The sequence below is a fragment of the Pinus tabuliformis genome, chromosome X, assembly GCF_031772625.1.
Source record: "Pinus tabuliformis cultivar Carrire ecotype Pingquan chromosome X, CPIR1, whole genome shotgun sequence".
NCBI lineage: Eukaryota > Viridiplantae > Streptophyta > Pinopsida > Pinales > Pinaceae > Pinus > Pinus tabuliformis.
In genome coordinates this window covers 909,941,884-910,086,062 of record NC_142308.1, presented here as the reverse complement: position 1 = coordinate 910,086,062, position 144,179 = coordinate 909,941,884, and the positions used below count along the sequence as shown (strand labels likewise).

At 37.6% G+C, this 144,179-nt stretch overlaps 1 pseudogene; it reads right to left on the bottom strand.

Moving 5' to 3' along the window:
- Positions 1 to 24,259: 24,259 nt before the first annotated feature.
- On the bottom strand, positions 24,260 to 26,032 carry LOC149142640 (uncharacterized; annotated as a pseudogene).
- Positions 26,033 to 144,179: the final 118,147 nt, after the last annotated feature.

The window sequence follows — 144,179 nt, the reverse complement described above, 5'->3', positions numbered from 1 at the left end:
AGGAATTATATGTTGAATTATACTTTTATCATACTCTTTTAAATCTGTACAGTCCCAAGCGAATACATCAGAAAATGAAGACAATAAACTAATGTATTTAGCTTTTACCTGAGGAGGTAATGCCTTTGACAACTTCACGATAATTCTCTATTGTTCCAATATTTACATCTTCAACACCCTTCTTAGTCGGCACTAAGCTTGCCTTTCGGGCTACATCATCTTGATCAAATAATTCCTCTAAAGGTATAAGGCCTTTAGGAATGACATTATCTTTCAATTGTAATACTTCCATCTGATTTAGCTCTATTTCTGGTTCACCATCATCTTGCTCACCATCTATAGATGGGTCTTTATACTTTCCTTCATTCTGCAGAAAATCATCAATCCCTTTGTCATCATGAAACACCTGCCAATATCACAGATTAGCAGGGATAGCTGGGCGATGCTTCACATGAATTTCAAACTTATTGTTTGAATTCATTGGGATCTTTAAATAACTTGCAGCTGTAGCAAGAGAATCCGCAATGACATTTTGTGTATGAGGGACAAATTTCAAGGTATAATATGGAAACAACCTCAAAATATCTAAAAAAACTTTACGATAAGCCCTCATTCGCATATGTTTGGCTTGGTATTCACCCTTGACTTGTTTGATTACTAATTCTGAGTCACCATAAACTGAAATTCTCCTTGCATTCAACTTCTTGAGTATCTTCAACCCTGCAATTAGTGCCTCATACTCGGCTTCATTGTTAGAACAATCGAAAGCCAATTTATATGAACAAATTCTTACATTACTTGGGACTTTATTTGGTAGGAAAATAGGGATGCATATCCAAATCCCAATTCTTGCACCATCCTTACCTACTACTCCATCGAAATCCATACTCAATAAACTGGCTTCTTCCTCCAAGTGCTGGAATTCGGTTTGCTCTTCTACCTTGGGTTGTTGTCCATCAATTTTCAACTATTGGCGGAATGTAGGTTGCTCAGTGGTACTTGCAAAGTTTTGTCTCTCTTGATCAAGTACCGCCCTAAAATTTTCTGTTATCTCTGGAACATCTTCCACTTCAACTAGCTGGCTATTTACATCAGTAAAACCACTATCTGAATAAATAACAAAAGATTCTAATTCTTTATGTATAGAGCTAATTGGATGATTCGAAGTTTTCTCCTTGCTTGTGATCATATACTTCATCTTTTTCTCTCTATATAATTTTCTCAACTGATCAAACACGGGAATAGTGGCATAGGAGAAATCTAATTGCAATGTCCCTTTTAGTTTTGCTCCCCACAACCTAGATAAAAGCATGCCAAATCTACGGGGAATTTCGGCCACAACTACATCCATGAGAACATTCTTTGCTAGAATCTGATCTAAATTCACAACCAAATCCTTGATAAGACCAATACTTCTAACCCTACAGGAATCAAAAGAATAAACATCATGATATTTACTAGTGATGTCGAGACCCAATTTTTCCATAATTTCCTTTGGCATCAAATTGTGCGATGCTCCTGAATCAGACATGGCGTTGTGCAAGACATACTAATGCAATCTAAGGCTTATGTAAAATAGGGCTACTTCACTATCCTCAGATTGGCCTTCTAATGAAGGACCAAAAATAAGCTTCGTTTGGTCATCTTCCATATTAACCATATCAGACAGGGGACCTACATTCGAAATATTTGATACTTGACTCTTATAACTGCTATTCTTCATTAATTTTGTCATAGGTATTGACACTTTTAACTTAGCAACCTCATTCTCTAAGCTAAAGGCTGTAATTTTATTTACCTCTTTAACCAGAGAATCCTTCTTTTTAGACTTTTCCTTTGCTGTACTTGGCTAATTTGTCTTCTCATTTGAAGATTGTACTTTGTTGGAAGTAGGATCTGCTGGCTCCTTTCCCTTTTTCTGAACATTTGAAGAATCATTCTTAGGCTGTGCTGCTTCCTTTCGCTTTTGGACCGGATTGATTGGTACATCCCTGCTCCTAAGTGAATACATATATCCCCTCTGATATTCATTTGATTCTTCTTCTAGGACTATTTCATTGACTAGTGTAAAATCTTCATCTTTCTATATATCTCGGCTCTCTGAATATTCCTCATCCTCTGTGATATAGATAAGAAAACCATCTACTGTAAAAAGGTGATTTTCCTATCCTGTTGGATCTTCATCATCCTTTGACTCTAGGTCGTACACATAACTCTGATGTAGACATGTTTTGAATTGCTGCTGTGCTGATTGATCTTGTACGCTTCGCTCCCACCGTTTGATCTTGAACCGTGGTTGTTACTGACCATGAAAATTTGGATTTCTGATTGGTGTCTTGGGATTATATGCAATTATCAATCTATCGAACATTTTCTCAATTTTACGAAGCAAATGATCAGCTTTTACATCTAAGGAAGAAGCCTCTTCCTTTAAGGTCACTTTTTTCTTAGTCTTCATCCTAGATCTCTTAGCTAGCAGATTTGCCTCCACACTCACTACATTTTTTTGCATATCCTCCAATATAGTAGGGTCTCATTCTCTCAATTGGTATGCCATGTCGGGATCAAAACCATCAGGGAATTTTTTCAAATCCAGCCCCATCGGTGGCTTGATATCAACTAGAATAGCATTATAGACAGTATTGAATCTCACACAGTAATCCTAAACACTTTCACTAGCATTCCTCTTTATATTTTCATACTCAGAAAGAATTTGGAGCGGATTTTTCTTTACCTCCCAACGATCTAGAAATTGTCTATGAAGAACCGACAATGTATTGATAGTCCCTATGGAATAGTGCTCTAAACTACTTTCGAACATCGCCTCCAAAACTTTGCACAAATAATCACATGGTCACATTCTCTTCATCTATCTCATGAATATCAATGAAGTCGTTCATCCTGTCAACATGCTGTTGCGCTGTGATACCTTGAGTAGCATCAAATAATGGTATCTTACTTTGGTAATCAGTAGGCATAGCATCGAAGTTTTGTGGCAAAACGAGAGGTGCATACCTGGCAACCATTACTCGAGGTGGATTGGAAACTGGCCTTGGGGAAATGGGAGGATTTATAACAACAAGGACAGTCGATGTGATGGGTGTTTGAGGGCTTGAAGGAAGAGTAGAGGTGATAGATATTTGATCAAATATGCTCGGTTGAATGGGAAAAGTGGGGATAAACTAAGGTTGAGAATGAACTTCAGAACTAGATAAGACAGCAGATGAACCAAGAGTAGCAAATGTTGATTCTAGGAGCTCAGGGATATTGGTAGCCACAATAGATGATTGAAGAGAATTCAAAATATAATCATCAATTGATCTATTCGCTCTTTTAGTTTCAAGGTCTTCAACAAATTGCAGATTTAAAATGGTATCACCAATCGCACTTTCAAATTTGGTTTCAAACAAAGATAAATCAAAGTGTTCATCAAAACGAAGATCTTCAAGATATTGAAATTCAACTGGGCATGAATGAGATCTGAAAACCGGTCTAGGACTCAATGAAATTTCCTACTTGAGTATTCTTGGAATGAGATTAGGATTTTCAAACACGGGAGGAGGATCAGGATCAAGATTGTCCCTGGTGTATCTTCTTGAAGCCAATATGTTTGATCTTTCCCCAAAATTCAAATGGACATTACAGTTTTTTTCAGCCTAATGAATTCTAAACCTATCATCCAAAAGTCTGGAATTTGTTCTTTTAAAGTAACGGGGTAATATATTTCAACTCTTCCCCAATATGGTTCCCACTATGTTAGTGCCTAAATCTACCTCAGGTTGAAGAAAGGCAGCTCTAGGGTACCATCAAACCATGCTTAATGTGGTAGCTAGCCCTACCAGGTCGGGAGAGGGCTCTCTCCTTATTAATCTCAATTACAATATGGCAACTAGGGCTTGAGATGACAAAAATTAATGTTGATTTTAGGCTAGGTATAGTAGATCAGAGGATTTTGTTTGATTTTATATTTTGGTTGTTGGATCAATTGGACAAGGCAGATTGGGTCTGGGAAATCAACTCACGGATACATTCATGTCTTGTGGGGTAAGGTAGACAAGGGTTTATGTACTAGCAATGGATTTGAGATGGTAGAGAAGACAACTGGGGAGTTGAGGAGGGCATAAGAAACTATGAATCCTCTTCAAACAGTGAAAACATTGAAAACCAAATGCATTCCCAAGACAAAACACTGTAAATTAGTGTATTTTATCTATTCACCTTGAATCATTTAGTCTAGAAGAGAGAGAAAGAGATGTTGATACATATAAAAAATAAGAAAAACCTCATTACAAAGAAGAAACAATAAATAAATTCATTGTCACAAGAATCCCACAAAAATAGCTGTGAAACCTTGTTTTATTCCTTGCGAAACTACTGATACAAATGTTCAGTGAGTCCAACACTTCTGCCAAAGTCCAACCTTTACAAATGACTAAGAAATTACATAATATAGGCAAGGAAACCACTCATGCTAGCTATCAGGGTCGAATCCATGAGAAAAGGGGTGGTTTCAACCATATCTAAACTAAGAACAGGAATATAGGCAGTGGAACAACTTGCCTCTAAAACTTAGGAAACCAATTCATTACAGTTCAAAACCACTTGGAACTTGATGTATCTACCCTATGAGGTGATTTTCATCAATAATTACATTAAATACATTATTTACCATGCATACATTTACTAAGAAAAGAAGAAAAGTCAACCACTGAAGAAACTGTGCGAAATTCTGAGTTTTAGGTAAAATTGGCAAACATTTGCCTGATGCGCAGTGCCCCAAGCCTGATGCACAGTGATGCATCATGACTGCTTTTGCAGGCCTTACACTTCACCAAATCAAGCCCAAGATATCTTGTTGGAAAGCTCTACCTACCCAATTTCTAGAACACTTTAAATTTTCTGATTTAGAGTTGATTTTCCCCTTCAAAAATCATTTCTCCCAAGACTGCTTCTTGTGGGTCCAAAACGTGGTAGAGAGGGCATTTTTTAGGTGTTTTCTTCCCTTTAAGGGACCCAAATCTTCTCCAAAATTGATTAAACTTTCTAGGTTTGATTGCTTTTCATGATGAATCGATGGACTACAAGACATTTGGAAAAAGAGTGAGCCAATTCAATGCGCAGAGCCAATGGCATTGCGCATCAGCTGAAATTTCCTGTGTTTCTATTTACAAAATTCCAAAATGGAAAAAAGTTCACAAAATTTGATCAAATTTGGCAAGAGGCAACCTCATTAAGTGCTTTGCGAAGCTAATGAAGCTTTAGCCAAAATTTTGAGTTTATCATGTTCTTTCTTGGCCCTCAAGGCTCTCCTTAACTTAGGTTTTAGCCTCTTTACCCTTGTTTTGAAAATCTTGTTCTCGGTTAGGTAGTGATAGGCCATATGGCGCAACATTTTCTCCTCTTTGTTGGCTTTCTCAAGCATCTTATCAAGGTGAATGTTCACCCTCTCCAACCATGATTCTTTGTCATCCTCAATTTCTTGCTTAAGGGATGTCATCATGATCTTTCTCTTCTTTGCCTCTTGCCTATTTTTCCTAATCATCTGTAACTCCATAATATTCTACTTGTTTGTCAGTTGTGTGTTTTTCTAATCATGAAAGTTGATGATCCATTTGTCCCTCTTAAAATTAAGTGATAATACCTGTATCTCAGCCTCCTTCTCTTTGATAATCATGTCCTTGAGTCTTGAGCTTTTTGAGCCCAAATCAGTGACATCCTCCTCAATCAAAACAAAATCCCTATCTTGCCCTTCAGGAGGGCTCTTCTCATGCATCATTTTCTTTCCTTTATCTCTTCTCTTTGACTGCTGGCCAACCTATATAGTCGGAGAAGAACACAAAGCCCCTCTCACCCCTGGTGAAGATAGCATTTTCCTGTGGTCTGGTGAAGAAAATGAGACCCCTTCCACCCCTTGTGGAGATAGTATTCGCTTGGTAGCTATAAATAGCGTTCTATTTCCTCTTTCATTGGTGACAAACACAAGAATAGGAACGTCCTCTGTTTTATTTTTAGGCTCCTTTTGTTGCCCAGAATGTTCACCTTCCTCTTGAGGATCTGAAAATATTTGAGGCCCCTTGAAGCACTCATGGGCAATGAAAGCTTCCCATGGCACTCCCAACTAAGTGAGCTAATGCAAAACAACAATTTTGATGATAGAAAAATGTTAAATGCTATTGAGCTGCTGCGGATATGGTTTTCCTTTTGCAATCACTATCATCCTCTCTATGTTTTTTCATATGAGATAAGGGATGCTCATCATTTTGACCCTAGTGAAATCCATGAGCAATCTGATGTGGTAGGCATAAAAGTCTGGAGAACCTACCCTCACATGTAAAGTATTTGATGCTAAGTTTAATGAGTGGAACATACCGATCCTCCAATAATTAAAAGGAAACAACCTGCTGAGTTTACCATGATACTTGGCCTTGATATAAGGCTCATAACATTGCTTACTAATATCTTTTCTTTTGTTCCACTTTTCCCCTACATCTGGAATTCTTGTGGCTTCTGCAATGATAGTTGGTGAAAGAGTGAAGTTGACCCCAGCAAGATGTACCATATTATTATCCATGTTTATCACAAACTACCATGCTAACTCATGGTGATATTTGACCCTCTCAACCATTTCACAAAACTCAAAACAACACTAATATCTGAAACATTTGGTGGCTAGTGGACAAGTAAGGAGTTCACTCACGCTGATAGGTTCCTTCCTAATGATTTTTCCAGCTTTGTGTTGCTTCCTGGGCTACACATTTCTTTCCCTTGAGCTATCACTAAGTGTGTCTTCTTCAAAATCTTATTCACTGCTTCTTTCCATGCTTGTCTTTATGATATAATGTAATGACGATATGGTGAACAATGATAATGGGCGGGGACAAAGAAAATGAGTATGAAGAGATTTTATAAATGGAACAATAGTAATGAAGTGGAGTAGGGGAATGAAGGGAAATATTTGGGAAACTAGGGTTTTGAGTTATGAGGGACTTAGGGTTTAATAAAGAGGATTAGTTTTTTAGGGGAATAGAGAAACACAAAATAGAATCAATGGGTAGTTTTAGTGCAATGAAGTTGGGAAAAGGGACAAAGGATGTTGGTTTTCTAATGAGGTGAAAATTTTGCAATGAGGAGAAAAATGTATGGAGGCAAGATATGTTGGCATTATGGCTAAAGTGTTGTCCTTGATGGCAACCCGTTCAGGTGATAGATCACAGTACTTCAAGTCAACAGCAGAGATTGATGATCAGCTATCAAATATTCAACAAAATAAGGGGTACGCAGGTACACCTTACATAAGGTGTGTACACGCAGGTCAGAGTTACATAAAGTGCGTACATACCCGCAGGTCAGCCGTTCAGGAGGTGCGTACCCCGAGTGCACACTTTTCAAGGCAAAGAAATTCACATGTGGGGTTTTCTTATGTTTTACTCTTGGTATTTAGCCGACGGTATTGGGTTATTATGGTGTCGGCTCGTGGTATTGATCCATGTTTTAAGGAAGAGTTTTCCTATATAAAGCAAAGGAGATCATTTGGCTTGTGCATGTCTTTGGTTGAATATCTTATGAGGGCTAGATCTGGTCTAGATCTAAAGAAGTCGAATCTACTGATGGACCGAGATCTCTTCGGCACATGTTCAGATCTGTAGATCTGACTGTCTGGGTTATTTCTGAAGTCTTGAAATCATCTATGCCCGAATGTACGCAGGTACAGTGAGAGAAAAGTGCGTACATACGCAAGAACGAAGCGTTTCAGGTGCGTCGGTACGCAGGCACAGAAGGGTTTCAGGTGCGCCGGTACGCAGGCACAGAAGGGTTGTAGGTGCGAGGTACGCAAGCACAGAAGGGTTTTAGGTGCGCCGGTACGCTGGCACAGAAGGGTTGCAGGTGCGCCGGTACGCAGGCACAGAAGGGCTGCAGGTGCGGACGTCCGCAGGCAGTTAAATGGACTCAGAGCGAGGTACGCAGGCTAGCAGTTGAGCAGAGTGCGTACATAAGCAAGCCAATAGTTGAGCAGGGTGCGTACTGTAAGCAGGCAAGCAGTTGAGTAGGGTGAGTACTATAAGCAGGCCAGCAGTTGAGCAAGGTGCTTACGTAAGAAAGCGAGCAGTTGAGCAGGGTGCTTACTTCTCTTAAAATCTTTGTTTATCATTATTGTGCTCTGGGTTTGGTCCTATTATTGTTGATCTGGTTACTACAGTTGATTGGGTGATTCTCTTATACTTGATGATCATTTGATGCTTATGGATCCAGTTTGAAAATTTATGAAAAGTGGTCCTTGTAAGAAGTAGGGGGTTGTAGCTCCCTTCCAGGAGAGAGTGGAAAACGAGAGAGAGAGTTGTAGCTCTCTGCAGGTTGCAGCCTGCGTACTGGTAAAGGACTGCACCAGTACAAAACCATTGTAAAAGGAGTTTCTAATTTGAAAGAAGATAGAGACATATTGCAACAGGTGGTTTTCACCCACATTGGGTTTCCACCTTACATCTTGTGTTCTTTGTTGTGACTATCTGTTTTCTTTGTTCATGATCATTATTTTATGGTACTGACATGCAAAACTAATTCAAATAACAAATAAAGAAGATTTATTAAAAGAATTAGATAATACTGATTCACCCCCCCTCTCAGTATTATTTCCAACAAGCTAGGGTTTTGATTTTAGGAAGAAAATCTCATGAACGAAACATGAAAAAGACTTATTTCAGCCCAAGATAGATGAACGCTTACTTGTAGGAGGTGAATACACTATTTGGGAGAATTTGAGATGAATTTGAGTGATTTTAGAACGTCCCTAGCCAATGCGCAGTGCACTGGGCCCAATGCATAGCGCCTGCCTGATGTGCAACACCTGTGTAATTTTACACAGACAAAAGTTGTCTGATGCGCATCACCGGTCTGATGCAGAACACTGGTCTGATGCAAAACACCGACCCTTTGATGCACATCGCCAGGTAATTTTGCTGCAAAATCCAAGTTTTCTTTCTCTTTTGTCCAATCTTCCTTCAAAATGCGATTTTGGCTCTCCACTTGACTTTTTGCACAATGGAATGAATTGCTAGCATGAATTTTCTTTATATATGATACACTTTAACTTTTTTTCATTGCAACCCACTTTTCTAAAGTCTTAGTCACTTTTTCACAAACTCTGTTTTTTAGTTTGAAGTTTGACTCTTTTTCTTGGCACTTTGATGGACTGATGTCTTGATGCTTTTGTTTTTGCAGTGACAGGAGTTGGCAAGGTAACCAGAAATAGCTGCTGAGCTTATTACATATAGAAACAACTAAATTACATGAAATTTTTACAAAAATGGAAAACTTTATTTTCACCTCAAAACAGAGTTTTGAGGTGAAAAAGATTGATTGATCACATCAGAAGTAAATTTATGATTTTATGAACCCTTTTATCCTCCTCATGTGCCTGTTGACCTTTTTATTCAATTTTGGATGACCATGATGACGTACCCTAAAACCTAGTGAAGCTAAAACCTAAAAATAAATGAAATGAACTAAAATGACTATAAATGACTGAAAAGAGGTTTGAATAAGCCAGCAGGTATAGGACATGAGGGAAACTGAAATGGAACCACTACCATGAGTTGATCCATTACCTAATGGAATGCAGCTGATCGAATGAGACACCTAATATGCATGCAAGAGAGCAACTTGATCACCGATGGAAGTGTGAAGACACTCACACTAACACCACCCATCTCTAGCTAGTGAACAAGAAAGGGATAATCCTTGCAGATCATAAAAAGTTTCAATCAATCACTAGCTCACAAAGAGTGAACACATCATAAGCAAGATTGAAACTGGTCGAGGTGAATAACAGTATCTTCTTAACCACTAGAGATAGACCCAAATCACAGGATGACTTGATTATTATACAAGAAAACAATCATAATACCTATATAAGTTATTTAGAGTGAAAATCTCCAACCAATAAACCTCAATCCTAAAGGAGAATGGCATTATCTATTTCAAACAAAAAAATGATCCTTGCAGAGAGAGGGAAATCACCACAGAATATGATAGTGATTCAAAAATGAATAGTTGACAACAATAGGCTCAGTATATTAGTTGTGAATGTTCCATGTTAAAATCAAGTGAGAAATTATTGATTATATGATTAACTTATTAGAATTACGAGGATGTTGGGTAAGATCTACACAAAAAAATAGCTTTAGACATCAAACTTGCCAAAAAAGTCACAGAATAGTAATTACATGGATTTGGAAGAAAGGATTAATAGGTGGAAACTCTATGCGTGCTTGGGGCCTCGAACCAAATATCAATTTGATCTAGATGAAATCACTATGAGTAGAAAATCACAATGTCATCGCTATTGTATTTGAATAAGATATGAAAAATCTATATTTTATTAGTGCATTCTTTAAATTAGAACTCAATTTAGAAAGCAAATTAGATATAAACCTGATTCAGCTGAGAGATCTCATGAATTGATAAAGTGATACAATTGAAGGACCGCAAAAATTGTAATCAGTTGATAAGATGATATGAAGTTTAAACCTAAGAATTACAAAGACTTTGTAGCTAATTTTTGAATTATGGGTGTCCAACCATTTACCTAAACTTACGAAATATGAAATCACGATTCTAACTTCACAAAATACATAAAGGTATTTCTCCTCGACATGTTCATTGAATAAATAATTATTGATCTCAAAAGTAGACCTAGCAAAGTAGTGGAGTAGCAATGACTATAGATGATATGGTATGGAAATCCTTACTTGTGCTCTACAATGGACTAGCCATTAATAACAAAATAGAGAACATAATTTTTCAAATAGAGAACAAATGATTGGAATCTTTTGAGTTTAATAGAGGAATTCAAGGATCTCATTTGTCCTTCATGAAAGAAGTACAAAGACATCAGGAGGAATCTAAACACTGATGGAGATAGAATGTTTAATCAATCGTTAAAAATTAAAATAGACATAGTGCTATCTAAGGTTAGTGTTGTTACTTTTTAGGATGGGGTTAAGGCTCTGAAATGAGCTAATGGAATTGCCAAAATTAATAATTATTCAAAGAGACTATAAGAAAATACATCTTAAAGGATTATTAATGTGTTTGTCATTTTGTGGAGATGTGACGAAAGATTGGAAAAATAGAACAATCTTATTTGGAAAACATCCTCATGTGGTGTTCAACCCTTGAATAGAAAATATAGTATCGAAAATTTAATGCCTTTCAATTACCTACAACCTAGGATATGAAATTGGTATGCATATGCATACAATGAAATTCAGTTCAGAACTCAGTTCGATAGCAGATTCAAAAGGTTGAATTATAGGAAGTAGTTTAGTTCATGACCACACATTGCCATCATCTGATCTTGAACAACGAGGATGAATATAGAAATGGACTCATGACCACTTTACACAAAGCACATATTTAAAATAACCTTTAACCAGAAATTTTTCATTTTGCATAGGCGCTATACTTAACTATTTATTTTGTTAGAGATGAATATCAATTGAATTCTATGAGGAGCGATTGGTAATCAATGAAAATTTAAAATAGTATATAATTGATTGATTGATTTTACACAACATTCGTTCTGAAAATTCTGTGGTGGTTGAAGTCACTGAATTTTCAGTAAAATTCATAGATGTTTGGCAGTACCTTAAATTCAGGCAACTCCATACTATTTCTTAACTTAAGAACAGATATATTCCAATTCTGTTTCATGTTCAATTTTGTCAGCAAATATGTAATGATGGGTAGGACTAAAAATAACTAGAATATACATTGTTTTTGCTTTATTTTTTGAAGAAATATATCATCTGCTAAAAACATTTGCAAGATTTTACCATGTGCAGTGAAAAATAACCTTAATTTTTAGCACTGGTTGCAGCTTGATATGTGCTTGAAGAAATCTAGCTCCAAATAATCGAATTTACGCCGCTAAAATAAGCGGTTAATCTATTTTTTATTGTATTTAAAGATTTATCTTTTCAGAATTTCTCTAAGGAGAATGTCTTTCAAGGATAACTAAATCATTTACTCTTTGAATGAGGTTCTAAGGCATTAGGAGATGTTTTTTAAGAAAGTTCTTAACGAATTATTTGGCCCCATTTAGAATATTTTTTTCTTAAATCATTATAGTCTTAGTTATTTTATTTTAATGTCTCAAAAATTAGCCAACGAGGAAGGAAAAATAAAATTTCAAGCAATAAAGAAAACCATTTATTTTTGGTTGGCAGCAAAAGGGTCGAGAAGGCTACGATTGGAAACCAAACGTCATGGCGTTCTTCAAGGCATTGAAGTGGAAGTAAATTTCTTGATCACTCGTCAACTTTTTGTTGATGATATTCAAATATTCTTCAATGGCTCGAGAAAATCTTTTGAATCTATCAAGGACGCCCTAGCTCTCATTCAGAAAGCAATTGGAATGAATATCAATGTTCAAAAGTCCACTCTTTCATATGTTGGCTTATCCGAGGGATATGTGAGAAAAGCACATATTTTCCTTCCTTTTGATGTAAAACCAATTTGAGATAGCCTCAAATACTTTGGATTCCATTTGAAAGCCAATTCATATAAAAAAATTGACTGGAGGTAGCTATTGGAAAAAGTATTGGCATGGCACAGGTTTGGAGCTATGGCACAGGTGTTGTCCTTGATGGCAACTCTCTTTGGTAACAGATCTCAATTCAGGCTTTTAGAATGAAGGAAAAGACATATACGCAGGTTCATCTAGATGAAGACACATATACACGCGGGTTAGATGCTACAAAGGTGCGTATGCATATACATGCACTTTCACGCAAGGAAAAGCGCGTATATGTTGGAGAACTTACCTTTGGTCCATGGTAGTTAGTCCTTGATATTTGAACCTATGGTTTTGGACCATGGTATCTCGTCGGAATTGTTGATCCCAAGTTTTGGGTCCATGGTGTTGTGTTATTACGGTTTTGGACTATGGTATTGTGAAAGGCCTAAGACTATAAAAGAGCAAGGAGATCATTTGGAAAAGCATCATCTGAATTAATTGAATATCTAATAAGTACTAGACCTGAAATATTGGTGATTGGCGTTATGGTGCACATCCGGATCTGAATGAAAGAGGAACCTTAGGCAAGAGAAGGATAAGTTCTATTGATGGGTTTTCGACCGTGCTATTGTGAAAGGCCTAAGACTATAAAAGAGTAAGGAGATCATTTGGAAAAGCATCATCTGAATTAATTGAATACCTAATAAGTACTAGATCCGAAATATTGGTGATTGGGGATATGGTGCAGATCTGGATCTGAATGAAGGAGGAACCTTAGCGCAAAGAGAAGGATAAATTCTATTGATGGGTCATAATCTTAAGGCTTGAATGATAGTATCTTTGTATGATTTTGATCTGTTATATGTGGCGTAGGATTGATCTATAAATCTGATAATCTAGGTTAATTACTGCCTGAATATTTGAAAGAGTAGATTATCCTTTATAGATCTGTACGCAAGTTCAGTGAAGCGAAGGCACATATACACGCTGGTTAAGTGAATACAAACAACGTATACGCAGGTTGGTCCACACTCAGAAGCGTATGCATGCATGTTTTAGGTTATTTAAGTAGATTATATCTTTTGAGCTGTGATCTAGCTCCTTGTGTTTATTGTTGCAGTGGTATGGGTTCAGAATTTGGTGTGTTATTACTGTTTCTGTGTTTTTGTACAACTGTCAAAGAAGTATCTACTTGATTTAGTTCCAATTGGTGAAAAGGAGATTGTTTTATGCATAAATTCTTGATGATTGATTGATGCTCATGGATCCAGTCTGAAAATTTATGAAACGTGGTCCCTGGAAGAAAGAGAAGGTTGTAGCCTTCTGTAGGCCAGCACCTACGTACTAGTATCTTGGCTAGTGCAAGATCTAAGGGGGTTGTATCTCCCTTCCAGGAGAAGTTGGAGAATGAGAGAGGGTTGTAGCTCTCTGCAGGTTGCAGGCTGCGTATTGTTAAAGGATTGCACCAGTACATTGTAAAAAGAAGTTTCTAATTAAAAGAAGATAGAGACGAATTGCAGTAGGTGGTTTTCACCCACATTGGGTTTCCACCTTATATCTTGTGTTCTTGTGTGTGATTGTCTTCTGCTTTGTTTTACTGTTTCTTTTTACTGGTTATTTAATTCTGATACACAGATTAACAATCAACATCTGAAAGATAAAGTAAATTATAAGTTTGCATTATATACGTGGGTTTCCTTCTACATAGTTGCGTATATACATTGATTTAATTAACTGAAGTAGCGTATATTATCTGGATTTGAAAAAGGGAATATTTGACTTGATAATACTGATTCACCCCCCCTCTCAGTATTATTTCCAACAATTGGAATCAGAGAATGTCCTTTTGAAGAAGCTTGATTGCTTGAAGGAAGATCCATCATCATGAGCAAGTATGAGAGAGAAGCATCAATCAGGCCACCAATTTTTGATGGGACCAACTTCATCTATTGGATGGTAAGAGTCATAGCCTATCTGCAATCACTTGGTACAGAAGTCTAGGATATCATAGATACAGGGTACACTTTTCCATCAGCAACTCCTACAGATTCGGCTGAGAAGAAGAAATATGAAACAAATGCAAACGTTGTCAATACTCTATTAGGATGTCTATCTCAATCAGAATTCGTGAAGGTCATGCAATATAAATTTGCAAAAGAAATATGGGACAAGATTTTTCTAAGCTATGGAGGAGATGAACAGGTAAAACGAGCAAAACTTCAAACCCTCAGAATTCAATATGAAAATCTCAGAATGCACAATGATGAAAGTGTGGCTAACTATTTCCTTCATGTAGATGAGATTGCTAATTGTATGAAAAATTTGGGTGAAGAAATAAAAGAGGCTGTTGTGGTTGAAAAGATTCTAAGATCTTTGTCCCCTAGGTTTGAATCTAAAGTTTCTGCAATAGAATAAAAATAGAATCTACGAAACCTTACCATGTCACAACTCCATGAAATTTTGACTGCTTATGAAATGAGGAAAGGAGGACCATCAGATAGGAGAGAAGTTGCCTTCAAGGCTTTAGGCAAAGGAGATTACTATGATTTAGGACACGTCTCAGAAGAAGAAGAAGAATTAAATTTTGTCAAAAACCTTCAATGAGGTGCTAGACGATTCCGAGGTAAGTTACGTTTCAAATTTTTTGCTTCTTGAAGAGTCTGTCACTATGCTGCCAAATGTCCTCATAAGGATAAGATTGACAAGGGGAGGGAACATATTAGATGGAACAAGAAATGGAATGCAAATAAGAAAATCTATTACACTCATGAAGATAGTGATGGACTTTCAAATAATGACGAAGATGAATGAGGTAACAATTATAAACTTTTAATGGCTTTTGAAGATGATGATTACATGGATGCTATAGATGAAGAAGGTATTTATGAAGAGATTTCTAAACTCGAAATTTGTTTAGAAGAGAAAAATGTGATTAGTGATTCTCTGCAATGTCAACTGGTTGAAACAGAAAAACATCATGAAAAATTGGAATGTGAAATTGTGGGACTTAGAAAAGAGATTGAGAAAATTAAAGCTCTTAATCTTAGATTTGTTAAAGGATCTGAAACTCTAGATGAGATTATCAATGTGCAGCGTTCCCCACTAATCAAGACAGGTCTGGGATATAATGAAGAAGCATCTCAAGTACAGAAACCATCCACCTCAAAAAGTTATCTTGATGCAGCAAGGAGGAATGAGCGAAAGCCCAATGGAGATCACCAGGTAAAATAGGGATGATTTACATCAAGAATAAACAAAGACTACCAGGTAAATCGGGGGCAATCCACCTTAAGGATGAACAAAAGCTACAACCAGCCACAGGTAAAATCTTCTCAATTTGCCTCAAGAATTGATGACAATAGAAACTACAATCATTTGGCTGGTAGATTTGATAATCGCATGAGTTTCTTCAATGGCCAACGTTTCTCTTGCCATAACTTTGGCCACAAAGCACCTTAATGTGTTGCCTGTAAAACAATCATGACTAGAGAAGCTCAAAAACAAAGAAGTATGACTGGAATCACGAAAAGGACCTATAACAACTTTTCCGCCCTTGAAAATGAAATTGAATGTTCTATTTGTAATAACTTTGGTCATGAAGATTCTGAATGCAGGAGCAGGTTTCGGAGGACAACTCAGAAGGAACAAATCTCAAGTGCCAGAACATGGAGAATGAAGGAACCGCAACAAGAAAGATGTGGGATAGATTTATATGCAAAACGACAGGAAAATCAATGGTACATCAACAGTGGATGTTCGAAGCATATGACAGGTGATAAAGAAAAGCTTCAATCATATAGTGCTTTAGAAAAAGGAAAGAAAGTTTCTTTTGGAAATGATACCCCTGCAGTCATAAAAGGAAAAGGCACTGTTCAGTTCAAAGAAAAAGTCAAAGCTGGAAATGTTTTGTATGTTGATGGCTTGAGACATAATCTACTGAGTGTTAGTCAGATGTGCGATCAAGGAACTGAGGTAATATTTCGATCAAATGGATGTAGATTTCGTGATCTTGATACAGGAAAAACAGTGATCAAAGGCATAAGAACTCCAAATAATTTATACATATTTGAAGAAGGACAACAACAATGCTATTTGAGCAAGAATGATGAACACTAGTTATGGCACCGGAGGTTGGGGCATCTAAGGTTTTCACATATAAGGAAAGCATGCAAATACCAGGCAGTTCGTGGTCATCCAAACATCAGAGTTCTAGACAATACAATATGCAAATCATGTCAGTTTGGTAAGCAAACCAGAACTAACTTCCCTGAGAACGAAGGATCAGCTTGTAGGCCTCTTGAACTAGTCCATACAGATGTATGTGGTCCATCTAGGAAAAGGTCACCTCGAGGAGAAGAATACTTTATATTATTCATTGACGACTTCTGTAGGATGGTTTGGATAGGACTTATGAAGCACAAAGATGAAGCCTTCGAAAAATTCAAATCTCTCAAAGCCTTGGTTGAAAACGAATCAGATCACAAAATTAAGTGCCTCAGGTCTAATAGAGGTGGGGAGTTTACCTCAAATGAATTTTTCGATTTTTGTGAAGAACATGGAATAAGAAGGGAATTCTCTATAGCTAGGACTCCTAAGAAAAATGGAGTAGTGGAAAGGATGAACATAAGGGTTCAAAAAATGGCTCGTGTTACGCCTGATGAGTCTGGAACTCCTGCAACCTTTTGGGGTGATGCTACATTTGCTGCGGCTGTTATTCTCAACAAAACAAATGTCCGGGTGAATAGCACTCAAACTCCTCATGAGCTCTTGTATGGTGAGACTCCTTTGGTAAAACATTTCAAAATTTTTGGAAGCAAATGTTATATTAAGAATAATGATGAAAATCTTGGCAAATTTGAACCTAGAGTAGATGAAGGCATTCTACTTGGTTATTCTCCCAACAATAAAGCATATAAGTGTTACAATAAAAGACTTAGAAGAATTGTTGACAGCATTGATGTAGTGGTTGATGAAGAAGGAAACATTCCTAGGCAAGTAAATTATGAAAATATCGAAGAGGATGAAGACCATCCTTCAAATCAGAGTGATGATGAAGAAGAACCTCAAGAGACACTAGAGGAACAGATAAGGGTAGAAGAAAAGACTCCATCCACGTATGTTAAGAAGAATCATCCAAAATCTCAAATTTTGGGGCAGAAAGAGGCATGTATACAAAAAAGAAGAACAATTCCAGAAGCCTCAAGCTATTTGGCATTTCTCTCCTCCACTGAACCACAAAATGTAAAAGAGGCATGCAAAGATGAATGTTGGGTCAAGGCAATGGATCAAGAACTTGAGCAGATCGAAAAGAATAACACTTGGGAGTTGGTTCCTATACCAAAAGATAAGAATGTCAGAGGGACAAAATCGATCTTTAAAAACAAGTTGAATGAAAATAGGGAAGTGATTAGAAACAAGGCCAGACTTGTTTGTAAAGGGTATGCTCAACAAGAAGGAATAGACTTTGAAGAAACTTTTGCTCCCGTTGCTAGACTTGAGGGCATCTGAATGTTCCTTGCTCTCTCAAGCTTTCAGAAGTTCAAAGTATTTCAAATGGACATGAAATCGGCCTTTCTGAATGGAGACTTAGAAGAAGAAGTGTACATTGAGCAACCAGATGGTTTCATTCTTGGGAATGATCCAAATCTTGTATGCAAACTAAAAAAGGCTCTCTATGGTCTTAAACAGGCTCCAAGGGCTTGGTACTACCATTTGGACAAATATCTTCATCAACATGGTTTTTCAAAAGGATCAGCAGATAGCAATCTTTATATAAAAATTTAAAATAACAAATTGCTAATACTTGTTGTGTATGTAGATGATATTATCTTTGGCAGCAATGAAGAAGCTATGAGTCAAAGCTTTGCCTTGGTGATACATAAAGAATTCGAAATGTCCTTGCTTCGAGAACTGACATATTTTCTTGGATTGCAAATCCAACAAAATGAAGGCAGTATCTTTTTGTCTCAAACCAAGTATCTCAAGCAGATCATGAAGAAATATGGCATGGAAGATGCAAAATTAGTATGTACCCCTATGGTTACAAGATGCAGCCTCAGTGCAAATGATGAATCAGCAGCAGTGCATCAACCAACCTATAGATCCATGATTGGAAGTCTTCTTTATTTGACAGGAACTCAACCAGACATCATACATGCAATGGGAATAGTTGGAAGATTTCAGGCAAATCCTAAGGAAACCCATCTTCAGGTAGTGAAGAGAATTTTCAAGTATCTTCAAGGAACTCAAAACTATGGCTTATGGTATCCTAGAGATACAGATCTCACTCTTCATGCTTATACAGATGCAGATTGGGCAAGAAGCATGGATGAAAGAAAGAGTACAAGTGGTGGTGCATTATTTATGGGTTCCAGATTAGTATCTTGGTTCAGCAAGAAACAGAGTTCGATTGCTTTATCTACCACTGAAGCGGAATATGTGGCTGCTGCATCTTGCTGCACTCAACTCCTTTGGATGATGCAAACCTTGCAGGATTTTCAGATCACTTGTACACCACCTATCTCCATCTTATGTGATAATACAAGTGAAATTAGCATTTTAAAGAACCCAGTCATGCATTAAAAGACCAAGCATATACCGATCAAGTATCACTTTCTCCGGGAACAAGTGTTGCAACAAAAGGTCAAATTGGAGTATGTTCCTTCTAAGGAACAAGTTGTTGATATTCTCACCAAACCACTACCCAGGGAAAATTTTGAATACCTCAGACAGAAGTTGGGAGTAGTTGATGCATCATCTTGCTGTTAAAACCTGTCTGTTTCAGAGAAAAATGGGTGTATGCAAGTTTCCTGAGGAGGATTCGCGTACATACGCCGGTTTGTGTAGAGACAATTGCATATATGGAGGTTTGATGGATACCATTAGGGACAGGCTGTAGTTGAAGATATTCTGACATGGGTCTGGCAGAGACCATCCGACACAGGTTCAGGGGGAGCAGATAAACTTCTAATGGTGCATTTATGACATTATCTTAGAAGCTTTTGATTCTAAGTTGTTGGTTTCAGGTGGAACAGAGGCAGAGGGAGAACAGAAGGAAATCTTCGTTGCTGATCTGAATGATGATTAACAAATGCTGCTGATATCAGTTATTGGTGACCTTCATAAGTCTTGCTCTAGTTATTTCATCTCTATGTCATGTATCTCTTTTAAGGTGTCAAGGTCATGTGACGGCCTATTTTGGTTTCCCCACTATGCCTAGGATGAAGATGTAACGTACTTGGTTGTCATATGTAAATTTCTAATGTATCCCCACTTGGTTCGGTGGATGATCCTCACTTAATTGGATGATGGATGTATGTTTTGAGTCTTTTGGTGATAGGAAGGTCTTTTATGATGTATATGTCATGGTTCTTCTTCAAGAACATCTTTTTGCAGATCTTGCCTATAGTCAGGGGGAGCATGGTTAGCACAGCAGGGCAGAGATTTTAACATATACTCAGGGGGAGCACAACCCTTTGCCCTTGATGACAAAGGGGGAGAATGACTTTGAGGATATTGGGGTTGCCATCAATTCTAAAGGGGGAGATTGTTGGCATTATGGCACAAGTTTGGACCTATGGCATAGGTGTTGTCCTTGACGGAAACTCTCTTTGGTAACAGATCTCAGTTCAGGCTTTCAGAATGAAGGAAAAGACATATACGCAGGTTCATCTAGACGAAGATGCGTATACACACGGGTTAGATGTTACATAGGCGTGTATGCGTACACACACACTTTCACGCAAGGAAAAGCACGTATATGTTGGAGAACTTACCTTTGGTCCATGGTAGTAAGTCCTTGATATTTGAACCTATGGTTTTAGACCATGGTATCTTGTTAGAAGTATTGATCCCAAGTTTTGGGTCCATGATATTGTGTTATTATGGTTTTGGACCGTGGTTTTGTGAAAGGCCTAAGACTATAAAAGAGGAAGGAGATCATTTGGCAAAGCATCATATGAATTAATTGAATATCTAATAAGTACTAGATCTGAAATATTGGTGATTGGGGTTATGGTGCAGATCTGGATCTGAATGAAGGAGGAACCTTAGCGCAAAGAGAAGCATAAGTTATATTGATGGGTTTTGGACCGTGGTATTGTGAAGGGCCTAAGACTATAAAAGAGGAAGGAGATCATTTGGCAAAGCATCATCTGAATTAATTGAATACCTAATAAGTACTAGATCTGAAATATTGGTGATTGAGGTTATGGTGCAGATCTGGATCTGAATGAACGAGGAACCTTAGCGCAAAGAGAAGGATAAGTTCTATTGATGGGTCATAATCTTAAGGCTTGAATGATAGTATCTTTGTATGATTTTGATCTGTTATATGTGGCGCAGGCTTGATCTATAAATCTAATAATCTGGGTTAATTACTGTTTGAATATTTGAAATATTAAATTATCCTTTATGGATCTGTACACAGGTTCAGTGAAGTGAAGCCGCGTATACATGCTGGTTCAATGAATACAAACAACGTATACACAGGTTGGTCCACACTCAGAAGCGTATGTACGTATGTTTCAGGTTATTGAAGTAGGATATCTTTTGAGTTGTGATCTAGCTCCTTCTGTTTATTGTTGTAGTAGTCTGGGTTCAGAATTTGGTGTGTTATTACTGTTACTGTGTTTTTGGGTACAAGTGTCAGAGAAGTATCTACTTCATTCAGTTCTAATTGGTGAAAAGGAGATTGTTTGATGCATAAATTCTTGATGATTGATTGATGTTCAAGGATCCAGTCTGAAAATTTATGAAACGTGGTCCCTGGAAGAAAGAGAAGGTTGTAGCCTTATGTAGGTCGGCACCTACGTACTAGTATCTTGGCTACTTCAAGAGCTAAGGGGGTTGTAGCTCCCTTCCAAGAGAAACTGGAGAACGAGAGAGGGTTGTAGCTCTCTGCAGGTTGTAGCTTGTGTACTGGTAAAGGACTGCACCAGTACATTGTATAAAGAAGTTTCTAATTAAAAGAAGATAGAGACGAATTGCAGCAGGTGGTTTTCCCCCACATTGGGTTTCCACCTTATATCTTGTGTTCTTGTGTGTGATTGTCTTCTACTATGTTTTGTTGTTTCCGGTTACTGGTCATTTAATTTCGATACACAGATTAACAATCAACATCTGAAGGATAAAGTAAATTATAATTTTTCATTGTATACGCGGGTTTCCTTCTACATAGTTATGTATATATGCGGATTTAATTAACTGAAGTATCGTACATTATCTGGATTTGAAAAAGGGAATATTTGACTTGATAATACTGATTCAACCACCCTATCAGTATTATTTCCAACAAAAAGTTGAGAAGAGGCTTAAACATTGGAGCTTCAAATGGCTCTCGAGAGCTCGAAGGTTGGTCCTGATCAAATCAGTCCTTGAGGCCATTCTTATTTATTGTATAGCTCTCACATCGGTTCCCAAATGTATATTATAATATTATCATCCATAAGGAAGCTCTGCGATCATTTTTTGTGGACTGGGTCAAATATGAAGTTGTTTTCCCCTAGGTAGCATGACATAAGATTGCTTTGCCCAAATCATGGGGTGTAGGGCCTTAAACATCTTTTTGTCTTTTCAAAAATCCTTTCGTGAAAACTAAGTTGGAGACTTCTCTCTAGAGAGAGCCTGTGAACATCGGTAGTTTTCAGGAAATACATTTCCCCCACTCTCTTGATGAATGGATTAGAAAACTGAATAAAATGGTGTCAAACTCTTCAATTATATGGAAATTTGTTATAACTTAATTTAATACTATTGGAGGTGGCCTCACTTGGATGGTGGGAAATGGGTAGAATGTTAGAAACAATTTGGAACCATGGGTTGGTTGCCAAGCTAATTTTATACTTCCTTTGGATGTTGTGGCTCTCTCGAATGAGCACGACATAGTTTTCCTCAATGAGGTTGTGGACAAGGGTTGGACTACTTTCTAGTCGCAAGGTTGGGATAATGTGGCTCATTTGGGCCTTTAAGGAGAGCACACTAATATGTGTCCGGATTATATTATCTCTCTCAGACAGTTGAATGTCAGAAAAAGACATAGTGTGGACTCTCTATGTTAGGTTCACTCTCCTTCTGAGGTATATACCCAAAATTAGGATATAGTCACCATATAGCATAAGTTAAGACCATTTCTATGGTATTTATTAGAAAACAAAGTCACAACTTGGAACAACTTAAAAATATATATATAAATAAGGTTCCAATTGGTGTATTTTATGTAAAAATGCTTAAGAGTCTATCTCACACTTGTTTCTTTTTTTTCCTTTCTCACTGCATATTTGAGTTAAATCTAGGCATATATTGAATTGCAACTTGTAGTGGAGAGGAAACAATAGCTTGATTGACGCTTCAAAGTCGCGGAGGGATTCGTCAAACAACCAGACACTCAGAAACATCCCTCCCCTCATTTTTTGCTAGGTCTAGCTTGCAAGGAACAAAGCCACTTTTATGGACACCTCATCTGCACCCAATCTTATTGAGCTGAAGTGGGGGAAATTTATGCTCTCCTTCCATCAAAAGACTTTATTCATGTGCCTCGTAATATCATTGAAGAAGAGATCAACCAACATATTCCTTGGTCTTATTTTGACTATTCTTCAATTTGAGGACAGTAGTTGTGGTGGTGGCCTCGTTCTCTTCATAAATGAACAGAATTTCATGAAGACAAAAATTGGTCTACGCAAAGGATCTAACAATTTTTCTAAACTTCTATCATTAAAGATTCTATTGTGCTAGGCTCTAGAATATAATTGTTGTTCTCTTCCACTCTTCGGGGATTATTTAAATGTTATTAATTGGTTTAATGAAGTTCAAATATGTCACAACCACACACCTTCCATTCTAGAAGAATCTCTTCATATTAAACAAGATTTTAATAATATATCCTACTATCATATCTGCCGGGAAAAGAACCATGAAGGAAATTTTCTATCCAAGGAAGGTGCTAGAAATGCTATGAGCGATTGGCAGGTCACGAAACATAGGAATGGGACAGTCCAAATTTTCCAGTGCCACTCTTTTATAGATATGTCATGCTCTGTGTTTCTCCTCTGTATCAAACTACAAATTATATTTCTCTACCCTTTTCTAATATTTTGTAAGATATTTGAGTTGTTGATGTAAATATTTTGGCTACAAAGTTCAGTTGTTGATTTTCATTTTCTGCTAGATAAGACTTATTATGAAATATCAGTATATGTCAGTTCTTCTCCCACATTGTTTGTACAGAACAATTTTGACGTTTGATCTCAGGGTGGTTTTTACCATTGAAAAATTATTTGGAGGTTGTAATACTCATGGCTTTGGCCATTGACAAATGACTTTTTTGCAATGCACATAGTGCATGTATTGTAACTTTTTGTTGCAATTTTTTCTTCAGAAAAAAAATTAAAAAGATTGTTCTCCTTAATCTGCAGTTTAGGCACCATAAATCTTAATACAACTATTCTAATAAATTCATCTATATAACCTTTGCATCCACATAAATGAGGGTAACGACTCTTTTTCCATCCACATAAATGAGGGTAACGACTCTTTTGTTAAGTCAATCATGGCATTACAAGAATTTCAAGCCCTATCATTAATGAATTTCAAACCCCAGCAATAACGAATTTAAAGACTTGAAAGCCTTTCCATTACACCCGCTAATTTCTCATAAAGGCCAGAACTATTACACTAAACATAAAACAATATAAACAGTATACATGTTCTACTAAACTAGCAATGGATCTAAAATGTCTTAATTCACTATTCAGAACCCCGAATAACATAAATATGATGGAATTTTCCTGCGAACGAATAAGTGATCGCCAAAGAAGAAACCCTGGCCACCGCAAAAGAGACCTTGATGCTCCTCGCTCTGTGTTTTTCCAGGGCCATGTTCAGCAAAATTATCTCCTGATTCAGTTTCTGGAGAATCCACAGTATGAACATTTTTATTCCAACGTTTCAAATCCCAACTGGGATCCATCATCAGGGCTTATGAATGATGATAAAAGAAGAGCTGCTAGGAAGGAAATAAATAATAGAGAGGAAAATGAATCTTAGAATAAGTAGAAGTCGGCTGAAAATTAATTATTAATTAATTTATTTATTAATTAATAATTTATTTAATAATTATATTTATTTTATTTTATTTTAATCTTAGAGATTTATATTAATTTTTATTTACAGGTGAGAAAATAAATAATTCAAATTCAAATTCTAAGGGAAGAACTAATAATACTTTTAATAAATGCTAAATTTTTATTTATTTAATTTATTTAATTTAATTATTAATTAATAATTCATTTAATTATTAATTAATAATTCATTTAATTATTTTATTTATTTTATTTTATTTTAATCTTAGATATTTATATTAATTTTTATTTACAGGTGAGTTAATAAATAATTTAAATTCAAATTCTAAGGGTAGAACTAATAATAATTTTTTAATATATGCTAAAAAAAAAAATATTATTAGTTCTACCCTTAGAATTTGAATTTGAATTATTTATTAACTCACCTGTAAATAAAAATTAATATAAATCTCTAAGACTAAAATAAAATAAAATAAATAAAATAATTGAATGAATTAATAATTAATAATTAAATCAAAATTAAATTAAATAAATTAAATAAATAAAAATTTAGCATTTATTAAAAGTATTATTAGTTCTTCCCTTTGAATTTGAATTTGAATTATTTATTTTCTCACCTGTAAATAAAAATTAATATAAATCTCTAAGATTAAAATAAAATAAAGTAAATAAAATTATTAAATAATTTTTATTTTTTTTTCTAAGTTAAGACTAACCTAAGCGCCCACGGGGGATTTGAACCAGTGACCTATCGCAAGGAGTGCCTTAACAAAGCACCCATTCACCGTCAATCCAAAGCCCCGTGGGCTATAAATTATTAATTAATAAATAAATTAATTAATAATTAACTTTCAGCCGACTTCTACTTATTCTAAGATTCATTTTCCTCTCTATTATTTATTTCCTTCCTAGCGGCTATTCTTTTATCATCATTCATAAGCCCTGATGATCGATCCCAGTTTGGATTTGAAACGTTGGAATAAAATTGTTCATACTGTGGATTCTCTGGAAACTGAATCAAAAGATACAAACCACAGATCCCTTAAATCCAAAATTATCTCCACCTCACCAAGCAAGAGCATAAACCCCGACGAGAGCCCTTTGATAATATATTGCCCTTTCACTCTACCAAATAGGAAGACAACTGATTTTATGTTCATGTGATAGGAGCTTGCATGCTCCCAATTCCCCGTGGCTTGACGATGACATCATAGATGAAGTTGAAGACAACCTAGAGAGAGGTGGCTGAAATGAGGGAGAAGACACTCATCATTGAGGGCAACAAAAAGGAGGGCACTTTCACGTGCATGTGGGGTACTCTGAGAGCACTTTAACAAAGCTTCAATATGAGAAGCAAGGGATCCATTGAAGACGACGATGATAAGTCTCTTCTTGATGAAGTCGAGCTATGTTGATGAACAAGAACCTCTCTTGACATTTTTCTAGTGAGGAAATTTTGATGAGAGATGAAATTAATGACTGAATTGAGGATGAAGATTTAAGCTTTTGTCTGTGGAAATTAACTTTTCCCTCTGTCACTTGGGTTTTTCGTGTGACCCTAAGGTATTAGTTACCCAACCTTTACTTACCTCGAAACGATGTTGCACGAATAATGATTCTGCTACTATAACACACAAACAAAATTTATCACTCCAATAATGTAAAACTGAATTAAATTTTGATTAAAATTTATCAAGAAAAATGCATTTCAATGCATTTCAATAGTTTTTTATCGTACTTATAATGAGAAATATGTATTTCAATTCATTTCAATAGCTTTCTATCCGACTTAAATAAATGGTTTAAAATAATAGTCTGACATAAGTATTATCCCATACAAATTGAAAAGGTGCATCCTTGTCGAAGTATGAGATATTTTTTATTTACTTCAAATTTTTATTGGAACTTTGATCATACTATGATTTCTACTAGAATTTTGGAGAAATCAATTGCTACTATGACTTTAACCTAATTTAAATCAATATCATTTTATTTTTACTAAAATTTTCTAGAAACCTATTATTGACCATTGTTCATTTCAAATAAATGTTAATGTGTACCTAAACTAGCATCTAAGGGTTTAGCTTCCATAGTGGTGCTTCAAGCTTATATACATGTTAGCTAACCCTAATAATATAATTTTGGAACAAGTTTATAAATTGATTCAATTGGTCTCATTTTTATGTTAATAATTCAATCACCTAAATATTGGTGGTGAGATTGAAAATGGGGTTGTTCCTTAATGTTCATGAAACATGAGCCTGATATGTATTTCATGTGGCTTTATTTTAACCTTAGCCTTGATCGTTATTTGAAAAAACTATTTTGCCAAAACAAAAACCTAGGTCTCCTTGTGGTGAACCCTATGAAAATCGATGGTAAGGCCATGGAGAGTATTTTTTTGCATAATCACTAATGATGGGGGGGATAATTCTAAATAGAATATTAATATACTTGAGAGTTTAGAACTCATGGTACTCCCATTGTAGATGAATTAAAACCATAAAACATGTGTTCTAGTTTTGTCCCTCGGCCAAATCTACATGGGCCTTGGCAAAGTCTTTCGGTTGCTAGTGACCCTTGCTAATATTAGATGGAATCCAATATTGTTAGGAAAGCATCTTCCTGAGGACACAGAGTTTCATTCTTCTTGGATTGTTGTTCATGTTGAAGTGTTTTTCTTTTTCGAAATAAATGCAATGAAATCTTATTTTATGGCAAAGAGCATTCATAAACTTTCTCGTTGTATGATAGCACACTAATTTGTATGAAACTATGCTTGAAGATTATAATGCAAGTGCAAAGGATTTAGGTAAAAGGGGTGTCTTTTTAGAAACGACTAGAATTATAGGGTGTTGCCCCTTTCAACATGAGTAAGGAGCACCTTGGCCCTTTCGCCACCTAGTCAAACTATTCTTAATGTGGTGATAATAGGTCGTGTCACATGGTTAGTGGACATAATTTTTAAAGGAAGAGACACAAAAATAGCCTCCTTCATTAGTGAATAACAACAAATTCTCGAGTATTGTGTCAAGCATTTTTTTCAGCATTAAATACTCCTAAGACATGATCCTTTGGTTACTATTGGAGTCTAATCGAAGGGGTAAGGCACAAAATTGAGTTTTCATGTTATCGTAAGACATGCATCCAATAATTAGGTTCCAGGGTGTGCCAATGCGTGCTAGGAAGTGTTAGGGAGTGTGAGGGAAACAAAAGGGAGAACTAGGTCAAATTAATGCATGGAAATGAATGAATAACAATTTGTGACAAGAAGTGTCACTGAGTTCGAGGTATTCTAAGGAGGGAGTGGCAATGTGTTAGCACTCGAATTTGCCTCAGGCTGAGGAAGGCAAAACTCAAGGCAACATCAAACCACGCTCAGCCTCGTAGCTAGCCCTATGAGGACAGGAGAGGGCTCTCTCCGGTAAATCTCAGCAAAAGCTAATCAAAGAGGCTCGAGATGACTGAATTTATGACTAATTTTAGGCTATGTATGAAGCACAAGGACTATGGAATTGATTTTTTGAAGTTTTGTTGAATTCAAGGGAAAGGCAATTTTTGGTGCGGGGATGAGGCACAGCTTTTGCAGAGGTCTACTTGGGGAAAGATAGGCGATTGTTTTGATGCCTTTAGAGTGATTGAATGAATAGATCTGACAGGTGAGGAGGTAAGGAGAGCAAGGAAGTCTCAAGGATTCTCCTTAAACTGAAGAAAACATGGAAAATTAAATAAATTTAAAGGCAGAGCATAGCAAAATTATGGATTCTACCTTAACACTTCATTTGTTTAATTGCAGAAGATTAAATAAAGAAAGTGGTACACATACACAACTTACAAGTACTGAGAGAAACACACCATCAACACATATGGCCACATGAATCCCAAATAGTGCTGCAAAACCCTGGTCTATCCTTTGCCAAAAATGCAGATAAAATATGTACAACAGTGTATCAAGTTATTCCCAAGAGTCCAACCCCGAAAATGACTAAGAAAATACATAATATAGGCAAGCTAACACATTCCCTTGCCTCTAAGGGTCGAGCTCATCATCCTAGGAGCTGTTTTAACCAATTCTGAACAAAGCACTATAATCTAGGCAGTCAAAACAACTTGCCTCTATAAGCTAGGAAACTAATCCATTCATTAAATGTTTGCTATTTTATGAATGAATCATCTAGAATAGGTAAATAAGTGTCAAGTCAAAATAAAGTTACATTAATTACATCAAGGAGGGTGAAAAATCCCATCACAAGTCAAAACTGGTCAAACTGGCTTCGTTTCCTGAGCTGAAGATGAAAATTGTGCCAAAAAAATCTTGATGCGTAGCGCGCCTGAGCCCTATGCATAGCGTGCCTTTCCACATGCTTTTGGGGCACTTCCTAGTATCCAAATTGAACTTAGGTTGGCTTGTTAGAAAGCCCTAGAAGTCTACCTTCCAACCCAAGTGGAATTTTCAAATTTGATGTCCATTTGCCCCTCCAAAAGTACATTCTCCCAAGACTGCTACGAGTGTGTCCAAAAAGGGGCAGTGAGGTCATTTTTTGCATGTTTTTTGACATTTTAGGGACCCAAACCTTGATGAAATGACTTGGCAGTCACTGAGCAGGTGTATTTCATCATGAAAAATCCAAAAATGCAAACCTTTCGGGATTTGGACCTCCAAATTTTAAGGGTAGCGCACGGCGCGCTACGCGTTGAGCCCAAAAACCTGTTTTTTACACAAAAATTTCAAAATTGACAAAATTTTCTCCAAATTTCTTGAAATTTGGGCTGGGAGTCCCCAATCAAGTACCATGATCATCCCTTTTTCGACGTTTTAGTGTCCTTTTGGTGCATGCAGTTTCAATTGTAAAGTCATTGTTTATCCGCCTTCATGGTGTTTCAAAGTCTATTTGACTTTCAATGAGATGAAGAATGAGAGTTTGGCGCAATTTCCAAATATGTGACATGTGTGTCCAAGTATCATAGGAAAGCCACAATGAGAATAGTTTTTTCAAATGAGTTTGCATGAAAAAACAGTTATTGCTTTCATTATGAAGGAATTTGACAAGTGTGTAGAAAAGAGGTGGAAATGACAATGGCCATAACACTGACACCAGGGATGTAATGGAAAAAAGAGAGTGTGAGGCTAAGGTTAATAATGAGCACGGACACCACTGAAAATAGATGACATAGGCATATATTAACCCACACAGTCCCTAATATTTGTTTCAAACCCTAAGAAGTGAATTTGGAAATAAACATAGGGTTTTACATTTCACACTTGTTTCTCCACTTCAAAACACCATAATCATGTCTAAAATTCACTGAGAAAACATAAAGAACCTACTTGCAAGTAGTTGGAGGCAATTTGGCATGAATCTGGATGAAGGACCAAAAAATTTTACCCAATGCATAGTGCACACCTGAGTGCGTAGCGCCTGTGTATTTTTACACTGGCGAGTGAGGCCCAGTGCATAGCGCCCATCTCAGTGCGTAGCACCTTTTTCAGAAGGCTTTTAAAGGCCTTCCCGGTGTCCACATTGGGCACAGGATAGCTTGTTGGAAAGGGATTTGAGTCTAAATGCCAACTCAAGTGGAATTGTTCAATTTGGAGTTCATTTTCCTTGTCAAAAATAAAATCTCCCAACACTGGTCAAAATGTGCCAAATGAGGCTGCCTCAAGGCAGAGTGCTGTTGCAGTCAACTTGTGAATGCCTTTCTCAACTCCAAATTGAGCTCAGGATAGCTCATTGGAAAGATCGTTGTGGGTAGTTATTATTTGACTCATAAAGTAATTCATTTGACCAACCAAGCGAGGAGAAAACTTGATTTTCCCAAGGTCACTTCAGAGGTGCATCAATTCTCCAGAGGCGATTGTATTTTTGACATTTCTCTAAAACCCTGACACCTATGTAAAAAGTGAATGAGGTTTTTCTTCCTTGGCATGTGGCAGATAAAAACCAGTCACATTGTTTCCAAATTCATATTTCCTTACTCAAAAACATCATTTGAGTGAAACCTATCCCGATGTGTGGAACAAGAGATTTTGTCGAAATGAAGCGAAAGGAAGGGGATAAGGGGCTTCTAAATTCTTGGGGAAATTTCTGGAAGTAGGGAGAGATGTTAGGAAGCAGGGGAAAGTGGAATCTCAGAGATCGAGTGAGGGGAAGGGGTCCAAAAGGGCAAAACACAGGCCCAACCTAGAAAATTGCTAGGTTGTGGCAAGAAACTAGGGTTTGTGCAAAAATGAGGAATTTGGGGGATCTCAGTGATGGGAAGTGTTTGATAAGGTACATGAAAGATAGGGAAAGGTGTATGAACATCTGGATACAAGTTTTTCTAATGATTTGACCATCCAAGAGAAATTAGCTTTCAAAACCCTAGGAGAGGGAAATGACCTTGCCTAGGTGCAACTGAAGCATGAACAAGGTGTAAAATGAATCATTAGACACTAACATGATAATGAAAACCCTATGAATTATGATAGACTCAGCAAAATGATGACATGGACCGACATTTGAACAACTTTAGAAGGAGTGAAAGCAAACCCTAGACCTAATGCCTAGTGACCAAATTTTGCTTGAAAACTCTTTGAAATGACAAAATTTGACCTGGATACTCTGAGACCACTTTGTAAGAGCATATTTGATCATTGGAGGAAGGCTACAAAAGCTGACACTAACATTGGCTCCAATGGGGATGGTAGCTCCTTGGAGGTGCCAAGAACGGTAGATCTTTGGGAGAGCGACCAGTGCCTTATCCATTGGTCAATGGAGTAAAAAACTCAAACTAAAATGCATGACTGAAAATTGATGACTCGGATGACACAAATTGACTCTCACTCAACTAAAAACTAACTCAATACTTAAACACAACCGAAAAACTGGAAATGATGCTCAAAGTGGAGCTTATTCATCAAAACCTACTCTAACAGTTTCATTCATCACCTGATCAAGTGAAATGAAACAACCAATTCAACCAAGTAAGTATTCCATCTGCTGTTTGAATTTTCCAGAAGTGCTCACTTATGAACAACAAGAGAGAACTACTGAAAGGAAACTCCCATGATAACTTAGAAACAGATCCATTGAATGATATGAATTCTCTATCCGCCTCTAAAAACATTACATAAGGATCTTGAAATTCAAGCACACTGGAACTTAGCTCATCTAATGGATTACTTCTCGTTTCCTCATAACATGAATGCAAACTTTGATCTGAGGCTTGCGACGAGACCTCTGCTGAAAATGGGAAAGAAAGCGGCTGCCGGATCAAACTCATATCAGCACATGTTTCAAGCTCACATGTAGTCAATGGAGAAAGACTTTTACTGCAAACCTCATCCAAAACATTAGCTATTGGATCATGAAAAGCTTGAAAAGGCTCTGTAATGTATCCATTGAAAATGTATGACATCCTTCTAGCTGTTCATCTTTTGCTTGAGAGATTTTACGAAGATTCTGCCTTATAAACTGAAATGCTTCGAAACAAAAGGGTATAGAATCTTCCTGCATCATCAAATCATGTATTTCATCTTCCACAGCTTCATCTGTAATCTGTCCTTCAATTTCATTTGGTGGCTACAAATCTGATGCTACAGGCTGCTCAAGAATTTTGTTATCTGTCTCATCCTCAACATTAACACTGAGAGATTGTTGATTTGTTATAGGCTATTCATTTGAAGATTTACTATGCAATCTACACTTCAAAAGCTGAAGTGATTCAAAACAGAATGGTACGGAGTCACCTTGAATCACTAAATCATGTGTGTCCCCTTCCAAGTCTTCAACTGCAACTTGACAATCAATGGCTTTCGGGGGTTGCAAATCTGAATATGAGAAGTCTTGAACAAAATTTTCATTGCTCTCAAGATGGTCCAAATCAAAACTTGTTGACAACTGATTTCTAATTGTATGGAAGTTGTCTCTGATGAACTGACATGAATCAAAGCAAAAAGGAAAAGATCCTTCACTTACTTCAAAATTTGTTGCACTTTCCTCGTCAATGTCATAGATGATATGCATCATTTGATCATTGTACTCGAGCTGCTGTAAGTGAACCTCTTCCTCCCACAAACTAGCTGTTGATTCGTCTGCAATATTAGCTTCTGTTTGGAGAACATAATCATCATCATACTGATCAAACTGAGGCAAATCATCAGTATAAAAGACATCATCAAACATACATGTCATATCAACAGATCTCTCTTCTCCAAGGTGATATACAAAATAATCATTATCAGATCTATGACAACTAGGATAAGAAACAAAATGTTTTGGATCAGCGACTTGTTCTTCTTCAATCAGCGAGCCATGAGCTTGAACATCATAATCATTCCTTGGGGTGATCCTATCCATCATCTTTTCCACTGCACTTACCAAAATGTCAAGCTTTACCTCTAGAGATGTCGATTTTTCCGGATCTATGTTTTTCATCTCTTCTTCCTTCATCCTTGCCCTTCGGATCAATAGATGAGCCTCTACATTTACTGCATTGTTTTGCATCTCATGAAGCGTTGCAATATTCCTTTCTCTCAGCTAAAACTCCATCTCCGGATCAAAGGCACCCGGATAGTGCAAGAGAGCGGATCTAAGAGTAGGCCTTATATCATTTGGGATCGAATAATAAACTTGGTTAAATCTAGGAGAAAATTGTTGTACTGTCTCACCTGGTAGTCTTTTCCGCTGGTTGTACTCTTATACAATCAAGAAAAGGTTATGCCCGATCATCCACCTGTCGAGAAAAACTTTGACGAACTGCCGGAAATCTGAGATGCTCGTATCAGGCAGGGCTTTGAACCAACTCTTCACTTTAGCTTGCAAAGAAAGAGAAAAAAGCCTAATACTGACATCTTCTTCATCAACTTCCAAAACATCAAGAAAGGACTCAAAATTCTGCACATGTTGCTCACCGTTGACATTCTTACTTTCACCAGCAAACCTCGGCAAGTATAGATCATAGTTTTTTGGGAAAGCATGGAGAACAGAAGGTAAAACAAGAGGTTTATACCAATATGGAATTTTACTAGGTGTAGGGATATGTACAGCAAGTATAGAATCAGTCTTGATCTCTTGAGGTTCATCAATTTGAAGATGGTCATCAAAAAATTTGGAAAAATGATCCTGATCAAGCTCAAAGGCATGCAAATCTTTGGTATTCACAATCTTCAAAGGGAAAGAATAAACTACAGGCCGAGGATCTCTTCTCAAATACAATATTCTTTGCAAAGCCTTCTTGACATTCTTGGGAAAAGAGAAGAAATAATTTATGACAAAGAACAAAATGTCTTGGATGAAATTCAAACTTGAATACCTAATCTGTCCATGTTGTCCTTTCATGTTTTTGCTGGTCAGGTTCATCCTCCAGTGGAGTCTTTGGATCTGATCTCGAAACTGATTTAGAGTCGCCAGGTGAATGATTTCAGCCTTGCCAGTGTCTGATCGTTGTCCACCACCAACCATCAGATCTGAACTTGATACATGTACTGGGGTAATTAACAAGTTAAATGTCATGTTTACAAGCTAGATCGGAGATTGACTGAAGCAGCGTTTATCTACTTTCGCTAATGCAAAGAAAAAGCGTTTCGAAGGCTACCTGGCATAACTTCAGGCTCCGTCTGTAGCTTATAAAACAAATGACATAAACAAGCAAACCATCTTCTTCCCCAGTATGGTCGCCACTATGTTAGCGCTCGAATTTGCCTCAGGCTGAGGAAGGCAAAACTCAAGGCAACATCAAACCACGCTCAGCCTCGTAGCTAGCCCTACGAGGACAGGAGAGGGATCTCTCCGGTCAATATCAGCAAAAGGTAATCAAAGAGGCATGAGATGAATGAATTGATGACTAATTTTAGGCTAGGTATGAAGCACAAGGACTATGGAATTGATTTTTTGAAGTTTTGTTGAATTCAAGGGAAAGGCAATTTTGGGTGCGAGGATGAGGCACAACTTTTACAGAGGTCTACTTGGGGCAAGATAGGCGATTGTTTTGATGCATTTAGAGTGATTGAATGAATAGATCTAACAGGTGAGGAGCTAAGGAGAGAAAGGAAGTCTCAAGGATTCTCCTTAAACTGGAGAAAACATGGAAAATTAAACAAATTTAAAGGCAGAGCATAGCAAAATTATGGATTCTACCTTAACACTTCATTTGTTTAATTGCAGAAAATTAAATAAGGAAAGTGGTACAAATACACAACTTACAAGTACTGAGAGAAACACACCATCAACACATATGGCCACATGAATCCCAAATAGTGTTGCAAAACCCTGGTCTATCCTTTGCCAAAAATGCAGATAAAATATGTACAATAGTGTATCAAGCTATTCCCAAGAGTCCAACCCTGAAAATGACTAATAAAATACATAATATAGGTAACCTAACACATTCCCTTGCCTCTAGGGGTCGAGCTCATCATCCTAGGAGCTGTTTTAACCAATTCTAAACAAAGCACTATAATCTAGGCAGTCAAAACAACTTTCCTCTATAAGCTAGGAAACCAATTCATTCATTAAATGTTTGTTTCTTTATGAATGAATCATCTAGAATAGGTAAATAAGTGTCAAGTCAACATAAATTTACATTAATTACATCAAGGAGGGTGAAAAATCCCATCACAAGTCAAAACTGGTCAAAATGGCTTCGTTTCCTGAGCTGAAGATGAAAATTGTGCCAAAAAAAATCCTGATGCATAGCGCGCCTGAGCCCTATGCGTAGCGCGCCTTTCCCCCTACCTTTGGGGCACTTCTCGGCATCCAAATTAAGCTCAGGTTTACTTGTTGGAAATCCCTGGATGTCTAATTTCCAACCCAAGTGGAATTTTCCAATGTGATGTCCATTTGCCCCTCCAAACGTGCATTCTCCCAAGGCTGCTACCTGTGTGTCCAAAAAGGGGCAGTGAGGTCATTTTTTGCATGTTTTTTGACCTTTTGGGGACCCAAACCTTGATGAAATGCCTTGGTAGTGGCTGAGCAGGTGTATTTCATCATGAAAAATCCAAAAATGCAAACCTCTCGTGATTTGGACCTCCCAATTTTAAGGATAGCACGCAGCGCGCTACGCGTTGAGCCCAAAAACCTGTTTTTTACACAAAAATTTCAAAATTGACAAAATTTTCTCCAAGTTTCTTGAAATTTGGGCTGGGAGTCCCCAATCAAGTACCATGCTCAGCCAAAGAGGCTTCAGCCAAGATTTGGAGTTGATCGTCCCTTTTTCGACGTTTTAGTGTCCTTTTGATGCATGCAGTTTCAGTTGTAAAGTCACTGTCTATCCGCCTTCATGGTGTTTCAAAGTCTGTTTGGCTTTCAATGAGATGAAGAATGAGAGTTTGGCGCAATTTCTAAATATGTCACATGTGTATCCAAGTATCATAGGAAAGCCACAATTATAATAGTTTTGTCAAATGAGTTTTAATGAAAAAATAGTCATTGCTTTGATTATGAAGCAATTTGACAAGTGTGTAGAAAAGAGGTGGAAATGACAATGGCCATAACACTAACAGCAGGGATGTAATGGAAAAAAGAAAGTGTGAGGATAAGGTTAAAAATGGGCATGGAAACCACTGAAAATAGATGACATAGGCATATATTAACCCACAAAGTCCCTAATATTTGTTTCAAACCCTAAGAAGTGAATTTGGAAATAAACATAGGGTTTTACATTTCACACTTGTTTCTCCACTTCAAAACACCATAATCATGTCTAAAATTCACTGAGAAAACATAAACAACCTACTTGCAAGTAGTTGGAGGCAATTTGGCATGAATCTGGATGAAGGAGGAAAAAATTTTACCCAATGCGTAGGGCACACCTGAGTGCGTAGCGCCTGTGTATTTTTACACTGGCGAGTGAGGCCCAGTGCGTAGCGCCCATCTCAGTGCATAGTGCCTTTTGAAGAAGGCGTTTGGAGGCCTTCCCGGTGTCCAAATTGGGCACAGGATAGATCGTGGGAAAGGGCTTTGAGTCTAGTTTCCAACCCAAGTGCAGTTTTTCACTTTGGAGTTCATTTTCCTTATAAAAAATTAAATCTACCAAGACTAGTCAAAATGTGCCAAATGAGGCTGCCTCAAGGCAGAGTGCTGTTGCAGTCAACTTTTGAATGCCTTTCTCAACTCCAAATTGACATCATGATAGCTCATTCGAAAGATATTTGTGTTTAGTTATCACTTGACTCATTAGGAAATTAATTTGACCAACAAATCTAGGAGAAAATTTGATTTTCCCAAGGTCACTTCAGAGGTGCATCAATTCTCCCGAGGCGATTGTATTTTTGACATTTCCCTAAAACCATGACACCTGTGTAAACAGTGAAGGAGATTTTTCATCCTTGGCATCTTGTGGACAAAAACCTCTCTCAGTTTTTCCACATTCATCTTTCCTTGCTCAGAAACATCATTTGAGTGAAACCTATCCCGATGTGTGGAAATAGAGATTTTGTCGAAATGAACCGAAATGAAGGGGATAAGGGGATTCTAAATTCTTGGGGAAATTTTTGGAAGTAGGGAGGGACGTTAGGAAGTAGTTGAAAGTGGAATCTCAGAGATCAAGTGAGCGTAAGGGGTCCAAAAGGGCAAAACACAGGCCCAACCTAGAAAATTGCCAGGTTGCGGCAGGAAACTAGGGTTTGTGCAAAAATGAGGAATTTGGGGGATCTCAGTGATGGGAAGTGTTTGATAAGATACATGAAAGATAGGGGAAGGTGTATGAACATCTGGATACAAGTTTTGCTAATGATTTGACCATCCAAGAGAAATTAGCTTTCAAAACCCTAGGAGAGGGAAATGACCTTGCCTAGGCGTAACTGAAGCATGAACAAGGTGTAAAATGACTCATTAGACACTGAAATGATAATGAAAACCCTATGAATGATGATAGAATCAGCAGAATGATGACATGGACCGACATTTGGACAACTTTAGAAGGAGTGAAAGCAAACCCTAGACCTAATGCCTAGTGACCAAATTTTGCTTGAAAACTCTTTGAAATGACAAAATTTGACCCAGACACTCTGAGACCACTTTGTAAGAGCATATTTGATCACTATAGGAAGGCTACAAAGGCTTACACTAACATAATTTGTGGTAGGTAGTGATAAGGCTTGCTAGAGGCCAGGTCAACATGGAAAGATGTGAGAAATGCCAAGGTGTACGAAATCATGCTAGGGAGTGTTTGGGAGTGCCAGGCAAACACGAGCGATCACTAGTTTCAAATGCATGGAAATGAATGAATAAGAGTGTGTAATAGGGAGTGTCATCGAGTTCAAGGTGTGTTAATGAGGGAGTGACAAGGAATTATAGTGTCAGGGCAGCATGCCAATATGTGCCAAGTGCTAGGGTGTGTCAATGTGTGCCAAGGAGTGTCATGGAAACACAAGGGAGAAGTAGTTCAAAATGAATGGAAATTAATGAAAAAGAGTGTGTGATACTCAGTGTCAGCGAGTTTTAGGTGTTCTAAGGAGGGAGTGAAAAGGTTATGTGCTAGGCAGTGCTAAGGAATGCTAGAGTTTGAGGGAATGACAACGAGTGGTAGTGTGTGCTAGGGAGTGCCAAATAATGCCAAGGAATGCAGGGGATTCTAACATGTGCCACATAGTAGCAAGACATTCTAAGATGTGTCAGGGGATATGGCATGTCAAGATGTAAACTTTGTTTCATAGTTGTTTTATTGCCACGGTTGGATGTGAGCCTTTTCTTGGTAACTTGTTAAGTGGGATGAGTTGATATTGAACATGAGTAGCCTAAGATGAGTTACATGTAGTTCTCACATGAAACAAGGCATGTGTTGAATTTCCATGACAAATGATAATTTGGGTTTTTTCTTATAATCTTTGATGCAAACACGATCAAGTGCCACAACACATCTACTTTAATGCACAATGAAATATACACACATCAGGGAATCAACTAATGCACATGATAATTTTTAGCTTTTCCAAACCCTTCTTCATTATATTACAAACTATAATAGAACAGGCTAGAGCTCCCATATGAGGGATCATGACTGTTTACAATCACAATGATACAAGGAATACAACTAGAGATTGGTGTTAGTCCTTTGACAACCAGTCTATCCTGAACAGGACAACACTTGATCTAGTTGCTAATGGTGGCAAGATCTAGGTGGATATTGCTGGTCACCTCACTATTACATCTAGATCTCCAGTCAATTTCACTAGTTTCATTGTTTCTTGTAGCATTTACTATTTTTGGCAGTTTTTTGGGTCCTGAACTTCCTGAGCAATTTTTACCCCCTAAACAGATTTTTTTTGAGGTCTAAAACAAGCTCGTCTTCATAGGATGTAAATCCTTTAGCACTCAGAGAGATATTTCTAATGAGGTATCGTACACACCAAGCATAGATAATATGACCAAATTATGACCCTGGGAAGTTGCCTACCTAGCTAACCCAACGAGACGCACAAACTCTTCGTGTTTCATCTCCTGAGGTTAGGGCTTTGGTTGTTTATAGATTTCTCTTATTGTTTAATAATAAAATGTCCCTTGAGCCGCATTGTAACAGAGTCCAGAGGCATGTATCCACTAGGTCTCTTCTCATATCTAAGATACCATCACCCGAGCTATTTTATTTCTATTCTATTTGTAAGCATATTTCAATTCTTTGAAATTAATGAAGTGAAGCTTCATTTTTGCTGCATATTTCTGTTTGTGTTTTTATTTGTATCTTTTCGCATTCCTGCATAAGTCCAAATTAATGGTATTAGAGAAGTTTTCTCTTTCTCTATTTTTTCTTTTTGCATGTCCCTAACGAGGTCAGGGTATAAGTAGTTAGGGCTCAAGTTTCTTGAACCTTTGCAATACCAACCTCACAAACTACGATGAGCTCCCATGGAAGAAGAAACGGAAGATGGGTGAGCAAGAGATCCTTTCAAAATATTGTTGTAGGACACCCTCGAGCGGCATAGGAATGTGATGTTATATGAGAAGTGAACAATTTCATAGGTAAAGCTAATATTTGGCTATTGTTCGTATGTTGGCTATAGTTTATATGTTGGATATACAAACAATAGCCAAACAATAACTTGACCTCTAGAATTGTTCATTATGCCTTGTATCTTTTACATGGAAAATGAAATAAATATTCTCTATGCCAATATAAGATGTAGGAAGAAAAAATCTTAATGAAGCATGTAAACAAACCTTCTTATAGAATTATCTACAATAGGCATGCTTCACATTTTGGATAATCTCTCAATAACTATTATCTTATGTTCTCTTATAGCTGATTATAAACCAGTACAATGGGTTAACTTTATGTATCCTAAGGCAACCAGTGTTTCCTATTTATCATAATTTGAATCGTGAGATTCATCCTACAACTATATAACATAAATTATATCCAAAATAGAAATCAAGAAAATGCTATATTGAAGCAATAGCTATATTGTAGTTGTATGTTACAACCCACACTAAGGTAAATAAAAGAAAATTAATTGTGGATCCATAAGTTCCTAATATGGTGTTTAAAATAATTAATGAAAGCTTTGATAATGGAAAAGAGACTGTATTAGTCTTATAAGGCACCCCACACATCGATCATTGACCTCCAAGTCATTCAATTACGATTGAATATTGTTAGTATGATGACAAGGAAAGCTACAAGGAATCATTCCCTTGCTTTTGAGTAAATGATTTTTTAGAATGGTAATAAAATTACAGATTTGGAAAGACGTTTTTTAGTTGCTTCAACAACCTCTATTTTAGCCTAAAGGCTTGTCACAAATTAACTCATACTTGGGTTGTGGCTAGTCTGGAAAATACTGCAATCCTATTCACTGAGGACATGTTGGTATGGTGCTACCATGCTACTACCTTTTACATACCAACTACAAAAGAAATATGCCTAGAACATGTGATGAATGGTCAATATTTTGAGGTACTGACTCCTATGTCCTAACCGAGCATGTTTCTTCTTTTTGAAGCTTAAGGATCTAGGAGTAAATAGTCCCATTGATGTCAAGTTATAAAGAAATGATCCAAGTTCATTGACAAGAAAATTCATGCATATTCATGGGAGATGGTAACAACCACCAATTTTCCACTTTAAAGGATCCTTATTTATGTTTCATATCACTATAGCAGTGACAAGGACATTGCCTTGTTTGCAACAAGATGAATTGCTCACTGATGATACATTGACAAATATTTTTTACCTCAGAGATGTCCTCTTGCAAGCATTGCATGTTATAGAAATAGTCTTCTAGCAGGAAAGGATCACAAGGATCTTTGATGAGAAGGTTCTTCAATATATGCAAGAATCTTGGAAAGAGTTTATTCCACTAGAAGTTTTTGGATGCAGTCTGGCATATTGTGGAAGCGAGCATCAAAGAAGTTTACTAATTTAGTTTTGCCATGAAGGCATAATTGAAGTATTTTATCATCTTGAGAAAGGAGCCTCATCATAAACATTTTCTTCAAAGAAAGAGGTAGTTCATGAAAGAAGTTGACTAGATGAAAAAATTAAGGAAAGAGATATGCACATATTTAGGTAAGTGCTCTTCTTTAGAAAGTAGAATTCATGTATTCATAGATATGGTAGGAAGAGTTAGAAGGAGAAATATATTTGAAATCATGTGCATGCCATGTCTTGGTTAAATACAAAATGAAAGAAGGACTCTTCCATATGGGTAATCAATGTATAGAAGCATGATGGTTGTACATAAAACCTGTTGATATTAATGAACATCCAATATGGTCTCTGGTAGGGTCCTACGTTCTATAGTAATCAGGATTTGTTAATCTTTCAAGTCAATCAACCTCAAAAGCCAAATTTTGGTCTATACTAGAAAAATTTTCCAAGTTATAAAGAAAAGAGTATGAGTCATTGTGTAGGTGTCATTTCTACTCCAACTCCAAAACTGAAGATATCATTTCATCATATTAGGTCATCTCCATATTTCACGAGTATTTTGATTAATCATGGTCAATCAAACCCTATACATCATACTTTCACATTCTTTCCTCAAAGATTGAATCAAAATTCTGATACTAGGGTTTTTGTTGCGCTTTCCCTTTTCCATGGTTCATAGCTTCATTCAAGAGTCAAAGGTATTCATTTATGATTATACCTACTTCATCATCCTTCACTGACCATTCTCCATTATTCCCATCATCAAAATTCTTTCATTTCATTATTTTACCAAAAATCTTAAAAATCTACTACGCTTTTACCCTAAGTTTTTGTTTTGACCTTCCCCCCCCCCCCTTCTTCTTGCTATTTTTGAGAAATTCCACTTCTAATATTTTTCTAACATCCATACCTATTCCCCATAATCTTCCCATAATTTTTCCTACCTCCCTTCCCTCTCATTCCTTTCCACTAAGTTGCTGCTCTTTTGCATTGAACTTTTACCTAGTCACCATGTTCTCGTCATATCTCATAAGCCTCACACCCGTTTGCCATGAAATTGTTACAGGAGATGAATGTTGATGAAATGAAAACACCCACTCAATTTTAGCTAAAAATGATGCACAATTTTCTATAAATGAGCCATCATCATCTACAACCATTTTTGGCTTTTCTAGATATTGGTGACTCTAATTGGGCTGAAATATGTTTTGGAGGTTACTTATGATGATGTTAACATTTTTTAAACATTTACGCCCGTTTGGATTTACCGTTTTGGGATATGCCCAAAATACAATTGCTACAGGAGAGTTGCTATGCTTTTGACTCTGTTTTTATCATTATTTTCAAAATATATTTATGAGCAAATGGAGATGAATTTTGGAAACCAAAAGGACGTTTTTGTTGGCCATGGAACTAGTCACAGTAACCTCCTTCAATTTTTTCATAGGTGTTATTGTTAAAGAGATGTAAGTTTGTATTCCTTGCTTCTCTTTTCCTTGACTTCTAGATAGTTAGTTTTGGAATCAAGTTTGAAGAGCCCAAAATGATGTTTTTTCATGGTTTAAGGGATCCAAGATGTAGTGGACATCTCCAAGTTTCTTCACAAGTCTTCAGAAAGACTCAAAACCTCATTCAAGTCATCAAAATTCCAAGTCAACTATTTGTTGTGCTTCTGTGAGGATTTGTTGCATTTGTGTGTGACCAACTACAAGATTGCATTCTCAACAAATAGGAACGTAGTTTTGAAAATAGTAGGAGGTTTTTGATAATAACATACCCAAAAAGAATCCTCTCTCATTTTTTACACATAAGTTATTGTCTTGGAGTTACAGGTGGCACATTGAGACCCATTTTTCACAATTTCTCTAGGCGAGAATTTCTCACAAGGTTCTAGAACTTTTTGAAATTAGACTTGTGGACTTCCAACTTGGCATGGTTGACCTAAAATATATTTGGATAATGAATTTTGAATATTTTTCTATCATATTCCATTATTAGCTCTTTATTTATCACGTTTTTAGTTAGTCAAAAACCAAACTATAGATAATAAGACATGCGCAAATTTTGTAAATATTTTAACCACGCATGCTAGGGAGTGTGAGGGCTAAGTGTGAGGGAAACACAAGGGAGAAATCATTTAAAATTCAGGGAAATGAATTATCAATGAGTTCCAGGTGGGCAAAGAAGGGAGCAAAAAGGTATACTAGCCATTTCCAACGCATCACAAGGGAGAACTAGGTCAAAATGCTTGGAAATGAACAAATGAGAGTGTAGTGTGCCAAGGAGTGTGAGCGAATTCTAGGTGCCCCAAGGACGAAGTGTGTTAGGATAAGTTCAGAATAGGACTTGTAGGAGGCAAGCATATGGTTGCAATAAGGTGTGTATAAATTAGTTTCAGACAAAAGGATAATTTGGGTTGGACACAACATTATTTTTTCAATGACTTCGTTGGGTTCCTAAGCTGCAAAAAAACTAAGGCTATTTATGAGGGCATGATAGCTAGCGAGCGCCAAGGTGTTATAGGGAATTCCAGGAACTACTAACACATGATAGATAGTTCCAAGGAATTTTAGGCATTGCAAGACATGCCAAGTGCTAAGGCATGCCAATAAGTTCCAGGCGCCATGGTATGGCACCAACACATGCTAGGGAGTGTTAGGGCCAAGTTCCAAGGAAACAGAAGGGAGTAGTAGTTTATAATGCATGGAAATGAATGAATAAGAGTGTGACAAAGAGTTTTAGTGAGTGATTACGAGGTGTGCTAAGTGTCAGGTAGTCCTAGGGAGTGCCAAAGCATTCCAAGAAATGGAGGGGATGCTAACATGTGCTACATAGTGCAAAGGGATGATTAGGCATGCTAGATGTTATGGCATGTCAAGATGTAAAATTTGTTGCTTAGTTGTTTAATTTTATGACCACAGTTGGATGCGAGCCCTGTCTTCATAACTTGTTAAGTTGGGTAAGTTCAAATTATACGTGATTAGCCTAAGATGAGTTATAGGATGTTCTTATGTGAACAAGGTATAGTCCAGTTGTAGTAATTGTAACTTGGTCAAGCTATTGTTATAGTTAATTTGTTGTTATAGTTGACGTAGCATTTTTTAGGTTCCCATGTTGCAAAAAATGTAAGGGTAGTTTTGAGGGCATGATAGCTAAGGAGTTTCAAGGCATTCTAAGGAATGAAAAGGTGTGCTAACACATGGTAGATAGTTTTGTGGTCTAATGGTTTGATTTAATTTTATGGTGTTATTTTTATTGTTAGCTTTGCATAGAACTATTTTTTCTAGTTCGGAACATTACAGTCAATGAGTTCCAGGTGTGCTAAGCAGGGAGTGACAAGGTATGCTATGCATTGCTTCCAAGGCATGGTATAGTTCTTGGGAAGGATACCAATATGTGCCAAGTGCAAAGGTGTGCCAATGCGTGCTAAGGAATGTTAGGGAGTGCTAGAGAAAAATAAGGGAGAATTATGCATGGAAATGAATGAATAAGAGTGTGCGACAAGGAGTGTCAGTGAGATCCAAGTGTGCTAAGGAGAGAGTCACATGGTATGCTAAGTTGCGCTAAGTCATGCTAGATAGCTAAGGAAACATGCAACCAAGATGTACAAAGTGCCAAGGTGTGTCAACGTGTGCTAAGACATGTTAGGGAGTGCCAGGGAGACACAAGGGAGCACTAGGTCAAATTAATCCATGAAAATGAACAAATAAGAGTTTGTGACAGGAAGTTTCAGTGAGATACATGTGTGATGAGGGAGTAACAAGCTATGGTAGGTAGTGCTAAGGTATGCTAGAGGCCAGGGAAACATGCCAAGATGTGCCAGGTGCTAGGGTGTGCCAATGCATGCTAGGGAGTGTTATGGAGTGCGAAGGAAACAAAAGGTATAACTAGTTTACAATACATGGAAATGAATGAATAAGAGTGTGTGACAGGGAGTGTTACTGAGTTTTAGGTGTGGTAAGGAGGGATCAACAAGATATGTTAGGTAGTGCCAAGGAATGATAGAGTGCGAAGGAAACATACCAAGGTCTCCCATGTGCCAGGGTCTATCAATGTTTGTCAGCAAATGTTAGGGAGTGCCACAAAAACAGAAGGGAGAACTATTTCAAATTGCATGGAAAGGAAGATATAAGAGTGTGTGATATCGATTGTCAACAAGTTCCAAGCGTTCTAAGGGGGGAGTGAGAAGGTTATATGATAGGCAGTGCCAAGGCATGCTAGAGTGCTAGAGCATGTCAGAGAGTCGTAGGGTGTGCTAGAGAATGCAAAGCATGCCAACAAATGTAGGGGATGCTAAAACACACCACATAGGTCTAAGTGATTGTTAGACGTGCCATGTGTTATCACATGTCAAGATGCAAACTGTGTTTCCTAGTTGTTTTATGGCCATGGTTGGACGTGAGCCTTGAATTGGGAACTTATTAAGTGGGATGAGTCAATATTGGAGATGAGTAGCCTAATATGTTTTATAGGTACTTCTTAGGTGAACCAGGCATAGTCTAGTTGTAGTAACTATAACTTGGTTAAGTTGTTGTAGTCAGGGCAGGACTTGGTTGGGTAACAGCCAAGTCTAAAAAACGTAAGGGTAGTTGTGATGGCATGAGAGCTAAGGAGTTCCAGGGCATGTCAAGGAATGAAAAGGTGTGTTAAGACATGGCAGACAATGTCAATGGATGTTGAGGAGTGTTAGGGAGGGTCAAGGGAACACAAGGGAGAAGTAGGTCAAAATGTTTGGAAATGAACAAATAAGAGTGTGTGCCAAGGAGTGTCAGTGAATTCTAGGTGTCACAAGGATGAAGTGTTTTAGGAGAAGTTCAGAATAGGACTTTCGGGAGGCAAGCCTATGGTTGTAATAAGACATGGACAAAGCAATTTCAGAGAAAGGGAGACTTTGGGTTGGGCATAATATTGTTTTGGTAATGAATTGGTTGGGTTCCCAAGTCACAAAAAAAGTAAGGTTATCACTGAGGGTGTTAGTGTCAGTCACTTCAGTCTATCACCAATGATCAAATATTCTCTTACAAGGTTTTGTTACAGTGTCAAGTGAAATTTTGGTCATTTCAGTGAGCCTTCAAATAAAAATTTGGTCACTAGCCAGTGTGTCTAGGGTTATTTCCACTCTCTCAAGAATTTCATATGCCGGTCACTTTCATCACTCAGTTGAGTCTACCATCATGAAAAAATTATTAATATCACTTCAATCACATCATCATGGTCTCCTTCAAATTAGTGTCACCATTAGGTCATTAGGGCTAAGGTCACAAAATTAGTCATTCCATGTATAACTCCAGCAAATGAGGAGTAGAAAGAGGTAAATTTGTTCAATAACACTAGATTTCAAATGTAATTTATGTTTTTAGATGTAATGATGTTCCTAAGATTCTAAAGTTACAAGAAGAGGTCCAAAGGCTACCAAACTAAAAAAGAAAGTGAGTTGGTGAGGTGGGCCATCCTACCTCATTAATCACTTAGACACTAAAAGAAAATTATAAAAGCACATGGAGGAGCCTATTTACACTCACTTGCACTTATGTACAATCCTAGAATTGAGCTCCTCCCTCTCCTTTGCAAAAAAATGTGATTCCATTTCCATCACTAGCAAAAATTGACTCTCATTGGACTCAGAGAGCATTCATTGCGCACCTAGACAACACATTGCACAAAGGAAGCCTTTGCTATGCACGAGGCGTTGTTGTCCAAAACTATTGTTTGACCACAAAAATTCATTTTTGAATGCTCATATTTAGTGATTTGATCCTCCAAGCTCTATAACAAGTAATTTTAATCATTTTCGTGCCCTCCTTTTCCTCGTATGTCAAGAAAATTATGAAATACTTATTCTTCTAGGGCTTACATTATTTTCATTGTTTTGATGCTCAAATGATGAGTTTCTGCCATAAAACCTATATTCCTTTTCCCTAAACCTTTTTTTGCAGCTAATATTCCATTTCCATCCATGCCAAAGACTTCTCTCCTTATTTTCTATCATTTTCCTCTAAACCCTAATCTACCCTATCTCTTTCTAAGATAGGCTTGTGTTTTTGCCTTTTCCACCCCCTCCCCTCAGTCATTTCCAAAAATTCCTTTTTCCCCTACTCAATGACACCATCCCCTACCTTCCTAAATTTCTTTACAAATTTAGGCAATCCTAAGTTCATTATACCACCTCATTCCCTCACAACAAGAAATTTCATTGTTTTTTCTTACCTTTCACCTAAGGTTTGAAATATGGAGCCTCACTCATCACCATCACAGGATAGGAAGTACAAAAATGGGGGAAATATACTGAGGTTTGAGCCCTCTAATTGCAATGAAATCACCTCCTCCCCATTTTTCATGAAATGCTCTGAAGATGTAAATTGTTTAGGGTTCTTTCAAAGAGTGCAGGAAGTAGGTTACCATGAGCATCCCACAAATATATTTTCCCTAACCTTGAAGGAAGACAAGCTTACCATTGTAGGGACAGATTTCATGTTTTCAGAGGATGAAATCTCTCAAGCTACAGGAATACCAAACCATGGTGAAAACTATTTCAAAGGCATGAACCTAGACCTAGAATGGTACAAACCCTACTCGAAATCACAATACAAAGGATCTCACTCAGATGTTTTCCCATTAAGATACTTGCTGGAGAGATATGCACCATTGATGATGGTTTTCATGAAGTTATTCACATGTGAGGGAAGATTTTCTAGGTTATATCAGTACCACATAAGCCTGCTCATGCACTTGACAATTGCCAAGTCCCTAAATTAGTCTAGCTACTTGTCTAGTAGCCTAACCAAAATGTATGAAAGGATGAAATTGAAAGGAAAAGTGCATTATCCAAACCTATTTCACCATAACCTGATAAAGGTTATAATACTCCATCCATTGAAAAAGAAGAACTTGACATGGGACACCTTCATTGAGGTAGCCTTGAAAATACATATAACCACTTCACCAAGTCGACACCAAACCATGTCAGTACAACCCATGGAGGTGGGCTCATCAAGAAAACATGATGAGGTTTCCAAGGCACCTAGGCCTGAGGTGACCAATTCATATCAGAAAGGTAGAAGCCTTTTTTTTCTACTCAAATTGAGGAAGGGGCCAATCCTACTACATTAGCATAACAAGGATCACCATCACATCATGAGGTTGCTTTGCATGATGAGGAGACCATTGAGCATGACTTTGACCTAGTTGAATTGGAGGCACATGATGAGCATCAAACCCTAGAACAAGTCATCAAAGAGAAGTTTTCTCAGATCATGGAGCTCAAGGACAATTTTGAAAGGTCCAAATTCATCATTTCATTCCTTGAGCAAGAAAATAGTCAACTTAAGGGAAAATAGCTAGTCATGGATAAAGAGCAATTCAAAGCCAAGAAATAAGAGATGAAAGGAAAGGCAGTGGTGGACCATGAGGACATTGAACAACATGAAGGACATGTGGCAAGGAAGAGACCAAGCACAATGGGTTTTAGGAAGGAATTTCATAGGGAAAGAGAACAAAAGCCTCCAATGGAAGAATTGACCTTTGGAGAGAGGATTTTCATCGGAAGAAATGAGAGCAGGGAGTTTTCACTTGAAAAAGTTAATTTCCACCTTGTGAAGCTCCTTGAGAAGGCTAACGCGGATAAAAAGTTTCAAAATAAAATGGACATCTATTATTATAGAAGGAATCAGGTTGTCGAGGTCAAAATCAACCAGTTGAAGGAAAAACTCAAGGAAACCCTAATCAACCAATAGGAGAAGGGTAAGTTAGATTTTCTTGCTGAAGCATCCATGATTGCATAAAATACCTCATCAAAAATATCTAGAAAAAATTTGGGAGGATTTGGAGAAAATTTAGTGTTTTGGTGCAAAATGGTGTAAACTTCCATTTTTTTGGCAATTTTCTCTCTAGGAGCACAGAGAGCTCAAGCTACGCTTATTCCTAAGTGCTCCAAATGATGGAAACTAAAGTTTTTTGGAAATATTATGACCCCATCTCAAAATGAATATTCCCACTTTCTTAGTTTGGGGCTAATTTTTTTAGAAATTTTCAAAAAAGAGGCCAAAAATCACGTTTCTACCCCTCTTTTTCCATTTCGTTACGCACCTGGAGACAGCCTGGGAGAATGGCCATATCTTAGCCAAAAATGGGTCATTTTAAGTGAAAAAATACTCTAAAGACATATAAAATCTCCCATACTTTCATATATATATTTTGACTTCATATAGAAACTAAAAAATGGCCTCCAACAGCTCGCTCCACACTTGGAAATTTCTGAGATTTTTTTAAAATTTTCACTATGTAACTTTTTGTAAATCCTAGTTTGACTTTGCTAAAAGAAAAAAGGGTGAAGTCGATGAATGTGAGGGGTAAAAATAAATATAAATAAATTTTTTTTTTTTTCTTTTTAAGTTTTTTTGATGTAAATTTGACCTCATTTATGAGAGAGGTTGGAATCAAAGTTAATTGTTGAAGTTGTTTTTAACTTCCCTAGACATTAGTGTTTGGTTAGAACACCTCATGGAATAGTTCCTAGAGTCATGGATTCAACCCCTGAGAGTGGGGAGATGTTGTTTTTTTCTTTATGTATCAATTTCTCAGTGATAGAACAGGTTGGATTTCAGAGGAGAGAACTATTGTAGCTTGTACATGGAGATTTTCTGGAAATCAAAAGAAATAGTTTGCAACTATTATCTAGGAATTCATGTGAAATAATTTTGTGATGTTATTTTTTCTGTATTATAGCTTGATATAAAAGTTATTCATCTTCTCTTTCCATTCATTAGTTCTTCAATGGTTTTCCTTACAGTTTATAAACAAAATTCGTTGCATAAATCTTTGTTTTGGTGGAAAAATCATTATGTGTTATTTTCTTTCTTGCTTAATGAATTTATGTTTCATGTTCATTAATACCTGTTGCTTCTTCAAAACACTACACTACGCTGACAAACCCTAAGATCCGTAACAAAAGTAATGCTACCTTGCTCATTTATATTTTTGCTTCTATAACCCTTTGATCCTCTGACCTAGCTACCTCGTTTTTCTCCCTTATCCAGCAACAAAACCCTAAATTTTCCAAAACCCACCTGAGCCTAGAGATCTGGCCTAAAATCCTTTACATTCTAGTCATCTCTTCGCTATGATTTCATAGAGAGAGCCCTCTCTAGTTGGTAGGGCTATCTACGAAACTAAAATCTTGGCAGGTGGTTACCTCCATCGATCTCCTGGTCAACCTTGGATATTGTGGAGGATAACAGAGGGCATGACAAGTAGGGAGTGCCAAGGTGTTCTAATGAATGTAAGGTTCCCAAGTCATGGAAAAAGGTATTTCTAGTTGTTATTTCATGACTGCCAAGGTGTGTTATCGAATGTTAGGGCATGCTAACATGTTCCAGATATTATGAAGACATGTCAAACAAGCTAAGATGAGCCAAGTGCTAAGGCATACCAAGATGTACAGGGGTGTGACAATGCATGTGAAGGACTATCAAGGCAAAAAAAGGGAGGAAAAAGTTAAACTACAAATAAATGGGCACATAATAGGGTTAATAAGTCATCAACTTACCTTTTCCATGAGGGGCATGCTAGGCACACAAGCACTAGGTGCCAATAGGTTCCAAGCGCCACGTATGAATGAATTATAAGTGCCAAATCTTCCTATGTTTCTTCTCATTTAGTTTACACTAATTGATCTCAAATAAATATAGTATTACACCATGCCAAACATGCTAGGGATTTCCAAGTGCCAACACATGCCAAGCGGCAATGTGCTTCAGGGAGTGTGATGCATGTTATGAAGTAGAAGAGCATATAAAAGTGTGCTAAGGTGTGTTAGAGAGTTCCAATGCATGCTAAGGAGTGTTAGGGAGTACTAGGACAACACAAGGGAGCACCAGGTGAAAATGGATTGAAATGAATGAATATGAGGATGTGTCGAGGAGTGTCAATGAGTGTTAGTTGTCATGCAAAGGAGGGAGTGACAAGGTATGCTAAGCATGGGTAAGGTATGCTAGGGAATGTTAGGGAATGTCAAGATGTGCTAGAGTGAGCTAGGTATTTCCAGGGTGTGCTAACATGTGCAAAATAGTGCCAAGGCATGCGAGGTGCTAAGACATGCTAGAATGTGCATGGTTCTAGAGTATCCCAATATGTGTTAAGGAGTTTCAAGGCAAAAAAAGGAATAACCAAGCTAAAATTCAATAAAATTAAACATAAGAGGGTTAATAAGTTGAGGCTTTATCTTTTTCAAAACAAGCATGCTAGGCACACTAATAATATGTTCCAATACATGACAAGTGTCAATGTGTTCCGAGTGTTAATGTTTGTTAATGCAATATTATGCTAAGGTGTTCCAGGCCATGCTAGTGACTACAGGGCATGCAAACACATGATAGGGGAGTTTTATGCTATGGTAGGGCATGCCAACATGTTCTTGAGCATCCTACTCATGGCAAGATGTTCCTGTTACAAAGATGTTCGAGGTACAAAGATGTTCCAAGACATGCGAGGTGCTAAGGAATGTTAGTGTATTGTTCCAAAGCATGTGAAGGTGTGCCATGATTGTTGAGGAGTGCTAGGTCTCTCTCATTAATATAATTGACAGAGCTTGATTATGTATTAAATAATATAGTTCCTACACACACTAGTGGAACTTTATTTAAGGGAAATTTGCTAGATAATCAACCTAATAGTGATGAATCATGTGTTGTATCATAGGAAAACTATATTCTTATGACTTCAGGGAAATTATACACACTAATTACTTCTTAACAAATTGACTGACTATTATAGCCATTATGACCTTGGACACATAACGAAAAAGACTCCACAACAATGGTCTTAAATCGTTATCTTTTGAAAAAAATATAATAACAGGTACATAGCATCATCAAAAACTAATTGGAGTGATCAATGATGTCGAAAAATTTTTTATTGTCACCAAAAGTAACAAAAAAGAGCATTGGTGAGGGTCAATAAAATATCGTCACTAGAAGTGTCACCAAAGAGAGAATTAGTGATGGGTCTTTAACGACCATCACCAAAAGTGTTACCAAAGAGAGAATTAGTGATGGGCCTTTAACGACCGTCACGAAAAGTGTCATTGAAAATGGCTTTGGTGAAAAACATTAAAGGACCATCACTATATACACTTACGACAATGATTTTTGAAAGACTGTCACCATATGTGACATTGGTGATGGACCTTAAAGTTCTGTCACATGCATGAAGTGTCATCAAAAACTCATTGGAATGATCAATGATGACAAACATTTATTGACCTTCACCAAAATTAACAAAAAATATCATTGGTGATGGTCAATAAAACATCGTCATTAGAAGTTTCAACGAAAATAGAATTAGTGATGGACCTTTAACAAACCTCATCAAAAGTGTCACGAGAGAGAGAATTAGTGACAGGCCTTTAACAACCTTGACCAAAAGTGTCATTGAAAATGGCTTTGGTGACAAACCTTGAAGAACCAACACTATATACAGTTAACGACACTTTTCTAAAGACCGTCACCATATGCGATATTGGATACGGACCTTAAAGGTCTGTTGTAGGCATGACCCTCACCAACGACCTTTTTTCTTGTAGTGGTGCTAACTTTGCACATGACCTAATCCTAAAGGAGATCTTCTTCGATTTGATGTGTAAGTACACATTTTCATTAACCTAAAACGACTTAAAAAACCTATTTTGATCTACATATATTTTCTATTTGTCCTGTGTTCCCTATAAATTCTTCTTGATAACATGCATTTCCTATTCCATTTCTTCCAATATGTTTGGTCCTATCAACACCATGTTCACTAGATAAGTCCAATTTATGGGAGTATTACAACTTTTCCCGTAAAGTTCCTTAAATGGACTCATCCTCAGTGACTCTTGATACCCATTGTTGTAATAAAACTCAACCAATAAAAGTTAATCCTCCCATCTCCTCTCTTGATGAATTACATACATCCTCAACATGTCCTCTAAGACCTTGTTGACCATCTCTATCTGGTCATTTGTTTGCAGATGATAAGTTGTGTTGAAGGCCAACTCTGTACCCAAACCTACAAGAAACTCTTTTGATAATTTGGAAATGAACTTGGCATGCTTGTCTGACAAAATATTTTTGGAACGCCATGCAACCTCACTACATCTTTGATGAAGACTTGTGCTACATTACTGGTTGAATAGATAGACTTCACTAGAATGAAGTGTGTTACCTTTGTCAACCTATCAACCACAACCATGATGGAATCATGTTTTCTATATGTCCTTAGAAAACTTGTAATGAATTCCATAGAAATGACCAAACCATTTCAACTATGGAATTAGAATAAGTTTTAGTAATCCCCCTAGATGCTTACACTCCTCTTTTTCCCATGACAATCCAAGGTTCTTACCATAGACTCCTCCAATTCCTTCTTAAGGTTTTATCAATAATATAGCTTCTTCATCATTTCAAAGTATTTTGGTATCCTGGGTGACTAGAATATGGTTTAGCATGAAATTCCCTCAAGATACACTTGTTGAGATCAATGTTGTATGACACAAGTTCTCGTCCCTAAATTTGACCAAACCATATAACATGAGACAATAGTCCACATCCTAATTACCTGTATCCTATTGTATCTTGTTTATAAGATCCCTATACCTATGATATTGTTGTCCTTCCTGTGAGATATGATCCAACAGATTTGTCCCGTAGGAACTCATAGTTGCTATATGATTGACATGCACACTTCTGCTAAGAGAATTTGCAACCCTATTTTCCTTTCCCTTAATGTACCTGATATCGAAATCAAACTCATTGATCGTGGCCAACCATATAGTCTTCCTAGAATTAATATTTGGTTGGTCTAACAACTATCAAATCCACTGTGATTTCTCATCAATTAAAACCTACTGCCAAGAAGATTGTCCCTCCACATCTTTAATTCATGGATGATCACTACCAACTCAAGATTATGTGTCACATAACTATGCTTATTCTCATTCAATTTCCTTGAATCGTAACATACCACCTATCCCTCTTGCATAATGACTCCACCAAGTCTGATTTTTCGAGTATTTGTACACACCACGAACCCTTTATCTTGATATGCAATTTTAAGAATTGGAGCATTTTTCAAAAACTGCTTCAACTGCTAAAAACTGGTTGCACATTCCTTTGTACATTCAAAATTATTATCTTTTCTTTGAAATGATGTAATATGAATTATATGCATGAGAAGCTCTTGATGAACCTCCTATAGTAACCTACTAACCCCATGAAGGACCTTACCTCATCCACATTCCTAGGAGTTTCCATTCCATGATAGATCTTATGTTTTCTGGATCCACTATTATGCCATCCTTGGAAACAACATGCCCCAACTAATGTACCTCTCTCTCAAAACAAAAACATTTGCTAATCTTGACATATAAATGATGCTCTCTTAACAATATCAATGCTACTGCTAAATGTTCAACACACTCTTCCTCAGTCTTATAATATATCAATATATAATCAATGAACACAATAACAAACTTGTCCAGACAAGAACGTGACACACTATTCATCAAGCACATAAAAGTAGTTGGATCATTAGTTAGACCAAAATGAACTACAAATAACTAGTAATGCCCAGACTTTATCTAGAAATTAGTTCTGTAGACATGCTCTTCTTTGATGCACCGCATATGATATCTTGATCTCCTCCTTTCAACTGATCAAACAATTCATGAAGCCTCGAAAATGGATACCTACTCTTGATGGTCACCTTGTTCAAATACATGTAATCGATGCACAATATGATAGTACCATCGTTAATATTCACAAGAAACATTGGTGCACCCCAAGGTGATACACTTGGCATAATGTATCCTTTGTCAAGCATTTCCTTCTGCTGCAACTTCAGCTCTACTAACTCTAGTGTGCTCATCCTGTATGGTTCCTTTGATGTTGGTTCTGACCTTCGTAAAATATGAATGGAAACATCCACTTCTCTATGAGCTGAAAAATCTAAAAGATCTATGGGAAATATATCCCGAAACTGTTGTAAAATTAGGTAATTTCTCAATACCTACGCATCCTCAACGTCATTACCATTGTCACTAGAAATATGCACTACAAATAAAACAAAACCTTTTCTATGATTATGGTTCACTTTCATAGATGTAACCATTCTGACTGATTTAGTTTTCTTCTTACCCTACCAGATTCTTTGTTTCCCATTCCCATCGAAGCATTCAAAGGCCTTTTCACAACAATCCACCTTGGTCCTATGAATATTCAACTAGTACATACCCAAAAGCATACTTTATGATCCCAATGGAACCAAATTCACATGCAGTGATATAGCCATATCATTCAACTCAAATACATAAGCTCTTATCCAATGATGAACTCTTTTCTTTGTACCTATAGCCAACTGCACTAACCAATATTCAACATGCACTTATTTATTCAAACCTAACTTATCCACCAAGCTAGTATTAACATAATTATAATTAGATCTAGGTTCAATCAAAATGGAAACAACTTGATCACAAATCTTACTTTCCATCTTGATAATAGATTCTTGGTTATCCACCTACCTATTATCCAATGTTGGATAGATTTGTTGAATTATCTTCCCAACATCCCCAACTATATGCACCTCCTGTGCACTATAAATATGAGGCTTACCACCTTCATACTGTGGAAAATTTCTCTTGACATTCTCCTTGCCACATATCCAACACTACAACTCTCTCGTAGAATCACCTTTATTTTTCTTCCCTCTAAGATGTGACTCGTGTCCCTATCCAGCTACTCTAAAGTTCTTCTAAGGAATAACATTCTCCTTCTCATATACATCTTGGGGTCTTGTCCTTTTCAACTTCCATTTACCTTTAGCCTTTTCTTTTCCTTTCCAACCTTTCTGAGACTTTGTCTTGCGCTTTGATTGCTCATAACATTTATTCAACATACCAATCCAATCTCTAAATTCTAATGGTAATCTGCTCGTAAATATTTGAACTTTGGCCTTCTCATCCTTAAGATATGGCACATATCAAAACACCTCTCAAAACTTGGCTGTATAGTCCTCATCTCTCATCGATTGTATATTTAGCTCTTAGACCTGCTTAGCTTTACTGTCATAGTACCTCTGTTACAAGTACTTCTTCTTGAAAAGTCTCTTGCATTCATGCCAACTCAACTCTTTTTTCTTGATGTCTCTAACTTTCTTCACATCTTCCCACCCGATGTATGCTTCCCATTTGAGGTTGACGATAGCTATTTTGGCCTTCGCGTTCTCTATGTAATCACACAACTCAAAGAAATTCTTCATCCAAAGTAACCATTCTTTTGCATCTTCCAGTTATTTCAAATTTCCATCAAAGGTACGTGTCTTTGCTTTCTTGAACTCATCTGACAATATGCCCTATCATTCGTCTTGTAAGGATTATAATGATGATAATCATGATACATGTCAAAACTGGAACTGGGATAGAACTTGTCTCCATCACCTCTCCCATCAGGTGAGTCCAAGAACCTGCCATCTCTGATCATGTCATCTTTATAGGACCTATGACCACTCTTATCAATCAGATTTTCCTTGAATTTGTTGGGAAGAGGAAAGGGGTCCGAGGTAACAACAAACTAACTTTTAGGTACAGAACCTATCTAATTTGTACCTAGAGAGGGCTCTCTCTTTAGGTTTTAGCTTTGTTTTGAAAGATATTAGGCTCGTTATGAAGTATAAGGGTTTTGATTGAGTTTGGGTGGTGAGATTCAATAGTAGAGGGGTAGGATTGAGTAGCTTAATCCATTGGTCTAATCGAGTCAAAGAAGATGGCTTAACTGGATTTGGTTTCTTAACGAGGGAGGGTTTCACAGTGCAAGATAGTCAAGCAAGGAAAAAATAAAGACTTAAAATAGATGGAATGGACTCAAAATGGATGAAGGGCAGTTAAGAATCCTTCAACACATTCGAAAGAGGGAACTTGAATTATTTCCAATAAAGAGAAATTAAGAATTCTTTACTAAATAATCAAAGTGAATAAACTAGGAAACATGAGCAATTAAGAATTCACTGTTTATCCTAATTCAGAGGAAAACATTAAGAATAACAACGATTGAAAACAGATTGTACTTAAGCACTTTCTAAATTATTCTTTTCAATTTATCATTTAGATATTAGACATGAATGATATAATAAACAAGGAAAACATTAAAACATGAGATATAGAAGACTTATTGATCTGGTGTCTAACCCAAGAATTCTGTGAGAATTCCATTGCATCAATTCTTTATCCAGCTAGCCATAAAAAAATTTGTCCAACAACACTTTATTCCAAAATAATCAGTATTACAACAATGTCTAGGAATCCGCCCTTAATAATCCAATTGAGGGAGTATTTATACAAAAATTTTACAAAAAATATCTCATAACAGAGTGAGATATATTCTACGATGACTATGAACAAGTTGCAAGAAAATAGAGACAAATGGTCTCGTGGATAGGAGAAAAGATAAAATGATGTTGTGATGTTCCTATTCTTCTAAGTGTGGTAGAGGTAGGCCCTATGATTTGCCTTGTTGTTGTCTTCTTTGGTAACTCTATGCTGGCTGCCTTATTTTCACTGATACTCTTTACCTGTTGTGATACACTTCGACTTGTTTGATCTCTATTTATCTTATTTACCATTACTTACTACAGTAAATAACCAAAATTTACCTAAGGATAATTTTACAAAATGTCTAACATTTCTTCCCACCATTGTGCTTCTGGTATTCTGGTTTTTTGAAGCTTTCTCAGGGTCTCATCAGTTTCTGTGTACCTAAAAAAGGTAGGCTGAATTGGAAACAAGTGCTTTATCTCATGCTCAACATAGAACAAGTTCTCTAGACTGTCATAGAGAACTCTGCCTGTAGGCAATGCTTTTGTTGTTGATGCACTTGTTGATGGACCTGCTTGGTTGCCCGCATACTTATTCAATTTCTCCAAATAGTCTTTATGACTCATTAGTCTATCATGAATAACTAAAGGACTTGGCAACCCTTTACTCTGGAAAAAATCGAATCTCTTCATGAAAGCATTAATTTCTTCCTGCATGTCATGGCACCTTCTTTCTAAGTTTTGCATAAGATTTCTTTTAGTAAAAACCATTTTGACTTCCAAAATTGTCCCTGTTCTACCCTGAATGCCCAACTCTTCAAGCTGGTACTTATTCCTAGTATTCAAAAACTGTATGAGCCTGCTAGCTTTCTCAGGCACATTTCCTAACTCTACCCTTGCCTTTTGAACTTCTTCTTGAGCTAGCTTCACTAGATCAATTTGCTAAAAAGGTTTTTGAATTGATGGCCAAACATCATTTATTGATTGAGTGATGTTGGCCCAAATAATTTTCTTGATTTATGTCAGAGATTTCTGAAATGTGAGATCATTTTCTAATGATTTCATAGTGTTTTCTAACCATTTGATCTCTCTTGTATTTTCTGCAACATTTATCTTTGAGAGATCATACCTCTGTTCCAAGTTGGCGTACTATTCTTGTACCTTTTTAAGCTTTGAAACTTGTAGTTCATGTCCTCCATTGATTTTATTACTTCTTATATGCTCAAATTGATAGTACTGTCCTGTGCTACTCCTGTTGTTCTTGTTTTTTTTGTACATGTAACTACCTCTGCTATAACTACTGGAATGTTTGGTGACATAGCTATTCCCAGGGTTGAAGGGACTGCAATTGAGACTACTGGTATCACATTTGGAGACTGAGAGGTCGACTCTCCCTGCTTTTCCTTTAATGCTTTTTCAAGTTCTTGCTAAGTCTCATTCAATCATTTGTTAAGTTTTAAGAGAAAATCCATCAGCTCTTCTTCAGATTTTTGCTTTATAATCTCAGCAGTCTGTGGATGCCTTGAAGGTGGCAGCTTTAGTTGCTTCCTTAGGGTAACAATATCTTCATATTTGTTTATTATTAAGGCTTTTGTAGCCTTTACATCTTTGGGATTTGTTGAGGGCCCGGAGATCGGGTCAACAACAAGGGGGATACCCACCCGGTCCGGAACCTGGTTGGCAGCTCCTTGCCCGTTTGGTGTAGCGGGTCCGACTGGGGATAATGGGACCAACTTCCCAATCTAAAGGTTATGTGTGTGTGTAGATTTTGATTATGTTGATTTTGAAAGTACTTTAGAGCTAACTCAAATCTAACTAGTAAACAGACTCTATACTATTGTAATCTAATGAAAACAACACATCTAATCTACGCTAACCCGGGATATATCTCTTCTATTATGCGATCTAAAAAGATTTCGAACAATAACTGGTAATAAAGATCATTCAGCTATCATAAGAATATGAACCATTTAAGATAAACCATTCTGCATAAGAAGTTAGGCAAAACAGTTGTGAACAACATATCGCATAATAAGTCATTCATATGTCAAGCTTAAACAAATGATTCCACCGTATAGAAGTGCCAAATGGTAACCCAGAAATTCATGCATCCACATATAAACAACTAAAACTGAATATCACTCTAAGAATATAAGCAGAAATTGGTCAAGAGATAAAAGTACCATTTATGACTGATTTCACTCACAAACTTCAAGCAATGGCGATTTATCTCTACTTACTTCTAACATCTACTAAGAGTACAGAAGTGCAACATCAGTAGCAGACATTAAAATGCAAACATAAATAAATCTCGATCCTTCCATTCATCAAAACCTCTTCTGAGGGTGCAGAAGTGCATGTTCCGAGGACAAGTTTTTGAAAAATTTCTGGACCCTTCTCCAATGCAATGAGAAGGGTTAAAATACTACTTCCTAATTCTAATAATAGTATCATTACAAAATTTTAGGATACAGTTTTCAAATGACCGTCCTTTTTCTAATTTAGTTAAAAGAAAAAAAACAACATTCTAAATGAAATCACTTGTGAACTTGGTCTTTGAAGTTGCAAGTGTCCAGCATAGGCTTGAGAAGAGTCGGTTGGCTAATTTTTGCGTTGAGCTGGGCTGCGAAAACAACATCTACGAGAGCTAGCGCTACCTTCTCGGCTGCGTTCGTAATGCACTTCACCGTCATCCATTGGCTGTGCGGTTTAACCAAGTACGTCCAGTAATCTTCCCAATTCAGCCTAGCCAATGCTTGGATTGCTTTCCCTTTTGCCTGCGCTTTCTGCCTCCATTCTGTCTCCAGTTGTAACTTGTTTGGTAGGTACCCCAGGGTGGTCTCTGTAATTAAATTGGCCCTGTGTAAATTCTCATTTACACAGTCAATAAGAATGCTTGCCTGTGTCGCCGTTGTCTCTGCTGCTTGCTCCGCCTGCGTGATTTGTTCGTCCCATTTATTAAAGAGCAGCTCCTTATGATTTTCATTAATCCTGGGTGCCCCTGCTCTTTTCCCTTCCTCATCATCTTGCCAAGTCAGATATTCTGTCACCCTCTTGTCGTTCCGATCATAGTCGCTCCGCAATTCCACCACCTGACTGGTGATTTTGTCGCCCAGCTCACAAAAGTGCCTCCACTCTGATATTTTACGTCCCAACTCTTCCTGTTGCTGCAGTAGTTGCTCGTTCAAGCCGATGGACTCTGGAATAAACTCTGCCAGCTTAGGCTCATCTTTATGCATTTCTTGCACTGTCTGCAGTTGTTTTTCTTTTTCTTCAAGACTTTTTTGATAGCCTATCTGCATCTGTTGAAAGTCTTCCTGTAGCTTTTCGAGCTGTCTGGAAGCTTCAGTGTTCGCGTTGGCTTGTTGCAACTGTTGTTGTAGCAGTTGTATATGATTTTCTTGTTCCTTTAAAAGTTGCTGAACTTCAGAGGCCTTGTGAATAGTTGCAGAAGCGTATGCTCCTGCAATCTGAGATAGCTTCGTGAGATTTTCGGTCGGATTATTATTTGGGTCTTTCCACAAGACGTCCAAATGTTCAGCATTTTGAGACAGTGTATTCTCAAGCTTTATCTTCTTTCTTTGTCTCCTTACAACTACTTTGTGTTGGGGACTATAGAATACATCCAGTGGGGGAATTTCTTCTACGTTAAGTAGAAGTTCTGAGGTTGGAGCGATAGGAAGGTGTTCAGCTTCTGTGGCGCTACTGACCATGGTCGAAACGACTTCTTGCACCACCTGTGTATTATTCACAGGTGTTTTCAGGACTTGCCCTTCAAGATTGATCAATTCATTGAAGGTTTCCCACTCTTTATCTAGCTCTATCGTGACAAGTGGTGCTTCGATGACAGGAGGGGGGACATCTCTTGGTGGTGAGGCAATAACTTGCTGCTGAGACATTGTACTCGACTGAGCTGTGTCTTTGGATGTTTCTTCGTTTTTTCCTTTTTCGTGACCAGACTCTTCAGGATGCTCAGATACTTCTTGTGGGGCGTTGGACATAGATCTGGAAGTGCTGGAGCTTTCACTGAGGCTGATGCTCGGAGTCGGTTCTCTAGTAGGTACTCGCAGCTTCTCTAGTGGAATACTAGCCAGCCTTCTTTCTCTGTATAACGTGAATTTCTGGAGGTCACCTGAAGACAACCTCGACTGAGCTTCCCGCAAAATTTCCTTGAGCGAGCTCTTACTCTGAAAGAGATCATCAAACAGATCTTTCTTTCCAGAAAACACTCTTATCTTGACGTTCGTTGTGAATTCTTGGGCCACATCATTTGGGTCGAATGGCCTCACTGGGAACTTAAATAATTGAAGACACGTCACATTCTCCACCTCGCCAAAAGCATGTCCTACATCGAACAAAGAGAAGGCGCCACAAGTGACGGGAAATTGAGGCCAAATGGACTTCTTCTTGTCCTTTAGGACCTTGGTCAAGCCGCCTTCAGAACATGTTTGATAAGCGATTTCCCGGGCCAAAAGTTTATCAGGAATATATAGGGGTAGGACATGCGGAGGTACAGTGCTTCCAAAAACTCTAATGTAAGTAAACAATTCTTCCCCAAACCATCTTGTGACGGGGATGATGTTAATTTGGGCCTCGGGGGAGCACCTTGGGGGGTCCTTATCGTATATCATTCTATATAGGGGCAAAATAACCCCATGGCAAATCTGGTAAAAATGAGGGGCAAACTAGGAATCCCATAAGATCTTATGATAAACATGGATGGGCAATGGGTCTTGGGTAGTCCATTTCCAACCCATAGTAGAAAAATTAGATACAAGACAAACAGAATCCATAATATAGGCAGACAGATAAAAAGGAGGATAGACCCTTTGAGAGAAGGATCTCTTAGACCTGTAACTGAGAACAACCGTGTATAGAGTATCTGAAAGGATTTTGGCCCAATCTAGGATGTCGGCGTTAGTGGCAGCATCAATTAATGGCAGCCACTCAGATGAAAACTTGTTGATATCGGGCATACCAAATAATCTACAGAGCATGGCTACAGCAAAACAATATGGAGAGGTAAGGGAACCAGTGCTGTACATACCGTTTTTATCCTTTTTTAACGGCTCGTCTCTTCTAGACCATTCTTTAGTGGTGCCTGATAGATCTGGATTCTCTGCCGTGAACTTCTTAACAAATTGTGCATTATAGGTCACTTGTGGTTCAGGGAGATGATACATAAGCTTCAGATCTTGGGCAGCAAACGATCCCACGAGCCCATGTCCATGAACTTTGAATTGCCTGCCCTTCAATTCTGCATCATCCAATATCCACTTGATTATATCTGTGTATGGTATAATTTTGGGTCTTGCCGCTATTCTGTGAAGGAATGAACATGCTAGGTCCTCTAAGGATGCCTCAGAAGAGCGTGGTGCACCCGCGACAACAGTCACCTTCATTATTCTAGGCTTTTCTTCCTCTAGCAGCCTGTACATGCCTTCCCATGTTGATATCCCTGTGTCTTTGTTGCAGGTTGTGTCTATGTACAGGGGCACCATCTCCTTGGTCTTCTCCTTCACTTCGGAGCTTTGAGCTCTATTTTTCTTTCCCATTTCTCTTTTGCATTTCTGTCTAAGATGTCTTAGCGTTTTGTTCCTGCAGATTACGAGTGAAATGGAAATGACTGATCTAGAAAGGTGATGGGAGAGTTTTAAATGCAAGAGATAAAAAAAATATGCCACCTTACGTGAAGTAAATCTCTACCAACGCACGCGTCTTTAATCCATTTAATAACTGACAACTAATTCATTTACTATCATTAAAAGTGCATGATTTCGGGTCAGATTATAGTAAGTGGCTTTTCTTTGAATGGCGCGCCCGAAGGATTCGTACTAAGGTGGTTTATGATTTGCTGACGTACCCTCGCATGTCGTGCAATCGCAAATCGCACCGTCGCAAATCGCATGATCGCAAATCGCATGGATGTGGTATCGCAGCGATCGCAATATCGCAGATTGCAGGAATTTGATGTTCACCAAATATTGCCTGGCTCATTTCTGCGATATGCGATCTAGCGATCAACGTTATCATAGATCGGCGAATCTTTAAGTTTTTCTTTATGAGCGTTACTAATTTGCGATGCGATGTTATTATTAACACGAGGATGTTGCGCATGAAAAGGGAAATGAAGATATTTCCTATCCTTTTGCAACGCGACCTTAAAGGTTTTCTCTTTTATCATAGACTTAGGCTTTAAAATATCCAAGAGGCTTTTCGTAAACATATGATTTGTGACTTCAAAAAGAAACTTTTGCTTTTCCTAAAATTTAACTAAGGGTCCCCATTCATTCAGTATCATGGTTGATACTTAATTGAATAAAAGGGGGGTGTTGCTGGCTACAACAGGATCATGACCCAATCCAATAATGATTTCGTCTAAAGACTTTATCCTATTATCTTTGGCCTGGGAGGAAGCTCTCTTCATATGTAGTTGGGTAGTTGTGTTATCTAAAGAAGTTTCTAACCTCTCGACCATCATAGCCTTGCTAGTCAATGTGGAATAAATCATTTCTCTAGTTTTCTTGTGTAGTTCAATCTGATCCAAAGGATGAATATCATTTGCCATGACTTCAAAATTAGTTCTATGGTAGTCTACTACTGTTTGAGGATGCTACACTTTAGGCTTGAAATAACTCATGATCATCTTACCTTCCTTGATGTCATAGGTTGACATCAATCCGTTTTGATTTGAGGGAACCATTTTCGAAAATTGATTATAGACATGAAGCCTTAATGGATCATTTCTGTCTTTTATGTCTATAAATGTCCTTTTAATATCTAAAGTGTCCTTTGCTGGTGGCCTGAAAGATGACACCTTTGCACTTTGTTGTCTTTCTAACTCTTTTCTTTGTGAGCTAGTAGATGTCCCCCCTACTGCAAAAGTTTGTTGGCTATCTACTCCTTCTCTCCTCTGACTGTCAGTGGTTTCTTCAACAAATTCTTCCTCTGAAAGGGGATTTAGTCTTTGCCATTTGGTACCAGGTTGTACTAAAGGTCTACAGGCAGGGGTAATTGTTTCCCTGTCTCTCTTTTTACTTCTTTCCTCATTTAGAGGAGTTTGCAAGATTGCAGGTCCTACCACACTGCCTTGAGTCAGAGGAGTCTACATTTGGGCCTGTTCTTAGGAAGTCTCAGGTTGCTTTGACATTGTGGATTGCTTAGTGGCCTGTGTACTAGTTTCTAATTCCTTGCCTTTGGATGTTCCTGTGGCTAGTGTGCTGGTTTCCTATGAATGTTACTAAGAGGTTCTAGCTGTGGAGGGGCCACTTCCTGACCTTTGTACCTGCCCAAAAGAATCCAAGTCAAGTTTTTTCTCAAGATCTCTCATAACATTTTCAATATTGACCTGTTCACTATCTTTTTCTACTAGGGTCCCTTCCACCCATTCTTCCATATTTGCAAGTTGTTCAATCTCTGGAATCCTATGGTGAATGTATGGGGACAAACTGTTCTTCATTCTTCTATCACATATAAAGTTGTTAGGGTCATATGGTACCCACCCAAAACCCTTTTGTAACTTAAGATTATCTTCTAAAATTCTTTCTGCTTCTTTCCATCCATCCCTACTGTTACAGAGAAAAGGACCTAACTGATTCTTGATTCTAAGCTGAGCTTTCTTCTTGGAATTACAAAAATGGACCATGTCTGAATTTATCATTTACCTGAAATATTCGAATGCAAAGAGCCTCATGGGAACATACTTTGGTAGTTTAAAAGGGCAAAGCTCATACCCATATATCGTGATTTCTGTGTGGTTCTTGTATAGGTACCAATCACCTATTCTATACTACTTGGATAGCTGTAGGATCTTCTTCACATCACCATTGATCCTAGGAGGGGAAATTCCTATCAATAAGGTGGTTTTTGGGTCAGCAAATAGGTCAATGAATTCATTGTAGGAGTAAGGGGTTTCAAAGGAACTATGGAAGACTACGGACTAAAAGATCACAGACCTTGGATTTCCTCTGGTGTGAAGTTTCATGATGGGGAAGGGGAAGTTTTCTGATTGATAATACAACATAAGATGGTATATGAAAGTGGTGTATTTGGAAACTCCTTCATTGTCCAGTCCTAAGAACTGGTCATGAATCTTATTGGCAATATAGGAGGCATAGTCATATTTAATAGCAGGAGGCTGTCCAGGAGTGAAATTGAAAACAACACTAGGGTTATCTCATCAACATACTCACTATTGTTGAATCCCATGATCAAAGATATCATATCAATTATGAGTTGGCCCATATCTGTAAAGAAGGTTTGCATGTAAAGAGGTGGGCCGTCAGGATGATGCTTTGGTGACATGAAAGTCTAGCAGATGTGTTTCAGTTCTGACTAAGACAATTGAGTGGATTTCTCAAGAAAATATCCCATGGAAATTGGGCTGAGAGCTTGACTAGAGTGGAATTGCAACATTTCATTGATGGATTGAGTAGTTATTGGAAAAAGGGCTGCTTGGCTTGGGGACATAACTGCTCTGAGGTTAGGGTCATAATTGGCCTGGCATTGGTGGATTATATCAAGGAAAACATGGATCGAGGGGAGAAAATACATGGGAGGGTTGGATTCCCACAATCCTAGGATGTTAAAGCCATTCAGATAGTTATCCCTCTTTGGCAAAATACTTTAAGGTGGTTTTTATCACTGGTTAAGTCTTTTATCTAAAATTCTTTATCCGCAAGAGGCAGATAGTCCAAATCTTTATGAGGGGCATTCATGAGTGAAATAGAAAAAGCCACAGGGGTTTCCATTTCTGGTTCTTGTGGTTTCAGAAAGGAATTTTGGTTTTCAGTGAAAAGTGGGCAAATTCATAGGTCTAGAATTTTATATGGTAAAACAAAGACTAAATTTGCAGTGAATTTTGGTATTTTATGCGGAATTATAGTGTAAAATGTGAACTTTTAGGGTTTTGGTGGAAATTAAATAAATACCTGTGTTTGGGGAGTGAACAATGCGAAAATAGGTAAAGGTAGTAGCTGACAGGTTCTGGGCTAGTTCGGCTGCAAATTTCTTAGCAAGGTGGCCGTTGGAAATCTTCGACAGTTGACCTCAATGTCCTTTGCATTGAAACAATGGTATACAGTAAAAGACAATGAAAATGACATTCATTTGTTTTATTAACAAAGCCAAGGTTGGTGGGATTTTTTTTTTGGTTTTCGGGGGAATGACGCACATCGAGAATGAATTGACATTTTGTCGTATATGGAATGGTGGTAAGTGGTTTCATCGCACTGCTTTTGGGGACGGGTGGTATTTAGCTCAGAGCCAACGATTCCATAGACCACTTGACGCCTGGCGGAGGTATGGGAGAAAACCAGTTAGTGATCGTGCGCTAACGCGCGGTCACTAAGGGGTGCGCGATATTTTTTAAGGCCGTCAGATTTGGAGAGTGTGATTGGATGGTTGACGGGAGGGTTTAACAGTGGTAGGCCAAACATTAATTAGGTATTATCGAGGGTGATATGATAGGTCACGAAGAGTTATTAATTAGTCCTGATGACTAATTAATTCTCATTAAACAATGGCGGGGTTGGATTCTTAATTAACTACGGATTAGTTAATTAATCCTAGTTTAAAACATATTATGGTTATAATTAACCATCGGGGCGGGATATATAGACTTTTGTGGTTTTTTAATATATTTAAATAATATGGGAAAAGGGTAATTTTCTTTTATTCGGGAATTATATAATAAAAGTTAAAAGTTAATATGATCAAATGAATGGAAAAAGCGCTAAGTTTAAACATTTCATGTATATATTTGAAACTTAGGCTAAGTGAGAAATGAGGGTTTTTATGGAAAATGTTTTAATTTCCCCAAGTAAAATAGGATTTTACTTAGGGAAAAATTTATAAAGGGAATGAATGATTTATGGATGATTTTAAGTACTTAGGCTTTTAAATCATTGGGCCGAGGGTCCGTTCCCTCCAGAAGTCAGAGAAATGCTCTGAGCCCCTCTAATTTTCAAATTCCTTAGTACTTAGGGGGAGTTAGTGAAAATTAGGGAAAGATGAAAAGGAGAGTTAATAATTTGACCTTGTCTTGCTTGAAATGCTTCTAGTGTAATGTCTGCCTTGCACTTGTGATGAAAGAGAAAATTAACATATTTAGAGTCATTATCCATCACATGTAATTCTACAGAATCATCTACCTACCCTACCTACTTTAACCTAAAAATTTTTCTTCTTTATTTGGGTGCAGATAAACTGGCAAAACCTTATCACACTTTCTTTTCTAACCTTATTACATCCAAAGGCTCAGATTAAACTGTTGAGCTCCTTTTATTTACTCTACCTATCTACTTATCTGTTGAGTTTAAACAGTTTGGTCAGATTTTATTCTTTATCTCTAAAACATGAAATTGAAAATATGAACTAGTCAAGCTTAAGCTGTTTGACTATTCATCAATTGTGGCATAAGTTAACAAGCTACACACAATTTGTTTATTATATAAGAGTAAAAAGTAGTGGAATTTGGGCTTGCACACTTTCCTTGGTCTTTCTTTTGGTGGGGTTCATTTTCTTTCATTTTTTTTTTTACAATTTTATTCTTTTCACCCTTCGATTTTTCTTTTAGGGTATACCCTTTTTAAATTTTTAAAATTTTTTGATTTTTTGACAATATGGAAAACCTTTGCAATAGGTAAAGGTATGAACATATTCATAGCTCATCAAGTCAATCATGAAATATGACACCTATTGATATAGGAGCATAACAACCACCATGACATCTACTGCCATATGTACCATTAGTCCTATCCTCCTACCTATTGTTGATACTAAGAAGACCATGTCTCTGCAAATTTGACAAACACTAAAGGATAATTGCATTAACCTCTTCTTGTTTCTCTCGTTCTTGAATGATTATGCCATTATCTAGTTTGAAACTTCTTATTTCTTCCTTCAAACTTATCAATGTGTCTTCTATGTTAGGACAGTACCTATCAACACGACGGTCATTTGATTTATATGGAGAATCTCATGAATCATAACCCACCATCTAGCCAGTCATCTATGATTGTCTTCGTAGCAGTATACTATGTCAGCTAAACCAAAATATAAAAATAATCAACATACCTTAGTATAGTTCAGCGAAAGGTATATCATCTACAAGATCAACAAGATTAGCCCAATGAACATATATATAACCATAATCATATTAGTATATAGACATCATTTCAAACATTATCAAGTTACCATGCTTGACTATACCATAATCATGACAATGCATGCATAGCGACATATAGACATATTACATGCATAGAAAATGCATGACAAACATGCACTCATGATGACCACATCCAACAAAAACAACACCATCTTCCACATGGCGAAATAGCGGCAACAATGACCACCATCATGCATACACAACAAATAGATAAACCACAAACATAAAGAGCACATATGAAACTAACATGTAGGTGTGCCTAATGATATCCTGATATCAGATCAATCTTTGAGAACATTGTTTCTCCCTTTAACTGATAAAATAGGTCATCAATCCAAGATGGATACCTGTTCTTGATGGTCACCTTGTTCAACCACCTGTAATAGATGCACAATCTGAGAGTACCATCCTCTTTCTTCACAAACAACACTAGTGCATGCCAAGGTGATAGACTTAGCCTAATGTATCCTTTGTCAAAAATTTCCTTCAACTACAACTTTAGCTCTAATAGGTCTGGGATGCTCGTCTGGTATGGTTCCTTTGATGCTTGTGCTTCCCCTAGTACCAACTCAATGGAAAATTACACATATCTGTGAGGTATAAAATCTAGAATATCTGCATGAAATACATTCGAAAATTGTTGCAAAACATGGTACCTGCTCAATACCTTTGCATCCTCAACATCCTTACCCTTGTCACTAAAAATATGCACCACAAAAAACATACACCCTTTTCTACGACTATGCTTAGTCTACATAGATGTAACCATTCTAATTGATGTAGCTTTCTTCTTACCATGCAAGATTCGTTGTAGACTATTTCCATCCAAGCGTTCAGTAGCCTTGTAATAACAATCCACATTAGTCCTATGAATATACAAATAGTCCATACCAAACAACATACTTTATGATCCCAATGGAAGCACATTCATATGTGCTGATGTAGGCATACCATTCAACTCAAATACAAAATCTCTTACCCAATAATGAAGTATTTTCTTTGTACCTGTAGGCGACTGCAGTAACCAATATTCTGCATCAAGATTAACAAAATTATAATTAGGTCTCGGTTAAATCAAAATAGAAACAACTTGATAAAAAAATATCTCCACAATAGATCCTCGTTGATAAGTCTACGTGCCATCCAATGTTGTATATATCCATGGAATGCTCTACCCAACATCCCCAACATTTTACGTCTCCTGTGCATTGTAAATCTGAGGCCTTCCACCCTGATACTGTGGAAAATCTCTCTTGAGATACTTCTTGACACATATCCAACACTTTAACTGTCCCATACCATGTTACAAAACCAACTCATAAAATGATAGATCAACACCTAAGAAATAAGCCTCTTTGAGGGGGAAGCTTCCTTCATGTTACACAAATGAACAATTCTCTTGGATGATACAAATGAAAAAACCTCCTTTCTATATATAGGAGTCTAAGGTGCCACAATAGAACCAAAACCGACCTAAAAATAATAATATAAGGGCACAAAAATAACAGTAGTGTGATTCTATGGGGCACAATAATTACAATATGGGGACAATAGGGGCACAACAATAACAATAAGGGACACAATGACAATAGTAATGGGGGAATCATTAGTATTATAGGGCCTAATATGCCCCTCTCCTTCAAAAAGTGTTGTCCTCAATGCTTGAACAGTTATGGATGCTTCTGTATAAAATTATCATCCTCCCATGTGGAATCTTGAATGGGTAAGTTCTTCCACTTGATGAGATACTCTGAAATTGATCGATTTCATAACTATTGAGTTCTTGTTTCTTTGACTGCTTCATGTTCCAATATGAATTTTCCTTCCTCATCAAGTTATGGTAATATTGTTTGAACTGGAAGCTTGTCACGTATAACCTTCTTTAAGCATGAAACATGGAAAACTAGGTGCACTCAGGAAGCTACAAGAAGCTCAAATTTGTATGCCATAGCACCTATCTTTTGCAACACCTTGTATGGGCCATAATACTTTGGTCATAATTTATTATCCTTATTATCTTTCTTGAGGGACATTTGTTTATATGGTTGTAGCCATAGGAATACCCAATCACCTACATCAAAACTTCTTTCGGTACGATATTGATCTTCGCGTTGTTTCATTTTATTATGCGCCAAGGTGAGGTTATCCTTTAAGAGTTGGAGAAATTGTTGCTGATGCTCGATGTGATCTTCCACTGCTTTAACCATATAATTTTCTCTTAAATATTATGTGATGGATGGTGGATGATATAAATAAAGTTCCATAAATGGGGTCGTTTTTGTTGCAGTATGGAAGGAAGTGTTATACCACCATTTAGCCAGAGGCAACCATTTGACCCATTATGTCTATTTATTAGATACAAAGCAACAAAGATATCCGTCCGAACATTTGTTTACTATCTCAGTTTTCCCATCAGATTAAGGGTGATAAAATGAGCTATGAGCTAACATAGTACCAAGACAAGAAAATAATTCTGTCCAAAAATTGCTAGTGAAAATGGGATCTCTATCACTTACAGTAATATTTGGGTTTCCATGTAGCTTTCGAGTTGTTTCCATAAATGCAGTAGAAATTGTACTCACTTTGAATCGATGAGGTAATCCACAAAAGTGTGAATACTTGGTAAGTCTATCAACTACCACCATGATAACACTCTTTCCTTTGGACTTGGGTAAACCTATGATAAAATTCGTTGAAACCTCCTCCCAACGTTGGCTTGGAATGGATAAAGGTTGTAATAGACCTAGGGTCTTAATCGTTTCAAAATTGTTTTGTTGGAAAACCAAACATTTTGCCATAAATGTTTGAATATCCAACTTAAGGCCATCCCAAAAAAATACTTCTTAACCCTATGGTAGTTTTTTAGAAATCCTGAGTGCCCTCCTAAGGGAGAGGTGTGAAATTCCCTAAGAATGTTTTGTTTGAGTTGGGAATTCTTGCATAGGTATAACCGATCCTTGTACCATAACGAATCATTTTTCCAGCTAAATGTATCAGATGTACTAGGATCTTATTGTATCTTTTGAATAAGTGCCCACACTTCCTCATCATTCTTCCATTCATCCCTTGCTTCGTTTATCCAATCTATTTGGATAATAGAAATGGTGCAAAGAAATTCTTCCACATCCTCATCCTCTCTTGAGAGTGCGCGTGCCACAACATTTTGCTTCCCTTTTTAGTAGATGATTTCAAAGTCATAACCTAACGACTTTGTGACCCATTTTTGCTTCTCTTCTGAATATAATCTTTGTTCCAAAATGTATTTAAGAGTATCATGATCTATTTTTACCCTAAAGTGTCTTCCCATTAGGTAGGGTCACCATTTCTCAAGTGCATGTAGTATTGCCAACATTTCATTCTCATTAATAACTTTATTTAAATACTTTCCTTTGATTGGATGACTTTCGAAAGAAATGGGTCTTTCTTCTTGCATTAAAACAACACCAATTCCATTCCCTGATGCATCACATTCCACAATAAAGTTTTTTGTGAAGTTCGGTGTAGCTAAGACTGGTGCTTGACACATTTCCTCTTTAAGATGTTCAAAGGCCTTTGTTTCTTCTAGAGTACATGAAAATGCACTTTTCTTCAATAATGTTGTTAAAGGTGTTGTTATTCTCCCATAACTCTTAACAAACTTGCAATAATACTCTGTCAACTCGAGAAATCCTCGTAGATTCTTTATGGATGTGTGGATTTTCCCTTCCTTAATGGCTTTAATTTTGGTAGGGTCTACCTTAACACCTTCATGAGATACAATATGACCTAGATATTCCACCTTTTGCACTCCAAAGAAACATTTGGATATTTTTGCATATAATTGTTTCTCCTCCAATAGTTTGAGCACGATGTCAACATGTTGGACATGATCCTTCCAAGACTTGTTGTAGATTAGTATATCATCAAAAAATACTAACACAAATTTCCTAAGGAATGGTTTGAAAATGGAATTCATCAAACCTTGAAATGTAGAAGGCGCATTAGTAAGTTCAAAAGGCATGACCAAAAATTCATAATGACCCTCATGAGTTATAAATGTTGTTTTTGGAATTTCTTTAGTCTTCATTTTGATTAGATGATATCCTGAATGAAGGTCCAACTTGGTGAAGTAAATTGATCCATGCAATTCATCCAATAAGTCATCAATGATGGGAATGGGAAATTTATCTTTAATAGCGAGCTTGTTGAGCTCCCTATAATCTAGACACATGTGCCATGATCCATCCTTCTTGTGAACCAATACTACTGGAGAAGAGAAAGAACTTTGACTAGGATGAAAAATACCAGCCCTAGCATTTCTGTAACCATACATTCAATTTCACTCTTTTGAACATAGGAATTTCTATAAGGTCTGATGTTTGGAGGAACACTTCCTGGAATCAAATGAATAGCATGATCATGATCCCAAATAGGTGGGAGGCCTTTGGGAGTCTCAAATACCTTGGAATGATTGTCCAAGATTTTTTGGAGATCTGGAGAAATGGATGTTTTCGATGTGGGAACCTCTAGTGAACATAATTCTCCAACTATGCCTCATTGTTATTTCTTTAGAAGCTTTGTAATTCTATTAGAACTGATTATATTTCTTGGTTTCCCTGTGATACCCCTTAATTCAAGTTCCTTTTCTTCTGAAGAGAATTTCGTGAAAATTTATTGAAAATTAAAAGCTATTGTACCAAAGGATTGTAGGCATTATACTCCTAGTACAACATCAACACCACCAATTGGAACGGAAAGCATTGGATTGTTCCATACATATTCTCCCATGGATAGCTTGACATTATGGCACTTTCCTAAAAAATTTATGGTTCCTCCACAACCATCACTTGACACTCTGGTGCTAGATATAGGAAGAAATTCAATTCCTTGTCTATCTTATAATGAATAAAATTATAGGTACTTCCCTAATCAATCAACACTATTACCTTTTTCTTCTTGATATGCCCCTCTATCTTGATAGTTTGAGGAGTGCTAATTCTAGCCAATGCATTACAAGATATGGTTGGATTCATTTCTTCTTTCTCTAAGGTTTTCTCCTGGTGCATATCCTCTTCTTTTGACGTTTCTTGTTCCTTTTTTTTCTCCTCTTCACAATTTATGTAAAATAATTTCTTCTCGACACACTTGTGACCTTTAGTGTGTTAGTTATCACAGCTGTAACAAAGCCCTTTTGATCCTTTTTCTTCCAATTGTTGGGGTGTCAACCTTGTAGGTTATGGATGGCTAGTAGCAGCAACACTTCCATATTTATTATTGTGAGTGGTAGGGTTCCTTGTTTCCATAATTTTTCTTTCCATTTTTCTTTCCAACTGAATGCATTCTCCAATGAATCCAGTTCCAAAAAGAAAAAACTCATGTTGGATGTTATCCTTTAAATTCCCCATGAACACATCAATCCTATGTTCATCTGGAATATATTTTACCCTTATATTCAATTTTGGAAGTCCTCAATGTGCTCGATCATCGAACCCTTTCGTTTGAGATTTATCAATTGGCTAAAAATGTGTTTCTTTTTGTATCCTCATAATGTGCTATCATTTCATCCATAAAAATAACCCAAGTGACAATTTGTTTACAAGAGAAAATCCATCGATATTGTTACACTAAAATTTGTCACCATGACTATTTGCAGTTAGTATGGCTCCATCAACTGTCATACTATCCTCCTTGGCAAGCCTCATACCTCTGCTCTCCATGTCAAACTCCAAGAAAGAGAGAAAGTCATTAAAAATCTATATATCTCTGGGTACGCAGTTTCTCTTAGCCTTACTTGCGTGTACGCACTCCAAGTTCACAATACCTGCGTACTTGTACGCCCTGTATGTAAAGCAATGGGTGCGTACTCCTGTAAAGGTCAAAAGGCGCAAGTTTCACTCCAAAAACGTTACTTGTGGTCATTTCTAGAGCATTCTAGAAGCTTGTTTGACGTGTATGAAGCGCCTCCAGATGGTTCATGTATCCCTACGAAAGAGGAACTTATCCCATCAAGAAGGGAGCTATCCCATCCAAAGAGGGGCTTATCCCATTGATGGTGGACCTGAATAACTTCCTCTAGAGAACTATAAATACAGGCATTGGGCCAAAGGGAGGGAGGTTGAAAGCTGAACATTCCTAAGGGTAGATGCTGCTGGAATTAGGACTTCCTTGTAGAAGCTTGTGAAGAGAGATTACCATCTTTGCTTGTTCTATTTGGAAGTGGGTGAGCTGATCAGAGTAAAGGAGAACTCTTGTGGACCCTGGGAGGGACTTGCACAACACCAAGGCTCAGGTTGTAATGGTTCCTTTTGTTACCTTTTAATACAAATTAGTCCATTCTTCTCGACAATTTGTTATTTATGAGTTGTTTCATATACTCCTTGGTCTATATGTTAAATATGTTTTATTTTATGTGATATTCAGGTGCTATTTAATCGTTTGATTGTTAGTGAATGCAGGTTTCGGAGGGAAGGAGGAGCTCATCCGGATCAACGAAGCTGGACTACTACAACATCGTTGGGTTACAGGTAGGATCTAAACACTTGCTTTCTCATATTATAAAACCATATTTAGAGAAGGATTGCTCTTATTTGTCTTGTTTGTCACTAGAAAGTCTTAGGCTTCTAGGGAGGTCGGTTGTGTCCGCACTAACGACTCTTTCCGCATGACAAAATGGCGACTCCACTGGGGATCGAACCCAGAATCTATGGTTTCGCAGACCATCTTTCATTCCCTAGTTTTGTCTCGACTACCAATAATATGACACCCCTAAATGTTCCTAATTCTAAAGTGGTATCTACCCTGCCATGGGTTAATTATGTGGCAAACTGTTCCCATGTTTTCAGTTACCGATGTAAGTGAGCCTCTCATTGTTTGCTCATCTTCCTTTGATTTAGATCTGGTAATTGACATGGAAAACTCTATGGGATTACTTGAACATGATGTTCTTATCCCTTTTGAGTCCCTTGACATGTGTTCCTTCCAGAGAACAATTCTTCCTTCTGATGAAGACCTCTTGGAAGCCATGATCAAGGTGTGTCCATTGACATGTCTTTCTTCTAGATGGAAGCCATGATCAGTGGGACCGAGGATAGTTTTTTCCTGTATCAACCTCGTTAAAAAATGAAACAGGCGGTCACGAGGATAGTTTGTTCCCGTCTCAACCTCGTTAAAAAATGAAACTGGATGTTACGAGGATAGTTTGTTCCCGTCTCAACCTCGTTAAAAATGAAACTGGATGTATCGAGGAAAGTTCCTTTTACTGTGTCAACCTCATTAAAAAATGAATCAGTTGGTCGTGAGGAAAGTTCCTTTTACTGCGTCAACCTCGTTAAAAAATGAATCAGTGTGTGCGAGCATAGTTCCTTTTCCTGTGCCAACCTCGTTAAAAAATGAAACAGGTGTTCACGAGGATAGTTTTTTCCTGTATCAACCTCATTAAAAAATGAAACAGGCTAGCATGAGGATAGTTCATTTACTGAGTCAACCTCATTAAAAAATGAATCAGGTAGATTTTAGGATATGTAGGTAGATTGTAGAAAGTAGGGTTTGAGGATAGTTCCTATTACTGAGTCAACCTCGTTAAAAAATGAATCAGGTATGAGGATAGTTCTTTTCTTGTGTCAACCTCCTTAAAAATGAAACAACTCCCTTTTCAAGTTAAATATTGAAAGTAAACCTTCATTCCATCCATCTGGTTGAATGCAATGAAGCCTGGGGGGCATGTACCTCGCTTTGCATCATTATACTGGGGGCATGCGAACTTTTTGAGCATAGTTCCTTGTCTTGTGTCAAGCTCGTTAAAAAATGAAACAAGGAGTCTTGAGCATAGTTCCTTGTCTTGTGTCAAGCTCTTTAAAAAATGAAACAAGGGTAGGTTAAGTAGGTAGATTGTAGAGAGTAGTCATGAGCATAGTTCCTTGTCTTGTGTAAAGCTCATTAAAAAATGAATCAAGGATTTTAGAGCATGTTTCCCTGTCTTGTGTCAAGCTCGTTAAAAAATGAATCAAGGTTTTTAGAGTAGAGTTTTTGTTAGGTAGATTGTAGAGAGTAGTTATGAGCATAGTTCCTTATCTTGTGTCAAGCTCGTTTAAAAAATGAAACAAGGGTTTTGAGGATAGTTCTTTCCCTGTGTCAACCTCACTAAAAAATGAAACAACTCCTACAAGTCTTTCCAAGATCTTGAAAGTAAAGCTTCATTCCATCCACCTCATTGAATGCAATGAAGCTTGGGGGGCATGTACCTTGATTTGCATCATTATGTTGGGGGCATGCAAACTTATAACAAGCATAGTTTTTCGTTTCAAGCTTGCGTAAACATGAAACCGAATACGAGCATAGTTCTTTTCCTGTGTCAAGCTCGTTAAAAAATGAAACAAATCCTCCTCTAATTGAGTCGAGAGTTTGACTAGACCTCATAGATGTTCGGTTGTATTTAGGTTAGTTATTTCAGTTTTGCATAATTTTCTTACAGTTTTAGGACGGGTCTTTCAAATGATCTCGTACATGAACCTTCATTCCATCCATCTTGTACTTAGTTGAATAAAATGAAGCTAGCGAGGCATGCACTCTAGTAGTTATGCTTAGGGGGCATCAAGCACAGTTTTATCTCTGTTTCAAGCTTGTGTAAAAATGAAACTACTTTAAAGCATAGTTTTTCTCTGTTTCAAGCTTTTGTAAAAATGAAACCTATCTCGAGTCAATTTCAGTGATTTTCAAGACTCGTTAAACTCATGAAAATCCTGAGATTATTTTGCTATCTTTCATTCTCGTAAAACAAACAAAAATTCCGAGTTCTTTCCGTCTTTTCCTGCTCGTAAATTAAATTGAAAGTTAGCCATATTAGTACATTTTTATCATTGTTTCGAACTCATTAAAACTTACGAAAGAATGAAAACCATGAGTACATTTTTATCATTTTTTCGAACTCGTTAAAACTTACGAAAAAGTGAAACCTCAGAGTCATATTTTAAGCCCTTTTTTGAATCCTAAAACATGAAAAGATTGTCGAGCGTTTCTTCTACACTTGTTAAAACGGAATTAAAAGACGGTCCTCTTACAACCCTTTTCTGACCGTAAAAACATGAAAAGATTGCCGGATTTTTGTCGTTTCAAACTCGATATTGGAAATAAAACGACGTGTCCTTGATCGCTTTTTACTTTTCAGGTTAGAGGCACTAATCATGAAAGTACTCCTTGGTCGAAAGACTAAGCAGTTCTCTCAAGTATTATTTTATACTTTTTCGGGCTTGGGAGACACAAATTTACGAAAAAGTTCAACCTTGGAGTCTTCTTAAGTTTTTCAGACTCTCTAAAATTAAAAAACGCCGAGTTTCTCCTATACTGGACTTGTTAAAATTTCACAGTAAAGGACCTGTTTGATTACAAATAGGAACGGACCAATCCTTCTTAGGGTTCGAATCAAAACTAAGTTGGACTCATCCGAAGGATGAGCTTATAATCAAGCATATGTTATCCTCCTCAAGCTTGTAAAAAATAAAGAGGTACTTGCCAGAAATGGTTGGGGAAAAGAGAGAAAAATTAGCCCATTTGTTATCCTTTATCTCAAAAGAAGCCTTATTACCACTCTTGAACACGACACTTTCATTCACCTGGGTTGGGAAATCCTTTGCCTCATAGTTGATCAAACCACATTGAAAGTCTTCAGCCAGGTATTAACTTTGGGTCAAATGTCACCAAGCCATCTGTCGTGTCTTTATGTGTTCAAGAGGTCTCTGCAATAAAACATTCATCTGTAAAATACCCGTCATCCATTTTGACCATCCCTGAGTCAGTCCTTACAGCTACATTTCTTCAACTTGATCTATGATTTCGTGTTGTGGGCTTGCCTGCAACGGATTGCTTTCTATCTACATGAGCACATTATCTAGAAAGATGACCTAGGAATCGTCAGTACTTTGAAGTCTGCATGCATCAATGGCAGGTTTCTCGCCTTTGACGATAGTTTACATCATTGACTCTCGATCGAAGGATTCTGTGAAATGTTCGACATCAACTCATTCATTCACATCTCATGGATTGTACTGGGTACTTTGAGAACCATTGACATCACTGGTGGTCTCTCTCACGCTTGTTAACAGTTTACATCATTGACTGGTAATCAAGTGGTTTCTACCATGTTTGACATCAACTCATTTGTTCGCATGGTTAGAATCGTACCTGTTCGGGAAGTAGAAATGAAGACCCTGGATCTAGTTTCCACCATCCAGGCTGTGAGGAGTTTTGTATACATTATACAGTAGACTAATCATAAACATATGGTTACGTCCATACTGTGTCTACGAAAGTCTATGATTATGATGTACTGCAGGATCATTCCTGTATCAGAACAGTAGATAGTCAATTAGTTAAAGTTTTTAATCTGAGTATGGGAATGCCTACCTCAGCGATGATATGATCATATATATGTATTTTGTGTTGAATACTTGCAGGTTCCGACTGGGTTCTCCACAAGATAATCCTTGAAATGATAAAGTACTTCACCCTTCCTAGATTATATGAAACCCTTATCTACTACAGGCTTCGCACTTTAGGGGGGCAATCTGTTACACTAAAATTTGTCACCATGACTATTTGCAGTTAGTATGGCTCCATCAACTGTCATACTATCCTCCTTGGCAAGCCTCATACCTCTGCTCTCCATGTCAAACTCCAAGAAAGAGAGAAAGTCATTAAAAATCTATATATCTCTGGGTACACAGTTTCTCTTAGCCTTACCTGCGTGTACGCACTCCAAGTTCACAATACCTGCGTACTTGTACGCTCTGTATGTAAAGCAATGGGTGCGTACTCCTGTAAAGGTCAAAAGGCGCAAGTTTCACTCCAAAAACGTTACTTGTGGTCATTTCTAGAGCATTCTAGAAGCTTGTTTGACGTGTATGAAGCGCCTCCAGATGGTTCATGTATCCCTACGAAAGAGGAACTTATCCCATCAAGAAGGGAGCTATCCCATCCAAAGAGGGGCTTATCCCATTGATGGTGGACCTGAATAACTTCCTCTAGAGAACTATAAATACAGGCATTGGGCCAAAGGGAGGGAGGTTGAAAGCTGAACATTCCTAAGGGTAGATGCTGCTGGAATTAGGACTTCCTTGTAGAAGCTTGTGAAGAGAGATTACCATCTTTGCTTGTTCTATTTGGAAGTGGGTGAGCTGATTAGAGTAAAGCAGAACTCTTGTGGACCCTGGGAGGGACTTGCACAACACCAAGGCTCAGGTTGTAATGGTTCCTTTTGTTACCTTTTAATACAAATTAGTCCATTCTTCTCGACAATTTGCTATTTATGAGTTGTTTCATATACTCCTTGGTCTATATGTTAAATATGTTTTATTTTATGTGATATTCAGGTGCTATTTAATCGTTTGATTGTTAGTGAATGCAGGTTTCGGAGGGAAGGAGGAGCTCATCCGGATCAACGAAGCTGGACTACTACAACATCGTTGGGTTACAGGTAGGATCTAAACACTTGCTTTCTCATATTATAAAACCATATTTAGAGAAGGATTGCTCTTATTTGTCTTGTTTGTCACTAGAAAGTCTTAGGCTTCTAGGGAGGTCGGTTGTGTCCGCACTAACGACTCTTTCCACATGACAGATATCATGCAAATATATTTGATTCCAAATATAAAGTTGCAATGCGTACCTTCTGTGTGTTTTGCACATTATGGAGATCAAAAACTTGCTCCATGTGTAGTATCCATGTTCCGAGATCCTTGCCATCAAAATTCCTCATATCAATCTTTGGAACATGGTGGTTCTTCAATCCAATGTTAGAGTCTATGAAATCATGATTAAGATTTATTTTGTTCTCATCATGAGTTTCCTTTACTACCCTTTTGCCATTAGTAACCATTTCTTGTAGAAACTTTGTCAAATCTGTCTTCAAATCTTCCATGCTTTTCTTTAAATCATCCATATTAGCTTCCATGTTATCCATCTTAGCTTCCACGCCATACATATTAGCTTGTACATATTTCTTTAAACCATATATCTTAGCTTTTGTTACTCTTTGTGCGATTGAAATTTGTTGCACTTGGTTTTGTAATTTTGATATATCATGTTGCATTCCTTCCTCTTCTTCATGAGTCATTCTAGAGCTTTTAGGTTTCTTACTAGGTGTTTTCATTTTCTTTCTTCGGGGCATCAATTACTGATAATGCTTCTTCACTATGCCCTTTCAATTCCTTCAAACTAATTTTTTAAACCAAGCTTATGAAAAAAATTTAAAAAAACTACACACCTTTTTTCACTTTGTAGGAGCTCGATATTGAATCTGATGTATCTCTGTAGTTTTGAATCTTCGAGACCTGAAATTTCTTCCTGCAGTAACCCTTTGAGTAATATTTCTTGTTATCACTCAAGTTGTCCCTTTTGACTCCCAAAGGGATACGGCTGAGGTAACCACAAACCAACTTTGGACTGCAGGCCCTAGCCTGCCTGCAGTAAGAGAGGGCTCTCTCTTTATGATTTAACTTTGTTGAAGGGGTGATTTTAGGCTAGATATGATGCACAGGGTTTTGATTGAGTTTTGGCGGGAAAACTGACACTTTCAGGTAGAGAGGCTGAGTATAGTCTGAATGTTTCAAACCATTGGGCGTGGAGTCGAGGAGGGGAACTGCTGGTCTTTTTATTTAATAACAATGAGGGGAAAATGGAGCGAGATAACTGAGGCAGAAGCAACTTTCAGGTTCAAGGGATGGCAAGAATGCTAAAGAAAGCGAGGCAGTTAAGAATCTCTCCAACACATTAGCAGAGGAGACAACAAGGCTCTACCTAGGAGCAGTTAAGAATCCCTAGATAATTGGCCAGCACAGGCGAACTGGGGTAAACATGAGCCAGAAGGAATTCAATGTTCATAACCAATTCTTTCAGAAGAAAACATCAAGAAACAACAGGAATTGAGCATAGAGAGTAGTTAACTAATTCGAGGCTATTCTTTCTTCCTGCTATTTAGATAATGGCAAACACATAAAAAGAGATAAGAGGCACTTATTGCTTCAGGACGCAGCGCAGGAATTCCATCTCCAACTCTTCAACACATTCATCAACAACAGACAGTTCGTTCTCCAAGCTTTAAGCAATCTTTGATTACAGAAAAATTCAGGTATACACAGCGAGTCTCTCGTGAAAATCTCAATTGACCAACCGTTAAAACTATACAGAGGGTGCTATATATAGGGAAAAAATCTCTGCAGAGTTTCCTTTATTACATTTTGACCTAATTAGGTGATAAAAATGACTACTTGACCTAATCCTATCTAGAAATAAATTCAAAGAATGTCTCGGGCCGTGCTCAGGGCCGATGTCTCAAAACTGAATGAATGGTGTTGTCCTCGGTGGCTTGCTGCAGTGCTTTTCTGCAATAAATGGGTATGGGTCTTTGCTTCCTTGCTGTCCTGGCGCCTTAAATGTCTTGACGGTGATTTGAAAGCAAGGATGGGCTGATGCTTATCGATTTGATTTTCTGGGGGCTTCATCAATTTTCAGGTGCCTCGAGCCCCTAAAAAATTATGACTATTTCTTTCTGGCGTCCTTTCTTCCACTGATACTCTCTGACAAAATCTGGGTTGCTGATCTGCTGTGCTACGTGTCTAATCACCAGTAAATGGCCGTTGTTCAGCCTTTGTATCATCTGGAATTTTCTTCTGATCATTTTGGTATGCTCTGTGAAGAAAACATATCATTTCTGCGCCTTTTCGGGCTTCCTGGGGCCACATGCGGCGAAGATTCCTTAAAGATTCCTTGAAGATTCTCCATTCCGGTCCAAAAATCCTGCGATGAGTGATTTGTGCTAGGCGCAAATTGCTCATCAAAAACTGCCTCAGAATTCGATTCCGGGGCTCCGAAGTGCGATTTCCGTGCCTCTGCATCCAAAAAAAGGGCTGATGACGTCAGCATTGTACGGTGGGTGACGTCAGCATGGCGACCTGGCGGGATGACGTCAGCATGACATCATCACGTACGGATGATGACGTGGCAGGTACGATGGCGGGACACGTGGCAGTGACGTGGCAGGAGGCCACGCAGGCGGGTGACTCATTTTATGACTATACAGGGGGGTGACGTGGGATGTTGACTTGGCAGGGGTGACACGGGCTGGTGACGTCACTGGGCGGTAAGCAGTATGTGGCGCACCACTTATGGGTGATGGCGGTTTCGGAGGGAGGGGCTCCGCCACAGCCCGACGCTTGACGCGTGGCGGGAGTACGGCGGCAAAACCGCCAAACTCCCGGACGTTAAAGGTCGGGCGCGTCGGGGATGAGGATGCCCACTAGCCGTTGATCTGCGGGGCTGTGAATCGGACGGCTGGCAGGGAACGCGGCGGGACAAGGGGTTAACGGGCAGGAATATTCACAGGAATATTCCGAGTTTAATGTGCGTGGCGGGTGGGTTAGAACTTAGGGAAACGGGTTTCAAGGGGTTTTTACAACGGTGGGGTGGATCTTTACAAGGGGGAAAGTGAAAACATGGTTTTTTTGGGGGGTTTTTGGGGTTAAGGGAGAGGTTACTAGCTGACCAGGTGTCGAACTAGCTCCTTAATGATGCGGATGGGCTAAAAACAGTCCCAGATGGACTGAGATTTCCCGGACTTAGTAGAAAGTATGGCTATAATGCCAGGGAGGGGTATTTACATAGGGGGATTTATATACATGGTTTTAATAGGGGGAGGGAAAAACTAATAGGGAGTTATATAATAAGGGTGATAAAAAAAGATGTTAGTGAACTCCAGCCTGAGTACCTCCAACTGAAAAACTGCCTCAAAGAAAAAAGGGATTGCTTTATCAAAACTGGAACATAGCAGTGGCATTTAGACCAGCCTACTCTTATGGATACTCTTTGGCCATCTGTAGCAAATATGGAGCATTGCAACATGCATAGTACGACATATTTGGCATGTAAAACTGTCGATCATGAAATATGATTAACCTACTGCAGCAGGAGGCTAACATTTCTAACCCCACAAGTCTAATTAAGATTGGATTCTCCAATGAAGAGTTATGCCAAATCTCCCACGATGACCTCATTATAGACTAGTTCAGTAGAGCAAACTTTTACGACATGACTCGGGTAACTATTTCAACCTTAGGTTCTAAACTTGATACATAAAAAACTACAGTCCATCCTCTTTCTATAACTTCTTACGAAAATTCAATTTGATTCTCAGATCGAATGTTATGACGATTTTTCGAAGGTCACCTATTTGGAATGTAATTCGTGGGTCTGCAAAAACCCTAAATTCCGCAGGTTATATATCCATAAATATAGTGATACAAGATCCGAAAATCAAGCTCAAGGTTCAGAATAATTCCTTCTCAATTCGGTTTTACTTTAGCTTCTTAAACTTTGTAGCGGAAAAATTATAGGAAAAATGCCACGATGACCTATTTGGAGTAGCGAAACCCTACAATCCAAAGCTCCTATACCAAATGTTATCAAACTAGCTCACAAAAAGATATAGAAGATAGATCAATGCCTTAGAAATAAGCCTCTTCGAGGGAGAGTCCTCCTTTACATTATACAAATGAACAATTCTTGGATGATACAAATGACAAAACCTCCTTTCTATATATAGGTGTCTAAGGGGTCACAATATAACCAAAGCCAACCTAACAATAATAATATAAGGGCACAAAAATAACAATAGTGGGATTTTATGGGGCACAATAATAACAATATGGGGAAATAGGGGCACAAAAATGAAAATAATTGATACAACGATAATAGTAATGGGGGAATCACTAGTATTTTGGGGACCTAACATACCATCAACTTTATTTTGTGCCCTCCAGGTTGTGACCCATCTCCCCATCCAACTACATTAAACTTATTTCAAGGAATAACATTCTCTTTCTTAGCTACATCCTGGGGTCTTGTCCTTTTCAGTTGCCATTTATCTTTATCAATTAATTTTCCTTTCCAACCTTACTAAGACTTTATATTATGCTTTCATTGCTCATAATAATGCTTTAACCTATGAATGACTTCTTCAACTAACTGAGACTCATCATACTCAATCCGATATTTAAATACTAATGTTAATCCAATGAAAAATCTCTCAACTTTGGACTTTTCATCCTTAAGATATGCTACATATCTCAATAACGCTATAAAATTAGTCGTATATGTTGGAAATAATACTGAGAGGGGGGGGGGGGGGGGGGGGTGAATCAGTATTATCTAATTCTTTTTCAATATATTTATACTTTGAATTATTGTATGTCAGTACCATAAAATAATGAGCATGAACAAGAAAAACATATAGTCACACCAAAGAACACCAAATATAAGGTGGAAACCCAATGTGGGTGAAAACCACCTGCTGCAATATGTCTCTATCTTCTTTCAATTAGAAATTCCTTTTACAATGATTTTGTACTGGTGTAGTCCTTTACCAGTACCCAGGCTGCAACCTGGAGAGATCTACAACTCTCTCTCCTGGAAGAGAGTTACAACCCCCTACTTCTTTTCTTTCAAGGACCACTTTTCATAAATTTTCAAACTGGATCCATGAACATCAATCATCAAGTATATCTGCATCAAACAATCTCCTTTTCCCAATTAGCACTGAATCAAGTAAACACTTCTCTGACAGTTGTACCCAGAACACAGTAACAGTAACCACACAGCAAATTCTGAACCCAGAATACTGCAGCAATAGACAGAGGCAGCTAGATCATAATTTAAAGATATACGCTACTTCAACAACCTGAAACCTGTGTGCAGATCTATAAAGGATAATTCCTTCTTTCAAATGTTCAGACACTAATTTACCCAGATTGTCATATTTATAGATCAAGCATTTACCTCATATAACATATCAAAATCATACAAAGATACTATTATTCAAGCATAAAGATTATGACCCATCAATAGAACGTATCCTTCTTTATGCACTAAGGTTCCTCCTTCATTCAGATCTAGATCTGCACCATAACCTAATCACAAATATTTCATATCTAGCACTTATTAGATATTCAATTCATTCGATAATACTTTGCCAAACGATCTCCTTCCTCTTTTATAGTCTTAGGCCTTCCACAATACCACGGTCCAAAACCGTAGGATCAAAAAACTGTTGGACTAATACCATGAACCAACCATGAAAGTGCGTGAGATCAACACTTTTGGATGCAATACCACGAGCCAAAACCATAGGATAAAAAACTATAGGAATAATACCATGAACCAACCATGAAAGTGCGTGAGATCAACTCTTTTGGATGAAATACCACGGACCAAAACCATAGGATCAAAAACTGTAGGACTAATACCATGAGCCAACCATGAAAGTGCATGAAATTTTCTCTTCATGAAAGGAACTTTTCTCTGCATGAAAGTGCGTGAACTTTTTCTCTACATGAAATAAACTTTTCTCTGCATAAAAGTGCGTGAACGTTTCTCTCGATGAAATAAACTTTTCTCTGCATAAAAGTGCATGAACTTTTCTCTACATGAAATAAACTTTTCTCTGCATAAAAGTGCGTGAACTTTTCTCTACATGAAATAAACTTTTCTCTGCATAAAAGTGCGTGAACTTTTCTCTACATGCAATAAACGTTTCTCTCCATAAAAGTGCGTGAACTTTTCTCTACATGAAAGAAACTTTTATCTTCATGAAAGTGCGTGAACTTTGCTGCACTATAATTTATCATCTGAGATGAGTGGGTTGCCATCAAGTACAACATATGTATCATAATGCCAAAAATCTCCCCCTTTGGACTTGATGGCAACAACAACCAATCACTCTCCCCCTTTGACATCAAGGGCAAAGGGTTATGCTCCCCCTAAGAACATGCTCCCCCTGACTATAAACCATATCTGCAAAGAAGAACCATAATCCACCAAACACCATAAATGACCATGAAAGAGATAGAGACGTATTGCAGCAATATTTAGACCAGCATCCATGATCTCCTTCTGTACTTCCTCCATAATGCCAACAATGCATGATATGCTCCCCCTGAACCTGTGCCATTCGATCTTTGACCAATCCGCAACCCAGCACATGTACGCATATACTTCAAGGGGAGGTCTTACATTTAGAGGCATGGCTTGATAAACTTGATTGAATCTGTCTGAAAACTGTTGAACAGATTCATCTGGATGCCTTTCTAAATGATTGTATTCTTCGATTAGCAAGAAGAGATTACCTATGATCATCCATCTATCAAGGAAAAGCTTGGCACACTGCTGAAACATAGAGATGCTCGCCTCAGGCAATGCTTTAAACCAAGTCGTAGCTTCACTTTGCAAAGAAAGGGCAAATAGCCTAAGACTGACATCTTCATCTTCCACTTCAAATGTATTAAGATAATCTTCAAAAGGCTGGATATGTTTCTGGGCAATAGCGCCATTCTCTCCATCAAATCTAGGGAGATACTCAGGATGATTCGCCGACAGGGGACCAAGCACAGGGGGCAAAATGAGTGGCTTATACCTTTCAGGAACTTTACGAGGCACGGGAGTATGTATAGGAACTAGAAGACTGGACTCTATTTTTGGTTCCTCCCTGACTCTACGATGATCTTCAACAGCATTTGAAAGTTGCTGCTCTGATGTGCAAGGAGGCTTTTCAACAATCTCTTCCAAAGGAAAAACACAAAAATTTGACATAAAATCGCTTTTAAAGTACAATATGCCCAACAAAATTTGGTGCACGAGAAAGAACATGATTTCTTGGATGATAGTCCAAGTCGAGAGCCTGATCTTCTTATATAATTCCTTCGGGTTCATTTCTCCAGCGGAGTATTTATTATGGGGATGATGTGGAGTCGCCAGGTGGATGATGTAACCTTAAAGTGCCTGATCTCTGTCCACCGTCACAGATCAGAGCTGAACATGAAAAACCCTGAAGAAAAGGAACACTTTCTCCAGAAAATGAGGCGAACTGGTCAAAATTGAGGATTTGCACTAATAAACATATGATTCATCTCCCCAGTGGAGTCGCCATTATGTTATCACTCAGGTTGTCCCTTTTGACTCCCAAAGGGATACGGTCGAGGTAACCACAAACCAACTTTGCACTGCAGGCCCTAGCCTGCCTGCAGTCAGAGAGGGCTCTCTCTTTATGATTTAGCTTTGTTGAAGGGGTGATTTTAGGCTAGATATGATGCACAGGGTTTTGATTGAGTTTTGGCGGGAAAGCTGACACTTTCAGGTAGAGAGGCTGAGTATAGTCTGAATGTTTCAAACCATTGGGCGTGGAGTCGAGGAGGGGAACTGCTGGTGTTTTTCTTTAATAATAGTGAGGGAAAAATGGAGCGAGATAATTGAGGCAGAAGCAACTTTCAGGTTCAAGGGATGGCAAGAATGCTAAAGAAAGTGAGGCAGTTAAGAATCTCTCCAACAGATTAGCAGAGGAGACAACAAGGCGCTACCTAGGAGCAGTTAAGAATCCCTAGATAATTGGCGAGCATAGGCGAACTGGGGTAAACATGAGCCAGAAGCAATTCAATGTTCATAACCAATTTTTTCAGAAGAAAACATCAAGAAACAACAGGAATTGAGCATAGAGAGTAGTTAACTAATTCTAGGCTATTCTTTCTTCCTGCTATTTAGATAATGGAAAACACATAAACAGAGATAACAGGCACTTATTGCTTCAGGCCACAGCGCAGGAATTCCATCTCCAACTCTTCAACACATTCATCAACAACAGACAGTTCGTTCTCCAAGCTTTAAGCAATCTTTGATTACAGAAAAATTCAGGTATACACAGCGAATCTCTCGTGAAAATCTCAATTGACCAACCCTTAAAACTATACAGAGGGTGGTATATATAGGGAAAAACTCTCTGCAGAGTTTTCTTTATTACATTTTGACCAAATTAGGTCATAAAAATGACTACTTGACCTAATCCTATCTAGAAATAAATGCAAAGAATGTCTTGCGCCGTGCTCAGGGCCGATGTGTCAAAACTGAATGAATGGTGTTGTCCTCGGTGGTTTGTTGCAGTGCTTTTCTGCAATAAATGGGTATGGGTCTCTGCTTCCTTGCTCTCCTGGCGCCTTAAATGTCTTGACGGTGATTTGAAAGCAAGGATGGGCTGATGCTTATCGATTTGATTTTCTAGGGGCTTCATCAATGTTCAGGTGCCTCGAGCCCCTAAAAAATTATGACTGTTTCTTTCTGGCGTCCTTTCTTCCACTGATACTCTCTGACAAAATCTGGGCTGCTAATCTATTGTGCTGCGTGTCTAATCACCAGTAAATGGCCACTGTTCGGCCTTTGTATCATCTAGAATTTTCTTCTGATCATTTTGGTATGCTCTGTGAAGAAAACGAATCATTTCTGCGCATTTTCGGGTTTCCCGGGGCCGCATGGGACGAAGATTCCTTAAAGATTCCCTGAAGATTCTCCATTCTGGCCCAAAAATCCTACGATGAGCGATTTGCGCTAGGCGCAAATCGCTCATCAAAAACTGCCTCAGAATTCGATTCCGGGGCTCCGAAGCGCGATTTTCGCGCCTCTGCGTCCAAAAAAAGGGCTAATGACGTCACCATGATGTCAGCATTGTAGGGCGGGTGACGTCAGCATGGTGACGTGGCGGGATGACTTCAGCATGACGTCATCATGTACGGACGATGACGTGGCAGGTACGGTGGCGGGACACATGGCAGTGACGTGGCAGGAGGCCATGCAGGCGGGTGACTCATTGGATGACTATACAGGTGGGTGATGTGGGCTGTTGACTGGGCAGGTGTGACGGGGGCTGGTGACGTCACCGGGCGGTAAGCGGTATGTGGCGCACCGCTTATGGGGGATGGCGGTTTCGGAGGGAGGGGCTCCACCACAGCCTGACGCTTGACGCATGGCGGGAGTACGGCAGCAAAACTGCCGAACTCCCGGACGTTAAAGGTCAGGCGCGTCGGGGATGAGGATGCCCGCCAGCCGTTGATCTGCGGGGCTGTGGATCGGACGGCTGGCGGCGAATGCGGCGGGATAGGGGGTTAACAGGCGGGAATATTCGTAGGAGTATTCCGAGTTTAATGTGCGCGGCAGGTGGGTTAGAACTTAGGGAAACGGGTTTCAAGGGGTTTTTACAGCGGTGGGGTGGATCTTTACAAGGGGGAAGGTGAAAACATGGTTTTTTTTGGGGGGTTTTGGGGTGAAGGGAGAGGTTACCTGCTGACTAGGTGTCGAACTAGCTCCTTAATGACACGGATGGGCTAAAAACAGTCCCAGATGGATTGAGATTTCCTGGACTTAGTAGAAAGTAGGTCTATAATGCCAGGGAGGGGTATTTACATAGGGGGATTTATATACATGGTTTTAATAGGGGGAGGGAAAAACTAATAGGGAGTTATATAATAAGGGTGATAAAAAAAAAATATGTTAGTGAACTCCAGCCTGAGTACCTCCAATTGAAAAACTGCCTCGAAGCAAAAATGGATTGCTTTATCAAAACTGGAACACAGCAGTGGCGTTTAGACCAGCCTACTCTTATGGATACTCTTTGGCCATTTGTAGCAAATATGGAGCATTGCAGCATGCATAGTACGACATATTTGGCATGTAAAACTGTCGATCATGAAAGATGATTAACCTGCTGCAGCAGGAGGCTAACAGTGGCTCCACTTGGGGATGGCTTTTCCTTGTGAAAAGTCAAGAACAGCAGGTCAGACTGCCTTGTATTCAATTGTTACTGTGTTCTGCAAATTTCTCTTGGCTGGCTGCCTTATTGATCCTACCTACCTACCTACCCTAACCAGCACTTACTTTGCTGTTAGGTGAAGTGAAATAACCAATGCAGCCACTTAAGTAATAATAACATGAGTGGGCTTTGCTGCTTATGCTTGCTAGTGACATCAACTGAAATTTTGCACTTTGCTATGGCTTTGTCAATCTTTGAGAAGATCAGGAAGCTACTGACCTCCTTTGCGGTGCTTAAATACTGTACAAAACTGTCCTGCAACATATATATACAATTTATTGGCTGAATTAAAGAATTGTACAAAGGTTCAGGATCACTACCATGCCTTGGAGTCGAGAGATCATTGTCAACTCGATACTGAGCCTTGCAACCTGTTGATGGCGTCGTGCACTGATTCCTTTCATCATTCTGCCTGCCAGCGGATAGGTCATTCAGTGCTTGCAAGGGTGCTTGTAATTTATTACAATCTGTCTCAAATAGGGCCGGACTGATCTGTGCGGGTTGCTGGTCTTCTTCTTCTTTGAATAATTCAGATGGCTGAAAACAAAGAGGCAGGGGATCCACTTGGATCATCTGGTCATATGCTTCTTCTTCTGGGTCCTCCTTAATCTGATATTCAATGGCTCTTTGGGGCTGCAACACTAGAGGCGATACCTTTGGAACAATATCTTAATTAACCTCCAGACGGTCAATAGCAGCAGGTGGTGACACTTGATCATATATAGCATGATAGTTATCCTTAATAAATTGAAAAGATTCAAAACAAAACGGTAAAGTTCCTTCACTGAAATCGGCACACTCTGCGTCTTCCTTCTTTTCTTCATAGCTGAGATGGGCACGCTGATCATTAGGTTCAGGTTGCTGAACTTGAATACTACTTCCTGCCAAAATAGGATCTGATTCCTCTGCAAGGCTGATTTGACCATTAGGCTCATAATCCTCATCATACAGATTGTACTTGGGCAGACAGTTGAAAGAAGGGGAGCTGTTATATTCACACAGAATATCAGGAGACTGCTCCATCATGTATGGCTGGATGAATATGCCATCTGTTTTGTGGCAGGTTTGTTCGTGAATATCACTACTTTCCTGTTGTGAAACAGATCTGTTCTGGTGCTCTGAACTTTCTATTTTCCTTGTGATCAGTTGCATCATTTCCTCTATCTTTTGTAACACGCTATGGAATCTTTCTTCTTACTGTGCTTTGCGCTATTGCTCCCTTCTTTTTAGATTTGCCACCACGTCCACAACTATGTCCTACATCTGTTTCAAAGTGGATGGGCATCTTTCTCTCAGACAGAATTCCATCTCTGCGTCAAATGCTCTAGGATATTGCAATAGAGCTAAATCAAGGGGAGGTCTTACATTTAAAGGAATGGCTTGATAAACTTGATTGAATCTGTCTGAAAACTGTTGAACAGATTCATCTGGATGCCTTTCTAAATGATTGTATTCTTCGATCAGCAAGAAGAGATTACCTCTGATCATCTATCTATCAAGGAAAAGCTTGGCACACTGCTGAAACATAGAGATGCTCACCTCAGGCAACGCTTTAAACCAAGTCCTAGCTTCACTTTGCAAAGAAAGGGAAAATAGTCTAAGACTGACATCTTCATCTTCCACTTCAAATGTATTAATATAATCTTCAAAAGTATTAAGATAATCTTCAAAAGCCTGGATATGTTTCTGGGAGGTAGCGCCATTCTCTCCATCAAATCTAGGGAGATACTCAGGATGATTCGCCGACAGGGGACCAAGCACAGGTGGCAAAATGAGTGGCTTATACCTTTCAGGAACTTTATGAGGTACGGGAGTATGTATAGGAACTAGAAGACTGGACTCTATTTTTGGTTCCTCCCTGACTCTATGATGATCTTCAACAGCATTTGAAAGCTGCTGCTCTGATGTGCAAGGAGGATTTTCAACAATCTCTTCCAAAGGAAAAACACAAAAATTTGACATAAAATCGCTTTTAAAGTACAATATGCACAACAAAATTTGGTGCAAGAGAAAGAACATGATTTCTTGGATGATAGTCCAAGTCGAGAGCCTGATCTGCTTATATAATTCCTTCGGGTTCATTTCTCCAGCGGAGTCTTTATTATGGGGATGATGTGGAGTCGCTAGGTGGATGATCTAACCTTAAAGTGCCTGATCTCTGTCCACCATGACAGATCAGAGCTGAACATGAAAAACCCTGAAGAAAAGGAACACTTTCTCCAGAAAATGAGGCGAACTGGTCAAAATTGAGGATTTTCACTAATAAACATATGATTCATCTCCCTAGTGGAGTCGCCATTATGTTATCACTCAGGTTGTCCCTTTTGACTCCCAAAGGGATACGGCCGAGGTAACCACAAACCAACTTTGGACTACAGGCCCTAGCCTGCCTGCAGTCAGAGAGGGCTCTTTCTTTATGATTTAGCTTTGTTTAAGGGGTGATTTTAGGCTAGATATGATGCACAGGGTTTTGATTGAGTTTTGGTGGGAAAACTGACACTTTCAGGTAGAGAGGCTGAGTATAGTCTGAATGTTTCAAACCATTGGGCGTGGAGTCAAGGAGGGGAACTGCTGGTGTTTTTCTTTAATAATAGTGAGGGGAAAATGGAGCGAGATAATTGAGGCAGAAGCAACTTTCAGCTTCAAGGGATGGCAAGAATGCTAAAGAAAGCGAGGCAGTTAAGAATCTCTCTAACAGATTAGCAGAGGAGACAACAAGGCGCTACCTAGGAGCAATTAAGAATCCCTAGATAATTGGCCAGCACAGGCGAACTGGGGTAAACATGAGCCAGAAGGAATTCAATGTTCATAACCAATTCTTTCAGAAGAAAACATCAAGAAACAACAGGAATTGAGCATAGAGAGTAGTTAACTAATTCGAGGCTATTCTTTCTTCCTGCTATTTAGATAATGGCAAACACATAAACAGAGATAAGAGGCACTTATTGCTTCAGGACGCAGGGCAGGAATTCCATCTCCAACTCTTCAACACATTCATCAACAACAGATAGTTTGTTCTCCAAGCTTTAAGCAATCTTTGATTACAGAAAAATTCAGGTATACACAGCGAGTCTCTCGTGAAAATCTCAATTGACCAACCCTTAAAACTATACAGAGGGTGGTATATATAGGGCAAAAATCTCTGCAGAGTTTCCTTTATTACATTTTGACCTAATTAGGTCATAAAAATGACTACTTGACCTAATCCTATCTAGAAATAAATTCAAAGAATGTCTCGGGCCGTGCTCAGGGCCGATGTCTCAAAACTGAATGAATGGTGTTGTCCTGGGTGGCTTGCTGCAGTGCTTTTCTACAATAAATGGGTATGGGTCTCTGCTTCCTTGCTGTCCTGGCGCCTTAAATGTCTTGACGGTGATTTGAAAGCAAGGATGGGCTGATGCTTATCGATTTGATTTTCTGGGGGCTTCATCAATTTTCAGGTGCCTCGAGCCCCTAAAAAATTATGACTATTTCTTTCTGGCGTCCTTTCTTCCACTGATACTCTCTGACAAAATCTGGGTTGCTGATCTGCTGTGCTGCATGTCTAATCACCAGTAAATGGTCACTGTTCGGCCTTTGTATCATCTGGAATTTTCTTCTGATCATTATGGTATGCTCTGTGAAGAAAACTGATCATTTATGTGCCTTTTCGGGCTTCCTGGGGCTGCATGGGGCGAAGATTCCTTAAAGATTCCCTGAAGATTCTCCATTCTGGCCCAAAAATCCTGCGATGAGCGATTAAGCGCAAATCGCTCATCAAAAACTGCCTTAGAATTCGATTCCGGGGCTGCGAAGTCCGATTTTCATGCCTCTGCGTCCAAAAAAAGGGCTGATGACGTCAGCATTGTACGGCGGGTGACGTCAGCATGGCGACGTGGCGGGATGACGTCAGCATGATGTCATCATGTACGGATGATGACGTGGTAAGTACTGTGGCGGGACACGTGGCAGTGACGTGGCAGGAGGCCACGGAGGCGGGTGACTCATTGGATGACTATACAGGGGGGTGACGTGGGCTATTGATTGGGCAGGGGTGACACGGGCTGGTGACGTCACCGGGCGGTAAGCAGTATGTGGTGCACCACTTATGGGTGATGGTGGTTTCGGAGGGAGGGGCTCCGCCATAGCCCGGCGCTTGACGCGTGGCGGGACTACGGCGGCAAAACCGCTGAACTCCCGGATGTTAAAGGTCGGGCGCGTCGGGGATGAGGATGCCCACCAGCCATTGATCTGCGGGGCTGTGAATCGGACGGCTGGCAGCGAACGCGGCGGGACAGGGGGTTAACGGGCGGGAATATTCGCACGAATATTCCGAGTTTAATGTGCGTGGCGGGTGGGTTAAAACTTAGGGAAACGGGTTTCAAGGGGTTTTTACAACGGTGGGGTGGATCTTTACAAGGGGGAAAGTGAAAACATGGTTTTTTTTTGGGGTTTTTGGGGTTAAGGGAGAGGTTACTAGCTGACCAGGTGTCGAACTAGCTCCTTAATGACGTGAATGGGCTAAAAACAGTCCCAGATGGACTGAGATTTCCCGGACTTAGTAGAAATTATGGCTATAATGCCAGGGAGGGGTATTTACATAGGGGGATTTATATACATGGTTTTAATAGGGGGAGGGAAAAACTAATAGGGAGTTATATAATAAGGGTGATAAAAAAAAAAGATGTTAGTGAACTCCAGCCTGAGTACCTCCAACTGAAAAACTACCTCAAAGCAAAAATGGATTGCTTTATCAAAACTGGAACATAGCAGTGGCCTTTAGACCAGCCTACTCTTATGGATACTCTTTGGCCATCTGTAGCAAATATAGAGCATTGCAACATGCATAGTACGACATATTTGGCATGTAAAACTGTCGATCATGAAATATGATTAACCTGCTGCAGCAGGAGGTAAACATTTCTAACCCCACAAGTCTAATTAAGATTGGATTCTCCAATGAAGAGTTATGCCAAATCTCCCACGATGACCTCATTATAGACTAGTTCAGTAGAGCAAACTTTTACGACATGACTCGGGTAACTATTTCAACCTTAGGTTCTAAACTTGATACATAAAAAACTACAGTCCATCCTCTTTCTATAACTTCTTACGAAAATTCAATTTGATTCTCAGATCGAATGTTATGACGATTTTTCGAAGGTCACCTATTTGGAATGTAATTCATGGGTCTGCAAAAACCCTAAATTCCGCAGGTTATATATCCATAAATATAGTGATACAAGATCCGAAAATCAAGCTCAAGGTTCAGAATAATTCCTTCTCAATTCGGTTTTACTTTAGCTTCTTAAACTTTGTAGCGGAAAAATTATAAGAAAAATGCCACGATGACCTATTTGGAGTAGCGAAACCCTACAATCCAAAGCTCCTATACCAAATGTTATCAAACTAGCTCACAAAAAGATATAGAAGATAGATCAATGCCTTAGAAATAAGCCTCTTCGAGGGAGAGTCCTCCTTTACATTATACAAATGAACAATTCTTGGATGATACAAATGACAAAACCTCCTTTCTATATATAGGTGTCTAAGGGGTCACAATATAACCAAAGCCAACCTAACAATAATAATATAAGGGCACAAAAATAACAATAGTGGGATTTTATGGGGCACAATAATAACAATATGGGGAAATAGGGGCACAAAAATGAAAATAATTGATACAACGATAATAGTAATGGGGGAATCACTAGTATTTTGGGGACCTAACATACCATCAACTTTATTTTGTGCCCTCCAGGTTGTGACCCATGTCCCCATCCAACTACATTAAACTTATTTCAAGGAATAACATTCTCTTTCTTAGCTACATCCTGGGGTCTTGTCCTTTTCAGTTGCCATTTATCTTTATCAATTAATTTTCCTTTCCAACCTTACTAAGACTTTATATTATGCTTTCATTGCTCATAATAATGCTTTAACCTATCAATGACTTCTTCAACTAACTGAGACTCATCAAACTCAATCCGATATTTAAATACTGATGTTAATCCAATGAAAAATCTCTCAACTTTTGAATTTTCATCCTTAAGATATGCTACATATCTCAATAACGCTATAAAATTAGTCGTATATGTTGGAAATAATACTGAGAGGGGGGGTGAATCAGTATTATCTAATTCTTTTTCAATATATTTATACTTTGAATTATTGTATGTCAGTACCATAAAATAATGAGCATGAACAAGAAAAACAGATAGTCACACCAAAGAACACCAGATATAAGGTGGAAACCCAATGTGGGTGAAAACCACCTGCTGCAATATGTCTTTATCTTCTTTCAATTAGAAATTCCTTTTACAATGATTTTGTATTGGTGCAGTCCTTTACCAGTACGCAGGCTGCAACCTGGAGAGAGCTACAACTCTCTCTCCTGGAAGGGAGTTAGAACCCCCTACTTCTTTTCTTTCAAGGACCACTTTTCATAAATTTTCAAACTGGATCCATGAACATCAATCATCAAGTATATCTGCATCAAACAATCTCCTTTTCCCAATTAGCATTGAATCAAGTAAACACTTCTCTGACAGTTGTACCCAGAACACAGTAACAATAACCACACAGCAAATTCTGAACCCAGAATACTGTAGCAATAGACAGAGGCAGCTAGATCATAATTTAAAGATATACGCTACTTCAACAACCTGAAACCTGTGTGCAGATCTATAAAGGATAATTCCTTCTTTCAAATATTCAGACACTAATTTACCCAGATTGTCATATTTATAGATCAAGCATTTACCTCATATAACATATCAAAATCATACAAAGATACTATTATTCAAGCATAAAGATTATGACCCATCAATAGAACATATCCTTCTTTATGCACTAAGGTTCCTCCTTCATTCAGATCTAGATCTGCACCATAACCCAATCACAAATATTTCATATCTAGCACTTATTAGATATTCAATTCATTCGATAATACTTTGCCAAATGATCTCCTTCCTCTTTTATAGTCTTAGGCCTTCCACAATACCATGGTCTAAAACCATAGGATCAAAAAACTGTTGGACTAATACCATGAACCAACCATGAAAGTGCGTGAGATCAACACTTTTGGATGCTATACCATGAGCCAAAACCATAGGATCAAAAACTATAGGAATAATACCATGAACCAACCATGAAAGTGCGTGAGATCAACTCTTTTGGATGCAATACCATGGACCAAAACCATAGGATAGAAAACTGTAGGACTAATACCATGAGCCAACCATGAAAGTGCGTGAAATTTTCTCTTCATGAAAGGAACTTTTCTCTGCATGAAAGTGCGTGAACTTTTTCTCTACATGAAATAAACTTTTCTCTGCATAAAAGTGCGTGAACTTTTCTCTCCATGAAATAAAGTTTTCTCTCCATAAAAGTGCGTGAACGTTTCTCTACATGAAATAAACTTTTCTCTGCATAAAAGTGCGTGAACTTTTCTCTACATGAAATAAACTTTTCTCTGCATAAAAGTGCGTGAACTTTTCTCTACATGCAACAAACGTTTCTCTGCATAAAAGTGCGTGAACTTTTCTCTACATGAAAGAAACTTTTATCTTGATGAAAGTGCGTGAACTTTGCTGCACTATAATTTATCATCTGAGATGAGTGGGTTGCCATCAAGTACAACATATGTATCATAATGCCAAAAATCTCCCCCTTTGGACTTGATGGCAACAACAATCAATCACTCTCCCCCTTTGACATCAAGGGCAAAGGGTTATGCTCCCCCTAAGAACATGCTCCCCCTGACTATAAACCAGATCTGCAAAGAAGAACCATAATCCATCAAACACCATAAATGACCATGAAAGAGATAGAGACGTATTGCAGCAATATTTAGACCAGCATCCATGATCTCCTTCTGTACTTCCTCCATAATGCCAACAATGCATGATATGCTCCCCCTGAACCTATGCCATTCGTTCTTTGACCAATCCGCAACCCAGCACATGTACGCATATACTTCAGATTAAACTTGTGTACAACCAACAATCAGAAGAGATTCAACAACAAGATGATGCATCAACAACCCCCAGCTTTTGCCTGAGGTATTCAAAGGTCTCCCTAGGCAATGGTTTGGTGAGTATATCAGCAACCTGTTCCTTAGAAGGAACATACTCCAACTTGACCTTTTGTTCAAGCACTTGTTCCCGGAGAAAGTGATACTTGATTGGTATGTGCTTGGTTTTTGAATGCATGACTGGGTTCTTTGAAATGCTGATTGCACTTGTATTATCACATAAGATGGATATGGGTGGTGTACAAGTGATTTGAAAATCCTGCAAGGTCTGCATCATCCAAAGGAGTTGAGTGCAACAAGATGCAGCAGCAACATATTCTGCTTCAGCTGTAGACAAAGCAATCGAACTATGTTTCTTGCTGAACCAAGATACTAATCTGGAACCCATAAAGAATGCACACCACTTGTGCTCTTCCTGTCATCCACGCTTCCGGCCCAATCTGCATCAGTATAAGCATGAAGTGTGAGATCTGTATCTCTAGGATACCATAAGCCATAATTTTGAGTCCCTTGAAGATATTTGAAGATTCTCTTTACTGCCTGAAGATGAGTTTCCTTTGGATTTGCCTAAAATATTCCAACTATTCCCACTGCATGCATGATGTCTGGTCGGGTACCTGTCAAATAAAGTAGACTTCCAATCATAGATCTGTAGGTTTGTTGATGTACTGCTGCTGATTCATCATTTGCACTGAGGCTACATACTGTGACCATGGGTGTACATACTGGTTTTGCATCTTCCATGCCATATTTCTTCAAAATGTGCTTGAGATACTTGGTTTGAGACAAGAAGATCCCTCCTTCCTTTTGTTGGATTTGCAGGCCAAGAAAATATGTCAATTCTCCAAGCAAGGACATTTCAAATTCTTTCTGCATTACCAAGGCAAAGCTTTGACTCATAGATTCTTCATTGCTGCCAAAGATAATGTCATCTACATACACAACAAGTATTAGCAATTTGTCATTTTCAATTTTTATATAAAGATTGCTATCTGCTAATCCTTTTGAAAAACGTTGTTGATGAAGATATTTGTCCAAACGATAGTACCAAGCCCTTGGAGCTTGTTTAAGACCATAGAGAGCCTTTTTCAGTCTGCATACAAGATTTGGATCATTTCCAAGAATGAAACCATCTGGCTGCTCAATGTATACTTCTTCTTCTAAGTCTCCATTCAGAAAGGCTAATTTCACGTCCATTTGAAATACTTTGAACTTTTGAAAGCTTGAGAGAGCAAGGAACATTTGGATGGCCTCAAGTCTTGCAACAGGAGCAAACATTTCTTCAAAATCTATTCCTTCTTGCTGCGCATACCCTTTACAAACAATTATGGCCTTGTTTCTAATTACTTCCCCATTTTCATTCAACTTATTTTTGAAGACCCATTTTGTCCCTATAACATTCTTATCCTTTGGTCTAGGAACCAACTCCCAAGTGTTGCTCTTTTCGATCTGCTCAAGTTATTCATCCATTGCTTTGACCCAACATTCATCTTTGCATGCCTCATTTACATTTTGTGGTTCAGTGGATGAGAGTAATGCCAAATAGCTTGAAGCTTCTGCAATTGTTCTTCTTGTTTGTACACCTGCTTCTTTTTGCCCCAAAATCTGAGATTCTGGATGATTCTTCTGAACGTACCTAGATGGAGTCTTCTCTTCTACCCTTATCTGTTCCTCTGGTGCTTCTTGAGGTTCTTCTTCTTCATCATTCTGTCTTTGAGGGTAGTCTTCATCTTCTTCGATATTTTCATGATTTACTTGCCTAGGAATGTTTCCTTTTTCATCAACCACTACATCAATGCTGTCAACAATTCTTCCAAGTCTTTTATTGTAGCACTTATATGCTTTGCTGTGTGGAGAATAAGCAAGAAGAATGCCTTCATTTGCTCTAGGTTCAAGTTTTCCAAGTTCCTCATCAGTATTCTTAATATAGCATTTGCTCCCAAAGATTTCGAAGTGTTTTACCGAAGGAGTCTCACCATACCAGAGTTCATGAGGAGTTTGAGTGCTGTTCACTCAGACATTTGTTTTATTGAGAATAACAACCACAACATATGCAGCTTCACCCCAGAAAGTTGCGGGAGTTCTGGACTCATCAAGCATAGCACGGGGCATTTGTTGGATTGTTCTATTCATCCTTTCCACCACTCCATTTTGCTGAGGAGTTCTAGTTGTAGAGAATTCCCTTTTTATCCCATGTTCTTCAAAGAAATCGAAAAATTCAATTGAGGTAAACTCCCCACCTCTGTCGGACCTGAGGCACTTAATTTTGTAACCTGATTCATTTTCAACCAAGGCTTTGAAGGATTTGAATTTTTCGAATGCTTTGTCTTTGTGCTTCAAAAGTCCTAACCAAACAAACCTGGAGAAATCGTCAATGAATAATATCAAGTATTCTTCTCCTCGAGGTGACCTCGTCTTGAAAGGACCACATACATCTATATGGAGTAGTTCAAGAGGCCTGCTGTCTGATCCTTCCTTCTCCGGAAAGTTGGTTCTGGTTTGCTTACCAAACTGACATGATTTGCATATAGTGTTGTTTGGAATTTTGATATCTGGAAGACCACGAACTGCGTGATATTTGCATGCCTTCCTTATTTTTGAAAAGCTTAGATGCCCCAACCTCCGGTGCCATAACCAATGTTCATCATCCTTGCTCAAATAGCATTGTTGTTGTCCTTCTTCAAATATGTATAGATTATTTGGAGTTCTTCTACCTTTGATCACTGTTTTCCCTGTATCAAGATCACGAACACTACATCCATTTGATCGAAATATTACCTCGGTTCCTTGATCACACATCTGACTGACACTCAGAAGGTTATGCTTCAAGCCATCAACATACAAAACATTTCCAGCTTTGACCTTTTCTTTTAACTGAGCGGTGCCTTTTCCTTTTATAGCTGCTGGAGTATCATTTCCAAAAGAAACTTTCTTTCCCTTTTCTAAGGCAGAATATGATTCAAGTTTTTCTTTATCACCTATCATATGCTTCGAACATCCACTGTCGATGGACCATAGATTTTCCTATCCCTCTGCATAAAAGGCTATCCCACATCTTTCTGATTGTGGTTCCTTTATTCTCCATGTTCTGGTGCTTGAGGCTTGTTCCTTTGTCTGCTGAAATCTGCTCCTGCATTCAGAATCTTCATGACCGAAGTTATTACAAATAGAACATTTAATTTCATTTTCAAGAGCCAAAAAGTTGTTATAGGTCCTTTTTTGTAATCCCAGTCATACTTCTTTTTTTTTGAGCTTCTCTAGTCGTGATTTTTTTATATGCAACACATTGAACTGCTTTGTGACCAAAGTTATGGCAAGAGAAACATTGGCCATTGAAGAAACTTCTGCGGTTATCAAATCTACCACCCAAATGATTGTAATTCTTATTGTCATCCATTCTTGAAGCAAATTGAGAAGATTTTACCTGTGCCTGGTTGTAGCTTTTGTTCACCTTTAAGAGAGATTGCCCCTGGTTTACCTGGTAGTCTTTGTTAGTTCTTGATGTAATTCATCCCTGCTTTACTTGGTGATCTCCGTTGTGCTTTTGCTCATTCCTTCTTGCTGCATCAAGATAATTCTTTGAGGTGGATTCTTGAGATGTTTCTCCATTATACCCTAGACCTGTCTTGTTTAACGGAGAACGTTTTACATTGATGATCTCATCCAGAGTTTCAGATCCTTTGACAAACTTAAGATTAATAGCCTTTGTTTTCTCAATTTATTTTCTAAGGCCAACAATTTCACCTTCTAACTTTTCAAGATATTTTTCTTTTTCATCAATTTGAAATTGTAGAGTATCAATGATCATATTGTTTTCTTCTATACATGTCTTAAGTCTAGAAATCTCTTCATAACAACTATCCACATCTATAGCATCCATGTAATCATCATCTTCAAATGCCATTAAAAGTTTATAGTCATTACCTCGTTCATCTTCATCACTATTTGATAGCCCATCACTGTCTTCATGAGTGTAGTAGCTTTTCTTATTTGCATTTTGTTTCTTGTTCCATCTGGCAGGTTCCTTTCCTTTGTCAATCTTATCCTTATGAGGACATTTGGCAGCATAATGACCTACTCTTCCACAAGCAAAACATTTAAAAGGTAGCTTACCTCTGAACCTTCCAGTACCCCGTTGAAGATTTCTGACAAAATTTGATTCTTCTTCTTCTTCTGGCACGTGACTTGATTCATAGTAGTCTCCTTTGCCTGAAGCCTTAAAAGAAGCTTCTCTCCTGTCTGATGGACCTCCTTTTCTCGTTTCATAAGCAGTTAGAATTCCGTGTAGCTAAGTCATAGTAAGAGTTCGTAGATTTTCCTTTTCTTCTATTGCAGACACTTTAGATTCAAACTTGGGGGACAATGATCTTAGGACTTTTTCAACCACAACAACCTCTTTTATTTCTTCACCCAAGTTTTTCATACAATTAACAATCTCATCTACCCGAAGGAAATAGTTAGCCACACTTTCATCATTATACATTCTGAGATTCTCATACTGAATCCTGAGGGTATGAAGTTTTGCACGTTTTACCTGTTCATCTCCTTCGTAGCTCAAAACAATCTTGTCCCATATTTATTTTGCAGATTTATATTGCATAACGTTCATGAATTCAGATTGAGATAGACATCCTAGAAGAGTATTAACCGCCTTTGCATTTGTTTCATATTTCTTCTTCTCAGCTGAATCTGTAGGAGTAGTTGATGGAAAAGTATACCCTGTTTCTATAATGTCCCATACTTCTGTACCCAAAGATTGAAGATAGGCAGTAACTCTTACCTTCCAATATACGAAGTTTGTTCCATCAAAAATTGGTGGCCTGATTGATGCTTCCCTCTCGTAGTTGCTCATTATGTTAGATCTTCGTTCAAGCGATCAAGCTTCTTCAGAAGGACCTGCTCTGATACCAATTGTTGGAAATAATATTGAGAGGGGGGGTGAATCAGTATTATCTAATTCTTTTTCAATATATTTATACTTTGAATTATTGTATGTGAGTACCATAAAATAATGAGCACGAACAAGAAAAACAAATATTCACACCAAAGAACACCAGATATAAGGTGGAAACCCAATGTGGGTGAAAACCACCTGCTGCAATATGTCTCTATCTTCTTTCAATTAGAAATTCCTTTTACAATGATTTTGTACTGGTGAAGTCCTTTACCAGTACGCAGGCTGCAACCTGCAGAGAGCTACAACTCTCTCTCCTGGAAGGGAGTTACAACCCCCTACTTCTTTTCTTTCAAGGACCACTTTTCATAAATTTTCAAACTGGATCCATGAACATCAATCATCAGGTATATCTGCATCAAACAATCTCCTTTTCCCAATTAGCATTGAATCAAGTAAACACTTCTCTGACAGTTGTACCCAGAACACAGTAACAGTAACCACACACCAAATTCTGAACCCAGAATACTGCACCAATAGACAGAGGCAACTAGATCATAATTTAAAGATATACGCTACTTCAACAACCTGAAACCTGTATGCAGATCTATAAAGGATAATTCCTTCTTTCAAATACTCAGACACTAATTTACCCAGATTGTCAGATTTATAGATCAAGCATGCGCCTCATATAACAGATAAAAATCATACAATGATATTATTATTCAAGCATAAAGATTATGACCCATCAATAGAACTTATCCTTCTTTATGCGCTAAGGTTCCTCCTTCATTCAGATCCAGATCTGCACCATAACCCAATCACAAATGTTTCAGATCTAGCACTTATTAGATATTCAATTCATTCGATAATACTTTGCCAAATGATCTCCTTCCTCTTTTATAGTATTAGGCCTTCCACAATACCACGGTCCAAAACCATCGGATCAAAAAACTGTTGGACTAATACCATGAACCAACCATGAAAGTGCGTGAGATCAACACTTTTGGATGCAATACCACGAGCCAAAACCATAGGATCAAAAACTATAGGAATAATACCATGAACCAACCATGAAAGTGCGTGAGATCAACACTTTTGGATGCAATACCACGGACCAAAACCATAGGATAAAAAACTGTCAGACTAATACCATGAGCCAACCATGAAAGTGCGTGAAATTTTCTCTTCATGAAAGGAACTTTTCTCTGCATGAAAGTGCGTGAACTTTTTCTCTACATGAAATAAACTTTTCTCTGCATAAAAGTGCGTGAACTTTTCTCTCCATGAAATAAACTTTTCTCTACATAAAAGTGCGTGAACTTTTCTCTACATGAAATAAACTTTTCTCTGCATAAAAGTGCGTGAACTTTTCTCTACATGAAATAAACTTTTCTCTGAATAAAAGTGCATGAACTTTTCTCTACATGAAATAAACTTTTCTCTGCATAAAAGTGCGTGAACTTTTCTCTACATGAAATAAACTTTTCTCTGCATAAAAGTGCGTGAACTTTTCTCTACATGAAAGAAACTTTTATCTTCATGAAAGTGCGTGAACTTTGCTGCACTATAATTTATCATCTGAGATGAGTGGGTTGCCATCAAGTACAACATATGTATCATAATGCCAATAGTATACTCCTCATATGTCGTCGATCCCATATTTAGCTCATAGAAATCCTTTGCTTTACTATCATAGTACCTCTCTAACAAATGCTTCTTCTTGAAAAGTTTCTTGAATTCATGCTAAATCAACTCTTATGTCCTGATGTCTCTAACCAGCTTCACATCATCCTACTAGATGTTTGATTTCCCTTTGAGGTTGAATATAACTATTATGGCCTTCATGTTCTCTCTTTAATTATGCAACTCAAAGAACATATTCAGCCCAAGTAACCATGCCTTTGTGTCTTCCAATTTCTTCAAATATCCATCAAAGGTAGGTGAATTTCATTCTTGAACTCATCTGGAATATATAACCTGTCATTCCACTTATAAGGATTATAATCATGATGACCATGATACATGTGAGCACTAGAACTAGAATAGACCTATGTCCATCACGACTCCTTTTAAGTGAGTCCAAAAGCTTGTCATCTCTGATCGTGTCATCTCTATCTAACTTGTGACCACCATGAGACCTATTGCAATATGCCCCCTTAGACTTATCCTCCTTCCCATCAATGACCTGAAGCAGTCCCTATCTCTACAAATATGACGAACACTAAAGGATAACTACATTAACCTCTGCTAATTTCTCTTTTCCTTGAATGATTCTTTCATTATATTCTTTTCAACTTCTCATTCCTACCTTCAAACTTCTCAACGTGTCTACTTGTTAGGAGAGAACATATCAACATGTTGCTCATTTGATTTATAGGGATAATCTTATGAATTCTAGTCTACCATCCTGCTAGTTGTCTTTTATACTATGTCAGCTTTACCAAAATGTTAACATAATCAACATACACCAGTATAGTTCAGTGGAGGATATCTCATCTGTGACATCAACCAGTAGCACAATGTACATATATATAAACATGATCATATTAGTATATAGACATCATTTCAACCATTATATAGTTACCATTCATGAATATAGCATAACCATGACAATGCATGCATAACGACATATAGACACCTGACATGCATAAAAAATACATGACCTTCGTGCACTCATGATAACTAGATCCAACAAGAACACCATCATCCTCCACATGGTGACACAATTGCAACATTGAATGCCACCATGCATACACAACAAATGCATAGACCAAAAACATTAAGAACACATATGAAACCAAGATGTATGCATGACAAACACATTTTCCCATCCATTCAAAGGGGTGAACCGTGCTCTAATATCACTTTGTAAGACCCTCCTCCCACATTTACCCAAGATAACTATTCCACCAGTGTAAACATGTGACGAAGAGTTACTATGATATGATTCAACTTCTCGTGTACAATTAAGGAAGTGGAATTGACAAACCGAAACCAAACTGACCTTCCTTAGGAGCTACAGAACCTCTAGGAGCAAACCAACCCCTCTAGGTGTACAATCCATAAGAGAAATTGCTTATTAATTAAACAAGACCCCTAGTCAATGTCATGAAAAGTCCTCCATGTGACTGATACACTCCAATTCCTCTCACAATAGGGCCTCCATGAAAATGTCATCTTTTTTATGAAGTTCTGTGCCAACGATCTTGGACTCTGAGCCACTTTTCCAGGGCCAGGACTTAGGCCTATACCATGAATTTCATTAAAGTTACAGAAATGATAAATAAAATGATGTAAAATACTCTAAAGAAAATCTTGAGAAAGGACCTAACCTTACAACGTCTAGCCATGACAAACATTCCATCAAACACCTCATGAATATGTAATCGAAGGTCATATAAACACATCTGAGCATAGAGACTTCATACTTATCTGAGAATTGTCAAGAAGATCTAATTCCCTCTCATAATAGCTGCATTATCATCTATTAGGTCATACATTCATTATTCATTCATTTACTGATCAAAACATGATGATATCCATGACTAATATCTGTCACAAAACCATGCCTATAACCAACATATATCCAATGAAACAACAATGGTAGAACAACCATTAAAACCACATATTAACAAGAATATCCACACTTATATCACAAGAGGAAAGGAACTATTATTAATATATGAAAAATCCAACCAAGCCAGGGACTTGCACGTACCACCTGACCATAGATTGGGCTGGAACAAATCTTTCTTTCAACCAATCACCCCCGTGCCATATTTCAAGCATGAATGTGGGACTAAAAAAAAAACCAATCAAGGCTTCCTCATGCTTTACCTTCTATGCCACGAAGGGATTCCTAGGACTCCTTCAATAAGAAGAAGAGCATCACCCGAAGTGAGCCAAAACCATGAAAGTATAGAATGAATTTAGATTTGATTAATTACGTAACTTGTGCAACTACTACAACATTCATTCTTAACCATTCGATTTAGATACTCAATACAAATTGAACATATTCAAAAAAAATAAAAGGGTCCCATAAATTACACAACAAAAAAATAGATTTCCCGTCTTCCTTATATCATTAATAAACAGATAAAAAATTCATTACATCATCAACATTATAGGTTGTGGCAATTATATAATTTTGGATAAAAAAAATATCCATAGGTAATACATAAAAAAAAATTACAAGCCCAAATGTCAAAAACTGAATAACTCTAGACACTAGACACCTTCTATGCTGTTGGCTCAATCTAAACTTTGCAACACTCTGTAAACTTGTTTCTCACTATGTTCTACCTTCTTTTATAGCCATGCTTGCTTGATCTGATATCTTGCTTGATTGATCAATGGTTTTTCAATACCCAGGGCCATCACCTTGGTTTTATGTTGATTGTATCAAAATCAGCTCCTAGTCATTCGACATGCTCCTTTATTTTCCATTGTGTAAGTTCCAATCCATCTTAATATCGTTTTTTGTTTTCTAATGCTCTGTTTTTTGATAGGCTCGTCCAAAATGTCATTTCGAACTGCTATTCCCTCAAAACTAAAGGAACCAAGATGCGTCAGCCACATCCTATTGACACTCTCTTCAGGCAATGTATTCATGATGTTGGTTCTAAATCCATTGCATGTTGGATTCCACTAGCTTTAGTTACTGTACATTCAAAAGAAGGACCAAACTCTGGAAAAATATGAAGGACAGACTCCTTAAAACTCGTGAATACAAAAACAAAGGAGTTCCATGAGTCCATACATGTGGAAACCTTATCTAAGAACTCAGTAACTGTCTACTAACTAAGGTCACTGGGTTGTGACTGAACCAATTCCTAAATCTTCTGATAGGAAACTATGCATAGTGTAGTCAAGGTCATAAAATGCTTTCGATCTTCTAGCCAAAGGTCACAAAGAACTCACTTGGTGACATGGGCTACATATTCCAGTTTCTTAATTGTGGCAACGAGTAAATCTACCTAGTGGAGAAGCTAGTTCCTGGCGTCCAGATCATAAGTCATTAATGATTGATAATATAAATTTTAAACATTCTCACACAAGTGGTAAATGGAAGCATTCTTCATTGCTAAAACATGGATGATAGCTAAGATCTGGCAGAACATGCGCTAGGATTCTTGCATGAGAGTAGCATGAAGAGAAGTGGAATTTTGCAGTTTGTCAGTAAATTGAGTGTGATAGGTGGTAGAAGGATCAGATGAAGACTACTTCATATTAGTGATAGTGTCTTAGAGCTATCCTTGTTTGGACACATTCTATTGACATTCCACTTCAATCATTGTACAACATTCGGAAGGGGAACATGTAGAGAATGAATTGCAATAATACGGGTCTCTAATCCTTCATTCTCAAAAATTAACTACATTTGTACCTGAGGTGACATTCAACTGATGTATTTTTTCTTCATAGGTGATCTGAAGATCAGTGTACGAAGTCTCTGTGTGAACCAAACGATGCTCCAACTGGGAAACAGAGGCATGAATAAAGTGAAATAGATAATTGGAAGACCATGTACTAATAGAGTCAACTACAACTATATCATTTTGTGGCAGTCTAGATTATAGTGGTTGGCCACTACCAATCAACCGCTTTGATTTATCTTGCAGTGAATTTTCCCTTTGAACAGTGACCCTTTGGATCTGCAGAATTCGATGCAACAAAGGGGCTAGAATAAAGGCAATGAGATCATGTTCTTGCACAACAAGGGAAATCACATGGAAACCCTATGTGGGGTCTTTCATGAACTCGATAGCTTGTTCTGTGAAAATGAGTGGACGAATGGATGATGATGGATGAGATGGAGTAGAAACAATAGATGGAACTTTCAATGGTGGGGAAGTAACAATAGTAGGCATATGAATGGAAGTAATGATAGCAGAGTCAGTTTCCATCTTTGTAGGGTCATCAAGGGTGAGAGGTGAATCAATGTAGTTAGATAAAGTAGTTGCAAAGGAATTAGGAATCTCTTCAGAGGACGTATGTGGGGATGGGGGATATTATTTGTGAATGGGAACTACAAAATCCATGACTAATGGTTTGGAATCAAGGTTGATGAAAATGGATGTGGAGATAACAGTATGAATTAGGTGAGATGAAACTGGAGTGAAATTAGAAACAAGTGGAATGTTGGATGCAATAAAAGTTGGTGCAATGGACATGGGGGTGAGCTGATGTACCTGAAGATTTTCCTAGATATACGAATTGACCTAAAACCAAGTAATGTATGCTGAGCTCACGCACTCCTTCAATTTCGTCAAAAGGGGCTGGAGGCCCTCCAGTACATACTCAAAACTCTTGTGTGAAGTTGAAGGGCCCTCTTCAAAAAGTTTCAGAACATCAAAATTATCAAAATGATCTCCATCTTGCTACCATGCAATAACCCCTTTCCAAGTCCCAAATTTAGTGTGTAAATAGTTATTGCTAATATAAAATGACAATGGAGTCATAGAGAAAGTTTCTGAGGAAACATGCATTGGGTGAAGATAGCAGGAATTGTGAGAGATACCAAACAAAATTATATCAAAGTGATGGTCCAATAGAGGAAGCGACATCAGAGAAATACAATTTCAATCAACAACCATCTTGTTGTACCAATGACCGAAGGAAAGGTAGTTAAATTCCTATTTATAGTACCTTTGGTGTTGCACCCCGATGCATACATATGAGCAAGGGGCTCCCCTTCAACAATTGTAGTAAGGTAATGACCCTTTGGAAGACACCATTTGGTCATGGCAAGAAGAATAAGTAGGAATTTGGAAAAAAAATAAGTGGACTAAGCATAGACATCATTAGCAGCCTCAAACAATTCTTGAAGAATATAGTTGAACCAGTTGAGTTGATCACCACGAAGATAGGCTTCGGCAACAAAAATGGCATCCAATGTGCATTCTCCTCTGGTATAGTGGCGCATGAATTTAGTGGTGATGATTGTGGTAGCAACGTAGACCACCATGTTTTTGATCATATCTAGAATTGCTCCTCAGCCTTTCTCGGTGGTAACATAGTTATTATACAAGTTGTTCCCATCTATTTTTGTCCCATGCTTATCTATTTTATGAAAAGCCAACATAACATGAGAACCATAGGAAGACACTCCAATGATGTTGTGGATATCAATTGCATGAATGGGGTATTCATGGTGCAACCAAAGAGAACAACCATGAATGGAGTTGATCAATAACTTTGTACAACGCATTATCTCACGAGTGGTGCCAAAAACCAGTAAGTCCCACAAAAGGAGAAGGGTGAAATTTTTCAATTGATGGAAAATGGGTCTGACTTTCATGGTGAAACAAAGCATTGGGATGGTTATTGGGATCCATAAAAGAATTATTCTGAGTCTCTATTCTCTCTCTCTCTCACTTTGGACACTTAGAGAACTCTTTGAGCACTCTAGCATTAGATCAAGGAAAGAAAAGAAGGAAAAGAAGGCAAGGGGAAGCAAAGATCAGGCAAGAAAGAGCTGGATGAAGTAACTACAATAAGATTATGTGCAATTATTTATTTTTATGTGTGATTTCCTTGCTAGATTATGGATGCATGGTACATGCATGTGAGTATTGGGTTCTATGTTTGTCATCGGTATGGGTTTTTCCAGGTGTGACAATGATTGTCATCCTTGCCTTGCCATCTCTGTATATCCATATTGTGATGGGTTCTCTTTTGTTTGGTTAAGCTAGATTTTTGGATTGTTTCTAAACTAAGTGAGGCAAACTCTAAAGAAGAACACAAGGCCTAGAATCACCTACACTAGAGAAGGTAGGATTACGGTAAAACTAGATTTTGTGTACGTCAGTAGTCATAGGAATCCTTGAGCAGTGAATGGCAGGATATATGGTAAATCATGGAGGGTGGTGTCCCAATTGGTCCTTGGAATCCTTCACTGGTGAATAGTGGGATACACAGTAAAGGCTAGATACTAGGAGGTAGAAAAATTCCTCACGGTGTAGGTGGAGAAATACTGTGGAATCAATGCTTGTTTAAGGCCTAGTGATATGGTGGTGATTACGATAAAGCCTGACGAAACTTGGATTATTTTTTTTGTGAGTCCCACATTCATGCTTGGAATATGGCATGAGGGTGGTTGGCTAAAAGAAATATTTTTTTCAACCAATATAAGGTCGTGTGGTTCGTGGAAGTCCCGGACCCGGTTGGCTTATGCATTCACTAATAAGAGTGCTTTCTGCTTGGCATTTCATGTTTAGATATACTAGTTCATGTGTAATTCTTATGGATATTATATCCTTGTTATTTCTGTTGGTTATATGTTGGTTATGAGTATGTTTTGTGATAGACTTAATGTATGGCTCTCATCATGTTTTGATCTCCAAATGAATGTAAAATGAATATATGACCTAATATATGATAATGTAGCTATTTTAATAGATAAAAAATGATTTTTTATGAATATGAGATAATTATGAGAGGCCTATGCTCAAATATGTTTTTATGAAAAGTAGAATACATATTGGTGACATGTTTGACGAAATGCATATCATGTCTAGCAGGGGTCAGATCAAGTACTTGTACCAATGATTATTATTTATCATTTGTGAAAGCTTCATGAAGTTATTAACAGTGGTATGAGTCCTGGCCTTGAAAAAGTGGCACAAAATCTAGGGTCATTGGCTCTGAACTAAATGAAAATTTCCATATTTTCTAACATGTCATGTTGTGGGAGTGACTAGAAGGCCTCAGTCATATACATGGCTTGTCATAAGAGAGACTGAGGATCTAGATCAATGAAAGTTCAAGTTGTCTCAGGGGTTGGTCACTTGGAAAGGTTGGTTGGCTTCTGAAGGTTATATAGCATGTGGAAGGTCAGAAAGGCTTTGTTTTGTTGATAAGAATGGAAAATGGCATCCACCCATGGTATTCATCCACCCATACTATTCATCCAAACATGGAATTTACCCATGGTATTGTAAGTGGAATCCACACATGATATTCATCCAACCATGGTATTTATCAAACCATGGTATTTACCCATGATATTTTAAGCAGCATCCAGCCATGGTATTCATTCATCGATGAAAATTTCCCATTGTATTGTCAATGGAATCTACCCTTGGTATTCATACTCCCATGGTATCTATCCACTCATGGAATTTACCCATGCTATTCATTCACCCATGGTATCTACCCACCCATGGAATTTACTTGTGGTTTTGTAACCAAAAAAGGATATAAGTAACAAGTGACATTTTGTAAAATGAAAGATTGTCCACCACAATGTAGCTTTTACAGTTATTATCTGTTTTAATAAAACAAATTCTTTGTGGTTTTTTTATTGTGTGTTCTCCACATTTCCTTTGGCATTTCAAATTTTCAAACCTTGGGGGCCTCCCCCTAAGACCTGGATCAGTGATATTAGATTCAGGTTACATTTCCATGCGAATGAGGGTTTGATGGATATTTTAGTTTCAAAGTTTTATAGAAATCTTCAACAAACTTCATGGACATGGTATGACCTCCACAATGGGAAGACTTTTTTTTATCTTCTGGCAAGATTTTTTTGGGCAGTGAGTTTGCAGATCAGATATGAAACTTTTGGTGCAAAATTTAAAAAGAAAAATCTACATCTGGATTTATTGTGACAAATTACCCAGAATAAAAATAAAAATGGTTGAATTAGAGTTCAAATGAAGGAGATATCATTGATTTAAAATCAATTATTTTTCAAAGCTTTTGTGAGGACGGGACACTTGCAGTACAAATATGAGTTTTCAAAGTGTTGAGATAGGGATTCCAATGACATGTGAAGATGGAAAATGATTATTCTATTTCAAAAAATAGGTTATAATAAACATTCTGAGCTATATTGACTGAGTTATGCCCATTTTAAATCTAGAGCAACATTCAAAGCAATTTCCTTTTCGAGACGTGTCTTCCCACCCCACCTTAGTGGGCACCTTCTTCACATTCAACAACATGTGACTTGGATTCTTTGGAGACATTCCCTCCCACCCCAGGCTATGTAGGTACCAATGAGTTCATCAACAATCAACATCACGGTTATGGGTCAACCGCACAAAATCCTTGTCATCGAATTCCATTTGCTAGGTCGCACACTGGCAGTATCACAGTTGGTCACATGAATTACAAGGTATCTCTATCCTCGTATCTTTGTTCGTAATGGTTATGGGTCATCCAAAAACCTGCACTTCATTGAAGTCCATTTTCTTGGCCGCACATTGTTAGTATCACAATGGTCACAAGATTACAAGGTATCTCTATCCTTTGATCTTCATTTCTCATGGTCATGGGTTATCAACAAAAAACCACACTTCATCGAAGTCCATTTTCTAGGATACACACTATCAGTATCATAGTTTGTCACAAGCATTATAGGGTATCTCTATCCTCGGATCTTCATTAATCATAGTTATAGGTTAACCACACAAAATGCTTCTCTTAAGTGGCTATTCATATTCAACAAAGGCTTCTCCGGAGGGAACTTCATGTAATGGGGACCATTTCTTCTTAGCGAGGGAGGAATGATCTGAATGGAAAATGGAATCCACCCATGGTATTGTAAGTGCCATCCACCCTTGGTATTCTTCCTCTGATGGTATTATCCACTCATAAAATTTACCCATGGTATTATAAGTGACATCCACCCATGGTATTTACCAACCCATAGAATTTACCTGTGGTTTTGTAAACAAAAAGGATATAAGTAACAAGTCGCATTTTGTAAAGGATGTGTTGTCCACCATAATGTAGCCTTTACAATTATTATTAATTTTAATTAAAAAAAGACTGTGTGGTTTGTTATTCTGTGTTCACCACTTGTCTTATGGCATTTCAATGTTTTAGATCTTGGGGTCCTCCCACCAAGATCCATATAATTTCTCATTTCCACTTCCTTAATTATGCATGGGGAGTTGAATCACATCATAGTAGTTGTCACATGTTTACCCCAACGAGCCAATTAACTTGGGTAAATGTGGGAGAAGGGTGTTATAGTGTTAAACTATAGCACTTACATTGCATCTCAATATCAAAAAATGAAAGCCACATTTGCATAGATCTCATCCGCATCTTCGTTACTCACATTATGAAATGCATCCTTGCATACATTTGTGTTTACTTGTACACTGCACCATGAAATCTTGATCTATATCTCTACATTTAGAATTTTTTTATTTCTAATAACTAGAAAAATGTTAACTTGGCAGAGCATGTAGAAAAATACTTTGGAAAAAATAATTTATAATAAGCTCCCTCAAAAACTAATCAAGTATGTGTTGGCAACATGCATGTAAAAAAATCCATGATTTACAGCTAGAAAGTGCAATTACAGACACATTAGTTGTTAAAATTTCGTTAGATTATCCACGCTAATTTGCATTTATGTTTATGAAAGCTTCATCAAATATAGATTATTTCAAAATTTATGAATTGAACACTTATTTTCCAGCATTAAATGAAATTAATTTTTAATTTGTGATTTGTGTGGAAAAATAAGCATGCACTATAACAAACACTTTCGTTCTGAAAATAGAGGTAGGTAAAATGATAGCGGAAGAAGCTTTCATTGTTTGAAGTGCACAAATTTCCTTATAGACATGGTACTCTAGCTCTTGCAGAACGCCTGGATCCTACATAATGAAAACCACATTTGCATATTTTTTCTCCGCATATTTATATCTTGCATAAATAAATGCATCCTCACAAAGCTTCATGTAGACTTGTGCACTCCACAATGAGATATTGACCTGTATCTCCACATTCCAAATGTATGCATTTTTGAAAAATAGTAAAATGACAACTTAACAGAGAAAATAGAAGAAAACTTTGGAAAAAACCATTGATGATAAGCCCTACTGAAAACAGAGTTAATATGCGCTGGAAATGTTCATGTCAAAAACTACATGATGAACACATGGTGAATGTAACTACGAACATGTTACTTGTTAAAATTCCATTACGTTCTCCATGCTAATTTTCATTTATGTTCATGAAAGCTTCATAAAACTTAGCTTTTCTGAGCATTCGCTAGTTGAACACTTATTTTCCAACATTAAATGAAATGTGTTTTTAATTTGTGATTTATGTGGGAGAAAAATTGTATGGAATAACAAAAAAAAAATATTCTTGAAATGTTTTACACTTTTGCATGCATTCTCCCTCTAGACATTTCTCCTTCACACCTTCCTTCCACACAATACTAGATTTTAAATTATTGAAGCCATTGAAGCCAAATATTAGGTCAAAATACATTAGCCCATCTCTCAAAGTGAAAATGTTTGACACAATTAACTTCAATATTGTGTGAAGCTTACAATGAAAGCTTTCATTCTACAAAGGAATATTTCATCGCACTACAACTTTGTATGAGTCTCTTCACATTATTAAATGCAATAAATGCTAGATATTGCACTTTTGCATAGTGCGTTATTAAGGCTATGTCCCTTTAATAGTCAAATTAGTGTGGATGTTTGTTCAATTAACACGTCACTATTAGAGTGGCCAAACACAAGTAGGTTCTTCATGTCATTTGTACACGTCATACCATATAATAAGAGAACCAAAGATTACTAATAAACATTAATGTTTATAACATATTATATTACGTAATCATTGTAATGATGGAACTTAATCTACAAATTATTGAAAGCATTTAGTACTAGAGCATGCGAGAAAGTACAAGTGTTCAAGGTAGCCATATATGGAAAATCTGTGTCTAGATGAAAATTTTTGCGAAGATGGAGGAGGTTGCATTGATGGATATTGACCATGCTGCAAATGTGTCGACACATAGAATTGAAGAATTAATTAATTCTTAGTAGTACTTGTAGTCCTTTTAAATAACCTAAGGTCAATTGGTTATGGCAAAAGCTGTTGGAAATAATACTGAGAGGGGGGGGTGAATCAGTATTATCAGATCAATCAAACTTTTTCAATGCTCAGAAACATATACGCTACTTCAGTTAAGTGAACCAGCGTGTACACGCTACTGAGACTAAATAAAACAGCGTATAAGAGAAAAACTCATAATTTAGTTAGCTTATTCTTCAGTTAAGTGCATCAGGACATTATTCACCACATTAACAGTAAACAGGTGCAGTATAACAGAACAGATCAAAAGCCACACACATGAACACCAAGATATAAGGTGGAAACCCAATGTGGGTGAAAACCACCTGCTGCAAGTTGTCTCTATCTTTCTTTAATATGAAACTTCAGTTTACAATCTTTTTGTACTGGTGCAGCCTTATACCAGTACGCAGGCTACAACCTGTAGAAGGCTACAACCTTCTCTCGTTCTCCAAACTTCCTTGGAAGGGAGCTCCAACCCCCTTTGCTCTTGTACTAGCCAAGATACTAGTACGTAGGTGCTGACCTACAATCTTCTTTCTTTCAGGTACCACTTTTCATACATTTTCAGACTGGATATTCCTGAAGCACAATAGTACAATCTGAAGACCACAATTCATTCACCTTTCATAATAGATCATTGAAGCATAAAACAACCAAACTTTGAATCACTGAACCACTGAACCCTGTCAATCACCAGTTACCAGAACACAGAGCAGACTACAGAGCTCTGCAATAACAGTCAGACCCAACTGTAAACCCAAAATCAAGCTTCAAAAGATATACGCTACTTCAATGAGCAAAACCCGCGTATACACGCGCTTTTACCGAAGCCAACCTACGTACAGATCTAAAAATAAACTCTCTCAATTTGCAGCTGTACCAGACATCAGTTAGACTCAGAACATAACATTGCGACAGTATGCAGATCTAGAAATACGCATAATCAACCATATCATGATAGTGCATTTCAAACCATTAGATCCCGATCTATCCTTAGCTCTAGTCTTCCATCAACCGATGTGATCTCTCCTTGGCTTAGATCAAGCAACCCAGAACCTGCATATCAGATCTCTTTCTTTTTCAGATATTCAAGCCTTTTCGAAAGATGATATTGCCTAATGATATTCTTCTCCTTATATAGCCTTAGGCCTTGCTCAATACCAAGAGCCAAAACCATAGAAATCCAAAACCATCAACTTCAAAACTAGAGATCTACACGACTGTCGAGGTACTTTGGTCCAAAGACATGGGCACAAGTACCGAGGACTAACTACCATGGACCAAAAGGAAACTTCCCAACATATACGCACTTTTCTGTTCATGCATCTGTGTGTATACGTGCCTTATTATATAGCTCTCCTGCGTATACGTGACTTAGTATGCATATCACCAGCGTGTATACGCAACTTGGACTTAATTAACCTGCGTATATGAGATTTCTCTTCATTCTGTAGACTGAACGGAGGTCTGTCATCAAAGAGAGTTGCCATCAAGGACAACACCTGTATCATAGCGCCATACCTGAGCCAAAATGCCAACAATCTCCCCCTTTGGACTTGATTGCAACCTTCAGATCCTTAGAATCATTCTCCCCCTTTGTCATCAAGGGCAAAGGGCTGTGCTCCCCCTGAGAACATGCTGATACCTCTGCTTGGCTGTGCTGAAACATGCTCCCCCTGACTGTAGGCAAGATCTGCAAAAGATGTTCTTCAACAAGAACCAAGACTTATACACCATAAGGGACCTTTCTATCACAAAAAGACTCAATACATACATCCATACTCCCTACCAAGAGGGAACACATCAGAAACAATCAATTATATTACATCATTCATCCCAGGCATAGTGGGGAAACCAACATAGGCCGTTACATGACCTTGACATCATAAAAGAGATATGACATAGAGACAACAGATCTAGACCAAGACTTATGAAAGTCACCAGCAGCATCTGAGAAACATCTTTTTAGATCAGCAACCAGGATTTCTTTCTGAGCTCCTTCTCCTGAACCCAACAACCAAAACATCTGAATGCCAACAATGCTTTATGAGACTTTTAAGCTGCTCCCCCTGAACCTGTGCCAGCTGCACCCCCTGAAACTGTGCCTGAAGAATTCTGACATACCCATTGCTGTTCAGAACTCCAGAGATTGCCCTTGCTGTTCAGAACTTCATATACGCGTTTTCTCCTGCATGAAACTGTGTATGTACGCGGATATACTTTCTGCAACAAGCGTCCAACATACACGCGACTTCCTTTTCCGTAACCTGCGTATATACGCGGATATCCCTTCCGTAACCTGCGTATACCAACTTTTCTGTAGAATAAACAAACTTCAACAGCAGGATGAAGCATCAACTACTCCCAGCTTTTGTCTGAGATATTCAAAAGTTTCCCTGGGCAGTGGTTTTGTGAGAATATCAGCAACTTGTTCCTTAGAAGGAACATACTCCAACTTGACCTTCTGCTCAAGCACTTGTTCCCGAAGAAAATGGTACTTGATTGGTATGTGCTTGGTCTTTGAGTGCATGACTGGATTCTTTGAAATGCTGATTGCACTTGTATTATCACATAAGATAGAGACGGGTGGAGTGCAAGTGATTTGAAAGTCCTGCAAGGTCTGCATCATCCAAAGAAGTTGTGTGCAACAAGATGCTGCAGCCACATATTCTGCTTCAGCTGTAGATAAGGCAATCGAACTCTGTTTCTTGCTGAACCAAGATACTAATCTGGAACCCATGAAGAAAGCACCACCACTTGTGCTTTTCCTATCATCCACACTTCCAGCCCAATCTGCATCTGTGTAAGCATGAAGAGTGAGATCTGTATTTCTAGGATACCATAAGCCATAGTTTTGGGTCCCTTGAAGATATTTGAAGATTCTTTTGACTGCCTGAAGATGAGTTTCCTTTGGGTTGGCTTGAAATCTTCCAACCATTCCTACTGCATGTGTAATATCTGGTCGAGTACCTGTCAAATAAAGCAAACTCCCAATCATGGATCTATAAGTGGGTTGGTGAACTGCTGCTGATTCATCATTTGCACTGAGGCTGCATCCTGTAACCATGGGTGTACATACTGGTTTTGACTCTTCCATGCCATACTTCTTCAAGATCTGCTTGAGGTATTTGGTTTGAGACAAGAAGATACCTCCTTCATTTTGTTGGATTTGCAATCCAAGAAAATATGTCAATTCTCCAAGTAGTGACATTTCGAATTCTTTCTGCATAACCAAGGCAAAGTTTTGACTCATAGTCTCTTCATTGCTGCCAAAGATAATATCATCTACATAAACAACAAGAATTAGCAATTTGTTATTTTCAACTTTTATATAGAGATTGCTATCTGCTGATCCTTTTGAAAAGCCTTGTTGGTGAAGATATTTGTCCAACCGATAGTACCAAGCCCTTGGAGCTTGTTTGAGTCCATAGAGAGCCTTTTTCAATCTGCATACAAGGTTTGGATCATTCCCAAGAATGAAACCATCTGGCTGCTCAATATATACTTCTTCTTCTAAGTCTCCATTCAGAAAGGCTGATTTCACGTCCATTTGAAATACCTTGAAGTTTTGAAAGCTTGAGAGAGCAAGGAACATTCGGATGGCTTCAAGTCTTGCCACAGGAGCAAAGGTCTCTTCAAAATCTATTCCTTCTTGCTGTGCATACCCTTTACAAACAAGTCTGGCCTTGTTTCTAATTACTTCTCCATTTTCATTTAATTTATTCTTGAAGACCCATTTTGTTCCTATCACATTCTTATCTTTTGGTCTAGGAACTAATTCCCAAGTGTTGTTCTTTTCGATTTGCTCAAGTTCTTCATCCATTGCTTTGACCCAACATTCATCTTTGCATGCTTCTTTCACATTTTGTGGTTCAGTGGAGGAGAGTAATGCCAAGTAGCTTGAAGCTTCTGCAAGTGTCCTTCTTGTTTGTACTCCTGCTTCTTTCTGCCCCACAATCTGAGTTTCTGGATGATTCTTTTGAACATATCTGGATGGAGTCTTCTCTTCTATTCTTGTCTGCTCCTCTGGTTCTTCTTGAGATTCTTCTTCTTCTTGAGGTTCTTCTTCTTCATCATTCCGCCTTTGAGAGTAACCTTCATCTTCTTCAATGTCTTCATGATGAACTTGCCTAGGAATATATCCCTTCTCATCAACCACTACATCAATACTGTCAACAATTCTGCCAAGTCTTTTATTGTAGCACTTGTATGCTTTGCTATGTGGAGAATAACCAAGAAGAATGCCCTCATCTGCTCTTGGTTCAAGTTTGCCAAGTTGCTCATCAGTATTCTTAATATAACATTTGCTCCCAAAGATTTTGAAGTGCTTCACGGAAGGAGTTTTACCACTCCAAAGCTCATGAGGTGTTTGAGTGCTGTTTACTCGGACATTTGTTTTGTTAAGAATAATAACAGCAGCATGTGCAGCTTCACCCCAGAAGGTTGCAGGAGTACCTGATTCATCGAGCATAGCACGAGCCATTTGTTGGATAGTTCTGTTCATTCTTTCCACAACCCCATTTTGCTGAGGAGTTCTAGCTGTAGAGAATTCTCTTCTTATCCCATGTTCATCGCAGAAATCGAAAAATTCATTTGAGGTGAACTCCCCACCTCTGTCAGATCTGAGGCACTTAATTTTGTGTCCTGATTCATTTTCAACCAATGCTTTGAAGGATTTGAATTTTTCGAATGCTTCATCTTTGTGCTTCATAAGCCCTAACCAAACAAACCTTGAGAAATCATCAATGAATAATATCAGATATTCTTCTCCTCGAGGTGTCCTTTTCCTAAATGGACCACATACATCTGTATGGACTAGCTCAAGAGGCAAGCTAGCTGATCCTTCCTTCTCTGGAAAGTTAGTTCTGGTTTGCTTTCCAAACTGACAAGATTTGCATATGGTGTTGTCTGGAATTTTGATATCTGGAAGATCGCGAACTGCCTGATATTTGCATGCTTTCCTTATTTGTGAGAAGCTTAGATGTCCCAACCTTCGATGCCATAACCAGTGCTCTTCATCCTTGCTAAGATAGCATTGTTGTTGTCCTTCTTCAAATATGTACAGATTATTTGGAGTTCTTTTGCCTTTGAGAACTGTTTTACCTGTATCAAGATCACGAACAAGACATCCATTCGATCTGAAAATAACCTCGGTTTTTTGATCACACATCTGGCTGACACTTAGTAGATTATGCTTCAATCCATCAACATACAAAACATTTCCAGCCTTGACCTTTTCTTTCAAAGGAGCAATACCTTTTCCTTTTATAGTTGCAGGAGTATCATTTCCAAAAGAAACTTTCTTTCCCTTTTCTAAAGTAGAATAAGATTCAAGTTTTTCTTTATCACCTGTCATATGTTTCGAACATCCACTGTCAATGTACCATAGATTTTCCTGTCCTTCTGCATAAAAAGCTATCCCACATCTTTCTGTTTGAGGTTCCTTTATTCTCCATGTTTTGGTGCTTGTGGCTTGTTCCTTTTTCTCCTGAAACCTGCTCCTGCATTCAGAGTCTTCATGACCAAAATTATTGCAAATAGAACATTCAACTTCATTTTCAAGAACCGAAAAGTTGTTATAGGTCCTTTTTGTAATCCCTGTCATACTTCTTTGTTTTTGAGCTTCCCTAGTCATGATTGTTTTATATGCAACACATTGAGCTGCTTTGTGACCAAAGTTATGGCAAGAAAAGCATTGTCCATTGAAGAAGCTTCTGCGGTTATTGAATCTACCAGCCAACTGATTGTAATTTCTATTTTCATCTATTCTTGAACCAAACTGAGAAGATTTTACCTGTGGCTGGTTGTAGCTTTTGTTCACCCTTAAGATGGATTGTCCCTGATAGTTTCTGTTTGTAATTCGTCCCTGCTTTACCTGATTATCTTCATTGTTCTTCTGCTCATTTCTTCTTGCTGCATCAAGATAACTTTTTGAGGTGGATGCTTGAGAGGTTTCTCCATTATAGCCCAAACCTGTCTTGTTTAGAGGAGACCGCTGCACATTGATAATCTCATCCAAAGTTTCAGATCCTTTGACAAACTTAAGATTAATAGCTTTTGTTTTCTCAATTTCTTTTCTGAGACCAACAATTTCACCTTCTAGTTTTTCAAGATGTTTTTCCTTTTCATCAATTTGAAATTGCAAAGTATCAATGATCACATTCTTTTCTTCTATGCATCTCTTGAGTCTAGTAATTTCATTATAGAGATTATCCACATCTACAGCATCCTCATAATCATCATCTTCAAATGCCATTAACAGCTTATATTTATTACCTTGTTCATCTTCATCACTGTTTGATAAGCCATCACTATCTTCATGGGTGTAGTAGCTTTTCTTATTTGCACTTTGTTTCTTGTTCCATCTAGCAGGTTCTTTTCCTTTATCCTTATAAGGACATTTTGCAGCATAATGACCTACTCTTCCACAAGCAAAGCATTTGAAAGGTAGCTTACCTCTGAACCTTCCAGAACCCCTTTGAAGATTTCTGACAAAATTTGATTCTTCTTCCTCTTCTTCTGGAACATGGCTTGCTTCATAGTAATCTTCTTTTCCTGATGCCTTAAAAGCAGCTTCCCTTCTGTCTGATGGACCTCCCTTTCTCATTTCATAAGCAGTTAGAATTCCATGTAGCTGAGACATAGTGAGAACACGGAGATTTTCCTTTTCTTCTATTGCAGATACTTTAGATTCAAACTTGGGGGATAATGATCTTAGAATCTTTTGAACTACTATAGTCTCTTTTATTTCTTCACCCAAATTTTTCATACAATTAACAATCTCATCTACCCGAAGAAAATAATTAGCCACACTTTCATCATTATACATCTTGAGAGTCTCATATTGAATCCTGAGAGTTTGAAGTTTAGCTTGTTTTACCTGTTCATCTCCTTCATAGCTAGTGATCATTTTGTCCCATATCTCTTTTGCTGATTTGAAGTGCATGACCTTCATGAATTCTGTTTGGGATATACTTCCTAATAGAGTACTGATTGCATTTGTTTCATACTGCTTTTTCTCAGCTAGATCTGTAGGAGTAGCTGAAGGAAAAGCATAGCTTGTTTCTACAATGTTCCAAACTTCTGTACCAAGAGATTGAAGATATGCAGTAACTCTTACCTTCCAATAATTGAAATTTGTCCCATCAAAAATCGGTGGCCTGATTGATGCTTCTTTCTCGTAGTTGCTCATGGTGAATGATCTACCTTCAAGCGATCAAGCTTCTCTGAAGGACCTGCTCTGATACCAATTGTTGGAAATAATACTGAGAGGGGGGGGTGAATCAGTATTATCAGATCAATCAAACTTTTTCAATGCTCAGAAACATATACGCTACTTCAGTTAAGTGAACCAGCGTGTACACGCTACTGAGACTAAATAAAACAGCGTATAAGAGAAAAACTCATAATTTAGTTAGCTTATTCTTCAGTTAAGTGCATCAGGACATTATTCACCACATTAACAGTAAACAGGTGCAGTATAACAGAACAGATCAAAAGCCACACACATGAACACCAAGATATAAGGTGGAAACCCAATGTGGGTGAAAACCACCTGCTGCAAGTTGTCTCTATCTTTCTTTAATATGAAACTTCAGTTTACAATCTTTTTGTACTGGTGTAGCCTTATACCAGTACGCAGGCTACAACCTTCTCTCGTTCTCCAAACTTCCTTGGAAGGGAGCTCCAACCCCCTTTGCTCTTGTACTAGCCAAGATACTAGTACGTAGGTGCTGACCTACAATCTTCTTTCTTTCAGGTACCACTTTTCATACATTTTCAGACTGGATATTCCTGAAGCACAATAGTACAATCTGAAGACCACAATTCATTCACCTTTCATAATAGATCATTGAAGCATAAAACAACCAAACATTGAATCACTGAACCACTGAACCCTGTCAATCACCAGTTACCAGAACACAGAGCAGACTACAGAGCTCTGCAATAACAGTCAGACCCAACTGTAAACCCAAAATCAAGCTTCAAAAGATATACGCTACTTCAATGAGCAAAACCCGCGTATACACGCGCTTTTACCGAAGCCAACCTGCATACAGATCTAAAAATAAACTCTCTCAATTTGCAGCTATACCAGACATCAGTTAGACTCAGAACATAACATTGCGACAGTATGCAGATCTAGAAATACGCATAATCAACCATATCATGATAGTGCATTTCAAAGCATTAGATCTCGATCTATCCTTAGATCTAGTCTTCCATCAACCGATGTGATCTCTCATTGGCTTAGATCAAGCAACCCAGAACCTGCATATCAGATCTCTTTCTTTTTCAGATATTCAAGCCTTTTCGAAAGATGATATTGCCTAATGATATTCTTCTCCTTATATAGCCTTAGGCCTTGCTCAATACCAAGAGCCAAAACCATAGAAATCCAAAACCATCAACTTCAAAACTAGAGATCTACACGACTGTTGAGGTACTTTGGTCCAAAGACATGGGCAAAAGTACCGAGGACTAACTACCATGGACCAAAAGGAAACTTCCCGACATATACGCACTTTTCTGTTCATGCATCTGCGTGTATACGCGCCTTATTATATAGCTCTCCTGCGTATACGCGACTTAGTATGCATATCACCAGCGTGTATACGCAACTTGGACTTAATTAACCTGCGTATATGAGATTTCTCTTCATTCTGTAGACTGAACGGAGGTCTGTCATCAAAGAGAGTTGCCATCAAGGACAACACCTGTATCATAGCGCCATACCTGAGCCAAAATGCCAACAAAAGCATCTATAATGTTTTGTTGTTTTAAATAATTGGATGACCAGTGAACATTTTATAAACGGGTGCTTTAAACTTAGATAGATTCTTAATAAAATAAAAGGTCATTCTTTACAGTCACATGATTATTTTGATTTTACTGGGATGGATAGGTAGAATATGGAGAATTATAACTGATTTAATATTCAAACTGAGTATTTAACCATTTATAAGAAAAAATTAAGAAAACAATGTTTTTTTAAACAATAAAATATAAACAGACTATCATAGAGATCTAGTGCAATTTATTCTCAAAGAGGAATTTACAATAACAGATAGTTTTGTAAATTTATCTCTTATATAAATTACAACTTCACAGAGGATCCAAACTGAAACTGAAATTCAATTAAATTTTAATTCAGATAACTGCAAAAGACATGATTTATATGAAGAGGACATAATGAATTAATGAGATGAAATACAACTCACTAAGAGACACACCATATGAGGCAAATCCAAAATATTTTATTATCTTAGGAAAGCTCGAGCTTAGTACAAATATACTTGATAACTTGTTCAAGGTTTCAACCCTAAATACTTCGACAAAATGAAGCGTTTAAAAAAAAATACAAAAATATTACAATTAATGCCTGAGTGACACAACAGTTTATTCTTAACTTAGAACTAAAAGAAAAGAAGTAATGTGATCAAAAGGAATGAATCTGAACATCTAGCCCTACATTGAAGGGGAAAAGTTGCTGAGTGGCCACTATTTAGGTGTTGCGTTTGTGAAGCTTACCTATCATTTAGTCATTAAATTCACACAACTTATCCCACCATTCTTCGTCTGAAATAACAATATTTTTTACTTTGTGGTAGATCTCATCTACCTCAATATACCGAGAAAAAGTGGGTTTTACTACAAAAATGTGTTTTATCTCATGTTGGATAAAACTTATGTTGTTGATGGCTTCATAAAAAGCTCTTCCTGTCATAGAAACTTTGATGTTGGAAGACTTAGCTATATCCTTGGAAACGTCCTGAATCTTCCTCATGTTAGGCCCCTATACTACTAGTGTAACCCCTTATTGTTATTAGTACAACCCACTTATTATATTTACGTACCCATGTAGTGCCCATATTGTTACTATTGTGCCCCATAGAAGCCCACTATTGTTATTATTGTGCCCTTACATTATTATTGTTATGTCGGCTATGATTATATTATGACCCCTTAGACTCCTATATATAGAAAGGAGGTCTTTTCATTTGTATTATCAAAGAATTGTTCATTTATGTAATGTAAAGGAGGTTGCCCCCTCGAAGAGGCTGAATTCTAAGGTGTTGATCTATCTTTTCTATCTTTCCTTGAGCTGGTTTCATAACATTTGGTAGCAAAGCTTTGGATTTTAGGGTTTCGCTACTCCAAAGAGGTCATCGTGGCATTTTCGTTATAACTTTTTTTCTGCGATGTTTCAGAAGCCAAAGAAAAAACCCCATTTGAGAAGAAATCACGTTGAATCTAGGGTCCAAATTTCAGAGCTTTTTGCGCTATATTTGCAGACATATGATCTCAGCAAGTTGGTCTTTTTACAGACTCCTGAATTAGATTCCAAACAGGTGACCTAGGGAAAATCGTCATAACTTTCTCTCTGAGCATTGGATTCAAATTTCGTAAGAAGGTATAGAAATAGGACGAACTATAGTTTCTTGGGTATACTTTTTAGAGCCAAAGGTCGAAACAGGGACTCGTGGCACGTCGTACAAGTTCGCTCCACTAAACTATTCTATAATTAGGTCATCTTGGGAGATTGTGCATAAATATTCCTTGGAGAATCCAATTTAGATCAGATTGGTGGCATTGGAAAGAGGACATAGAGGGCTACTATATGTCGTAATTTTAGAACTTAAAGATCTGAAACTATAGAGTTACAGTCGTTTCAAGATCGAGCTCCTAAAATCAAGAAAAAAAAAGATGAAGAAGTTTGATGGCAAGGATCCGATAAATTGGGTACTTCAGATGGAGCAATATTTTGATCGACATGGTGTACCACTGTTACAAAAGGTATGTATTGCATCTTCATGTTTAGAACCGGATCAATTTTTATGGTATGAAGGGCTATGTTCTCATAAACAACTTGTTACATGGTCAATTTTCATGGAGGAAATGATAACACATTATGAGGATACAAAGAGCAACACCTTCTTTAGAGAAACACCACAACAGTTGGAAAGAGTAAAAGGGGTTTGTGACATAGTGGAAAGCAAAATTATGGAAACCAGGAAGCATACCCCTCACAACTATAAATATCGAATTTTTGTTTCTCCTAGCCTTCCACAACCTACAAGGGTTACACCACAACAATTGGAAGAAAAAAGAGAAAAAGGGCTTTGTTACTATTGTGATAAAAAAATACAGTAAAGGTCGTAAGTGTGTTGAGAAGAAGTTGTTTTACATAGAATATGAAGAGGAGAAAGAAAAGGATCAAGGAACATCAAAAGAAGAAGATATATGCCAGGACCCCACCCCAAAGAAAGAAAAATTAATCAAACCATATCTTGTAAAACATTGGCAACAATTACCACTCCCCAAACTCTCAAGATAGAAGGACATATCAAGAAGAAAAAGGTGCAAGAAGTCAAAGATCCAATCGAGAAAGAAGAAATGAATCCAACCATATCTTGTAATTCATTGGTCGAAATTACCACTCCTCAAACTATCAAGATAGAAGGACATATCCAGAAAAAAAAGGTTCAAGCAGTGAAAAATCACATCGAGCATCAACAAGAAGTTCTCCAACTTTTAAAGGATAATGTCGCTTCGGTGCAAAATCAAATGAAACAACGTGTAGATCAACATTGTAGTGAAAAATGTTTTGATGTAGGTGATTGCATAATTTTACTGCTACATCTCAAGCAAGCTATTTATGAGAAGGAAATGTTGGCAATACTACATGCACTTAAAAAATGGTGACCTTACCGAATGTGAAGACTCTTCAAGGATGAGGATGTGGAAGCATTGTTTTGTTCTATTTCTATTATCCAGCCAGATTGGATAAACGAAGCAAGGGATGAATGGAAGAAGGAAGAAGAAGTATGGCCACTTATTTAAACGTTGCAAAAGATCCCAATTCAAACAATATTGCCAGAAATTGAAGAGGAAGGAAAAATCATATTGGAACTAGGAGCAGTCATAGAAAGAAGAACCAATAGCTATGAAATCGATCAATTTCAGAGTATCTTATCAAGTGGAAGAACTTACCCGCTGACGATTCCACATGGGAGGACAAGAATTTTATACAGAACCATCAAGAAGTACTCAAGCATTGAGGACAATGCTTTTTGAAGGAGAGAGGCATGTTAGGCCCCTATACTACTAGTGTAACCCCTTATTGTTATTAGTAAACCCCACTTATTATATTGATGTACCCATGTAGTGCCCATATTATTACTATTGTGCCCCATAGAAGCCCACTATTGTTATTATTGTGCCCTTACATTATTATTGTTATGTCGGCTATGATTATGTTATCACCTCTTAGACTCCTATATATAGAAAGGAGGTTTTTTCATTTGTATCATCGAAGAATTGTTCATTTATGTAATGTAAATGAGGTTTCCCCCTAAAAGAGGCTGAATTCTAAGGCGTTGATCTATCTTTTATATCTTTTCTTCAGTTGGTTTCGTAACAATCTGCTTGATAACTTGTTCAAGGGTTCAACCCTAAATACTTTGACAAAATGAAGTGTTTTAAAAAAAATACAAAAATATTACAATTAATGCCTGAGTGACACAACATTCTATTCTTAACTTAGAACTAAAATAAAAGAAGTAATGTGATCAAAATGAATGAATCTAAACATCTAGCCCTGCATTGAAGGAGAACAGTTGATGAGTGGCCACTATTTAAGTGTTGCGTTTGTGAAGCTTACCTATCTTTTAGTCATAAAATTCACACAACTTATCCCACCATTCTTCATCTGAAATAACAATATTTTTTACCTTGTGGTAGATCTCATCTACCTCAATATACCAAGAAAAAGTGGGTTTTAGTGCAAAAATGTGTTTTATCTCATGTTGGATAAAAGTTATGTTATTGATAGCTTCATAAAAAGCTTTGCCTGTCATAGAACCTTTCATGTTGGAACACTTAGCTATATCCTTGGAAATGTCCTGAATGTTCCTCATGTAGTCTTCCGTGGTCATTAATTTGTCATTGATTACAAATAAGGAAGCCAGACCTTTCTTGTTCAATTCATCAATTCTAGTGAGAAATCTATTAACTGCTACCTCCAAAGTGTGACACTTTGCTATCAGCTGTACAACTAAGTTCTTATTTGTTAGAACTTTCTTTACCTCTAGACTAGTTTTTATTCTGTCATCCACTCCTAGATTATCCAGCTCATATCTGTTTTTGGAATTGAGGAACTTTATGATGTTGTTGGTTGTAGCAGGAATTTCTCCCAATTGAGCATTGATAGTAGAAATAATTTCTTATCTTTCTCCATCAATTCTTTCTGCTCGAATACAATATGGATACATGGCTAGATTTCATATATTTCTTCAACGTTATTGTTCCATATGATTTCTTTAACATGACCCAATGTGTATCCAATAGAAGACTCAGTTGTTGAATTCTTCCATGCCTGTATCTAATTTTGGGCTCTCTGTGGCTTTGCTGCATGAGAATCCTCAGTCTTCTTTTGATGATCCTGTATAAGTTTCACTTGATCCTGCAACTTTATGATCTCTTCAGTTTGGAGAGACATGTTTTGTACTGCCTTTGCCAACTAATCTACAACATCCCTCGTACTTATTGTAGAAGATATGGTTGTAGGAATGACTTTGATAGGGATTGCTTTCAAAGTGATAACAACCATTTTGGGAGCTTTATCCTTCTATTTAATTATTTTTTCCATCTCTATCTCCATTTTCTTCAGTTGTGCACTCTGCTCCATGATGAGCTTCTTCATATCTGCCTTTTGTGTCTATGTCTCCTTAATATCCTTGGCTATAGGATCTTCTGTAGATGGAAATTTTAAGTACTTCCTTAATGCTGCTATGTCTAATTATTTTTCTTTATAATATCTTCTGCAACATTGATGTTTGAAGGGTCATAACCCACTTTGATCACCAAGTCCTCCAGTGTTTTAATCCTGGTGTCTTTGGCAAGTCTAGAGACCTTCTCCATCTTCAGTTGTGATTGGACATTTGCTAATGTAACCTACAATTTAGACAAAATCAGGGAAGTGTTAGTGAAAAATGAAAATATCATTTCCCCAGTCTTCTGATGCATCTCCATTTGGTTAATGGGATGTATATATTTTACATCAAACTCAAAATTTTTATTTTTGTAGTGTGATGCTGCCTTGGGTTGGGGAACCTGTGCCTGGAGGAATGTCATTTGCATTTCCCCTTTGTCTAAATGAATGGCTGAAAGCAACCTACTTTGAGCACCAGAAGTCTTCTTCCAAGACTGTTTGTAGGTGTTAATATTCAAGACATCATTCCTGACTTTTATCTCCTTAAAAATGTCCATTATACTTTTATTTGTCTCCCTTGAAGTAGATGTGTTAGTCTGCATAATTTTCTATTTCTCTTGTGAAGTCTTGGATGTAGTGGGAGATTGTGTGGTTTGATCACCCAATAATGAGGAAACGGGTGGCTCATTAGTGGTGATAATGGTCTCCTTCTCTGAGTCCTTGCTAAGGCTTAGTTTGGAACTAAGATCGACCTTCTTCCCATATATAATCTTGAATCCCTCACTGAAAATTTCAGTCCCTGAAGGGGAATATTATTCTCTGCTTATCTTAGTTACCTTTTCATGCATCATAGGAGTCTATATTATAGAGGATCAAAGCAACTGCTCTTCTGCCCCTTGTAGGTAATTCTCAACTCATTCTAGCTGGTTTTTGTACTTCTCTATATCTTATTTGGATGTGTGAAAATAATGAGTAGATTTTGTTTCTACACTTAATTTAGAAATGATCCATAATGGATCATATGATCAGGAAAAGTTAAGGCTAAACTACATTTCCTTTAGTATCTTGTCTTCTTCCTCCGCTGTTTCTCTTGTGTCGCAAATGAAAGGCCCAATATGTATTTTTATTTTGAACTAGGACTTCTTCTTGATAGTAGCAAAGTGGATCTCATCCATATTTAGCATCTGCCTTATGTACTCTAGAGAAAAAATCCTCATTGGGGGGAATTTAGGCAGCTTGTAAGGTGCAAGATCACACCCAGATATTCTCAATTCTTTATATTTTTGATAGAGGTACCAATCCCCTATTTGAGCTTGGTCTCACAGCTACAACACCTTTCTAATTTCCTCATTGATCCTTGGTTCTATCTTGCTACCTAAGAGACCAATTGTTGGATGCAGAAACATATCTATTAACTATTTATATGTGTGATCATTTTGTTTCTTCATAACCAGAGTAGTCTGAAATATGGATGACTGTTGGTTTCCTTTTTCATCGAGCTTTTGCAAAGAAAGATTGATGTTGTCTCCTTGAAAGTATAAGAACATATAAACTAATATAGAAGAATACTTGAATGCCTCCTCAGTTAGAAATTTGATAAGGTACTAATGAATTGACTCTACAATAAATTGGCTAAAGTTAAATATGATGAAGGGTTTAGAATCAGTAGTGAAAATTGATAGAAATCCTATGATCACCTTAGCTACCCACTAATGAGAGTAGTAGCCAAGGAGGTAGGAGATAATTGTGATGATTTGTTTAGATCTCTTAGGGAAAATATAGGAGGGATATGGAGGTTTTTTGTTTGGAAATGGGGCATCTTCTCTCAAGAATAGCTCAAGAGTTTTGTCCCTCTTGGAAAAGTGTAATTTCAGGTATAACTCAACAAGTGCTTCATACGAAAAGGGGGTGGCATTCTCTACTCTGGGGGCTTGCATCATCTGGTTTATGGCTTTAGGAGTAATAGTAAAGATAATTTCTCTAGTGGGGGTAATGATGGCCCTTTGGCTTAGACAAGCAGATACATGGCACTTCCTAATAAACTCTTGGGTGTTGTGGGTACGAGAAAAAATATAGTGGGGTAAATTGGGCTCCCATAGTTCAATGTCATCAGATTTGTTAATGTATATGTGATCAAGCCAGTAATACATCTCAAAGAGGTCAAATTCACAGAGATTTTCACGGATTTTGAGGTCTCTGTCAGCGAAAGGTATGTGGTGAAAATCAATGGGACGATAGACCAGAGGACTGACGAGCTCTCCTAATCTTTTGTCCTCTGCAGGGGTCTTTGGATAAGCCTAAGGACAGTGGTAAAAATCAGATTGCAAATTTCAATACATCAAGAGGAGTGAAGTTTTGGTGGCAAAAATAGAGGTAGTTGGCTAAAAACAATTTAGTAGACAGTGTTGCTCGTGGGTGAAAATGTCAGAGTTTAGCCCGACAAACCTATCAAAACAATATAGTGATAGTGAATGAATTCAGTAACCTGTTAACAAGTGAAAGGGAAGTTTATATAATAGTTTGGATTTTCCATTGAATATGGCATGGGTTCATTGGATTAATAGCTAAGCCATTTACTACATAACGGCTTAATTGTGGATGGATCACATGCAATTGGTGGAGCTAACGGGTGAATGCCATGGCGGAAGGTGAATGGTGAGAGCACAATGGTAGGAGAGCAATATCAGAAGTGAGGGAAACAACTTTTCAGGGGGGGAGAAGTGGTTAGCAGTTTCACTCGAGGGGAGTCCAAAAGGCCATAGTGCTAACACGTAAGCATGGGCGCGGTTTGGAATACTACCCATTTCGGACCCCCCACGCCCCCTGCCCCCCGATGGTAAAAGTTCGGATGGTGAGGGGAGGCTGAAATGCCATGCAAGTAGTCAGATCTTGGGATATTGGAGGAGATGGAATGAGAGGTGGTGGAGATTTAACATGATGTGACGAGACACCCGGTGGAGCCAGTGGGAATTAATTTATTGCCTAAGGGGAATATTTGCAATCTATGAGAGTGGTAATAAACTTAGAAATAGGTGGGTGGAGGGCAATATGAGTGGAGGGGGCACTTCGGGGTTTTGAAAACTTATGGATTGGGAATTAATACCAAAATTAATTGATATATAAAACCTTAGAGAAAAACCTTTACTCCTTTGCCTTTTCTTTTGCACATGAAAATAACATTTGATATTTGACTTGTGGCACATTTTGACTAGTAGCCTATGCATTTACAAAATATGAAAGGATGCCACTATTTTCTTTTTACTTCCCTAACATTTTATTTTCCTTTTGCCTTATTTGTTTAGGGAAACTAACACCCGAAATTTTATTGATATGGATGCATATAAAACATTAAACTGGCCTAACATTTTAACTTTTATTTCTTTTGCATCCATATCCTAACTTAAAATTTCAAGATTATTTTTTACTAATATACTAACTTATCAAAACCAAATAATGCTACAACATCAGCTCCAGTTGGGGACTTCCTCCCGCTGTGAGATGTAGAGAACAAGCAGATCCAAGTGCCTTCACATCGGGCTATAGAGTCTGTGTTGAAATAGATACTTACTTCCAAATTTTTCAAAAATAAAATAAACTCTCCGGATATTTACAGATGATGAATGAATGGAAGAAAAATTAATATTGAATGTATTGTTTCAAGTATTTACCATTGACTGGAAATGACGAATACTCTCCTTCTAAATTCTGTAGGATGAATGTATTGTTCCCCTTGACTTCTATAATGCTAAATGGACAAAACCAAACATTTTCAAATTTTGCATGCTTTCCTTTATCTTCTTTGATTATATCCCACGCAAGCACTAAGTCACCTTTCTTGAAATTTCCTTCTCTAAAATTTTTGTTGAACAATTATTTCATCTTGTTTTGGTATTTCGTTAGATTGTACTAAATTTCATCCCTTCATTCAACGCCATAATTTGATTAATCCTTCTTGAGAAGTCATCTTTTTCTTCATAGGATTCCTGAAGGAATCTCATAACACATAAAGCTAAGTGATTAGGAAAAGCTGCTTCCTTGCCATAAACTAACAAGAAAGGAGACTTGCCTATTGATCTCTTAGGAGAAACTCTGTTTGCACAAATTTCATGGATTAGATGGTCGTCCGAACTCTTTTTATGGTCTTCAAGAGTCTCCTTAATGACCTTAAGTAAGCTGTTGTTGGAAGACATTGCTAGGCCATTACCCTGTGGATAGTATGGTGTAGAATGGTGTAATAGTCTTGAATATTTTTCCCAAAACTCAATGATTTTAACATTGTTGAAAGTTGCTGCATTATCTGGAACAATCTGTTCAGGACATCCAAATCTTGATAGGATGTTTTCTGCAAGAAATTTAATCACAATAGTATCAGTTGCATTTTTAATATGTATGGCTTCTACCCACTTGGTAAAATAATATGTAGTAGTTAAAATCCATATGTATTGATTACTTGATTGTGGATGAATTTCCCCTATAAAGTCCAACCCCCATTGTAGAAAAGGAGCATGAACCAATACTGGAACCAAAGGAAGTGTTGACAGTTTTTGTTTTCCCACAAATAAATGGCTTGGTATGCAACTCCTTACTCTTGCTCCAACTTCTTTAAAATGTGTGGGCTAATACAAACCTGCTTTTAAATTTTTTTAGGTTATTGCTCTCCAAGCATAGCATTCACCACAAAACCTTACATGAAAATGATCTATAATTCCCTCTGTTTCATTTTCATTTAAACAAGGAAGAATGATATTAAGAGGGTCTTCCTAGTATAGATTAGCATTGATAATGAAGTATTTTACTGCTTTAAGCTTCAGGGATTTCTACTACTTCAAGTTAATATCAGCTGGATATTGAAAATCCCTAAGAAACTACACATAGAGTACCAATCAGAGAGTAGATATTTTTTATCTATGTGAACAAGAATGGCTTGATATGAAGAAGGATCTTCTTGTGGGTTCTCCCCTTCTATGAGAGGAGTAGGTTCTTGTGGATTCTCCTTAGATATTAAGGAAGGTTTTTGTGGATTCTCCCCTGATGAAATTTCATAAACCAGATTTATCCCCAATAATTTGTAGTTGGACTCAACTAACAATTTGGCTAGGCCTTGGCCTTTTACTAGCTTTGTGGTCTTAATTTCAAGGTCAATATCAAGGATTTCTGCAATCCATCTCCCTCTTCCTCCATCAGTATCAGGCTGGGTCAAAACAGTTTTAACAAAATGATTAGGGACACAAGTTGTAAGTGTGAATGTAGGACATAGGTTCTAAAGGCTTTGAGGGCTTGAATTAAGGCATAAGCTTGTTTTTCAATAATATCATACCTAAGTTCAACATCCCTCATAACTTTGGAAAATAAGGCTATATGCTGGTCATCACCATTTGTGCTCTTCTGTAAAAGTAGAATAGTTAAAGTTGTCTGATGCAAAAGAAAATATGCTAAAAGGTAAAGAATAATCATTGCTAGCTAATGTAGGGGCCTCAGATATAGCCTTTTTGATTTGATCAAAATCATATCTAGTAGGAATGGTCCATTTCACTTCATTGTTTTTCTTTAGCATATCTGTCATATCCTGAACAATCGCTGCATAATTAGGGTTGAACCTTCTAATAAAATTAATCTTTCCAAGGATGTTTTGTATCTCTTTCTTATTCCTTAGTAGAGATAGGGTCTTACTAGCTGAAACTCTATTTGGGTCAATTATAAATCCCTCCTTGGTGATTATATGCCCTAGTAATTTCCATTCCTTTGATTAATGGATATGATGAATTTCCTGCACCTATCAAAAACCTTCCTCACATGTTTTACATGATTTTCATCAAAATCAGAGAAAATAATTAAATGATATAAATAAATTATAGCAAATTCAGATGTTTTACCTACAAATGCTATATCCATTTCTCTCTGGAAAGTGGCTCCATCATTGGTTAACCCAAATGGCATTTTAGCATACATAAATGTACCCCAAGGTGTGGTGGAAGCATTTTTGTCTTGGTCAACTTGACTTACCATGATCTAGTTGTAACCATAAAATCCATCTAGCATAGAAATCCTATTTGCACCTGAAACGTTTTGAAGTATATGATCCATTTTGGGCAACGGATAATTATCCTTTAAAGATGATTTTTCATATTTCAGAAGTCTACACATATCCTAATCTCACCATTTTTCTTTTTGATGGGAACTAGGTTGGCTACCCAATTAGAATACATTAAAGGTACTATGATATGATCATCAAGTATCCTTTTAATTTCTTTCTCAATGGTTGGAAGTAGTATGGCATTTATTCTTCTTAGTTTTTGCTGAAGGGGTTTTGCTTCTAGTTTCAAAGGAATCTTATGCTCAATCAATGATGTATCATACGTTTTTAAGTCATTATGAGGCCAGACAAAAACATCTTTATAATTTTTAAGAAGATTCAAGTATTTGATTTTTACATCTAAAGGTAAGGTTGATGACAATTTAATATTTGTCACATCATCCAAAGTCCCAATATTGCATTCTTCGATTTCTTCTTTAGTTGATTTAAACAAGGGATTTTTAGAGACATCATTATTATCAAATAGTTTTTCCAATAGAACCAATCCTTTGGGAATAAAATTATTACATAATTGGATGATATCATGATCAATAATTTTAGGACTAAATGAAGTTTATATATTTAGGTGATTTGGTTTTTGAACATCATTTTGATCTTCTTCAATTTGCATATTTGAGAATTAATCAATGACTTGAAGAAAAAATTTTAATTGTTCATCTTCTTCAAAAATTTGCCAGTGTTTAAGGTTATCAAGAATTAATGGTCTATCCTTGACTTGAATTTGGTATTGTAACAATAACTTCTCAGGGATTTTGAAAGAGCTTGTTGATACAACTAATGAGTCATCATGCTTATTTTCATCTCTAGGAATAGCAATTATGTTAAATCCTTGGAAGAAATTTTCAATTGTGTCCCAAGCTTCATTTCTATAGGACCTAAGCCTTGGCTATTTCGCTTGACACAAATTTCTAACGTGGTTAAATATAAGCTCAGAATTAGAAAATACACTCAATTTTTGAACCCTTAAACTCCTAGCTAGCACAAGACCAAGAAGAAAGTCCTCATACTCAGCCACATTATTGGTGACCTCAAATTCAATTTTACATGACCGAGTTGTGTTTTTTTTATTTTGTGAAATTAGAACAATTACTTCTCCTAGTCCTTTTGAGAAAGATCCATCAAAATAAAGTTTCCAAATATCTGATTCTACAACTCTAGGCTTGGAAACTATATTTTCAATGGAAAGATGAGTGTTTGATGCCTTTTGTGAAGATAACTAAAAGCAACCAAAATCTTGATCTACTACATAGATAGGGTGGTTTTTTTCTTTATCAAACCTACAAATAGTATGAAGGAATCTAACTTCCCAATATAACCTTAAATGTTCACCTCCATAGACTGGAATAGTAGAAAAATACATGTACATCTGAAGTGATCCTCCAAGTTTATCACAACATGATCTAGATAGAGGACTACCAAACTTGGCAGGAATATCATTGACAACTATGTCTAAAACTATATTCTTGACATGTATTTCAGATAAGGTCACAACTAGGTCTTTGATCAATCCTAGGCATGGTACTTTCTTTGAATCAAATGTATAAAGATCATGATAAGAATGGGTAACTTGTAATTGAAGTTGGTCCATAATTACCTTTGGCATAAGGTTATGAGAAGCTCCAGAATTGAGCATGCAGTTATACAAAAGAAAGTCATGAGCTTTTAAAGTTACATAAAATGGTGGAACAATTTCATAAATCATATGAGAACTAGAGCCGAACACTACTGAGGGATTTTCATATTGCAAATTAATAACATCTCCCTTAGTATCTACACTAGAGGACTATATCCATTTAGACACTTGATTTTTATAACCATGGTTTTTGGACAGTTCAGCTAAAGGTATAGGTACCTTGACCATTTCCAATTCCTTTTTAATATTAAAAGTTGTCAAAATGGTCTTGTCAGAAGAAAAGGTATCAGTGCATGACTCTGTAGTCTGAGGTGTTGGAGTTTGTGTTTGAATATATTTTATTGCAGGTTCAATTATAGTGGTAGATTTTGAAGGTCTACCAGGACCTAATATTGGTCTTAGATCATATCTCTTATTCAATTCTGCAATCAAAAATTCAGAGAATGGTAGGTATTTTGAAATTTTAGCATCTCCTTCTTCTTGTTCAAAAGATTGAGGTGAAGATGAAGGAACTATTGTGATTTGTACTATTGAAGAATAAATATTCTTGATATATTTAGTGATTAAAGGGCTTGTATCCTATGGTTGTTGATCATGAATCAACAAAGGTGGTTGAATGTTTTAATCAGAACCTCATCTCCGAAGAATCTGCATTTGAGGAGTTCTTCAAAATTAAGTATGAGCTTGAGGTCTGAAATTAATTTGCTGAGTAGTTCTAGGTTGTGTTTCAATTTTATAAATCCTATTAGAAATGTTTCTGAGTAAAGATGTAATTTCATCAATTTTTTGATCTTCAAGTTTAGATTTGGTAGAAGATGAATCATCAACCATAGCTTTTACTTTTCTTTCTTCTTTCTCTCCCGTAGCTTTAATTTTGCTAGAAGATGACCTATTGGCTTCTACCTCTATATAATTTGTCTGCATGTATTTTAATATATTAGAAGCTCTTTCCCTTAGCATCACTACAAATGCATCTTGAAATTCTTTGGAAAATCTGACCTTTGGAGCTGCTACTAGTGGTTTACAACTAGTAGGCATTTTATGATAGAGTTTGTTAATTCTTTTGATGAATTCAACAACTGGTTCACCGAGGTTTCTCTTTAGTTCTTGAAATTCAGTGAGAAAGTAAACATGATGTTTCTTTACCCCCCATTTTTTTTAAAGATAGTTATGAGCTTATTCCATCTTCTAATAGAGAAAACTCTAAGTTTCCTAAACCAGATCCTAACATTTCCTTCTAAATATTGTAAAAATAATCTCATATAGAGATATTCCTCTTCTATGTTCATATTGTCAACAAAATCAAGGAGATCTCATACATGATCCTCTAATTAGGGATCTATTTCTCCATTAAATCTTGGTAGATGTTTTATAGATCCATCAAAAAAATTTCCCAAGTTTGTAGGGAGAAGTAGAGCATCATACCTTACTTGTACAATAGGTCGAAAAGCCATAACAACAGGAGGAGTATGGGGTGACTGAGTGGATGATGATGAGGAAGAGGGGGATGATGAAGATGAATCTGTAGGGGTATTAGTATGTGGAGGAGAGAAAGAGGGTGGAGACCTTTTCAGGATTTCAAAGAGGTTTTAATAACCAACATCTAAACTCCTAGTGGAAAGTCTTCCTTACTATCAAAAAAAGGATTCGAATAGATAGGAAATGTCTATTCAATATTAGTATAGGTTGATGGAATATAATAAGGAGTTGAGGTAATGAAATCTTTAGGCTTGAATTCAGGTAAATGTAAACCCAATTCTTCCTGAGATGAAGGTTATTTGATCATAATGGATTGGACTTGATATGACTCAAGTGACTACATTAAAAAGGTTGATGGAAGATATACTTTTCTTGAATGGAGTTGAGAAACCCTAGGAGGTAGTTTAGTCCAATCAGGATGGGATGGTATAGATGAGATGTCTTCACGGTGTAAAGCTAAAGAAGAAGAAGGGATTCTGTGTCCTCTCCTTTAAGAGGGTCCCCTAATAAGTCTTTTTGGTTTTGGTAGAGGGTTAACAATCTCAGAATCAGAACATGATCCAGTGTGATTAAAAGGATCCATCTTGGACCAGTGGAATCGCCAGGTGAAATATAATAAGGAGTTGAAGTAATGAAATCTTGAGGCTTGAATTCAGGTAAATGTAAACCCAGTTCTTCTTGAGATGAATGTTATTTGATCGTAATGGATGGGACATGATATGACTCAAGTGACTACATTAAAAAGGTTGATGGAAGATATACTTTTCTTGAATGGAGTTGAGAAACCCTAGGAGGTAGTTCAGTCCAATCAGGATGGGATGGTATAGATGAGATGTCTTCATGGTGTAAAGCTGAGGAAGAATGAGGGATTCTATGTCTTCTCCTTTAAGAGGGTCCCCTAATAAGTCTTTCTGGTTTTGGTAGACGGTTAACAATCTCAGAATCAGAACATGATCCAGTGTAATTAAAAGGAGCCAACTTGGACTAGTGGAATCGCCAAGTGAAATATTTTAACCTATATCATTATCCTTTATTCACCTTGTTAAAAGGGATAATCGTTGGCCCAAGGGAAATTTAGCTTTCAATTCTTCGCTCACCGGAAACAGGGCCAATCTGATGTAGTCCTTTGAGATAACCTAAGGTCAATTAGTTATGCAAAGGAATCTATAAGGTTTTGTTGTTTTAAATGATTGGATGGCCAGTGAACTATTTATAAATAGGTGCTTTAAACTTAGATATATTCTTCATAAAATAAAATGTGGTTACGTACATGCACATGGTTATTTTGATTTTATTGGGATGGATAAGTAGAATATGGAGAAGTATAACTGATTAAATATTCAAACTGAGTAGTGAACAATTTATAAGCAGAAATTAAGAAAAAAGTATTTTCTTAATCAACCAAATATAAATAGACTGTCACAAAGACCTAGCGAAATTTATTCTCAAAGAGGAATTTACAAGAACAAATAGTTTTGTAAAGTTATCTCTTATTTAAATTAAAACTTCATCGAGGATCCAAAATGAAACTGAAATTCAATTAAATTTTAAAACAGATAACTACAAAAGACATGATTTATGTGAAGAGGACATAATGAATTAATGAGGTGAAATACAACTCACTGAGAGACAAACAATATGAGGCAAATCTAGAACCTTTTATTATCTCAAAAATGCTCCAACTTAGTACAAATCTTCTTGATAAATTGTTCAAGGATTTAACCCTAAATACTTCAACAGAATGAAGTATTTAAGAAAAATTAAAAAAATATTACAAGTAATGCGAGTGACACGACATTCTATTATTAAATTGGAACTAAGAGAAAAGAATTAATGCAATCAAAATGAATGCATCTAAACATCTGGTCATGCTTTAAAGGAGAATAGTTGTTGAGTGGCCACTATTCAGGTGTTGTGCTAGTGAAGTTGACCTGTATTTCAGTCCTGAAATTCACACAACTTATCCCACCATTCTTCATCTGGAATAACAAACTTTGTTACCTTGTGTTAGATCTCATCTACCTCAGTATACCGAGAAAAAGTGGGTTTTACTGTAAAAATGTGTTGTATCTCGTGTTGGATAAAACTTATGATGCTGATAACTTCCTAAAAAGATATTTCTATTATAGAAACTTTGATGTTCGAAGACTTAGCTATATACATGGAAATTTCATAAAGCTTCCTCATGTAGTCTACTCTCGTCATTAATTTATCATTGATTACAAGTAAGGAAGGCAGACCTTTCTTGTTCAATGCATGAATTCTAGTGAAAAACTTGTTAATAGCGATCTCCAGAGTGTGACACTTCTCTGTTGGCTATAGAACTGAGTTATTCTTTGTTAGAAATTTATTTACCTCCAGAATAGTTTATGTTCTATCATCCACTCCTAGATCATCCTTCTCACATCTATTTTTGGAATTGAGGAACTTTATGATGTTGTTGGTTGTAGCAGGCATTTCTCCCAATTGAGCATTGATATTAAAAATAGTTTGCTTAGCTTTCTCCATCAATTCCTTTTGCTTGAATATAATCTAGATACATGGCCTGATTTCAACTATTTCTTCAATGATATTGCTCCATATGATTTCTTTAACATGACCCAATGTGTATCCAATAGAAGACTCAATTGTCGACTTCTTCCATGCCTCTATCCTATTTTGAGCTCTTCGTAGCTCTACTACATGAAAAGTCCCAATCTCCTTTTGATGATCCTATAGAAGTTTGACTTGATCCAACAAATCTTTCATCTCTTCAATCTAGAGAGAAATGTTTTGTACTGCATTTGCCAACTGATCTGCAACATCTCATGTACTTGTTGTAGAATATATGGTTGTAGGAATGGCTATGGTAGGGAGTGCTTGCGAAGGGATAACAACCATTTTGGGAGCTTTCTCGTTCTCTTTAATCAATTTTTCCATCTTTGTCTCCATTTCCTTCAACTGTGCACTCTACTCCATGATGAGATTCATCATATCTGACTTTTGTGTCTATGTCTCTTCAGTACCCTTGGGTAGAGGATCTTTTGTAGATGCCAATTTTAACTAATTCCTTAATTTTTCTATGTCTAAATTATTTTTCTTTATAAGAACTTCTGCAACGTTGATGTTTAAAGGGTCATATCCATTTTTTTTATTACAGAGGAATTGGAAACTGGAGTAGCCTCGCAACTCGTGTAACACGGGGTCGATTCTGACCGCTACCAGTATAACCCCTGGGAATTGCGCCCGCCCCTCTACACAACTCTGGGCTAGTCTGGGAGATTTGAACTCGTGACCGTCTGTACGGAGCCAACCTTTCTAACGAACTTCACCGCATTGTGATTACCAACTCGCCTATCCCCGTGGGGCTGGGTCATAACCCACATTTATCACCAAGTACTCCAAATTTTTAATCCTGGTGTCTTTTGCAAGTGCAGAGACCTTCTCCTTCTTCAGCTATGACTGGACATTTGCTAATGTAACCTACATTTTAGACAAACTCATAGCAGTGTTAGTGACGGTTGAAAATATTATTTCCCCAGTCTTCTTATGCACCTCCATTTGGTCAATGAGATGTGTATCTTTTACATCATACTCAAAGGTTGTCTTCTTGTAGTCTAATGTTGCCTTGGGTTGGGGAACCTGTGCTTGGAGGAATACCATTTTCATTTTCCCTCTCTCCGAACCAAAGGTTGATAACAACCTTCTTTGAGCACCATAACTCTACTTCCATAACTGGTTGTAGGTGCTAATCTTCAAGGCCTCTTTCCTGATCATTATCTACTTAAAAACGTCCATTATACATTTCTATGTCTCCTCTGAAGTATATGTGTTGGTTTTCATAATTTTCTACTGCTCTAGTCGTGGATGTAGTGGGAGACTATGTGGTCTGAGCACCCACTAATGAGGAAACAAGTGGCTCATTAGTTGTGATAATGGTCTCCTACTCCAAGTCCTTGTTGAGGCTTAGTTTGGAACTAAGATTAGCCTTCTTCCTATATATAATCTTGAATCCCTTGCTAAAAATTTCATTCCCTTAAGGGTACTCTTCTTCTCTGCTTCACTTAGTTATTTTCTCCTACATGGTAGGAGTCTACACTCTAGAGCATGAAATGCGCTACTCTTCTGCCTCTTGTGGGGTATTCTCAACCCATTCTAGATATTTTTGGTACTCCTCTATCCAGTCTAGAAGTGTGAAAACAAAGAGTATATTTGGTTTCTACTCTTAATTTAGAAATGATCCCTAATGGATCATATGACCAGGTAAAGCTTAGGCTAAACTACATTTCCTTTAGTAGCTTGGTTGCTTCTTCCCCTGTAGCTCTTACGTTGAAAATGAAAGGCCCAATCCATGTTTTGATTTTGAGTTGGGACTTCTTCTTGGCAGCAACAAAGTGGATCTCATCCATATTTAGCATTTTCCTTTTGTACTCTAGAGAAAAAATCCTCATTGGGAGGAATTTAGGCAGCTTGTAAGGTGTAATCTCACACCCAAATATTCTCAATTTTGTATAGTTTTGGTAGAGGTACCAAACCCCTGTCTGAAATTGGTATGATAGGTGAAACACCTTTCTAATTTCCTCACTAATCCTTGGTTCTATCCTGCTTCTTAAGAGACTAGTCGCTGGATGAACAAACATCTCTATGAACTGTTTATATGTGTATTCCTTCTGCTCCTTCATCACCACAGCAGTCCAAAAGATGACTGACTGATGGTTTCCTTTTTCATCCATCTTTTGCAAAGAATGGTTGATGTTGTGTCCTTGAAAGTATAACAACATATAAAATAATGCAGAAGAATACTTGAATACCTCCTTAGTTTGGAATTTGATAAGCCGTTGATGAATTGACTCTGCAAGAAATTCGCTAAAGTTAAATATTATGGAGGGATTAGAATTGGTAGAGAAAATGGATAGAAATCCTATGATGGCCTCATGTACCCACTGATCATAGTAGTAGCCAAGTAGGTAGGATACAACTATGATGATTTGTTTGGCTCTCTCAGGGAAAATAAATGATGGATAGAGAGGACATTTCTTTGCCAATGGGGAATCTTTTGTGAATAACAACTCAAGAGTTTTGGCCCTCTTGGAAAAGTCTAATTTCTGGTATCACTCAAAAAGTGCTTCATAGGAAAAGGGGGTGGAATTATCTATTATGGGGTTTTTCATCATCTGTTCTATGGCTTGAGGAGTAATAGTAAAGAGACTTTCTATAGTGGGGGTAATGATGGCTTGTTGGCTTGGAAAATAAGATGCATGGCACTTCCTAATGAACTCTGGGGTGTTGTGGGTACGAGGAAAAATATAGTGGGGTAAATTGGACTCTCACAACTGAATGTTGTTAGGTCCCTATAATAATAGTGATTCCCGTATTACTATTGTGATTGTATCACTTATTGCTATTTTTGTGCACCTATTGTCCCCAT